This window comes from Leiobunum rupestre, chromosome 10 (genome assembly GCF_980474605.1).
Source record: "Leiobunum rupestre chromosome 10, qqLeiRupe1.1.hap1, whole genome shotgun sequence".
In the NCBI taxonomy this organism is placed as follows: domain Eukaryota; kingdom Metazoa; phylum Arthropoda; class Arachnida; order Opiliones; family Sclerosomatidae; genus Leiobunum; species Leiobunum rupestre.
Window position 1 is genome coordinate 15950370 of NC_143393.1, and position 144179 is coordinate 16094548.

The 144179-nt window shown below is 37.0% G+C and overlaps 8 protein-coding genes and 6 pseudogenes across 12 annotated transcripts in view; 1 reads left to right on the plus strand and 13 right to left on the minus strand.

Moving 5' to 3' along the window:
- The first annotated feature begins 11246 nt into the window (after positions 1-11246).
- Positions 11247-11991, plus strand: LOC149924838 (translation machinery-associated protein 16). The gene has a single exon (XM_090161225.1). The coding sequence runs from the start codon at positions 11342-11344 to the stop codon at positions 11945-11947; it is 606 nt and encodes a 201-aa protein (XP_090017351.1). The 5' UTR covers positions 11247-11341; the 3' UTR covers positions 11948-11991.
- Positions 11992-12115: 124 nt separating this feature from the next.
- On the minus strand, positions 12116-19781 carry Sf3b1 (splicing factor 3b subunit 1). 2 transcript variants are annotated; one of them, XM_090161223.1, is made up of 16 exons: positions 19517-19781; positions 19205-19401; positions 19042-19137; positions 18852-18969; positions 16637-16710; positions 16483-16570; positions 16311-16420; positions 15432-16241; positions 15090-15371; positions 14511-15014; positions 14300-14446; positions 13874-14221; positions 13533-13809; positions 12918-13461; positions 12641-12857; positions 12116-12575 (listed from the first exon to the last, which is right to left on the minus strand). In XM_090161223.1, the coding sequence occupies exons 1-16, from the start codon at positions 19557-19559 to the stop codon at positions 12417-12419; spliced, it is 4014 nt and encodes a 1337-aa protein (XP_090017349.1). In that variant the 5' UTR covers positions 19560-19781; the 3' UTR covers positions 12116-12416. The 2 variants fall into 2 exon arrangements, with proteins under 2 accessions (XP_090017349.1, XP_090017350.1); XM_090161224.1 differs by lacking the exons at positions 18852-18969; positions 19042-19137; positions 19205-19401; positions 19517-19781 and adding an exon at positions 17174-18212 and having other exon boundaries at positions 12117-12575.
- An 8328-nt stretch (positions 19782-28109) lies between these two features.
- Positions 28110-84682, minus strand: LOC149924840 (uncharacterized). 3 transcript variants are annotated; one of them, XR_016477116.1, is made up of 4 exons: positions 84506-84682; positions 31331-31621; positions 29006-29811; positions 28110-28852 (listed from the first exon to the last, which is right to left on the minus strand). XR_016477116.1 is itself a non-coding variant. In XM_090161950.1 (3 exons), the coding sequence occupies exons 1-3, from the start codon at positions 84633-84635 to the stop codon at positions 29405-29407; spliced, it is 828 nt and encodes a 275-aa protein (XP_090018076.1). In that variant the 5' UTR covers positions 84636-84682; the 3' UTR covers positions 28110-29404. The 3 variants fall into 3 exon arrangements, 2 of the variants coding, with proteins under 2 accessions (XP_090018076.1, XP_090018077.1); XM_090161950.1 differs by having other exon boundaries at positions 28110-29811; XM_090161951.1 differs by lacking the exon at positions 84506-84682 and adding an exon at positions 71283-72068 and having other exon boundaries at positions 28110-29811.
- Positions 84683-84701: 19 nt separating this feature from the next.
- Positions 84702-90548, minus strand: LOC149924841 (mitogen-activated protein kinase kinase kinase 20-like). The gene is made up of 15 exons (XM_090161949.1): positions 90416-90548; positions 89763-90095; positions 89591-89695; positions 89456-89521; positions 89363-89391; positions 89201-89284; positions 88930-89070; positions 88735-88864; positions 88483-88670; positions 88375-88419; positions 87472-87642; positions 87349-87411; positions 86985-87284; positions 86704-86923; positions 84702-86631 (listed from the first exon to the last, which is right to left on the minus strand). Exons 2-15 carry the CDS (start codon positions 90085-90087, stop codon positions 85751-85753), a joined length of 2748 nt encoding a protein of 915 aa, XP_090018075.1. The 5' UTR covers positions 90088-90095; positions 90416-90548; the 3' UTR covers positions 84702-85750.
- Positions 90549-93736: 3188 nt separating this feature from the next.
- LOC149924842 (glutathione S-transferase Mu 1 pseudogene) lies at positions 93737-94506 on the minus strand (annotated as a pseudogene).
- A 919-nt stretch (positions 94507-95425) lies between these two features.
- LOC149924843 (glutathione S-transferase Mu 1 pseudogene) lies at positions 95426-96251 on the minus strand (annotated as a pseudogene).
- Positions 96252-96455: 204 nt separating this feature from the next.
- LOC149924844 (glutathione S-transferase Mu 5 pseudogene) lies at positions 96456-97555 on the minus strand (annotated as a pseudogene).
- Positions 97556-97657: 102 nt separating this feature from the next.
- LOC149924845 (glutathione S-transferase pseudogene) lies at positions 97658-98803 on the minus strand (annotated as a pseudogene).
- A 1526-nt stretch (positions 98804-100329) lies between these two features.
- LOC149924846 (glutathione S-transferase Mu 1 pseudogene) lies at positions 100330-101206 on the minus strand (annotated as a pseudogene).
- Positions 101207-107594: 6388 nt separating this feature from the next.
- On the minus strand, positions 107595-110404 carry LOC149924847 (glutathione S-transferase Mu 4 pseudogene; annotated as a pseudogene).
- A 4615-nt stretch (positions 110405-115019) lies between these two features.
- On the minus strand, positions 115020-118007 carry LOC149924848 (glutathione S-transferase Mu 4-like). Its single transcript, XM_090161519.1, has 3 exons — positions 117665-118007; positions 117423-117585; positions 115020-115361 (listed from the first exon to the last, which is right to left on the minus strand). Exons 1-3 carry the CDS (start codon positions 117877-117879, stop codon positions 115077-115079), a joined length of 663 nt encoding a protein of 220 aa, XP_090017645.1. The 5' UTR covers positions 117880-118007; the 3' UTR covers positions 115020-115076.
- Positions 118008-124393: 6386 nt separating this feature from the next.
- LOC149924849 (glutathione S-transferase-like) lies at positions 124394-128319 on the minus strand. Of its 2 annotated transcripts, XM_090161516.1 has the most exons (4): positions 128222-128319; positions 127917-128159; positions 125380-125542; positions 124394-124771 (listed from the first exon to the last, which is right to left on the minus strand). In XM_090161516.1, the coding sequence occupies exons 2-4, from the start codon at positions 128141-128143 to the stop codon at positions 124478-124480; spliced, it is 684 nt and encodes a 227-aa protein (XP_090017642.1). In that variant the 5' UTR covers positions 128144-128159; positions 128222-128319; the 3' UTR covers positions 124394-124477. The 2 variants fall into 2 exon arrangements, with proteins under 2 accessions (XP_090017642.1, XP_090017641.1); XM_090161515.1 differs by lacking the exon at positions 128222-128319 and having other exon boundaries at positions 127917-128213.
- Positions 128320-135450: 7131 nt separating this feature from the next.
- Positions 135451-138507, minus strand: LOC149924850 (glutathione S-transferase-like). Its single transcript, XM_090161517.1, has 3 exons — positions 138224-138507; positions 137976-138138; positions 135451-135797 (listed from the first exon to the last, which is right to left on the minus strand). The coding sequence occupies exons 1-3, from the start codon at positions 138448-138450 to the stop codon at positions 135507-135509; spliced, it is 681 nt and encodes a 226-aa protein (XP_090017643.1). The 5' UTR covers positions 138451-138507; the 3' UTR covers positions 135451-135506.
- A 2882-nt stretch (positions 138508-141389) lies between these two features.
- LOC149924851 (glutathione S-transferase-like) overlaps positions 141390-144179 on the minus strand; it is a 3190-nt gene continuing 400 nt past the window's right edge. The window contains exons 2-3 of the mRNA XM_090161518.1: positions 143553-143715; positions 141390-141736 (exon numbers count right to left, since the gene is read on the minus strand). Of these exons, the coding sequence (XP_090017644.1) occupies positions 141449-141736; positions 143553-143715 (451 nt within the window). The 3' untranslated portion in view covers positions 141390-141448. The remainder of the gene's footprint in view (positions 141737-143552; positions 143716-144179) is intronic.

Genomic DNA, 144179 nt, shown 5'->3' on the forward strand with positions numbered 1-144179 from the left:
GGATATGAGGCGAGGGACATAAGTGGCAGTGCTGTCGGTGGGTCATGCGCGATAGAGAATCTGTCTGTAGATTCCGTCAAGGACAAAACATGGAGGAAGCACCGCTGAAATTTGTCCTTGGGGGAATAGAAACAAGACGTCCCACGTTTAGAGGCTCTCTTAATATCGACGGTGCTGCCGGCGTTTTTAAAACACGGGCTGGCCGGAGGGTTACCTATCCTTCCAACATATAGGATCCTTGCCCAGTGCTAGCTACTCATCAAGACACCCAGCTATGGCGTGACCGAAACCCCTCCTGAAGTGTTGCATCCCTCTCAGGGTTCCAAGATGTTAATGAGAACGATTTAAATATGGTTAAACATATCCTAGTATCTAGGAAAGCAGCAAAAGAACGCGTGGTGACTCCAGAATAAGGTTTAAGGAGCATTTCTGAAATATGAAAATTTAAACAAAAACTTTTCCAATTCTAAAGGATCTGGGCCTCCTCCAAGAGCTGTAACATAATTACTCATAAGTATGCCACTGTACCTTTATTCAATTCAAAAATCTTCACTAACGGTTTGTTTCACCACGAACCAGTAAAAAGGTGGACTACGTTAGATTTTACACATTTTATTAATCCTAGTAATTTTGGGAGTCACACTATTGGCTAGTAACATATTTATTTAAGGCAATGGAAAACCTCGAAATTGAGAAGGAATTTTTTGCGTCGGAATTTTAGTCAGCCCAATGTAGCTTTATTGAAATTTATAAACTCGCTCGGTTTGTGCGGATGAAGTTAAATTATGAGTAATTTAGAAAAATAAAAGGTTGGGGAAAATGACCAATAAGTGATCGCTTTCCGAAAATGGAACAAGTCGTTGAAGTGGGTTATTCCACCAGCGTTTTTAAAACCAATACCAGAGATCCTGGCAGTTATAGAGATGCGAAACTCCGCCGAAAACCTGACAAAAAAATGCAAGCATCAGCGCCGCCCTTCGGCCGGAAGGAAGCGCCCGTTTCAAGCCGAGAGACGCAAAAATTGTAAACAACGGTAACAATCCTAGGATCTCTGCGATTACTCCCCACGTACAGGCGTCGCTGCGATCGGCAAAAATTAAAAAAAAACTGGTTTGCTTAGGGTATAGGGAGTTTCGCATCTCTATAACTGCCAGGATCTCTGCCAATACCAAGCCTCAGAGGTGGGCAAAAATAGTGAGCACTCGTTTTTGAAAATCCTGCAGTAATGAGTGAGCGCTTCAAATTCGAATTCCAGCTGCTCTTGTTCAGCGAGAGGGCTAAATTGAGCAGCCCCTGGGCGAGCGCCGAATAGTTCGCTCCGGCGTTGATGGCTGACGGCGCGCTGAGGGAGATTCCCCCCTCGACGGGTTAGTTCCCTCACTTTTAAGCGCTCACCGCGCGCTGAGCGAGATCTCCCGATCGTCGGAATAGCCCCCTCACTTTTAAGCGATGCGTTAGTACCCTCAGTAGAAAGCGCTGACGCAGCGTTGAGGGAAAATTACCGAGAGAAGGAATAATTCGCTCAGATTTGTGCGCTAGCTACGCGCGGATTTTGATCACGGTGAGCGACGGTAAAGTTCGTTTACGCAAATCGCTCACAGCGCGGCGAGCAAAAATTTCAAAAATCAAACATTAAACTATTACTCGGCTATGGGTTTATTATTTACTTTTTTTATTAATAAAATGAAGGGTACTCTAAACGTCGGGAGTTAATGATATCTCCGATTGAATAAAATTCAAAGGTTCTTCCGAATTTATCCAACGATAAACTAGACTGCAAATATTCCGTTTAGTGTTAAAAGAGCTTTATTAAGGAAAATATTAATTAAGGATCGGTACCATAAAAACAAGTGGACATTTACTAACCCCTAATCCAACTCATTTGTAAATCTCCAGAATTTAATAGACAGTTTTAGCAACTACCTACAGGGGCGGTGCCAGAAGATTCTTAGGTGTAGGCTAATAATGTTTATCATTTGTGGGCCCCCTGTTCCTCAATATTGGGCCCCTCTATATATTGACTTAAAATTCAATTTTGCAAATTCAGGTAATTTATTTATTATTTGATAATAGTGCGGTTTTTAAAATTTTACAGTATTAACTATCATCACATATTTTATTTGAATTTAAAAATCGACTTGATGTGGCCCCGTCAGATCGATTTGTGGGCCCCTATTTGAACACAAAAGTAGGCTATAGCTCGTGTTGCCTACCCCTAACGCCGCTCCTGACTACCTACACCGGGATTTTAATCACAGTGAACGACGACAGAGTTCGTTTACGGTAAATCGCGAAGAGCAAACATTTTTAATAATAATAATTATTTAAAATTAAACTTCACATTTGACGGTATGAACAAGTTAATAATAAGATTATTTTTAATGTATATGTAAAATATAATACAATATCTTTGCATATAACCGTCTTAGATTTTGTCCATTGTTTATGACATCGACAAAAATAACCATATCATCAAATGATCAAGCTAATTGCGAAGATTCACGGTTTTTAAATAATAATTTTTTTCAGAAAAAAAGGGAGGAGTTGGAATTAATATAATGGCCAGCCTGTGCCAATATTAAAACTGTTTTAGTTCCAAATTGAGGTAACTCGATTTACGCGAATTTTCTTTTTTGCCGTTTTTCAAACTTCCTTTACACTAAAAATATAAATATTACAAATAGCGGCCAATGTATAGTTACAAAGTTATCGATTATTTTCCATTTTTAAAAAGCATTACGTTATAAATTTTTATCAAATTTAAGTAATATTTTTTAGATACCTGGTTTTGAAACTAATAGCGTTCTTTTCGTTTTTATTTCACACCGAATTTTAGTAATAATAAAAATGTTTGAATAATTCTAATGTCTAGTTTGTGCGGGTAACAAAAATCAACAGTGAAGAAGCTGTCAACAATCACCGTCAAGCTCAGCATGTGGGGAGTGGGGACCCGCTGGCTGCCGGGGAGTATGAACAAGGAGGGAGGGGGTGGAATTACCAAGGTAACCTATTTAAAGTTACTATAGACAGTAGGCTATAATCACTATGCTGTAAACATCTGTGTCGCGCGAAAGCGATCCAAATGTAACGACTGACGATAACGATAAAAATTACATCATTCTTCCGAATTTCAAAAGGGCGTTATTTTATTTTTGAACTTGTAATAACTTACACACAAATATTTTCTTTACATTTTTCTGTTTTTATTGCTTACGATGTTACATTTTATATACAATATTGGAAATATTTCAATAATTATTTAAATCTTCGCTCTTGCTTGATACCTACAAAGATTCTCAAAAACAATTGTGTGGAGCGTGTCATTTTCGCCTAATTTGGTTTGACAACAATGAAACGAAACCAAAATTAGTTACCGCCATACGCCAAACGAGGAGGCAATGAACACCGCTAATGCCCCACAATGGAACATTTTGAAAAAAAAAAGGATCCACCGTGGAACTTCGTATGTCATTAGAAAGTGTTCATCTTGTAAAATACGGAACAATTAAAACAGCGAATAGACCAAACGAAGGTGGTCCTGAAAAGGACCGTTTTGGTTTTAGCCAATTATTTGGCTTCTTCTGGTTTTTGAATTTTTGAGACCTTTACGCAAGAACAACCAGCTACAGCCACTTAGGGGGCTTTGTTGGCATTGTCCAACTGCTCCTTATACAACTGGAGTTCAAATTCCATTGCCCCGTTCTTTAACTTGGCATTCATCAGCTCGTCTGGCCTTTGGTCGAGTTCTTGTTCGTTACAGAAAATATCAAAATATTTTTCTGTAAATCGTCCTAAAATATAAAAAAACAAAAATTATCAATAATTAGTAACAATAATAATAACTATAGGTAACACTAATTTGCTGTATTTACGTTTTAGCGATCGGCTTTCAACTTGAAGCTTGAAACGAGGGGGGGGGGGTGGAACCTGAACCCCTTTCCAAACTATCCCAATCGTTTCAATTTTGGGACCCGCAGGTGGAGTCCAGACACGAAGGCGTCTCTTTCGGCATCTTAACGAAAAGGGAAAGGTTGACCACTCATAGGAAACGTCTCTTCGTCGCAGCGGGACATAACTAACCAAATATTTCAACGAAATAGGCCTTCACTCGCTAATTTAGGCTTGACTTATAATATACATATATAAATATACTTTTCGCTAAACTGAACTCCCCCTAAAAATTAGGCGTATAGCTTCATAGACTAGATCAAAACTAGCCCTTCTGAAACCGAAATAAGTATTCTATAATAAAATACCATATAGGAAAACGGAGAAAACCATGTATATTCGGGCCGCGTCTACGGGACGTTAGCTCCAAAGTATATTTTTCTGGACTACGGATAGACTAACATGAAAACGTTAATCAATAAAAATAAAAATACTACGTAATATCATAAATCCATAATTTAATGGAAATAATTCACTAAAACCTATTTACAGAGTGACGTCATCACGGTAAAAAATCACCCCTAGCGAGATGCTGATAAAGGGCACGTCATACACGAGAAGCCCTCTATATAGAGTGTCTCTTGTGGCTAGTTATCAGTAAACGTTTTGCATATAAAGAATAAGACGTGTCATACTTATGTAACAATATTATTAACTAATGGTATTATTAGCTATTTTTACTACATTTATTTACAATGTTTATTAATTCTGTGTTACTATTTACTAAGTTGCGACTAATCGGGCCGATTAGATATTATTGAACCTTGGAATCTATAGCCGACATATTCAGACATTAGAATAATATTAGTTAATTCAAAAGCATTGAATTGGCGGCTTGGCCCGATTCATAAAATCCTATTTGGCTCTGCAAACCTTTTTTCCTTACTTTGGGCTTTTTTTTCGAACACTGCCCATTCCAGACAGCAAGGGCGCCACTTACTCGTTACTGCACCTGACAAAAATATTAAAATAGGGGGACAGTCGATGGAGGGTTTTTTCTATTTAGCATCGAACCCATTTTCTTCATTCTCGCAGTTTTCAATTTCAACAATAGCGTGTACTTCTTAACGTCATATGACGGGGGGTCAAAGCCAGAATTCCGAACTGACGCCAATGAGTCGCCCCTCCCTTGGGTCTTAGCCGTTTAAGATAGCCAATGCTAGGGCAATTTCGAAGTTTCCTATACTTATACCTCGCTTCGTAATCCTTTCTACAATAATAGTATAAATAGTAGGTTCCTTTCTCATTTCCTTACAGTTTCTTGTCGACTTTTCTCAAGTCTGCGTTTTTCGATTGGTATTTCGGTCCTTCCTTAGTTTAATTTTTTCGTGTTTTTTGCTTTAGCTGTTCATAATTTTTCTCGCCTTCGAAGTTTAATTTTTTCGAGTCCATAGTTTTGGAGTTATAGTACTTCGACTATGGCTTGAGTTTTTTTATTCAGTTTCAGGCTTGAAGTTCGTTTCCGTATTTTACAAGATGAACACTTTCTAATGACATACGAAGTTCCACGGTGGATCCTTTTTTTTTTCAAAATGTTCCATTGTGGGGCATTAGCGGTGTTCATTGCCTCCTCGTTTGGCGTATGGCGGTAACTAATTTTGGTTTCGTTTCATTGTTATCAAACCAAATTAGGCGAAAATGACACGCTCCACACAATTGTTTTTGAGAATCTTTGTAGGTATCAAGCAAGAGCGAAGATTTAAATAATTATTGAAATATTTCCAATATTGTATATAAAATGTAACATCGTAAGCAATAAAAACAGAAAAATGTAAAGAAAATATTTGTGTGTAAGTTATTACAAGTTCAAAAATAAAATAACGCCCTTTTGAAATTCGGAAGAATGATGTAATTTTTATCGTTATCGTCAGTCGTTACATTTGGATCGCTTTCGCGCGACACAGATGTTTACAGCATAGTGATTATAGCCTACTGTCTATAGTAACTTTAAATAGGTTACCTTGGTAATTCCACCCCCTCCCTCCTTGTTCATACTCCCCGGCAGCCAGCGGGTCCCCACTCCCCACATGCTGAGCTTGACGGTGATTGTTGACAGCTTCTTCACTGTTGTTTTTTGTTACCCGCACAAACTAGACATTAGAATTATTCAAACATTTTTATTATTACTAAAATTCGGTGTGAAATAAAAACGAAAAGAACGCTATTAGTTTCAAAACCAGGTATCTAAAAAATATTACTTAAATTTGATAAAAATTTATAACGTAATGCTTTTTAAAAATGGAAAATAATCGATAACTTTGTAACTATACATTGGCCGCTATTTGTAATATTTATATTTTTAGTGTAAAGGAAGTTTGAAAAACGGCAAAAAAGAAAATTCGCGTAAATCGAGTTACCTCAATTTGGAACTAAACAGTTTTAATATTGGCACAGGCTGGCCATTATATTAATTCCAACTCCTCCCTTTTTTTCTGAAAAAAATTATTATTTAAAAACCGTGAATCTTCGCAATTAGCTTGATCATTTGATGATATGGTTATTTTTGTCGATGTCATAAACAATGGACAAAATCGAAGACGGTTATATGCAAAGATATTGTATTATATTTTACATATACATTAAAAATAATCTTATTATTAACTTGTTCATACCGTCCAATGTGAAGTTTAATTTTAAATAATTATTATTATTAAAAATGTTTGCTCTTCGCGATTTACCGTAAACGAACTCTGTCGTCGTTCACTGTGATTAAAATCCCGGTGTAGGTAGTCAGGAGCGGCGTTAGGGGTAGGCAACACGAGCTATAGCCTACTTTTGTGTTCAAATAGGGGCCCACAAATCGATCTGACGGGGCCACATCAAGTCGATTTTTAAATTCAAATAAAATATGTGATGATAGTTAATACTGTAAAATTTTAAAAACCGCACTAATATCAAATAATAAATAAATTACCTGAATTTGCAAAATTGAATTTTAAGTCAATATATAGAGGGGCCCAATATTGAGGAACAGGGGGCCCACAAATGATAAACATTATTAGCCTACACCTAAGAATCTTCTGGCACCGCCCCTGTAGGTAGTTGCTAAAACTGTCTATTAAATTCTGGAGATTTACAAATGAGTTGGATTAGGGGTTAGTAAATGTCCACTTGTTTTTATGGTACCGATCATTAATTAATATTTTCCTTTAAAGTAGCGCGAGCCACAATCCCCTAAAAATGAAGAAACGCGTACCGCGTAGCCCATTTCACCTGCCAAGTTTGTCAAGACCAAAAGAATGTATACTAGCGCCTATTGTTATAATTTGTGGCTTTTAATATTTAATAAAGCTCTTTTAACACTAAACGGAATATTTGCAGTCTAGTTTATCGTTGGATAAATTCGGAAGAACCTTTGAATTTTATTCAATCGGAGATATCATTAACTCCCGACGTTTAGAGTACCCTTCATTTTATTAATAAAAAAAGTAAATAATAAACCCATAGCCGAGTAATAGTTTAATGTTTGATTTTTGAAATTTTTGCTCGCCGCGCTGTGAGCGATTTGCGTAAACGAACTTTACCGTCGCTCACCGTGATCAAAATCCGCGCGTAGCTAGCGCACAAATCTGAGCGAATTATTCCTTCTCTCGGTAATTTTCCCTCAACGCTGCGTCAGCGCTTTCTACTGAGGGTACTAACGCATTGCTTAAAAGTGAGGGGGCTATTCCGACGATCGGGAGATCTCGCTCAGCGCGCGGTGAGCGCTTAAAAGTGAGGGAACTAACCCGTCGAGGGGGGAATCTCCCTCAGCGCGCCGTCAGCCATCAACGCCAGAGCGAACTATTCGGCGCTCGCGCAGAGGCTTCTCAATTAGAGATAGAGAAAATAAACTCGTTTGCCTTGAGTACTCGCTCACTTGAGCAAGCCGTGTTTAAAACTCTATATGCTCATTTTTCCGAACGCTCGCAATTTTTTGCCCACCTCTGCCAAGCCTAGAAGAGTTAGGCCTAGGCTCAAAAGAATCTGCAAAGACTCCAGAAAAGCTGAACCTGAATTTCAACTATTTTTTCCAATTAACTTGCTTCTTTTATTTGGCAATGCAAATTTATTATAGAACGTGAGTCTCCGAGAATTTCATTAATTTGCAAATTAATTACATTAACAGAACTTGACAATAATATAACTACATACCCTAGATTCGAAATCACGGCGTTTCTAGTTAGCGCGTTTTCTCGTGAGGCTTTTACTGAGTTCGCGCCGGAAGTCAAAAAAATCGGGCTCCATAGGCATTGTGAGAAATAAGGAATTTCAATATATATCCCAAGATTATATTACTCACCTTTAGTTTTCTTTCGTTTAGAAACATTTTTAGAGCTACAGGCATGATCCATTATTGTTTTAAAGCAATATAATGCAAAAATATCTGGTATCTTGAAAACCGCAACTTCCGCAAGTCAAAAACCACATATTTTCGCGACCGGAATATCAACGCTTTTTACACGACAGAATAAAACCCCGCGAAGGCATTTTTGTAAATAAAATAATAAATAAAATATTAAAAATAATTAAAAAAGTTATGTCTGCAGAAAACTTGTCGAGAGCGCCGTATTTGAAGAATTATGATCAAATTCGGTTTTGGTAACGTAATGAAAAATAATGAGCTAGGTGACGTTAAACTCTTGGCAGAACCACTCTTTGAGCTTTGATTTGCTGAGATCTGGCTATCGTCTTTCACGGCGTTTGGTCCATTTGCCAGTTACACGGCAGCATTCTAGTTACCCATGAGATTTCTATGCCCTGGCCTAAAATAAATAAACTGGACCACGACCAGTGCACGACGTCTGCTACATTAGAATAGCGTGTTTTAACTTTTAACCGTTTTTAATAGCTTGAATTGAATTCGAATTGGAATGTACTAACATGTCGCAGCCGCCATTACACAGACCTTCAAATCCAAAGACTAATAATATAACATTTGGACCTGCCAACTTCAAAATACTAACCTCGAATTAATTAATGGTCCAGTAGACCACTAACCCCCCTCCGATTTAATTAATAAACTGGTCCGGGCAGTGTTGTCAATGTGTGGGATAAATCCCACATTGTGGGATTTCTCGGATTTTTGGCGTTTTTTTGGGATAAAGGTATTTTTAAGCGAAAATCATTGATTTGGTGGGATTTTTGGCCTGAATTTTTGAAAAAGCACTATTTCCAGAAATTCATAAACCGACTTCTATAATCACAATAACCATAATATTAAATCTCTTGCAATTTAAAAAAAGCTCATTTAAGCGTACGTTTCAGTCAAAGATGATGGTAAAATGACTTAACAAAACATTTCCTATAGATTTTTTTATAAAAATTATTATATTTTTTATTTAATTTTTTTCCCGCGCTGGCCTACGAAACTTGAAAATATTTGGCATGTTTTCCGCTGAGTTTTGGGAGGGGGCGTGGCTAAAACGTGTAGGGGCATGTTTTGTTAGTCCATGGTAGGGGGTTTGGCTGGAAATTTTGGAACTGGACTGTGGGATCAGAGATCCTGGCAGTTATAGAGATGCGAAACTCCCTATACCCTAAGCAAACCAGTTTTTTTCAAATTTTTGCCGATCGCAGCGACGCCTGTACGTGGGGAGTAATCGCAGAGATCCTAGGATTGTTACCGTTGTTTACATTTTTTTTGGGCTAACGCCAACGAAGATGAAACCAAGTTGAAACTGGAGTTGAACTATAATTTATTAGTTTAAGTATTTTTTATACATTAGCATGAATCTATTTAACCCATGAATATCCAACTCTATCATTAGCCACGGTATACTCTGAGGGAACGTGGGGCGGAGCCTATTTTCGCGCCATACGAGTGATTTACTCTTTAAGCCAATAAGAACGAATTCGGAAATGATGTCATTTTAGCGCCAGATAGTTTACGAGAGCAGAATAGCCGCGAAATGACTTCTCAGGTACGGTTCACGTTTAAGCTTTACAGTTATAATTCTTTCTAGTATAAAAATATAAATTAAAAAGGAATGTTACTCCGATATTTTGAAAGCAATCTTATGCTATCGAGTGTCTGTGAGATTTATAACAATTTAAACATACAAACTATCTCTGAAAAGTTAAGCCTCGGTGAAACTTTGGAAGAAAACCTGAGTCAACGTTTGCCATATTATTATTAAATAATAAATGCTCTGTTATCATTTTATTCTAATAAAATCTATTCTAATAATAATATGAAATATATCTATTTATTTAAATAGATTAATGATAAGTACTGCAAAAAGGAAACATAACCATAACGCGTCATTTTAGGAACTAACGCTTCGACTGCTTATAAATAACACTATAAATTGGCTCCGCCCCACGCGTCGCCAGAGGTGACCTAGGGTATTCCAGTTGAATATTCATGGGTTAAATAGATTCATGACATTAGTATATATTTAAAATTTATTTGAAATAAAGTTCATATTTTAACTGTTTATCATTTTAAAATATTTTAGGCCTTGTTTAACCACAATAAAGAAACAAGAAACAGGATTTTTGAGAAATTAGGACTAAATCAAGGATTTACGCTAATATTTTAAAGTTTGTTAATATAATATATAATATAATATAAATCAAGTACCTTATATAAATGTATTATATTATTATACCAGAGTTTTTATCACAATTCCTGAGGTTGTTTATTTCTAACTGGTCTTTGTTATGTTTGTTTGTGCTACTAATATTATTAGCGCAATGGTCATTTCCTTTAAAAAACACTGGGTAATTTAGCTGTACTTAAAAAAATAGTAATTACAATTTGTTTTTACTTTTCAATGCCTGCCTATAATCCTTAGAAAATAGGGTAGGAATAGCTGTTGGTGTTATTCTATTTCTGGTTTTATTGTTCATGAAACAAGACTCCTCAAAATGCAGGGCACATATTTTATTATTATTATGTAGATAATTGGTATCTTTTTCATAAAGATCGCGTCTTCCTACATTTTCTAGCCATTGTTTTGAACTGTATTTTGAAAAAAAAAGATTAAAATATAACTCTAATTAAAATAACTTATGTTATATCCCACCGTTCTTTTTCTTTTGGAAACTTAAATAAAGAAATGCGCTGTTTTTCTTTACAAGAATTACAAAAAATCGCTGAACAATAGGTTCCAGGCATTTTAAACCTTTATTTCGAAAATGAAACGCGTTTACAATTTTTGCGTCTCTCGGCTTGAAACGGGCGCTTCCTTCCGGCCGAAGGGCGGCGCTGATGCTTGCATTTTTATGTCAGGTTTTCGGCGGAGTTTCGCATCTCTATAACTGCCAGGATCTCTGGTGGGATTTTCGCTCGTCAAACATTGGCAACACTGCTCGCGAGGGCACATTATAACAATAAAGTGAATAAACCACGTGGTCACTCTAATGTTTTCCTTTCTCGTTTAATTAAATAAATTGAGTTTTTCTAATAATGCCTAAAGTATCAAAAGTTAAATCTATAAAAGAAAAGGTAATACACCCGAATAGTAGAAAAGCTCTTCAACTTTCCAGGAAAAAATACCACGATGCCAAATTACATCGGCGTAAAGACGAAGCCTCAGTCAAAGTTAACTCTAAAATAGAGAAATTTCTATGGTTTCAAAAGAGGATTTTGGACGGAAATTACACAGAAATCACACCAACAATTATTCACGATTTAATTTGTAGCTATCTGAAAAGGTTTGACCTGGAATTGCAACAAATTCAGATAGTGCAAAGCATTAGAAAACGACAAGCGAGTCAACATGTTGGAAGACAAGATAACATTAAGTTTACGATTGAAATTGAAAAAGAACTTTTTAATACAAACGGAATAGAATTACCTGATTTTCTAAACAAAAGAAACTTGGAATTCTTCAAATTATGGGATGGAAATGCCAATCAACTTTCTACTTTAAAATTAAAACTTTACATTCGTAAAGTTCTCGAAACCATGGTTAACAAAACAACATCCAGGAATAACAAAAATGAAACTTCAGAACCATATAATTTAGCATCGCTATTCAATAGTGAAAATAGTTCTTTTGAAATGAAATAAACATTAATTGTAAATTATTGGTTATATATTGCACAAAAAATAAATTGAATTATTAAAGGGTAAAAGTTTGCTTTTTTGCCTGGTAAAAAACTTTGACATTACGAAAAACATTGCTAAGACTGACATCATTGGATGGCCTACTTCTCAAAAAACAAATATACTCATACCAATATTTTATTTCAGAACAGACGTACAAACTTCGTTTATACAAATAGGTAATTAATTGCAAGTCGAGACAAAAAAATTCTTTCGTTTCACGCGTTGACTACTAAAATCGAAGCCAAAAAAAGCTTTAAATTTGATTGACTTTCATTGAACTGTACTACCAGAAGTACTTGCAAAATCTAATGGATCAGTTTAATCAAGCCTGGATTAAACTGGGCTACAGAAAATGTCTAATAAAATTTGAAGAAAACTGGAATGGGTCCACATAGAATAGATTTTTTACAACAGGGAGAAAGCTCTTTTTCTACAACACATAATCCAGCTCATGTCGAACAAAATTGTTCCGAGGATCATCGGATACTTTTGGATATCCGGTAACCAAAGCATCCTGACCACCGATGTAAAGCGTATTATAAATTTTCCAATACACGTCTCTTACTTTCCTAGCAGGGTGAAAAAGACCCTGAAATGGAAATATAAATTAGCAAAAACACAAATAATGCATCTAGTTCATAAAATGAAATTTACCTGGAAAGTATACTGTAGAATTTTAATGGGTCCTAAAGCCACTCTGAATCCTTCAACAGCTCCCATAAAAGCCTGCACTAAATGAGGTGACGTTTCAAATATATTGGGCCATACGTAGTTCAATAAATGAACTAAGGCATCTTCGCAACCGAAACCGTAAACACCTAATGACATATGCTGTATAGCAGCGCAAGCTGTCTGTCTATGAACTAAATCTCTGTTAAAAAAACAAATAATTAGAAAAGATTTATACTATTTAAAAATTAAAAAAACTTGCCTGTCCATAAGGGCATCTTCTAACAGTGGGGTTACAGCGTAAATATAATCTTTGCCCATTTCACCTATGTACTCAAAAAGGAAAGATAGAGATTTTAAAACACCATTTTGTACATTCAGCTCCGGGACTCGGTATTCATTCATTAAAGCTGGTAAAACAGTGAAAGGCGAGCAAGTTTCTGCCACAATAGCAATGGCTACGGTGGTGCAAACCCGGTTTTGTCTCTCTTGAACCCTCAAGTTATTTAATAAGGTTGCCAGGACATCGTGAGGACCAATGGCCTTGGCAATGTAACCAAAAGTGTTGACAGTGGCTCGTCTGATTGCTTTCTTGTGGGCTTTCAAAAGCTCCAACAGTTCGAAACAAATTCTCATCCATTCACGAGCAGATACATATTCGGCTCCACGATCAGCGATTCGGCCCACCAAGTCTATACAGTTTTCTTGTACTTTTTCATGTCTGTTTTTCAAAATCGGTGTTAGCCGGGGCAAGAGATCTTTTATTGGAGGGGTCATACGTGACATTCCAATGACGTTACAAATTCCTGTTGGTACAAAAAATAATGAGTTAATATAATCTCAATCCGTATTTTAAGTTAAAAAACCAAGAATGTACCTTTCAAAGCACCAAGAATGGACCCCAGTACTTCCGGGTATTCTTCTCCCAAATATTCATAAAGTACAACACCTAAATGACCCATCAACTTTTCTTCCTGGCAAGTTTTCATGACTACCGCTATACGAGATATTAAATCAGCCGCTTGTTGCCGAACTTTGGCAGATTTATTGTTCAACCTCCATAAGATTGTGCCGCAAATTTGGGGCAAATAGGGTTTAACTCTCTTTCCAAGAGCATTGACAATTGTTCCAAAGCCATTTAACATAACCATATCCTGAAAAAGGATAGGTTAGAATAGTAGGTAATTAAGATGATTGGTGTTAAAAATTGCTATTAACCTCAGTTGTTTGTTCTTGGAAGGCATACAGAATGCCATCTATCAACTGTTCTTCTAGTCTAGAGTCAATATCAGCGGCTCCCAAGTTAGCCATGATCTTTTCAATGGTTTCCATAACCATCTTGCGATACTGTTCATTCTCATCCTTCAAATCATCGACAATACGATGAATTATCTCAGCAGCCCCAACTTTATTGGCAATTTCCACAGTTGTATCAACAAGTTGTCGGTAATTTCTTCTATCAAGGGCCATTCTATGATTCCAGAAGTGTTTGAAAAAATGTGGTAACACCTCTTCTTTGATATACTGAGGTTCCACACCATCAGTGGCACAACACTGTTTGACTACCTTGAAAAATGTAATAAAAGTGATGAAAATTCGAATTCATAACTGAAATAAGTTTTGGTAATTTATAATAAAACATACTTTCAAGACAATTTTCTTCATTTCCTCATCAGGAGATTGAAATTCACGAATAAGAATAAGCATCACTTCTCTCGTATAGTAATTGGCGTATTCAGCATCCATAAGTGGAATCAGATACCCAATAGCTTTTAAAAATGCAGCCAAACCCTATTAAAATTATTCAAATAGATACTTAATATTACGACATTAAACAAACACCAAGACTTTATACCTTTCCTCGGTGAGTTCTGATACCTTTCCACAATGGTTTCAAGACACTATCAAAAGACTCTATACCATATGGAGTTGCAGCTTCGGCCAAGGCTGCGAGTGCCAGGGCAGTAATGGTTCGTACTTTCTGTTGTTCATCAACCAAACCATGTTCGATGATCTCCACCAAACTTCTAAGATGAGGTAGGATGGCACAACCCATAAGAATGGCAATTTGCTGGACAATTTTGATACCAGTGTGGCGGGCTTGCCATGACTTTTTGCTTCTGCAGACTGCTTTCAAGAAAGGAAGCAGTGAGGGAATGCCCAAAGCTGAAGCTACTACAGCGAAGGCTCTCGCTGTTGTGTTTCGCACGTATTCATCAATATTATCAATATCAGGTCTCATTGTCGAGATCATAGTAGCTAAACCAGCAGCTTTCGCTAAATTTGAGATAATTTCTCTGCCTTCAACACGAGCGTAATAATCTTCATCAATAAGAAGAGGCTCAATAACTACAAGAATCTAAAATATGGAAGAAGCAATCGTTATAAAAATAAGTAACACTTTCTAAACAATGAAAATGGGGAAAAAAATTACCTTGTGAACGTAGGGACGAACAAGATCATCCAATTTGTACAGAATACGATCAATAACCTTGACCAATAAATGTCTTTCTTGATCTTCAAGCGTTGGTGACATCAACAAAGGAAGAATTTGATTGAAAAGAGCACCAGCTCCAAACTCTCTGGCTTTGTCAGTTATCTGCCTCAGAGCGGCTTTTCTCATAGGTGGGGTTCCATTCTTTATTTTCAACAGAAGCTTCATAATCTTCCGTTCTTTTTGTTCTTCTGGTGCCAAACTTTCTTCATCAACATCCGACTAATTAAAAATTTTACGAGTAAGCAAAAAAACTATTTAAAATCTAAGATTAGAACTTACAAGCAATTTGTCAAAATATTGAATATCTTCAGGCTTCAAAGGTGGTAAATTTCCCTTTGGTTGAGTGTCCATGACTTTGAGAGGCTCTTCTTTTTGGAAAAAAAATCCAGCGTTTGCGCCTCCTAAAGGAGTGGGTGTTGCGGCTAACTTCCGGGCTGGGGTACGAATGGGAACATAGCCAGCTGGAGGTTGCAACACTTTGTAGCCAGGAGGAAACATTGATTCTAGCTCATCATCACTGAGAGGTCTATTTCTTTCATCAATTTCTCTTTCCCATCGGTAAGCTTGCAGCTGTTCCGGTGTCATTGCCATGATGTGGCCAGGAGTGGGTGTAGCCATCCCCATAGCTTTGGCTCCGGTTGGAGTGACTCCTGACACAGCACTGGGTGTCATAGGCGTCATTGGGGTCATGGGAGTCATGTTTGAAGGTGTTTGGGGAGTAGCATTTCCCATCTGAGAAACTGGAGTTTCATCCCATCTAGATCTTCTTTTACTGGCTCCGGGTGTAGGGGTTTCTTGGATAAGATCAGTACCAGTTCTGTCAGTGCGTGGTGTTTCAGCCCAACCGCTACTGTGGCCTGGTGTTTCCCGGTCCGTTTTTGGAGTTTCATCCCATCGGTTTTTTCGAGCACTGGGAGTTCCTTTGTGACCAGGTGTGTCATGCCCGGGAGTAGTGGCGCCAGGAGTGGCATGCCCTGGAGTTGCTTCCCACATTCTTGTACTCTGGCCTGGAGTAGCTCCAGGTGTTTCAGCACCTTTGGGAAGTCTACCTGGAGTTTCATCCCACCTTGTCTGTGATGGAGTGTGAGACTGTAATGATACAAAAAAGAAAGTCAATAAAAGTTCATCGAGAGTCATTGTGAAGAGTTTTTAAATTACTTCGGCCATATCCCAACTGGATGAGGAAGATTTCTTCTTAGGCGCAACCTGAGTTGGGGTTTCATCTCCTCCTGACGCTTGATCCCACCTTCTTTTCTTAGCCGCAGCAGCTGAAAATACAAATTAAATTAGGGAGTGAAAGCTAAAACTATATAACATTAATCATATTTACCCGAACTAGCTTTACTAGCATCACCATTAGACACTGCTTTTAGATCACCAGTTTTGGCCTTATCAACTAGTTTCTTTCTGAGCTCCACCTAAAGCAAGAGAATGAGAGTTAAAGCCAATTATGATATTGTAATGTAGTGTAAGACTATATTTACCTGGTCTTTATTCAAAGCTTGCTCTCTCATAATAACTTGGAAGGTCCTCGATTGAGAATCCGGAGTTTTGCCTCCTGTTTAAAAAAACAAAGAAAAAGACCCAAAAAGAACGGAAAAATTTATGAGAAAATGGGTAATTACAAAAATGTCCGCATAACAAGTTTAACTCTTTAGACTGGCAATTTTTAATTATTTATTTTGAATTTGGAAGTGCAATGCAACAAAGCGAATAAGAAAAATCTATTGAGTCTTTCAGAGTTAATCAAACTAACGATAATACTCGCACCCATCCTTAATCAAAGAGCTCCAGTCAAATACTGCATGTGTATTATAACAGTAAAAAGTTGAATAGATTTTATAAATAATTCTGCAAAATTTCTGACCACTAAATTGCATTCAGCTAATTTCTAATTGACAAATGAGCTTTTTGAATAAGGAATCGAGTTAAGCTGGAATCATTGCTACCGGAATGAAAACTAAATGATATTTCAAACGTAACATCTAACAGAGCTAATGATTCCAGCTAATAATACGTACATTTGAGCTCCACTACACATCAGCATCAGATAGATGAAGTCTGGTATAGAGCAAACTCCTAGAAATAGTCTCTTTCATTAGTAATTTTTGTTCTTACTCACACACACACACATTCTGCACACTTTTCCCCAAAAAACAATCGGAATAAAAAGGTTTCCCTGCAAAACATTTGCTTAATTTTGTTAAAAAAAAAGCTAGTGGGAGGGACAAACGCAGCGTAAATTTTTACCGATTGTTTTTTGATAAAGATCACGAAAGCCCGGGAAAAATTCTAAGTCTCTCGAGCACTTGCAGAGAGTCAACGTGAAATCTTTTCAACTCTTGAAGGAGTTCATCATGAATGGCCCAAAAACCCTATCTAAATTACTCCATCTGCAAAACATTTAACTCCAAATAGAATTTGGACAACACAATGTTTTTTTTTCAATTAACTTCATTGATGTTTTTCAAAAGTAAAACTGTACTATTTCTCAGAACCTTTAACCGAGTTTTTCATTTTAGCTAGCCTAGTCTAATAAGTCGCGAGAGTCCCTTAACACGGAAGAGAAAAGGTGATACGCTCGCTGTTCACTGGTTACCTTAAGAGTTGGAGCTCCCAAGCTTGAGGAGAGAAATTGAACGACACTAATTAGTTTCGGCTGCTTGTTAAATACGGAGATGTTTATTTTGTGTTTTGTTGTAAACTTACTTTAAAATTAAACAAGCAGGAACTCAATTAACCGAGAACTGTTTCATACACTCAATTTCTCATTCACTCATAATACTCAAACAAAATAATTCCATTACAGCGTTTGCCATTACTAGATGAGCAGCCCTTTAAATAATGCTAATTGGGGCTTTCAGATGCCTCATCAGTACGAAATTCCTTTACTATTTTAATTACATCAAACTAAGTTGATTTTCATATAAATGAATTCTTCAAATTCTAATTAGCAATTTTACGACTAACAGTATGCAATTATTTTGAGTAAAAATGGTTACTGCAATTTCCAGTTATAGTTTTGATTCTTTTGGTATAATTTAAGGCTAAAATAACACCAAAGGCATTAAAGACAACTCTTTGCTATATTTACAGATATAAATTTAATATAATATAATATAAATTTATTAAAATTAGCATTAACTAGTGGTCCAAATAAAAATCTGCTTTGGGAACTTAATGCCTTACAATTAGCAAATAAAACTGCAAATACCTTTATTTTGAAATTAAAATTACAGTGAAATTTATTTTTAAATTCTTTAAATCAGCAAGAAAGAATAAGAGATCTAATAACTGGAATTGACTCTGGCCATTGGTTATAGACTATACAAAAACTTTACAAAATAAAATACAGTAAAACCTATTTTGCATAATTAAATCCTCAAAGTTTTTTTTAAAGACTTCAATTTAAATTTGAAACAAAGTAAGAGCTATAAATGTGATTTTTTTTAATTTAAAGAGGTTTACTGTACTTTTTTTTATTAATAAAGGTCTCTGGTTAGGTGAATTAAACCTTTATACCAAGAGCACACTTTTAACTGCTGAAGCCAAAGCCATAAAAATTTAAAAAAAGTTAAGACCATAAGTTAAAACCAATATTCTAGTATAAAGAACGTTGGCTTGAACAGTTTACATAAAGACAAGTACCACACAAGTGAAGAACACAGATTATAATGGACAAATATAAATTGTACTAACCATCAGCAAAAGGATCAACTCTTTCAGGGGAAATCATCATCTTTCGTCGCTGGGCCCGATATTCATCTTCTCGATCAGCGATTCGTGGGACTCTGTGCTCATTGAAAGGATCATAATCCTGAATAAAAAAATATAATGATTACAAAATACAGTTTATATATCATACTTGGGTAAAAATATCTAATCTTACTTTATCCTTGGTGGCCATCTCAGTAATGAAATTGGTTGGAGCTGTGTAGGTTGCTCTTTTATTGTTCATTAATGTACTAGGTTCATAGTCATCATCCTTGTAAAGAAAATACTTTATAATATACAACAATTATGAGATTGAAATATTTAAGCATAATACTCACATCCGCATCAGCTTCATCATTTGCAGCAATGGAAGTTACGTAACCTTCAAATTTATTTTTGACACTACCATAAATTTCCTCGTCCATGAACGACCCCAAATTTGCATCCAATGGTACACCTTCACCGTTTTCACCATTTTCAGGTTGGCTAGCTGGTTTTTTTGTTTGCTGTATGTCTCGCACTTGCGCCTCAATTTCTGATTTAAGCGAAAATATACAATTAACATAATAATTTTGTACATTTAAGAATAAAATACTGAGTTTACATCTTAATTTATAGGCCTGTGATACTAAAATATAACCAAGTCTTACCTTCATGCGTTTTTGGGGCAACAGGGCCGCCTGCAGACGCCATTGTTTACAATTTCCGCTAGGCCAAGGCCTAGACTCTCAGTAACTTATTTAATAATAACGGCAATAATACTTAACACTTCCAGTATAGTTTATTATAAAAATAAACTTTATACTATATTTATTTATAATTAAAAAGTTTTACTTATTAAGTCCGATAATTACTGCGATAATCTCTTATTGAAATACTGAGGTTTTGATGAAATGCAGTAATCCACAATACGAAAACACAAAATGGCTATGTAATATAATTCTTTTCTCATTATCTTACAGGTATATGCTGACATCTAGCGACTTTCGTTGAGTTTTTACTATAATTTTCTGGGAAATTCGAAAATATATATATCATAATAATCCTATCTAAATACCACCTTTGATAAATTTAATTAGGCCTGACGATGTACCTAAATTATAGGAAAAAGCTCAGCTTCTCTGAGGAAAAACGATATTTATAGTTAAACTCTCTATGTAAAAATTAGAGACGAGTCGGGCCCCCGATTGAGTCGGGCTTTTTATAAATAAAATTAAAAAAAAAGCTTCATGCTATGGGTTGCGGCGGTTTATTTTTTTTATTTATTTATTTATTTGAACAATAAACATTTGTGAAGCCGTTGCCGACTTATATACAGACTTTGGATTAGATACAAAAGTAATGTGATTCCAGAATATAATATACCACAATGAGATCATATGAGTGAGAAAAAAAAGGAATATAAAAAAAATTATTTACAGACAATGCCCGATAGGGTCTAGAGTATAACAGAAACAAGTTGGCAAGCTTGCCAAAATATACCTCTCCTCGGAAGAATTTGTCCTTGGGCGTATTAACTACTGGACTCGGCACTCAACGATATTTCGCAATATTCAAAGCATCCGCCTAAAAACGTAGACCCGGTTCTATCCGAACCAGTAGAATATTTTTTATTATAATTATAATAAATATTACAAATATTATTGCCTTTTACAAATTTCCAATATCGTAGAACAAAAATCCAACTTTACACTCAAAACGTTATTAAATTAACAAAGCAACAAAATGAGAAATAGAAAATTCTAAATTTAAAATTATTAGAACGCTCACGAAACGTAAAATATACATGTGAGACTCAATTTTATAGACAAAAACCAACCCATGGTATTATATATCTTAAAAAATAAAATGTATATGGAAAACAAAAGTTAAAGCGAAAACCAAAACTATAAGTGAAAGCACTAATAAAAACTGCGTGGGCTCATGACGACAACCCAACGAAGCCGATAAAAATCAATGCAAATAAAATAAGTGACAAAAAGGTTCCTCCAAAAAAATGAACCATTTCGCGGAAGAAGTAAATAAATTTAAAAGAATAAAAGATAAAACAAATATACAACAGCAAAAATAAAACGTCAAATAATATAGAAGAAAAAATCTTAAAAAAAAAAGATTCAAATCAAATCAAATCAAATCAAATTTTATTGCTGTTAGTATATTCGTTATTTGTTAAGATATTTGGGCTAAGTCAACAGTGTGACTTGTGAGCCCTACAACATTTTAAAACAGTTCATTAAAAGATACCAATTTTATAAATTGAAAAATTCAAAAAAGCAATCAACATCTTAAATTATACACTTAAAAATAAACATTCATATAGATAGATACATTCAAAAATACTTTCAAAGATATAAAACCAACATTATACAACAAAATTATACAATAAAAATCACTGCTATACCCTATGATTATCCTTTTGATTATCCTATTGTTATTTATTAACTATTATGCTTACGATAAGTGTCTTATTTGCAGTATAGCTATGGAGTTATCGTTGGTTCTGTGGTAGAGCGCTCGATTGCCGACTAAACGGTCTGGGTTCGAAACCTAGGTGGCGCATTTGTTTTTAATCAATAGAGAAAACGCTAAATTATAATTTCTTCGATGCAATAATTTAAATCTTACACGAAATCTTGCTCTATTTCAATTAAACCAAAATTTCATACTCTATTAAATACGCTTCCGATAAAGCTGAAGGTCTACTTTTCAATGAAGCGTAATAAGCGTCGGTGGTTCTGTGGTAGAACGTCCGCCTGTCAAGCAGGCGGTCTCGGGTTCGGAACCCGCCCGATGCGATCGCAAATTGATACTAAGACGAATACCGTGAACCATTGTTGGAAACCCTGCCATTGGACGTTGAGAGGTTGCCATAACACTCAGCACTCGGTGCGTCCCAAACTCAATAACTTGGAGAGAACGTTGGGTTTTCGGGTCCTGTCGGGTTTCCGGGCCGGGTAAAATCGATTTTTTAATGGGTCGGGTCGGGCCAAAATTATTTTCATTTTTTACGGGTCGGACAAAATGTAATTTTAAAAATTTCGAGTCGGGTCGGATCGGGCAAAATTTATTTTTATGTTTTTCGGGTCGGGTCGGGTCGGGTCGGGCCGGAAAAAAAGTGGGCCCGACTCGTCTCTAGTAAAAATCCATTTCACCAAGGCCCAAATTAGGCTTAACCCATCGGCAAAGTATAACTTCATGCCGCCAAAATTTAAGTCTTTCATAGTATACCAGAGTTGCCAAGTCAAAATTTCAATCTTCCGCCCAATCAAAACCTAAATGAGCCTATAAATCCGCCCAAAATAAAAATTGCTTTTTTATAGTAGCCCAAATTTGAGCCCTAAATTTATCGTATTTTATACTTTATAGGTAAAAAAAATCAAAGAACGCATAGAGGTATGAACTTCATACCTCTATGCGTTCTTGGTGTAACTTTAAAATCCCTAAAAGAGTGGACAAGAATGGGCTTTCGTTTTGCCATGGTAACCAAAAATGTGTTTGACTACTTAAAACCTGATTTTCTCTACGGAAATTAACATGGGAAATTAACTCGAGCTTAGGTCGGCCATTTTATTATTAATTGTTGAGATTTTTATTCTGACTCCGTTCCCAGTAGAATTGGCCTTCGCCAAGGCTGCCCTCTGTCCCCTATACTTTTTGTGATATTTATTGATGACCTACCACGTAATATTGAAAGGCTTCACCTAGGTTCCAGTTTACCAGGAGCCCAACTACCAATGGCTAACCTAAATCTCTCGTGTCTGCTGTACGCAGATGACATTATCCTCTTCGCAAATTCTTCCAAAGATCTACAAAGCATATTAGATGCATGCTCGCAGTTTGCAATTTCCAAAGGTATGAGTTTTAGTATGGAAAAATCCAACGCGATTATTCTCAATGGCTCTTTCCCAACTAATGAGGAGTATGATTTCAAATTTTGCGGGGAAGCGGTGTCTGTTGTTGATAAGTACACTTATTTAGCAGTAGCGGCGCTAAGGTTTTTTCACGGGTGGGCTAAATATTTTGTGGCCCCTAAGAATTTTGTGGCCCTTACCATTTTAGTTACCCCTTATAATTTGGTGGCAGCTGTGGCTTGCCCTCCAATATGTCTCTTATAGCTTCTACATATTTAAAAATTTGAAAATTTAACTCAAAGTATAAATTGCACTCTTCTCTTTTTTTACTAAACTCGTCAACAACCAACAAAGGATTGTCTCTTAACCTATTAGATAAATCTCTATTTATAGAGAGCAAGGCTAAATTTGTTAATCGATTTTCAGACATTGTTATTCTTAAAAATGATTCGAGTCTATTAAGAGTACTAAAACTACGCTCTGAAATAGTATTAGCAACAGGTATGCATAATACAATTTGGAAATATTTTACGAGATCTGGGAATGCCTGCTCGTATGTCAATAAATATTTATAGCAATCGGAAACATTTTGCAAATTTTGAGGTTTAAGATATTCATTGGTTTCAAGCTGCGTTTGCAAACTTTCTGTGTTTATGTTTTCACCGCTTTTGGTACTAAATAACATTTTAGCAACGTTGACCTGATTTTTCAGAGACTCCATTTCAAAATTAAATCTTTTGTAGTTTTGACAAAACGCAGTAATTTTTTCAACGTTCAAAAACTCGCTCGAATTTGGGTCTGATGCGCAAAGTTCTTCATAAATAGAACAATTTTCTAACAATCTTTTTTTCATTTCTAATACGAATCTATCTAAAATTTCAAAATAAGTTGCTTTAAGTTGGGCGCCAATAGTTTTGAGCTCCGTTTCCCGACTTCCTATAGTACCTGTTATTATGGTACCTTTTAACCTTTTGTTTTGAATAATTTTTCTTTTCATGGGTACTTTGACGGAACTATTCTTTTCTGGTACTGGAATTGAGGCTGAGAGAGCTAATTGTTTCGCAACATCCCAAATTTGATCGAATCTTTCAGAATTTCGGTCTGTTTCTAACTTTTTTATTGTGGCACCGCAAATTGCTACGGCTTGAGTTATAACTACTTTTGGATTTTGCAAATATTCAGACAACACATTTGTTACGCCTAAAATCTCATCTAATGCTACGACCATTAATAAAATGCTGAAATTTTGAAGCTGGGAATAGTACCCTCTACATTCGGCTGCTTCCTCAGATTTGCCACTTTCAATTAAGTTTTCTAAAGCTAAACTACAGCATTATATCTAGTTCTAAAAAAATGTATAAATTTTTTTTACTGGACCTTCTAGTGTCACAACTCTGGGGTAATTTTAATATTACATCGTATTCAAGCTCTTTTTGGACCTCTTGGAAATTCGTCACTTCGAAGTGACGAATTACTTTGAAATGTATAAATTGCCTGTAACAAACCAAGTGTTTCACGAATTATTGGTACATTCTTACAGGTATCCACCAAAACTAAATTTAGGCGATGGGCGTAACAGTGCACATATGGACACATCCCACCCACAGCATCCTTAATCCTAATGTTCACTCCCGACTTACTTCCACTCATTACACACGCTCCGTCATATGTTTGCGCTACACAGTTTGATATTTTTAACCCATTTGATAAAAGAATATTAATAATCGCGGAAGATAAAGATTCAGCGTCAAATTTATGTAAATCAACAAAAGACAAAAACCTTTCAAGAACCTCTCCCTTAGTGGTGGTAAATCGAACACAAACACTTAGTTGTTCTACACCGCCTTTGTCCCTAGTTTCGTCAGCAATTATTGCGTAAAAACCACCCGAATCATTAATATCCTGAATAATCATTCTTTGAACAAGTGCACCACTAGTGTTAATAAGCTCGTTTTGTATTGATCCGTGGGTATATTTTGCTACATTGGGCATGCTATCTACTTTTTTCTTTAAGTCAGGTGAAATGCGCTTTAACAATTCTAGGATTTCAATGAAATTTCCACGATTTTGCTGATCGTCGTTCTCTCGATGCCCTCTTAACGCGATATCCTGTTGAGCGCGTGTTAAAACAATTTGCACATGGGCGGATAAAACTTCTCTGTTTCGAATAGTATCTAAACGGTGTTGCTTATTTATCTGTGAAGTTATAGCTCCTCGTTTCTTAGACTGTAAAAAATGTATGTACTTCGTTTCCGCTAATTGGTGGGTCGATTTCTCGGAAGTAAAATGTTCCTAAAATTTCTCATTCATATTTTTCCAATTTTTAAAACCAGTTGTGAAATATGTTTTTTTACCACTGCTTGGAAAATGACGGCAGCAAAAACAGTATACCATGTCATTTTCTACAGAATATTCCAAAAAGGGATATTTTACATAATAAATACTATTGAAACTTCGTTTTTGACCCCTAATAATCGTTCGGGGAAATGATAAGAGCCTTGGTTGAGAGAAGTTGAATGGCCAATAAAAAGATAAGAAAGCGGCTTAAGGGAATTTAGGGAAATACCCCGGGCATGCACGTGTCCCCTCCAGGTCGGATACAAGGTCAGTAGGGGTCCAGTAATCGCTACGAGAGCCGCAACAATAAAACGACCTTGCACTTCTCGCTTGCTGGAAAATATCGTTTTTTTCGATTTCACCACTTCTTAGGGGCCACAAAATAATAAGCCCACCTGTGAAAAAACCTTAGCGCCGCTACTGTTTGTAATTGAGTACGGGAGAATTCCAATGAATACGCGTGATTACAGATGATTACGCACTATTACAAATGATTACAGATGAGTACGCATAATGATTACAGATGAGTACGAACAGTGGCGTAGCTGAGAACTCAGAGGCCCCCCGCAAAAATCTCTATGAGGCCCCGCCCGAGGGGCTGATCACTCCGCGTACAGAGCCGTACCTTTGACTGTACTAATGGGATTACGCGTAATCTTTGAAGTCCCTGCCTTTGGCAGTGGTAATCTAAGTGTAATCCGGTGTACAGATTTTCTAAGAGTGGTTAGCCCCTCGGGCCCCCCTTTTTAATTTTTTTTTGGGTTAGCGCCCCCCACCATGCACCGAGGGCACTGCGGACCATCAGCTACGCCACTGAGTACGAAGATGACAAATGATTACGGGATTACGAATGAGTACAAATGATTACAGAAGATTACGTGATCATTACAGTTAGGGTGTACACCGATTACGGGAAGTGGTTAACACCTCGTCGCCATCTGTTATATTTTATTCACAATAATAATCTCTAAAATTCGTTTTCAGTGCCTTAATTTTAATAGTTATTTTTATAAATTCACCTACGCTTGCCCACGGCCAACTTTGATCACGCGCTGTTCGCGCTACTACGGCCAACACATTCGTCGAAATTCCGCGAGCAAGGATTTTCCCCCTATAAATTGTACTATAATGTGTAGGAGGTCAGCGCCACGCTCGGTTGTTATATTGTCTTCAATGTAAAAACTATACTTAAAATAATAATCCGCTAGGGGCGCTGACGTCATACACATCTTTTGCTCATAGGTTAACACAGCAACGTCAACGAATGAGATGGCCGCTGTAGCGCGAGAGATGCGCGAGACATCAAAGTTGGCCGTGCTCTTACGTCACGAGTCATAGTTTTGCACGCGCACATGAAAATCCGAGGTTTCTCGCAACCTAAGCACGCGCTCGTAATATTACCTATGTTAAAGTTGTGACATAGTAGCTACATTCAAACAAGATGGCAACGTTAATTTTTAAAAACACCTATTAAAATAAATATCAAAAGAAATTATCTAAAGAATACCCTTGTAAAATTTCAAGCTTTTAGATGAGGCATATTTCTTGATTAATTTCTCCTCGTTATTTCGTGAACAGCCTGCACCTCTCTATTATCATGAATTTATTTAACCCATAAACACACAACTGGACTGCGACTAGCCGTTAATTAGGGATAATGAAAATCCTATAGATCCTAATTCTATCGATATGTTATTTAAAAATTAAAACAAAATGATATCCACATTCTTTTATTCAATTAAATTAAAATTTTAAACGTCGAGGCATCGTTGGTAGTTTTTACGACAAATATTTATTGGTAGATATATCAACGGATTTGACCACGCATATAGAGTAGTATCGCCTCGTAGCTTTGGCCATGGCCGCCATTTTAGGCGCGTTTTTTTCGCTATAGGAAAAAGCATGGGTGACGTTACGTGATGTAGCACTGAGAACCTCTAATTCGTTTTAGCCACCATCGGCGAAAGTTTCATCCCCCATCAGCTTATCACTAGGATTATAAATTATGCAACAATAAGGCGTACATAATATAAAAAAATAATTAATGTTAACTGAGAATATGAAGACACCTTGTGATTTACAGAAGAAAAACCACGCCTCCTATTTCACAGTTAAAGGGCGAGTACACACCCCTCTCCAGGAGGATTCAAGCAGTCATAAAGGATCCTTGATTCAAGTACCGAGTTTTCATATTCCTAGCCCCTCTCATGCTCGAACCAAAGGTAATACATACCTCGTACCCTAGATTCGAAATCACTGCCTGGCGCGTAGTCAAAAGCGTTTACCCACTTCCTGCCGGAACTCCTAAAAAAATTACCACCATAGTTACCATGGTAACCAACTATAGATAAAACCACGACCACCTTTGACGGGCTGTTCGCGCAACTGCCCGTCATCAAAGTTGGCCGTGATAGGACAATGATGGTGGGCTCGCCAATGCCGCGGTGCACTCCCTTAATCACATTGCTCCCAAACAGTTAAATTCACAAGTTTGAACTCGATTAGGTTCTAAAGAAACTCCAGAAAGGCCAGACGCAGGGCATGAAATAAGCACAGGACACTGGACATTGTCAGATAACTTTTCAAAGTCTTACGGGGGGTCATTGGACGTTTGTCCGATAACTTCTACAATAAACTGGGAATGTTTTTTTCTGGAAAAAAATATTAACAATTATTTTACAAAAAATACGAGGAAGTACCGAGTTACTGAAGTTGATACTTGATAGACAATGTCCGATAACATTTTTGAAATGAGTGGGGGTCACTGGACAAATGCCCGATAACTTTAATTTCTTATTCCCCGCCCTGGCAAGACAGCGGGTACCGATGGAATTTACTCAGAATTTTTAACAGCTCTTGACTCATGTGCCAGGGATGCCCTCCTATACACATTTAATGATGCCCCACTCAGCAACAGTATACCCCTAGAGTCCCCCTTCTCTACTAAATTCTGCTTACATTTAAATAAATACATTATTGCTTGCTTATTTTCATTTAACGCGAATTACTTCTTGATTATAGTATGGACGGCATTTTCAAATAAAAACTAAATAAATCAATAAATAAAATACATTTTATTAGTTCATGGAGAGGTATAATTATATTTGTCTTCCTTATCATAATAAGTTACACACACAAAAAATATTTTACGCGCGATATTGAGTGCTTTTCTTGACGGTATATTCCCTGGACTCGTTGTTGAAGTACCAAAAATTCACATTTTTCTTTTTGAGATTTCTGACTTGAGGATATGGTTTGTTATCAAATATATCGTCCATAACTCAACTTATCGCATCGTCTATTATTAAAATATACATGTATTCATTTCACATAGTTCATACGTGTAAAAACGTACATCCAGTGGCGTATATAGCGGGGCCCCGAAGAAAAGGGCGCCCAAAAATGGTTCCCACGAAAAGGGGCCCAAAACTAATTTCGTGGGCGGGCCCCAGGAACCTTAGTGACGCCACTGACGAGTTCTACCGCTGTTAATTATTTGTGTCGGGGGTCTAACAATATCAAGATCCTTCGAAAGCCTTTAAGTTTTCATTTCAATTCTTAATTAATTTTAAAACACTTTGATTGGTATAGGAACAAACATAAATGTGACCACAACAAAAAAAAATACATTTTTGCGGGATAAAAAATTGTAAAAACCAAAGAAAGCCAATGAGAATGGACCATTTCATAAATGAATTTACACGTCCATCGAGTAGGGTGACCTCCAACGGAAGAATTTCGAACTTTTAAAGCCGACTTTTGTTGTAAATAATAACCAGCAAAAGTAAACCAGTCACTCTGGTATAGCGAACGAGACGTGAAAATAAAAACACGAATGATAAAATTTACATAATTAAATTGTTAATATTAAATAAAATGATGTATTTACAAATAAAAAGGCGCTAAGGAACTTTCGACTAAACGCAATAATGATTGTATACTACTACTAACCCACGACTGGCAGTGAAACGTTTTCACTCGTACCTCGGAATAAGTTGCACTTTATTTTCGATATGTGAAGTTCGTTCTCGTACCGTTCACGGTTCATAATTTGTATCGGGTCGAGTTCTGGAAATTATCGTTTTTTCCATGGAATGTACACAGTTGATTTTATTTACAAAATAATGAAAACCAAGAAAAGGGATACTTAAACCTTAAGCTATCCGTTAGTTTATGTATTTGAATTAATTATAAAGCTAGCGTACCAAGTCAACACGCTCGTTTCGCCAAAACAAGGGGGGGGGGGGCACAAACGGGCGCGAAATAATCAGGACGGTATCGTTTTTCCAAATAAAAGCTATACAATATTTCTTTACATCAGTTTATAATTTCTTCAGGCGAGGCTTAAAGTCACGTAGCGACGGCTAATTTGTTATCGTAGATGCCGTTAGCGGCGCGGGGCAGGGGCATCTGAAGCTCGGGGTCGTCCCTGGCCACTTGATGGTGACCTTTCAGATAACTGTTCCGTTCCATATGGCCGTACTCCGAGTCGTAAAGGCGTCCGTGCTTCCTCAGGACGAAAACGGCCACCACTCCGATGACGACCAGGCTGCAGATCCCGACCACGAGCACGGCGATGTACACGGGACTGATCAGACGACCGGAACCGGACGACGAGGCGTCCACGGATTCGACGCCGTCGGCCGCCACCGACGCGTTGCGTGATAGACTCTGCTGATGGCTATCCGCGGTGGCAACCTTCTTGTTTTTGCCGCCTGCCGATTCCTTCGAAGATGGAGATGTCGAGACGATATTCGCTGCAAACAGAGGGATTTTTTGTTAATTTGTTTTCGAGAAACCAAGGACCTTATTCCCCACATCATGGGTCAATAAAGATCGCATCTAGGACGCGACCGAAAAAGATTAGTCTATGGAATGAGTTTCTTCGTATTTTAACGTACAGTAAAGAAATTAGGGATTTTGCTTTAACATTTTCGACAGAAAAACGCTTCAATAAAACCGATTCAACAATTCGCTACGAATTAATAAACAGATCATGGACGTGAAAGATACTTTAAAATTAGCTAGCACGAGCTTCGTAGCTAGCACCAATCAGCTCTTTTGAAATGCGTCTATAAACTTCAAGGTCAAGATCAGCGAACACATTTTTTGGAGAATGAAAGCTCGACCATTCTATAAAATACTAAACTTATGTGATTATTTACTTTTGTGTATATAGAGGCAGAAGGTTTGGCCCGATTTTTCAAGAACGAGGGAGGCTCATTATCTGGCAAACCTGCCAACCTAGTTGTCTGGATAAATAGTGGATTTTTGATAAAACTCCTTCTCATTTAACGGTTATAGTTTTATACAAACCATTATAAATAGTTAATTAACTATATCTCATTGATTTTGTAAATAGTTCAGTTATGGAATTACTATATTTTGAAATATACAATCTTCACGTAGGCTACCCTAGCTATATTTTGAAAATCCAGTTTATGGGTGACGCATAATCAATTTAAACATAAGCAGTATTTTAAAACCAAAGTAGCGCTATATATGGTCATAGTGAAAGTGTTTGGCCTGCTTAACTAGGAAGGTTTATAGAAAGGTCTATTAGAACATAGACAGTATATATCCCTAAGGGGACGAGAAATCGCCTACCTTCCACTGCATTAACGTCGCTGTTTCTGTCACTGACGCTTTGTTATTGAAAGAGGGGGGAAAACACGTAAGCTTCAAATGACCTTGAAATTTCCCGTTTTTAAAGTACGGCCGTCTTTATTCAGTTGGGGCCCTAGCATCGACACGAACTCTTGCAGCTGGCCGCAAAGCGACTGTGATGGGGTCTAAAAATCAGAGCGTATTCTCGTCCCCTTCGGGATATATACTGTCTCTGATTAGAATATACAAATCGAATATCAATGAGAGAGAAAGTACAATAGAGTAGTATCACCTCGTAGCTTTGACCATGGCCGTCATTTTAGGCGCTTTTTTTCTCTATAGGAAAAAGCATGGGTGACGTTGCGTGATGTAGCACTGACACTACTCTATATACAGAACAATCCGAGTGATCACTCAAATCTGTCCAAGCTGTCACTGGTCAAAAATTGAGTACAAGAGAAGAGGGGTGGAAATCGAACGTAGTTGACGCGATTTGATTTATGCAGTCGCCTTCTTGGGGAAGTTAGGTTTATCTGGTAACCGACCAAAAGAAAATATTTCCTTAACTACAACGATAGAGGCTTTTATTGAAGCGTTTATTGCAGAGCTCATTAAAAGTCAATTGAGGAGATTTAACCCACGTGCGACTGATAATACGCTTATCCTTACCGTAAGTAGAGTTCTTCTCGGGTGTGCTTGGTCTGGGAGCGACGGTGGGGAACGCGTCCTGATTGCACATGTTGGTGTTGCAGCACACCAAGAGAGGCCAACTCGTGTTGATGGCTGGTCTTCGGTTCTCGCACAGCAAGGGCGTTTTGCTCAAGATGCAACCCCGAACCAACGGATCCGAGCCGTCCTTCAAGTCCAAAAATTGCGTGTAGCATTTCCCCGCCGTCGTGCAGAACTCGTTATTCTGTTCCTTGCATTGATTCGTCGTGCACACGCAAGTTATCGTTCGACCTGCCAATGAAAAGAAAAAAAATTGTATAAAATTCTCAAAAAAAAACAATTTTTAAAAAGTGTAGAACTAATTTGTATACACAAAAACGAAATTTTGAATCGCACTTTTTAAGGAAGTGCATTTATGTGCCACTCTGCCCAAACCCGTAAATTGACAGAAATTAAAAATTGTTAATAATATTTCAGAAATTAGAAAATTAAAAGGTTTGATTATGATTATGAAATTTCCAGAAAAAGTATGATTTATTTAAAATGAAATAATGTTTATTTCGTAAACCCTATTCGGAGTGGTTACCAAAACTTAAAACAAAATTATGTAAAAATAATAAGAGTAAAAAAAAATATCAATAAAAACAGAAAAAGAGATAAATAAAAAAATAAAATTTAGCGAAACCAAGAAAATTCCACGTGTATTCTAAAAATAACACAACAATACGAATTTACATATTCAACAGCAGATATAAAAATTTAAGGACTTCCAAAAGGGGTTATAAATAACACGCAGTCAAAAATACAAATTTGATTAGCATACGTTTAGGGGCCCCGCGAAGACAAAATATGGTAGCGTTCAACTATAGAGCGAGATTTATAAAGGGAAAACGGTAAAGTTTGCTTTCTACACTAGTACCCCCTTTGTCAGCTGACAAAAAACATCGAAACAAATCGTTCGTTACTCCGAAAGACGGGATGGGCGGTGACGTCTCTCTTTCGGACCTTTCCTCGACCCCCACCCCGAATGAGAGCCATAAAACGGGGACGGGTGACCCCATTAGGCAAAGGTCGTTCTGCCTATCCGAACCAGATGAAAAGCGTGCGCTGCCCGGGACACCCCTCGCTCGCCCCAGTTTGATAGGCCAAAGTCATCGCTCGATCAAATTCAAGTTGAACGTTACACACGCCTCCGGCACCTCGTCGGACGCATTGATAAATTGATTATTTTAACGCGGAATTAATAAGAGAACGCCCTTTTCACATCGCGTTTAATCATAATAGGGTTGGTGAAAGATTAAGCAAGAAAAATATTACGTCTCCCCAATAGACGCTTAACCAATTTGGAGCAAAACATGAAGTGTTGGCACTTTAATCTTGTACCACAAATACCGCGGTTTTTTGTTTTAAGGTGAATTCGTTCATTTTGTAGGCGTTTGAATTAAGAATCTTAAGATATAATTGTTTTGGTTTTTTGAACGATAACAGCATCATGAACTTTGGGTTCCATAACTGTTTAATTATTTGGTTTAAAAATCCCAAACATTTTTTTAATTGTGAGAGACTGGTGTAAATTTAACTATATTTGAGGCAAGGATCAACAGGGATTATATTTTCAGATTAAAAGGCCATAAATATTATTTTTTCAATAAAATATTTAAAATATATTTATTAACATTTATAAAAATATTTTATACAGGCTTGAAAATGTTACACTTTTAGAAATCTTTTTCATTGCGTATTTCGCCTGAATTTTTTTTTATATTACCCATTATGCGTTCAACACTTCTAAACATCAAATCATTTTCTTTTAATTCCTTTTCGATGGAGCTATCAATTATTTAAAAGTTGGGGCCCCTGGTTAGGCAGAATTTAATTCATCCTAACTAGTCAATACAGCACGAAGTTTAAGGCGGTCATACCCCATCTAGTGTCAAACGCCAGTACTAAAAATTCGTAGGCTTTCGCCTTACTAAAAGTATGGTCTTCCTAAATACTAAAGCCTGGTTCACACTTACCCCTAAAATCGCTTCGATTTATATAACTAGTTTTCAAAACCAGTGTGAGAAATCGCTTCGTGTTGGTTCGGGAAGCAACTCGTCCAAGTCGGTTCGCTTAGAATCGCTTTCAAAACGACAAGGCGGGGAAGTCAAATTGCTCGTATTTTCAAAAATACTAAAACTGTATGTATAGTAAACATACTTAACTAATTGTTTTGGGATACATTTTAGTATTTTCAAAATTCTGCTCCTGGGTGAAGCGATTTCACGCGTGTGAACCAAGAATTATCGTCGGCGGTCAAAACTGACATTCAAACCGACCTAAACTGGGTTTTAAGCTCTAGTGTGACCGTGGCTTTAGTCTTATCTTTTGGGGAGCCTCGATCTTTATAAGAAGGGGTTCATTACGTCAAGAAAACCTTTAAAACTGTCGACGGGGCCACAAATAAAGAGGCAAGATTTAAAGGCGTCAACAGCAGCTTTCCCCAAATATATTTCTCCAAACCAACAATAAATTACGTAAACGTCTTAAGAGAGACACCCGAGACAGTTGGGTCCAAAGCGCCAGCGGATATACTTCATTCCCCGCGTCTTTCGCCAAACCAGACGAAAATAGCAAACGCCAGAGACTGGCGTGGGCTACGCAACCCGTATTTCGACATGGCAGAATACGCGAGAAAATACGTCAACCTGATATTAAAAATTTCCATAAAAACCCTATTAAATTAATTAAAAAATTAGGACTTTTGACGCTCTAACGGTCGGTCGGCGAACAGTCGCTACAAGGGGTTAATTTGCATAGCTTTTATTCTCGCTTTACAAATTATATAAACGAGAAATAAATTACCGCTAAACCCCTTACTAATGATCTTGATTAGTATCGTCCAAACCAAATTTTCTTTATCTCTCTTCGTCGCCAAATCTACGCCCATTGGAGAAATAAATGATTACGAGAAAGAGTTTTGTCTGGACCTAGATTTATTGGTCTAAGTCTGGACCAATGTTTTTCAAGGTTAAATAAAAACGCTATACGTAACCGATTTAATAGCCATCAATTCGATAAAAAGAAATGAGAGAAAATTATAGGATGATAAATTAATGTCCGTGGAACAAAAACCAAGAGCGCACGTTCGAACGAAATGTCGTAATTATCCTGTATAGCCTCTTACTTATTTTTTAAAGGTTTTATTTTCGCCCTCTAGCGCAAAATGAAGTCTTTTGTTGTCACGAAGCCATTGTATACGTGTTATTGGGCGATTTAATAAATGTAAACCTCGATTTGCAAGTTAAGTCATCAACTATACTGGTATGAGAAAGCTATATGGGCGTTATCAATCTGTCAATTTCCAAATCGTAATTATTTAGCTCGATAAAAGACTATGTTCATAATATGGCAAATAAAACTAGCGATTCACTACATTTAGTTCTTAATGAGTTCTTAATGAGTTCAGCAATATTTCCCGCAATTACTAATTTTTAAACAGTCGCGATTCAAGCTGGCAGCACTGCAATGACTACAAAAAAAAACAATAATGAATTTCGTGGTGTCGCTAGATGGCGACTTAGTCTATACAACTGGTGTATTGAACTCTATAAACGCAGAATCTATTCGGACAGGAAACGTTCCAGGTCAATGCCAGCTTAGGTTAAAATACGTTTCTAAATGAATATTAAGCTATTTTAAATAATTCCTTAAAATATCAAAATATAAATGGTTGGTTTTTCGAAATCGTTCCGCGGTTGGTCAGCGACTCATTATCGCCGTCGGTTCCGGCTCATAAAATTTAAATAATGATAAAAAAAGGGAAATTTGTTAAAAGGAATTATTATCCCGGGATGCAGGTGGCGCTAACAATGAGACGCGAAACGACGGATAAGATTCCACAATGGAAAATATTCTTCCATCTCGGGTTCAAAGATACCGTTTAAGGTTCGCCTTTCGTCCTGGAACGGAAAGCTAATGGGCCAAAAGGGGCGGCGAGACACCGCCAGTTCCTCCACGCTGGGAAAATGGGAAAATAATCATATATTTGGAAGCAATTTTTGACTGAGCGAGGACCAACAACGCTTCTTTCCGTTTTACGTTTTTTGCCCTTCAAAAACGGCGGACTGTTAAGTATAGGACTTTGTAAATACAGACCGTGGTAAAAGACGAAAAAGCATTAGGAAAATACACCAAAAAACACGAGAATACTGTTGGAAAAATTATTATTCCTACTATAAACTAAATATTTCGACGAAAAGTCATTAAAATGGTTATAAGAAACTATTTCGTACCCTCAAATACGGGTACTTTTTTTTTACTATATATTTAAATTATTGGTTGAAAAAAAAAGGTCAAATTCTATTTTAATTTATCATTTGAAAAATGTTTGCCTATATATATTATTTCGACAAATTACCAGTAGTTTTCTGTGTCTATATTGATGGCCCGTCAAAGTGCCCCCAAAATTGAAGTCTATATTCTTATCTCGAAATAAATTACGCAATTTGACAAAAAATCAACGGTTTCCAAATAAAATCCTTATCAATTTACGATACGACCGATTAATTTAAAAATAGTAAATATATAACTACGTCACGTAAGCTTAAAAGACATTACCAATTAATACCAAAAAAAAAAAAAATACCGTTAAGGTCGAAGACGCGAGATGGCGTTGGCAGGTGAAAAAATAAATTGGGGGAAACTTCAAATTTAGCACTTATCTATCCGTTAAAAGAGTCTCCATCTTATCTAGTGGTCGTTAAAAAATATTTTCCCAGCGAGACGAAACGGAAAAGATCACGAGACGATCAAATAGATTTTGTTATTAAAGTGACAACTTTTTCCCAATTTATTTAACGACGAGGTAGTTATTGCCGGGCCAAGGCTTATCGATTTTCCCCACGTCATATTATACTGATATTTGCCGTTAAATATTTTATCAAAAGTTCTTTCCTTCGTCTTATCGTATCTGGGGGTTATTAATTAAAATAACAGAAGCAACTGTACTAGACGGCGCATGAAGATCTCGACCCCCCCCCCCTCAGCAGAAGTACTAACTCACTAATGACCTTTCGGGGGGGAGGTTATTATTTAACAGACGAAAGAAAATGGTCGCCTCACGAAGTCGTCTAAGTTGGCTAATTAGAGTGAAACGTGGTTTAGTGGGACCTACCATCAGGTCGATGAAAGAAACGAGCCAACTCCGGGAATATCCCCAATTTTCGACCGTAGTCTATACTTTGCTTAATGATTAAAAGTTAAAACTGCAGCACCCCGACAGCTGCGGTTGGCAGTGGAGATTTTACACGCGTGGTTAAAAAAGATAAATAGTCATTTGGTGTTGGCAGGGCCCCCACTCAAATCTTCAATTTTTTTATAGGAAAAATAGGATTATATTTCTAAAAATATAGGACTTTATAGGACTATTTTTACAAAATTATAGGATTTTAGAGGACTATATATGCTATTTAATTTACTAACTTAACGCATTTAAAAACCAAATCTATATTTAGTGAAATAAATCTTTGATTTTCACTTAAAAAATAGAAAATATTTAACCTTTTTTTCACAAAAATATACTAGTAGCTAACCATGTTAACAATAACAAGAGTATAGACTAGAATGACTTGGTATAGGAATTTATCCTATAGCTAAATCTAGTAATTTAACTGAATGGTTGGATTTGAAATGGGCAAAATGTCAAAGTTATAGGATTTTATAGGACTTTTGCTAAAAATATAGGATGTTATAGGAAATTTTTGAAAATATAGGATTTTATAGGAATTATAGGACCTCTGGGGGCCCTGTGTTGGTTTAGCGCGATCATAAGTTTAGAGACACATCTAGTGTTGTAAGTCGGAAAATTTTCCGGAAAATTACCGAGACCTTGTTTTCATTCCATGATTAGTCTAATATTTTGTTTGCAAATTTCAATAAAGCGGAATTTTCGCCTCATCTAGACTAGTTTGAACTAATTAACAATGTAACACTATTAATGTTTTGTAATATGTTTACTGATATTAGACATTTTATATCGATAAAAAGTTAAAAACATTAAAAACCCTTAAAAAGTAATTTATGTTTAAATTTTTATTTTTGAGATTTGCGGAAAATTTTCCGCATTTTATTTTTCCGGGGAAAATAACAACACTAGAAACATCTTTTTGGTAAATACGACTATTATGTACTATTTGAACTAATTGACACACTAATGAAAGATAACTATATACTTATGGTTGGGCCATAGCCGCGGATTTCGTTATAATTTTCAACTGGGCGGTTTAAATTCAATTTAAATGACGGAAAAATCTGTCTTAAGTGAAATGACAAAATTAACAACGACACTTCGACCAGGTGCTACGTCAATTGTCACCGACTCGAAAACAAATGAAGTCGAAGACAGGCGGGTTGGTACCCCTCCTGACCACAAACCACTCATCCAACAAACTAGCGGGTTTCGCGGGGCCTGATACGCGTCGTTATAAGTACGGTCGTGTGAAACGCGAAAGAGAAATATGTAGAATAAAATATAGCATCGTCGCCATCATCAGGGGAGAAAATGAGCGGGTATGGCCCAAAATTATAGGCAGAAGGGGGACTTTTCGTTGGGACAGAGAGGGACAGAGAGGGAGCAGTCTTCTTTGAAAGTAGCACTCAACGCGGAAAGGGAGACCAGCGTTTCCCATCTCTCGAACCTCGAGAAGATGCGAGCCAGCGTCTTGGCGATATTTTATCGTGACCCCGTCATTAAGGGGGAAAGCGAAAGGTGAGGTGGGGTTCGCCTTCCATCTTTCCGAGGCTCATTACTCCGATAATGACGGTAACTCCATCGTCAGAGAATCGCGACAAAAGGCCCTTCGAAAAATATATATTTGGCCCATTATCGAAATCATCAAAGAGAAGTCTACGTTTCACAAACGACGAGCCCCAAATGCGAAGTTTTTCTAATTGATATCAATCAAGGCTGCTATGGCAATATATCCAGTACCATTTTGCAGGGTTGGCACTTTTTTATTTATTTCTTTTTATAAAAATCAAATCAATCGATTTTTTAATTAAATCGGATTTTTTGATTTTTTTGATTTTTATACAATTAATGGCTCTTTTTCTGTATAATTAACGGATATTTTACTTTTATCAGTTAGATAATCTTGAATTAAATGAAATCATAATTATTTTAATTATTATTTAATATTTTAGTTTTTTTAAGAGCCTATATTTTTCAATTTTTATTCCAACATTGAAAATACATTGTGTGATTTAAATCAATGTTTTTTTAAATCACTTGATCAGTCAACCTTGCCATTTTGTTACGAAATTAAAATCTTTTTTTCTCTCGATCTATTGATTTTTAAACGGCTATTTTCATATCTAAAAACTGGTATTATTTTGACGTACTTAAATTTTATTATGTTAATTAAATTTAATTTCTATTCAATTATTGGGTTTGTTAAGGCTCGCTTTGAATGGGGATTGTCATAGAAACTAATTCTTACCATTTTTAAAATCCCAATTGAAATACATTATGTGATTTAAATTAGGGATGCACCGATATATCGGTTTATTTTTCTAATATCAGTATCGGTAAAATGAAAAGAAACGTATTCGGATATGCTCTTGCAAACTTTTTTCATGAAAAATTAGAATAAAGTGGTATGACAGTGCACTGAACCGTCTTTTACAATGATTTTAAAATAGATAACTTTCTTATATCGGCCAATATATCGTCCACGAATAGCCGATATATCGGCTGTACCCATATCGGTGCATCCCTAATTTAAATCAATAAAAAAACTCACTTGATCTAAATCTAAATTTCAATAACATTCTTAATGAAAATTTAAATCAGCCAACCCTGAATCTATCTCAAAACAATAGGTGTTTCTATAAAATACGTTAGGTCACGTGTAAATGTTTTTTCTACGTCACTAGCTAAAGTTATTGAAGATAGAGAGCGCGCGCTCGAGTCGATAAAGATTTTGGTATTTGAAGTCCACGTGCGAAACGCGCGTGCCAATAAAGCACTAAAAAGCTTAAGCTCGTGACGCGGGGAAAAACATTTTATACATTTAATTTTTTTATTGATTTATTTTATAGAAACACATATTGTCGTTTCGCGGATAGTAGTGACCAGTGGCAATTATAGTTAATTGGCTCCTTTGATGGTCATTTCGTAACGAGCAATTGGTTCGGCGTACTGAGGCCACCGGAAATAGAAAAATATCATTCGATGAGATCAACCGTTTAGAGGCGCTGCTGTCGGGAGCTGGCTGCGATCGCCGGTGCGGAACTTGCCAAAAAAATACAGGATATGCCCAAAACATTGCGAGACCTCTCCGGACGTTAGACAACGTAAAAAAATAAGTACACACACGAAAGCTTTAAACTACCTAGGTAGTACCCTATCATTTTCCCGGGGTGCCGAGCTGTCGCCACCTCATGCACAACCTTTCTTCCAACTAAAATATAATTTGGAGTTTTTATTATTTCCAAAAAAAAAAAATACATTTCATAAAAAAGGAGGCATTTTTAAAGATGTTAGGATTTCACAAGAAATATTTTTTTTAAAGTATTTTTATTTTTTATATAAAAAAGACGCAGTTACCAGGGTTGGCTGATTTAAATCACGATTTAAATCAATTTTTATATAGCATTTTTGAAAAATAAAAAACCTCGGCAATTGCCATAATTTAGGTTTAAATATAATCTTTCTTGTACTTTCCCCCTAATGTTGCATTGGATTCTACCTGTAGTTGGAGATTCCACCGAATTTTATTTGTTTATAGGTTCTACAAAATAAAAACTTCTATATGATAATTTATTAGCTTAAATTTAATAAATTCATTATATATATATATATATATATATATATATATATATATATAACATTTGTTTTAGGTAAAATTATGATACTAAATTATATAAAACTTTGAAATTTTAATTAAAATCAAAAAATCAATAAAAATCCGATTTAAATAAAAAAATCGATTTATTTGATTTTTTTTAATCAAAAAATTGCCAACCCTGGCAGTTACGTAAATAGTTCTTTTTATAAAGTAGTCTCTTAATTTTACAAGTAAGAGGATAATAGGTTTTTCTAGCGCGCGTGCAAATAGCTCGCGCGAAGAATACACTAATATAGCTGGGTCTTGTGACGTAAGAGCAGCATTTTAACAATTTGGGCAAGACCACTTTTTATTTTATAAAATCAACTATCGCCTTAGTTTAGGGAATGGGCATCGTTTACGATCTAAACATACGCCTTAACCTTTGACACGTGTCAAACTAGTCGCGGAAAAGATTAATTTGTTGCAAAATTTACTGTGTGGTCCGTATTATAAAACGAACCATCCATCAGTTAAAGGGGCTTGTCAAGATTATCGAAATGCGCGGGGCTAAAATCACCCTACGTAAGAATAAAAACTACGTATTTCAAGAAAACCCCACGACGCCAGGTGGACTATACAGTATCACGTCAACTTAACCCCGCAATGAGGTTTCAAATAGTCGGTTTGTTTAAGTAAAATAACCACGTGTTCTAAGTTAAACTGACGTAAGGCGGTGAACTTTATTAAAACACGGAGTTTAAGTAGCCCCAATTAAAAATATTAAGTAGCTGTCACTACTGTCACTTCATTTTTGTAGATTCGAGAAAAGTCGTATAAAAAAAGGGAATATTGGAATTCGTATTAAATTTCCTCCCTGTACAGGCAAAAAGACCGCCTCGACTATTAAAGATCGCGGACGTCAGATAAGCCGGTAACCAGTTCCTCCAAATCAAACGAGGCAAACCCCGCCATTTTCCTTTCGCCGGAACAAAAAAAAAAGGTGACAAACGGAACGTGACTATGGTTGGAGAGAGGCATAGTCAATTGAAAAGCGTAGCGAACTCGGAAGGAACTGTGGAAATCGGTCAATTGAAAGACGTAAATCTGAGCTTTTATTGTTTAGAGGCCTTTATTGATGGCGACGTGTGTTGAATATAGACGTTCTAATCGCGTATGAGGCAAAGTCCCGAAAATACCAAGTATCTTTTCCCATGATGTAATCAATATAGAAATATAGTAGGAATTTAATTGAAATTTCCTTATAGGGGTTTATCGCTATGAAGGGAACTTGATAAAACGACGGAATGTCTCTTATTTGAGGCCCGACAATTCGTTAAGTCTGTAGTTAAGAGATAAGTAAACACCCGAGTATTCGAAGATCTTTTTGTTTAATAATATATATACTTAATTATTACTACCAAAAATTGCCCAAAATATTTACTAAAAAAAAGACAGCGAGACGTGAAATAAAATGCAAACGATTTTATAGAAGTTAGAAATCTTGAAATCCGTCTCTCTTTTACAATTTTTGTTTCAGTACCAAGTAAATTTGTCTTGAATTTACCACATTGGTCAGTAAATTCAATATTGTCTAGATAGAAATTTTCCGCTATTTTCTAAATTATTTTCCACTACGGAACGCTGCTCTAAATCAGTCAATCTGTTTGAAAAAAATTCAGTTCCAAAAATATCTAAATCAGCATAATAAAGATAGGTAAAATCTGAAAAGGAGTTACGCATTTCCGAAATCACCAGGGTGGTTCAAAATACATTTTGAGTTAGTAAAAGTATTTTGCATTGAGTTTCTAGGAAACTATTTAGCATTTTGTAGTTTGTGGGTTTGATATGAGGAAAAACATTTTCAAAATGCTTTCTACTCTGGTACCATCATCGCGGATCTTGTAGAGAAAGTTCGTCTGCTATTTACTCCCAAATGATCATAGATGGCGACTCAGAAGCAGACGAACATTCGTAGAGTTCGAGGTAGAGTGCCACCGCTTTATTTTCCACCAGGATGGTTTTGAAATCTCTGCGTAATTATTATTAATTAATAATTATAATACATTAGTAATTAATTATTAATTATTAAAATATAAATAATTAAAAGTTAACAGAGTGCATTTGTAAAAACATTTACATTTTGAAAATGAATTTTGTATTTTCATTTTGAGCTGCAAAAACCATTTTACATTTAGAAAAACCAATTTTTAAAATGCATTTGGTATTTTGCATTTTGAGTTATGGAGAAAGTATTTTGCATTTTGAGTTATGGAGAAAGTATTTTGCATTTTGAGTTATGGAGAAAGTATTTTGCATTTTGAGTTATGGAGAAAGTATTTTGCATTTTGAGTTATGGAGAAAGTATTTTGCATTTTGAGTTATGGAGAAAGTATTTTGCATTTTGAGTTATGGAGAAAGTGTTTTGCATTTTGAGTTATGGAGAAAGTGTTTTGCATTTTGAGTTATGGAGAAAGTGTTTTGCATTTTGAGTTATGGAGAAAGTATTTTGAATTTTACATTTTGAGTTATGAAGAAAGTATTTTGCATTTTGAAAAAAAAAAAGCATTTTAAACAATCCCTTTGTTATTCAAAAATCCAATAGGCAAAATTTGTAAAAACGTCCAAAAACGTTTAAACTTCCCAAAAAGTAGAGAGCGTAATTTGGCAAGGTCAAAAATCCGATTCCAGAAGCAATAGTCTCTGAGGGAATCTCTTTCAACCACAAACGTAACATGGGCAGTCCAGACACGGCGTGAATTTCCACAAAAAAACAGGCTGGCGGGGATCATTTCGCCAGATACGGATGACGATGGCAGAAACGCCTATATCCTCTCCGCATGAGCGTATTTTATAAGTTGACGCTCAATACAGGTAGCCGAAGAGACAAGAACGCCATTTACAACCCGAGGGGATTATTCCACTTCTTATTATTCGGCCCGTCGTCCTAATAGGCGTGTATCATGTTATGAATAATATTCCCCGTTTCGTTCACCGTCAGACTTTCCTCACGTTGACTGTATAAAAACAAGCGTAATGAGAACCCAAATACATCTTCGACAAACAGAATATGACGCGGCTCCTGTATATTTCTATGGCCGTTTTATATGGAAATGGCAACCGCGTATTCAAGTATTTATGTTCGCAAATACGTAATCTTGGACAAATAAACTTCTGGACCCGCTTGTTGCGCCGTGGAGACCGATATTGGGGGATCTTAAAATTCATTTTGCGCGTGAAAATATGTTAGACATATAGGATCCTTGGCTATTCTCTCGGTAGGAACGGTAGCGGCGATGCTATTTTAAGAATAAGGATTTTTGCAGATGATTCGACACCGTTAGTTTATTTGTCGAAAATTTAATCTTGCCACGACTCTGATATTAATATAAGGTATTCCTCAACGTCATTAACAAATATTTGTCTGTCTAAACACTAATTCTGGCTTTATAGGAAGACTAGTCTCATCATATTACCGGCAAACATCACGATCCAAACACTCGAAATATTGCTATAATTATATCCTCGTGTATAAAGATAAAAATACTTATAATGACCCACGTTTCGAGCTAAGTTACTTTCGCAATCAAACGAATTTCGCCGGAAAAGAAAAACAGAGCTATCCGCTGGCCCACATAAAGATACGGCGTCCAAATGCAGGAATGCAAAATGGCGGGATTTAAATGGACAAGAGACGAGTTCGAATTGAGCCCAGTCAAAAATGTATATTCCTTACAAGAAAAATAGGATTATGTTTATCAATTTATAGCATTGTACAGGACACCACATTTGATTATACAGGCAATAAGAAGTCGCTGGATGACTCTGGCCTAGGGAATTAGCCTAGCTAATCATTATTATCATTTATTAATATATTGGACTAACATTTTTTTAATACCGCCAAAATTACTTCCTTAAATTAAATAACTTAACAATAATTTTCTTTTTCATTTGTTATTTGTAAATAGAGGCGCCAACATTCAACCAAAAGAGGGCGTAGCGATAGTTTTCGGTCGCGAATTATGTCACTAAACGACTAGGAAACATATACTAACTCATTACGGGACATTTCAAGAAGAATTACAGGATAATATAGGATGGGCCTTAATATAGGAGTGGTGGGCTGCCTGTAGAACACCTTGGGCCTTTCAAATAGAAGCGAGTGACGGGTAGGACATTCAAACAAATCTCGTACACTTTCCAAGAAATTCGAAATCCCGCCGGAATTTCGACAAAATACGGGTATAAATCCTGAAATCCCGCCGGAATTTTTTCAACATCCGGACATACAAACCCGAAATCCAGCCTGAATTTCTCCAAAATCCGGGACATCAATCCCGAAATCCAGCCTGAATTTCTCAAAATCCGGGACATCAATCCCGAAATCCAGCCTGATTTTCTCAAAATCCGGCGATAAATCCCGAAATCCAGCCTGATTTTCTCAAAATCCGGGACATCAATCCCGAAATCCGGCGATAAATCCCGAAATCCAGCCTGAATTTCTCAAAATCCGGGACATCAATCCCGAAATCCGGCGATAAATCCCCGAAATCCAGCCTGAATTTCTCAAAATCCGGCGATAAATCCCGAAATCCAGCCTGAATTTCTCAAAATCCGGCGATAAATCCCGAAATCCAGACTGAATTTCTCAAAATCCGGCGATAAATCCCGAAATCCAGCCTGAATTTCTCAAAATCCGGCGATAAATCCCGAAATCCAGCCTGAATTTCTCAAAATCCGGCGATAAATCCCGAAATCCAGCCTGAATTTATCAAAATCCGGCGATAAATCCCGAAATCCAGCCTGAATTTATCAAAATCCGGCGATAAATCCCGAAATCCAGCCTGAATTTATCAAAATCCGGACATAAATCCCGAAATCCGGCCTGATTTTCTCAAAATCCGGCGAGAAATCCCGAAATCCGGCCTGATTTTCTCAAAATCCGGCGAGAAATCCCGAAATCCGGCCTGATTTTCTCAAAATCCGGCGAGAAATCCCGAAATCCGGCCTGATTTTCTCAAAATCCGGCGAGAAATCCCGAAATCCGGCCTGATTTTCTCAAAATCCGGCGAGAAATCCCGAAATCCGGCCTGAATTTCTTCAAAACTCGTCGAGAAATCTCGGATTTCAAAATTCCGTACGTATAATTTTGGCGAACGTCCGGCCCCTCGGAAGCGAGTGAGTACGAACGCGACCTTTCAATGAAGAACCGTAATTGCGATAATTTGGCCGGGTCCCCAGCATGCCTCTCTTTCCGTCTGTAGGTTAGCCATCTCTCCGAAGTACGGGAATCGAAAGAAAAGACTCCAGAAGTTAATCGTTTCGCCCCGGGGTTTTCTTTTTGGAGATGAAAGCGTTAAAAATATGCGCGCAGGGGGGGTGAATATGGGGGGAAGGCTCGAGCCCTTATCTCCGGGAGCCTGTTTGCCCCATAGGGCCGAGGTTCAGCGCCTCACTTGGAAGACGGGGCTATGGTGGGAACAAGCCCTACCCCGCCTCCGGTCGTGGTGCGCGGTGACCCACAGCGAAGACGACTAGGAGGAGGACGGGGAATCGGCCACTCGTGCTGAAGAAGTTCCGTGTCATTCGATTCCAATCCGAGGATGCTGGTACGTCGGGGGAAGGAATTGACCTTTTATTTCACCCCCCCCCAACAGACCAAATTTTGTTTATCAAAGTTTTTTCTTACTTAATTGAGCCAATTTGTTTTAAAAAACGCGAGTCTCCCCCAGTCTATAGTCCTCAAATATAAATTTTGAAAAATAGGATAAAAATCCCAATAATTATAGGAAATGTAATAGGATAAAATTCCAAAATTTATAAGGAAAAATAATAGGATGAAAATCCCAAAATTGTAAAAAAAATAGGATAAAAATCCCAAAATTATAAAAAAAATTGTAGGATAAAAATCCCAAAATTATAAAAAATATAATAGGATAAAATTCCAAAATTTATAGGAAAAATAATAGGATGAAATCCCAAAATTTAAGGAAAAATAATAGGATGAAATCAAAAAATTTAAGGAAAAATAATAGTATAAAAATCCCAAAATTATAAAAAAATAGGATAAAAATCCCAAAGTTAAGGAAAAAATAGGATAAAAATCCCAAAGTTAAGGAAAAATAATAGGATAAAAATCCCAAAATTATAATAAAAATAATAGGATAAAAATCCCAAAATTATAATAAAAATAATAGGATAAAAGTCCCACAATTATAGGAACAATAATAGGACAAAAATCCTACAATTATAGGAAAAATAGAATAAAAAGTCAGAATATTGGATAAAAATTTAAAATGTATAGGATAAAAATATCAAAATTATAAGTTAATGAAAGGGCAGCAAATTAACGATTTACAGATTTTTATTTTATGGGGATATATTTATTAAAAGGATCCATAATACGCTAAGACAGAAAATTTTAAAAACTTTGCGTTTGAACACGAGAAATATATCAAATAAGTATATTTAGCGTTACTTAGAACTTGGTAATTTTTATTTTATTTTAACCGCTATGCTAGAAAGATAGGAAATATAGGATTTTATAAGACGCTATCAGAATTATAGTATTACGGGCGCCCTAGACTCTCCATGTCCTATATGTTATGTTCTACTCATTTTGATAGTTTATTTCAGCGTGGTAGAATAAAATCGGCTGAAGTAGTGTATAGCATATATACTTTGCTTTAAATTTATCGCGGGTCTCTTTGCACACAGACAAAGGCTATTGCTCCATATTCTTTGCTACCTCAATGTATACTGGCCACCACTGGATTCGCTATAGCATAATTCAAATTCATAAACTGAAAAATACCGGCAAATCGGAAAAAATCGCATAATAAGATAAATAAATTATCAGAGTCCCCCACTCAAATCTTTAATTATTTTGTTTTGGAAAAATAGGATTATATTTCTAAAAATATAGGACTATATATGCCATTTCATTTACTTACTTTATACATTTAAAAACAAAATCTATATTTAGTGAAATAAATATTTGATTATCACTTATAAAATAGAAACTATTTAACCATTATATCACAAAAATGTACTAGTATAGACTAGAATCACTTTGTATAGGAATTTATCCTATAGCTAAATCTAGAAATTTAACTGAGTGGCGGGATTTGAAATGGGCAAAATATCAAAAATTGTAGGATTTTATAGGACTTTTTTGGGGATTTCGCTAAAAATATAGGATATTATATAGTAAGAAAACAGAATTTTATAGGAATTATAGGCCCTGAATTATAAATTCTACTAATCTCGACTGATCTTCTAATTCATATACTGAAAAATACCGTCAAAGCGGAAAAAAATCGCATAATAAGATAAAAAAAATATAATATAAATTCTTCTCAACTCGATTTTCCGCTGTAAAAACATTTACCGAAATTTGAGAGGGAACCCTTTGAATTCAGCGTAAAATATTCCCCGGATAAAGTGGCATTAGCCGGGGAAAGAGGATGAATCCGCCGCTATCTCCGGAGAAAAAAGATTAAAGTGACATTCCCGAAAATAACATAATTCCCATCGTCCGCGGAACAATCTACGGTGCCAATCTTATTAAGTAGGATTTTAAAATCCAGTTTCGGTAATAAGATAGAATGGGGGAGAGAAGCGCAAATAGATTTCACTTTAGAGCCGGGGCTTCTTTATCAAATAAAAATTTACCTAAGCCTTTCGTTGGCTTCCCCCAAAAAGAAAAGATTAAAAAATAAAATCCCCCTCACGAAAATTCAGAAGGAAGATGTCAAAAATTGCGCCAACCGGTTTTTACTTGGAAATCCCCCCCCCCCCCCCCCATCAGAAGGGAATAAAAAATAAAAAATAAAACCCACGGAACAAAAAATATAGATCCGAGTTTTAAAACGAAAAATTCAAAGAAAATTCTTTATAAATTTTTGAGCCGTCCGTTATTCGCGGGGGTAAAGGCTGCGCGCTATGAAATGGTAAAAATTATGGGTTTCCACTTGTGGATACTTTGAGGGGGAATATTTTAGTTGAAAGAGAGGTCGCTAGAGGGGGTAGGGATGGAATGTGATTGACGACCCGTCCTCCATCGGACCCACATCATAAGAGTGGGAAAAAATGCCTTCGAAATTATACCGCGAGGAAGGTGAGATGGTCGCTCCAGAGACACGATAAGGTTAAGAATGTACGGAAATATTTTAATAAGTGCCTTTCAAATTATTAACGCGACCAGATTTTTGGCGGTTGCCGTATTCGACTCTCAGCGACAAAAAAAGACTTACAAGGAGACTACACCGATTTTGTTCAAACTCGGGGGATTGGTAGACCTTCATGTAACTTGAAAAAATCCTAAAGGGATTTTATTCAATGGGCAACAGGTTTGCCATGGTAACGAAAAATGTTTTTGACAACGTAAAATTGAATTTTCCCATTGAAAATAACACGGGATTTTGATCGATTTCCCTGTGAAAAAAAATTAAAAAAATTGATCAAAATGTGATCAATTTTATTTTTTTCGTCAATTTTTATAATTTTTACTATTATTTTGGTATTTTATTTTATTTTTCCATTTTGTAAAACGTTTCACATTAGAATCGGTCAAAATCCCATGTTATTTTTAGTCGGAAAATTTCCATTTTATGTTGTCAAAAACATTTTTCGTTGCCATGGCAAAACCGTTGCCCATTGAATAAAATCCCTTTAGGATTTTTCAAGTTACATGAAGGTCTACCAATCCCCCGAGTTTGAACAAAATCGGTGTGTAACACCTCGGGTAGTCTCCTTGTTAGATTTAAAACGAGTACCGTTCTAATTTCCCATTTTTAACGCGTGCCAAGGGGATATCAGAAGTAACATAAGGTTATGGAAGTAATAATGATTTTAGACAAGAAAATACCGCTAATTGTTATTTACTGAAACCAGCATCTTCGCCGCTTCAAATGGCTTTTAAAAATACGTTTTGGAAGAAAAATTACGCGGGAAAGCTTAGAAATTACATCGGCGAAATATAATTTATAAATTTATGTAACAAAATAGTTCCGAGGTGAAATAGCTTTCTATACCTACTATACTTGTTGGAGAAAATAGTTCAACCATTGAATATACCTCCGCGGTGAAAATTGTAAATTTTACCTCGTATGGCGGAGTTATACACGCGGTATGTTTTGAGCCGTGATGCGGTGCGCGCTTCCGCGGTTTGGAGGAAAAATAGTTCTAGTGACCAGGGAAGTTTAGAGGCGAATTATAGGAAATTAAATAGAAAACTTACAGGAAACTAAATAGGAATTTTATGGAAACATATAGGACACTAAATAGGATAGGTTATAAAAAATTAATAAGGTAATTATTGCATATCGGTATACTTTGACTAGAATCACCTAGAATATTGATATTTTTTTGTACACTGCTTTCTGGCGTTATTGGATCTCTTAGCGGATTTATAAAGCCGGTACATTTCAAGATTTTGTTCGATAGTGGCAAGGGTTTTCACTAGATGTTCTATGACACGTACAAAAAAGTTCATTCGTTTTCAAAAGACCGTGAAATTATAGGAAAATAGGTGAAAATAAAGGAATTCATAGGAAGTCATTAAAAATAAAGGAATTCATAGGAAGTGATTAAAAATAAAGGAATTCATAGGAAGTCATTAAAAATATAGGAATTCATAGGAAGTCATTAAAAATATAGGAATTCATAGGAAGGCATTAAAAATATAGGAATTTATAGGAAGGCATAAAAAATATAGGAATTTATAGGAAGGCATAAAAAATATAGGAATTTATAGGAAGGCATTAAAAATATAGGAATTTATAGGAAGGCATTAAAAATATAGGAATTCATAGGAAGTCATTAAAAATATAGGAATTTATAGGAAGGCATTAAAAATATAGGAATTTATAGGAAGGCATTAAAAATATAGGAAGTCAGGACACCCTGATAGTTCCCATTGATACCCGAAATCGAGCCTTACAAGATACATAGTTCATTATTATAGCGTAATTTGGACAAGCCCCATTTGAATTGATGGTAACGCCAATGAAGCAACTAAATATCAAAGCTAAAATATTTCCATCCCATCTGACAGAGTAATTGAAATATTGATCAGTTGAAATTGCTAACCGAAGTTAATTTACATAATATGACAGGATGTATTGGGATCCTTTTTTTTTCGATAAATTCTAACAAGCGCCCCCGTCGAGACATGGGCCAAATAATGATTTATCATTATTTGGCCCATGGTCGAGACAACCAAATTTATACGTTATCCAAACCCGAATCGCGCACCGGGATCTTTTCAAAGACGAGAAAGTATGTATCATAAATAACTAATGAAGACATTAGAACCACAGGGAAGGATATACAGTTCGTTTAGTCATTTCTAAGACTTTCAATAAAGACAATATTTGGGTCTTTCCATCTGGTCCTTTTTTTAGGGTGGAGGGGGGTAGCGGAAATATTTCGGATAAGGATCGCGGGAGGCTCTCTTTGGACTGGCTTTTCTTCGAAGACGGCGGAAGGAGAGATAAGATATAATATTATTATATTCTCGGAATGATGGCGGTCTCAGCGGGACGGGGGGTTCGCGGAGAAGACGGGAGACAGAGCTGCCAGTTGGGCTTATTTTACAGCCCAATTGGGCTTCTTTGGAGATTCGTTTTCGGGAGAAAAAGCTTTGGGCTGTTGGGCTAGTTTTGGGCTGCTTTATAAAGCCTTTAAGGCCCATTTTCATGCTCGCTGGTAGCGGATAAAAATTGTCAAAATTCGCATCCGCCACTCGCAAGCGTGAAAATAAAGCTAAAATATCTGTTTGAAACAGATCGACGCGGAAAGTGAAAAAGTGTGTAGCGGAAGCGGATTTTGTCGATTTTTACCCGCTACCAGCGAGCATGAAAATAGAACTTTAGTCCGTATACGAAAATCGGCTAAAAGGTGGTTGCATTTTGGGTTTTGACCATTTTTTCCGAGAAAAAACACGGGCAATCGGCTTAACGCGCCACCGTGATGCCAGCAGGAGAATGGGGGCTGCCAGTGTGTCAGAATTTATAGCCCGGTGTACCTAGTAACAGAGACCATACCACCGGAGGCTGAAGTCGAGGAAGTCTGCGGTGTTTACGAACAAGTTGGTGCTTCTAAACGTTGCCGAATTGTCCTCCTGATTAGTCACATAGATCAAGTGATAGGCAGCAGCCAAGAGGTCAATTGAACGATCCCTTAGGTATGTTGCCACATCCAAAAATACAAATGGGGGCTGACAAAAAAGGGGTAAGCACTTGGTCTTTTTTCCCACGTGATGGCATCGAAAGTTCAAAACAACCAATCAGCAATTACTGTAGCTGGCGCCCTCTCCGAGTCTCTTAGGATAACGTGTTTCAAAGTATGAAATAAAACAAACAAATAAACAATGCAGTATTCAAAGTAGTTATCCTGAAAAACATTTGTTTTCAAACGTCTTTTATCAAAATAATGTTATTAAATTTACGATAGCAATGCGTACTAGCGTTTGAGATATGCGCCTTATCCTTTTTCCGAAACTAAAACGTAAAAAATTGGGCTGGAATTTGGGCTACTTTAAAAAGCAGTTGGGCGGTAGAAGTAATTTTATATCTGGCAGCTCTGACGGGAGCCTAGATTTTTGAACGGGGACATTGAGCGTAAATAAACAGCGCTCATCGGGTCGTAAATACACTTTTAATTAATATCTCGTTCTTTCGTCGACGCTGAAAAAATATAGATGGGGTTAGTTAGTTATAGTCTAGGCTGTTACCCCCTCCCCCCTCCTTTCCCTGGGTTTAATTATTGAGTCAACAAACACCGTGGCGCCGAACGAGCGCCGTTGCGAGGGTTAAATTCGAATTAAAACGTCTGCTTTTTGAAGGGTGGATAATAATTGTTAGGTCGCTCTTTAATTATATTCGATGTTAAACGAACGCTTATCATTGGCGTCTGTTCAACATAATTATGTTACGCGTAACTAAAATATTTCGCTGCCAACTAAGCCAGTTTCAACCGCGTATAAACACGGACACTTTTGACGCTCGATTTTATTTTAACAGATGGCTTACGGAGAAACAAACGTTTACCGCTAAGCCATTAGAGGTTCAATTATTAATGCTTTTTATTTATACTAGATGGCGCCAGTTTAAACTCTACTGGGAAGTGAATAAATACTGATTTATTACAAATGAACAATTTCGAATACTATTTTATTTAATACATATTAACGAAACTAGTGTTGTTAATTTTTCGGAAAAATAAAATGCGGAAAAATTTCCAGAACGTTTTCCGGAAAATTGAAAAATTGAAACATAAATTACTTTTTTAAGGCCTAGAATATCCTGGTGGTGGGCCAACCGCAGAACACGTTGGCCTACCACCAGGATATTTGCGCGGCGGGAAGTAAACTTAAAGGAAAACAGGCAGAAAAAATTCTAGGCCTTTAAGGGTTTTTAAATTTGTTTTACTTTTAATCGATATAAAACGTCTAATAACAGTAAACACACTACAAAACATTAATAGTGTTACATTGTTAATCAGTTTAAAACTAGTCTAGAGGTTTTAGTTTTACTTTGAGATTCGAAAAAATTAGGCGAAAATGCCGCTTTATTTAAATTTGCAGCAATATATTAGACTAATCATGGAATGAAAGCCTTTTTTTATATTTTGCGGAAAAATACGGAAATTTTTCCGAATTACAACACTAAACGAAACATCGAAATATTCGGTATAAAACACGAAAAAAAATATATATTTTTTAAATTACCCTCTAATGGCATTAGTCCCCTCAAAAGTGTTTCCTATGTTCCATTTTGTTTTAAGCAAGTGGCTATCCACAAGCGCAACACAGGTGTTCAGGGTGAAGCCTACAGCCTATTCGTAAGTTATCATGGAAAAACTGCGCGAACGACGTTGTCTTTCAATTTAGGACATCCTGGACAACTTTTCCCAAGTTGGCATCGAGAAAGAAAAAAAGTGGCCGGGCTTCTGCGAAAACCGAGTGAGATAAGAGACCCCTGAGACGCTGCAACGGGACAAAAAAAGTGGTTCACCAGCAGAAAGAAGGACTTTAGGAATCTAATCTATTCACTCTGGAATTCGAGGATAAATATTTTTTCCATCGTCACCGGCGGTTGCTTCAGTTAAGCCACACTGGGTTTAAATTATGGCTTAAACCAAGTGTTTTTTTTAATTTTTTTTAAATAATTTGTTTTTTTTTTAATTAAGAATTTATTCCATTAATTAACTAAGAATTATTCCAAAATGTTTGTACATTTTCTTACCGAAATTATTGAATTTCTAAATCATTTATAAGGTGACCACATTTATATTTTCAATACCTTCCTATAAATACCTCAAGTTTTCTCATGTAGTATATAACCCGAAAACATTACGTCGTCGTGTACCCTTATCATCCTATATTTCACTTTATTTTTAATATTTTATCTAATTTTTTTTTGATAAAATTCCTTTTTTTGCTTATGGTTTTTCCTATATTTTCCTTTAATTCGCATTTTTACTATAAAATTTTCGAGGCATTTTCCTATTACTCATTAGTTTTTAGTTGGTTTGTAATATATATGCACGGTTAAACAAAAGCGAAAAATAGATTAAAATAGACAAAATTGGTCAAATAAAAATATTTCTTAAATAAAACCGCTTAAAGCAAGTGTCGATTCGACTTGAAGATCTTTTTTCAACAGCTGTCGCTAGCGTCGAAATCAAAACAAGATACTTAAGCTACATTTTGACCCAAAAGGCGGGACATAAAAGTGCCCCTCGCGTTGATTGGCTCGTTTGAAAATTTGTCAACAACTTAAATTATATTAATTTTTAACTACCTATTTCATATGGGATATATAATTTAAGTTAAAGTCCACTAAGTAGAGTATAATTATAATAATTATAAATGGTTCTCTGACGACGTTGTTTCGCTATTTTGAATTTCAGTTTCCTTTTCCATTAATAGATGGCACCACGCTCTCCCGTAAAGTCGTTTTTTCGAATAATCTGATAGATTCATTGCCATCCCTTGTCATAATTACTTTATCATAATACAGGTGGCAATGATAGAGCCGACACTTGCTTTAAAGCGCGAGAGGTCAAATTTATACGGAGCCAATTTGAATCTACAAAACGCTCCACAAAATCGAACTCTTCAAGAAAATAATTTATTTAAAAAATAAAAAATCGAACTCTTCAAGAAAATAATTTATTTAAAAAATAAAAAATCGAACTCTTCAAGAAAATAATTTATTTAAAAAATAAAAAATCGAACTCTTCAAGAAAATAATTTATTTAAAAAATAAAAAATCGAACTCTTCAAGAAAATAATTTATTTAAAAAATAAAAAATCGAACTCTTCAAGAAAATAATTTATTTAAAAAATAAAAAATCGAACTCTTCAAGAAAATAATTTATTTAAAAAATAAAAAATCGAACTCTTCAAGAAAATAATTTATTTAAAAAATAAAAAATCGAACTCTTCAAGAAAATAATTTATTTAAAAAATAAAAAATCGAACTCTTCAAGAAAATAATTTATTTAAAAAATAAAAAATCGAACTCTTCAAGAAAATAATTTATTTAAAAAATAAAAAATCGAACTCTTCAAGAAAATAATTTATTTAAAAAATAAAAAATCGAACTCTTCAAGAAAATAATTTATTTAAAAAATAAAAAATCGAACTCTTCAAGAAAATAATTTATTTAAAAAATAAAAAATCGAACTCTTCAAGAAAATAATTTATTTAAAAAATAAAAAATCGAACTCTTCAAGAAAATAATTTATTTAAAATATAAAAAAGCGTATTGAAGGGCGGGGGCACGAGCGTGAGAAAAACGCGACCCCCTGATCCGAATATTACGCTCAGTTACGAGAAAATAATTACGGAATCAAGCGGAAATGACCGCCGGTTGAGGAAGGGAGGGTGGAGCTCCGAAAATTGTACGAAGTGAGGAGATGTTTTCGCTTTATGAATGAAGCTGAAATCCTTTCTCGTTGGGAAAATGGTAGAGCACCCCGCGGCCTAGACCCGAGTACATGTAATGCTAGTAATTTAATACACGTAATAATTTAGTGGTGCATTATGGGGGATTTTATATCTCTCGGCGATTGAATAAATGTCATCTTTTTCCCTTTTCCATTCGTGGATGAAAGCTTTCTCCAAATGACTTTCGGAAGTGCGCCGACTATAAATACCGACGAATTAAAAGACCGTTTCTCACAAACAAAATGTACAAGGTTTCAGATGGAGCTAAAAAGGACGGATGTTATTGAACGACAATGGCTAGATTATTAGGAGATTGCCCGTGTTACCTAAAGGCCACCTTTTGAGCTAAAAATACAAGCTAGTGAAAAATAATTGGCGAAAAAAAGAGGTGAAACTAAATGGCAAAAAAAGAGGTGAAACTAAATGGCAAAAAAAGAGGTGAAACTAAATGGCAAAAAAAGAGGTGAAACTAAATGTCAAAGAGTGGAAACTAAATGTCAAAGAGTGGAAACTAAATGTCAAAGAGTGGAAACTAAATGTCAAAAAAAAGAGGGGAAACTAAATGTCAAAAAAAAGAGGGGAAACTAAATGTCAAAAAAAAGAGGGGAAACTAAATGAAAAAAAAGAGGGGAAACTAAATGAAAAAAAAGAGGGGAACTAAATGAAAAAAAAAGAGGGGAACTAAATGAAAAAAAAAAGAGGGGAACTAAATGAAAAAAAAAGAGGGGAACTAAATGAAAAAAAAAGAGGGGAACTAAATGAAAAAAAAAGAGGGGAACTAAATGAAAAAAAAGAGGGGAACTAAATGGCAAAAAAGAGGGGAACTAAATGGCAAAAAAGAGGGGAACTAAATGGCAAAAAAGAGGGGAACTAAATGGCAAAAAAAGAGGGGAATAAATGGCAAAAAAGAGGGGAACTAAATGGCAAAAAAAGAGGGGAACTAAATGGCAAAAAAGAGGGAAACTAAATGGCAAAAAAAGAGGGGAACTAAATGGCAAAAAAAGAGGGGAACTAAATGGCAAAAAAAGAGGGGAACTAAATGGCAAAAAAAGAGGGGAACTAAATGGCAAAAAAAGAGGGGAACTAAATGGCAAAAAAAGAGGGGAACTAAATGGAAAAAAGAGGGGAAACTAAATGGCAAAAAAAGAGGGGAAACTAAATGGCAAAAAAAGAGGGGAAACTAAATGGCAAAAAAAGAGGGGAAACTAAATGGCAAAAAAAGAGGGGAAACTAAATGGCAAAAAAAGAGGGGAAACTAAATGGCAAAAAAAGAGGGGAAATAAATGGCAAAAAAAGAGGGGAAATAAATGGCAAAAAAAGAGGGGAAATAAATGGCAAAAAAAGAGGGGAAATAAATGGCAAAAAAGAGGGGAAAATAAATGGCAAAAAAAGAGGGGAACTAAATGGCAAAAAAAGAGGGGAAATAAATGGCAAAAAAAGAGGGGAACTAAATGGCAAAAAAAGAGGGGAACTAAATGGCAAAAAAAGAGGGGAACTAAATGGCAAAAAAAGAGGGGAACTAAATGGCAAAAAAGAGGGGAACTAAATGGCAAAAAAAGAGGGGAACTAAATGGCAAAAAAGAGGGGAACTAAATGGCAAAAAAGAGGGGAACTAAATGGCAAAAAAAGAGGGGAACTAAATGAAAAAAAAAGAGGGGAACTAAATGGCAAAAAAGAGGGAAACTAAATGGCAAAAAAAGAGGGAAACTAAATGGCAAAAAAAGAGGGAAACTAAATGGCAAAAAAAGAGGGAAACTAAATGGCAAAAAAGAGGGGAACTAAATGGCAAAAAAGAGGGGAACTAAATGGCAAAAAAGAGGGGAAAATAAATGGCAAAAAAAGAGGGGAACTAAATGGCAAAAAAAGAGGGGAACTAAATGGCAAAAAAAGAGGGGAACTAAATGGCAAAAAAAGAGGGGAACTAAATGGCAAAAAAAGAGGGGAACTAAATGGCAAAAAAAGAGGGGAACTAAATGGCAAAAAAGAGGGGAACTAAATGGCAAAGAGGGAAACTAAATGGCAAAGAGGGAAACTAAATGGCAAAGAGGGAAACTAAATGGCAAAGAGGGAAACTAAATGGCAAAGAGGGAAACTAAATGGCAAAGAGGGAAACTAAATGGCAAAGAGGGAAACTAAATGGCAGGGAAAATAATGGCAAATGGCAGGGAAAATAATGGCAAATGCCATGGAAAATAATGGCAAATGCCATGGAAAATAATGGCAAATGCCATGGAAAATAATGGCAAATTGCATGGAAAATAATGGCAAATTGCATGGAAAATATCGAAGTAAAATATCGAAATTACACTTAGGGATATTTAGTGTATTTACTTATTTATAAACCATATTTTCACGGTGAAATATTTTAAAAGAAAAACGTGATTATGATTTATTTAGCTTAGGGTTGGCACTTTTTTGATATTTTTAATAAATATTAAATTAATAGATTTTTTATTTCAACGACTTTATTGATTTTATCGAATTTATTGATATTTATACAATTACTCTTTTCCTGCGTAATTAACGTATATTTTACTTTTATCAGTTAGCTAATCTTGAAATAAATGAAATCTCAAATAAATATATTTACTATTTTAGTTTCCACAGATTTTATAAGAACCTTTTTATTGCTATGTTTATTCCTACATTTAAATACATTGTGTGACTTAAATCAATGCTTTTTTTCAAAAAATCACCGATTTAAACCCTGATTTAGCTCAGCACTATTTTTTCTTCCGAAATATATTTTGAGAAATACATTAATAGTATAAGATTTCTCTAAGAATAGAGTGTTGTCGTCTGAAACCCTGAGACGTCACCATTGTAATTTGTCTATTGATAAAAAACGGTAACTGTCATGGCGGCCACTATTAACACTACAGCTGTGACGTTACAAGTTTTCAAAATCGTATCAGACGACAACACTCTATAGTTGATTTTATAAAATGAAAAGTGGTCTTTCCCAACTTGTTAAAATGTTGCTCTTACGTCACAAGACCCAGCTTTATTAGTATATTCTTCGCACGAGCGATTGGCACGCGCGCTAGAAAAAGCTATTCTCCTCGCGACTGTAGCGCGTGCTCGTAGACTTGAAAAAGTAATGCACTGTGACGTAAGAGCAACATTTAAGCAAGAAGGCCACGTTACTTATATAATAAACTTAGTAATGTAATAATAATGTTGATGATGAAGCCTAGTAACAAAAAAAAAACCAGATCTACTCTTGAATATATTTAATTTCAAACATTAGCAGTATAGGGAGATGAATACTTATCCGGTAAAAAATATTATATACTTCTGGTACCAGCCAATATTCAATATCAGCATCTCACTCTTTATATTTAGTCTCGACTCTAAATTAAAAACATCCATAAAATTAGAAGTAAAAACAAGAGTACGTAAATGAAATGGGCAAAGCGTCGGAGAGGCTTAATGGCTGCAACGGGCATCCGCGTGGCTCAACCCACTTCCTTCTCTCTTTCTCGGCGACCAGCTTTAATTGGAACTTTCCCATACTAGACACGGACTACAAGGAGGGGCAGATACAAATTTGGAAAAAAAAGCCGCGTTTCTTCCAACTGCAGACAAAAAGCCAGTCTCGTAAAGTCAAACGTGGTATAAAAGTCATTTGCGACGCCAAAGAATTTTCCGTAATGAATTTTTCCATCCCTAACCGGTTTTCGTAAACCTTGTTCTTAAAAAATAAAAAGTGCCAATTTTTAAAATAAAAAAACACCAACAGGGAGCATAACGAGAATAATAATTAATATTAAGGTATTTTCAATAAGTTTCCGTAAAATTCCTATTATAGCGAAACGTTACCTTATTTTAGTGCTCGGCAGTCGATTAATTTTTATCCATGAATAAAATAAGCTCGGCTATATTTAAATAATATTTATTTAAATAACCAATAGTTGAATAAAAATTGTAAAATGTTTAAATAATCGAAAGTGAATAAGCCTATTATTTAAATAAAACAAACAATTATTTAAATAAATGCCACTTTTATTCAAATAAATGCTTGGTTGCGTAAAAAACATAATTAAATAATTTAAAATTATATTCTTTTTACCAACGTTTTTTAAATAAATCGGAAAATTTGTGGATAATGAATAAACAATTCCGAACACTACCTTATTTAAAAAAAAATATTAACTATAGCTTTAATTTGGCCGTAGTGACGACTTTTCTAAACTTAGGTAACGAAAAATATTTCACGTTCGCGTCAAATATTGATATTTCATAAGCTTATTAATTCGGCATGAATGAAGTTAACCCAATCAAATTCGCGTCTAATAACGCTTCTTAGTGAATAAGTACCCGAATGAAATAACTTTCAAAATCGCCAATAAGTACCACTTCGAAACGAGACTAGATCTAATTGTCATTAAATATATTATTAAATATATCAGTTTCGAAATTAAGTTCTAGCGCGGATCGTTAATATTAATTACTATAGACAGGGATGGGTGATTTTCCAACGATTAAAAACAACTCTTAATGATAATAAATGACGGGTTAGCGATTCCCCGCGATACGATTTTTTCCAATCTTTCGTAATATTCTCCCTCGAACTCCACCACGCGATCGCGTTACGCAAAGCTCGAGGAGTTAATAATCACCTCCAGTTCCTCAAATAAAATCCGAAGCCACGCGGGACTCGTAATTAAAAATACATCATTATCTATTCAATTAAGTCCTCTCCCACGGCTAGGAGTCTCCGCGGTTTCCGTCATGAAGAAAAGTATTCTTTTTAAATCATTATTGAAAACGTTCTTTCAAAAAATATATATTGGTTTTTAGTGGGGTTGTCTGATTTGATTTAAATCACCTATTACACTTACAATGAGACATCCCGAAGTGTAACCCACCGATTTTGTTCAAACTCGCGGGATTGGTAGACCTGCGTGTATCATGAAAAATCCTAAAGGGAATTTATTCAATGGGCAACCGTTTTGCCATGGCAACGAAAAATGTTTTTGACAACACAAAATATTAAATTTTCCCATTGAAAAAACATTGGATTTTGAGCTCAAATTGATCAAAAGTTGATCAGTTTTGATTTTTTTTTTGTCAATTTTTATCTACTTTTTCTATTTTTGGCATTTTCGAATTTTTGAAATTTGTTAAAATTTAAATTTTTTGTTGTCAAAAACATTTTTCGTTGCCATGGCAAAACGGTTGCCCATTGAATAAATTCCCTTTAGTATTTTTCATGATACACGAAGGTCTACCAATCCCCCGAGTTTGAACAAAATCGGTGGGTTACACTTCGGGATGTCGCCTTGTTAAATCTATTTAGGAAAATGTTTTCTAGCTTTGTCCAGTCAGAGCAAACTAAATTAAATTAAAAAAATTAATTGGTAATTAAATTAAATTAAAATAATTTTAGTTTACGTAACCGCTGCACTCCAATTTTTAATAAATTTGTCAAAAAAGAGATGAATACATAAAACGTTGAAAAATCAATAAAAATCAGATTTAAAATAAATCAACAATTCTGGTTTTATATATATTTAAAACGTGATAAAAATGAATGTAAAAATGAAACTATTCGGATTTGAGGGAGCTAATTATAAAAATCCGATTTAAAATCAGGGTTGGTCGATAATTATCGATGGATAATTATCAATGATAATTATCACGATAATTATCGATATTTATCCGATGAAAAAATCATGATCATTATCGAATTAAATTAAATTCTCTGAAAACAGTTTTTAAGTTTAATTTAATAATTTTGAAAGCAATATTGAGCAGTATTAAGTATTTATGACATTTATGCTCGCATTTATGTAATGTTTTCAACTATCCAAAATGTATATTATCAAATTTTAAACTTTAAAATTTGAAATGTTTTCGAAACTTGAAAAGGCAATGTTGTTAATTCATCGGAATCATCGTTAAATTTTACAACTTAAATTCCAAATATTCATAACTATCAAAAAAATCCGATATTTATCCAAATAATCCGATAATTATCCAAATAATCGGATAATTATCAAATGATCGGATAATTATCAAAAAATCCGATAATTATCGTATAAATCGGATTTTTTGATTTTTTCCGAAAAAATCCGATTTTTTGCCAACCCTGTTTAAAATAAATCAACAATTCCGGTTTTTAGTATATTTAAAACGTGATAAAAATCAATGTAAAAACGTTCCAAAAACCGAAACTATTCGGATTTGAGGGAGCTCTTTTTAACCCTTTCCTTGACCACTAATATTAATTAACAGGAAATTCCGTAACTTTTTCTTTAAAAATATAAAGGCAATGAACTTGTTAGAGGATTAGCGTCGTTGAATTTCAAACACAGGGAGGAAGGGTTGGCCGCCATCCCGCCTGCAGACTGTTATTTATCCCCTCGCTGCTTTTTTAGGCATTTTCATAAGTACAAGCTATGAATAATAATTGGAGGAGGTATGATATGTAGACGGTACGAGCGGCACGTCGCCACGAATGTACTAAATACGTTTCTAAATTTAAATATGCAAAGCGCGTATTGCGATATAGACGAATTGTAGAAAATGCTCAAGTAATTGAATTAAATTTATACTTCGTAATTAAATATGATGTATATGACATATTGACCTTTAAGATTGAACTCGTTCAAACTGAATTTGCCAAATGACAATATAGAGGCATTAAAATTAAATTTAAAATGTGGAGATAATTTACGCTATACAGGGTGTTTCAAAAGGTTATGCAAAAACTTGAAGGAGTTTTAGGGGGCGAGTTGAGAAGTATGCCTGTTTTTCCCATTTTCCTACAATGAGTTAAAAGAGCGCCAGAGAGCTTCAAAGTGTAGCCTACTAGCCCCTGGAAGTAGGCTGCAACAAGCGCAAAACCAAGCAGCAGGGACTTTAAACACGGTTTAAGTTACCTTTTTACGCTGGTTACCTCGATTTGTTTACAAAGTCCTATTTCAAATATCTCACGAACCCAAACCTTAATGTTCGCGTTTCCCTGCTGCTTGGTTTGGCGCTTGTAGCAGCCTACTTCCAGGGGCTAGTAGGCCACACTTTGAAGCTCTCTGGCGCTCTTTTAACTCATCGTAGGAAAATATGGAAAAAAACTTGGCATACTTCTCAACTCACCCCCTACAACTCCTAAAAATTTTTGCACAACCTTTTGAAACACCCTGTAGAATAAAAATGAAGCATTCGAGAATCGTAAAAATCAAGAAGCCCGATTTAAAAACCATTCCCGAGGTACTTGGCATGCATACGGTCGATTAGAAACTTCCCCCGCCGTGCATGACGGCGAAGCCCCACAAGCCGGGGGGCGGCAAAGGGGGAGAGAGAGAGACGGATCACGATGGCGACAATCGGAATGAGTGGAGGCGCCACAAATATTCCGAAGAGTCACCGGCGATCTGGCGCATCCGCGTGCACCGACCCCTCCCTCCTCCCCGAAGGAATATACTTCGCCATATAGGTAAGCTTACGTCACTTCCGGGTGGAGTCGTGACGTCACTCCCGTCGTAAGAACCGCTATTAATTCCGAGAAGGTCTGTCACGAAATTAAAGTTTTTGCTATTACGGTGAAAAGTCTGTAGGATCCACTAATATTACCGATTGTCAAATGGGGATTTAAAATTTAGTCACAACCTCCCACAAAATTTTCAGATTCAAATTCCCTGAGATTTTCCCCGACTTTTTTTATTTTTGGCTTTACTTTTATCAGAAGTTAATAAATTTAAATGGACTTATATTTCAGTAAAAAGGTTATTGGAATGTTGAAAAAATTAGCCAAATTTTCAAGGAAATAAATAATAATCATAGAATTTGTCATAGATCTAGAGTAAAATTACCTTCAAAAAGTGTCCAGATAAAATTGAATTCCCGGACTTTTACAAATTCTTAAAATTCCCTGACCTTTTAAGCCCATTTTTAAATTCCCTGACTTTTCCACGATTTCCCTGACGTGTGGCAACGCTGTACTACCATATGTAACATAATATCTCATAAGTGTGACATATTGGTATTTTCTTGAAACCTTGATCACGGGATTACGATGTAAATTAGACATGGGAATCTGACCAATTTTAAGTTAAATTTAAATTTTTGGAAATGCTAAAAATGGAAAATATAAATAAAAAAATAATGAAAAAGTTCGAAATTGATTAAAAAATTTTACCCGGGCACCCTTAATATTGGTCAGATTCCCGTGTTATATTCAATTGGGAAAATTTCCATTTAGTGTTGTCAAAAACATTTTTGGTTGCCATGGCAAAACGGTTGCCTATGGAGACATTTCCCTTTAGGGTTTTTCAAGTTACACGAAGGTCTACCAAACCCCCGAGCAGGGTTGGCTGATTTAAATCAACTTGATTTTAATCAATGATTTTTTTTTAAAATCTTTGATTTAAATCAATTTTCATTAAGTATTTTTGAAAAAGAAAAAACCTCGCCAATTGCTATAATTTAGGTTTAAATATTATCTTTCTCGTACTTCCCCCCTAATGTTGCATTGGATTCTACCTGTAGGTGGAGATTCCGCCGAATTTTATTTGTAAAGTACCAAAATAGGTTTTAAAAATAAAAACTTCTATATGATTATTAGCTTAATTTAAAAAAAAATCATTATACATATTAGTCTTTAAAAATTAAAACATTTGTTTTAGGGATACTAAATTATATAAAACTTTGAAATTTTCTTTTAAATAGAAGAATGTAGGACGACAACAATAGACGACCATAACGTTTCTTTTCCATTACACTCGACGTAATCGCGAAATGACGAAGGGGTGGCCAACCTGGGAAGCGCGACCTCAATCGCTTTCTAGCCCTCCATACCATACGATTAAATTCGGGATTTATTAGCTTCAAAGGGTTGCGTTTCATTGGCGCATCGATCTACATTTTACCAAAGGAACATCGAGGTGCCCGCTTCGTTTGATCCGAGTGCGTGATTGATAGAAACAGAAGTGTCTCATATTGCTTCGTAAGTATGACTCTTCCTATTTTTCGTGTGCTAAATTATTCATGGGCTCCATTAAGTTAGCCCCCCCCCCCAAGCATGCAATTGTCAAATTAGTTAGTGCACCTTATTGCACCGTAGTACACCACCAAAATATTTTATTGCATCCTCATAAAAAGATGGGAAATTTAAAAAAAAAAATATTCGATATTGAGTTTTCTATATTGATGCACCGATATATCGGATTATTTTTCTAAATAAAACTTTTTTTTTAACGGAGGAAACACATGGATACAACTAAAATCATAATTATTTTAATTCAAAAATTAAAAATAATTAATTAATTAACAGGTGAGCTTTCGACCCGTGGGTCTTTGTCAAACTAAAGGGAAAAATCCCTTGTCTAGAGTTATATACATTCACAATACAGAGTAAATAATAATACCGATATCGGTATTAGAAAAATATTTTCTTTAAAAACTTTTAAAAATAGGAAAATTATCGATTGACTAACTAATGATATTTGAATTGATTGGCCGCGCCACGTGCGCCAGACTTCAGAAGCTAGATCAGTCCTTTTTTTAGACGGGGAGCTACGAGTGTAAACAAATAAAAAACAACGATATTCGATTTGTGATAGGAAATATGTATCCAGTAAAACTACAAGAAACATATTCGGATATGCTCTTGATAATTGAACGTGTTCTGCGGTTGGCTTACCACCAGGATATTTGCGCGGCGGGAAGTAAACTTAAAGGAAAACTGGCAGAAGAAATCTTAGGTCTTTAAACCCAACCCCTAGCGGCAGATACATATTTGACAAGAGTGAAGAGCCTTTCAAGCGAGTAACGCCATTTTAGGTCGTTTTTGAAATGCCAGAAGTCCTACCAGATGGCGCCCACAGTTTGAACCGCTCAATTATTAAATGATTTGATTTGAAAACAGCGAAATTTATGTTCATGTTTATTTCTCTAAGACGAACATAATTTTTTTCTTCAACACTTAAAATAGTATTTGTTCCTGTACCACCGGAAAAAAAAGTTAAAATGGCGCCATCTAAAGCAAATAAAAGCATTAAAATCGAACCTCTAATGACTTCGCGCGAAATGTTCGTTTATCCTCTAAACAATTTGCGAAAAAAATCATTAATTTGAAAACCCACGTCCCTGACGGAAGAAAACCACAACTATTCACGCAACCCCTCGTTAAACCTCAAAGATGAACTTTAACCAAAAAAGTCATCTATAGCTTTAATAATACAAAAAAAGAGATAAATTAACTTCCTCTTTCCTCGAAAAAAACCATCTTTTCAAAGCATATTTTTAGCAAAGATAATTTTAGAAAAAGCTTTTCACGAGTAATTCTTAAATAAAAGCGGATAATCACGGGTATTTCCTTTCATAAAAATCATGACTGGCTTGACGTTGATTTGACGGTAAAGAGACATCGTATGAGGGGGCTCAAATTACAGGTACCGCGTACCAAAAAGGGGGGAATGACAAAATGTAAGCCCTTAAAAAAAAGGAATTAACCCGCTATGCAGGAGAGTTCAAAAACTGAGTAATAAGACATATTTTCAAAATAAAAAGAATACACCGGCCATCCAAGTTAATGACCCGAGCTTTTTTTCCAAATATATATTTACGCGTTAAGCCTTTGGTGGAAGTAAAAAAATTATTATTTTTTCTTTGTTAATAGAAAAAAAGCGAGGCAGTTTTCAAGCGATCATGCGTAGCACGGCCACGATTTTCTTGGAAGGGGAAAAATTGGCGAGTTATCTCATCCACAAGTCGAGGCCTCCCGTGATATAATTCGGTTGGCTTTCTCTCTCGTTCGCGGCGAGGGTGATTTTCGCCGAAATGACAAATGGGTACGAGATAATCGACCAGAGCAACTACGCCGTCTTTTGTACCTTTCCAAAATTACATCGCTAAAATGGTCCTTTTCCGACGCCATACCGATAAAGAAATTGCTTAGGAAAATATTGCCATCCACGGGGGCCTACTTAAGGGATTGTAAACTATTTTCTCAATAGTTACGCGTTGGGTTATAAATATAAAATAAAATTGTTTGGAAATTTATGGCTTTTTTTTATATACAGTAACATATGGATACTCGGCGTTTGGAAAAGAAATTTCAGTTTTTATTTGTTTTTATCCATAACCAAAAATTATCTGAATAAAAACTTATTTTTGCATATTAAAACCAGTCACCCGTCCGGGCTGTGGACGCTGGCGTAGGGCACTATGATGATAAACCTCCGGTGGTGCGGTTTTAATCTTACCGGTACAACGGGCTATAAATTCTGACACACTGTTCTATAACCCCAAACAATATCCATAAATAAATGAATTATCGAAAATTTGGCGAGTAATTTATGAGTTCCGCCGCGCTCTAGCTAAACCCAACAAGACTTCGAAGCATTGCGGTGAAAATTACCTAAAATATTTCCTGTGCGTATTCAATCAGGGCCCCAGTGAAATTTAAATTCCGGGCCCCCAAGAGAGAGAAACAGGGCCGTGCAGAGGTATCCTGGGGCCCGGGGACAAACTTAGTCGCGGGCCCTTCGATTTGCTTGCAAAGTTATCTTGATTTGCACCCCCCCCCCTTGAGCTTCTCCGATGGGCCCTACAGCCTCCGGGCCCCGGGGATTTTGCCCCCCTCTGCACGGCCCTGGAGAGAATCCCGGTATAAGTACACCTCGATTGTTCAAACCCGGGATCCTAGACATCATGGGCCCAGGTAATTTTTACTGGCTTCCCCAGGCCCGGTGTTGGGGTGTGCGGGGCCCTAGGCAGCAAGATATGAGATATAAGCCCAAAAAAAATTGACACTGAAAGCGGGGCCCTCGGAAAGCACTGTGATGCGTGGGGCCCTAGGGGGTCGCCTCGCTCGCCTTGCCTAACGCCGGCCCTGGGCTTCCCCATATCTTGTTGGGCCTGTATTCAATTTAGGAAGAAAAACCACAATTGCGAGGTAGTATTGAAACAAACGCATTTAAAATATAATTATATTAAATAATTTTTAATTTATTCCTAGAAATATAGTTCTCCCATTCTAATAATCAGGGTTATCACTTTTTTTTTAATAAAAATCAAATCAATCAATATTTTTATTTAAATCAATTTTTTTTATTTATTGATTTTTATACAAATATTGGCTCTTTGTCTGTATAACTAACGGATATTTTACTTTTTATTAGTTAGTTAATCTTGAATTAGACGAAATATTAATTAAATTTAATTACTATTTAATATTTTAGTTTGATTAGATTTTCTATGTATTTTAATTTTATAAGAACTTATTTTTTGCCATTTTTTATTGCTCCATTGAAATAGATTGTGTGATTTAAACCAATGGTTTTTTTTTAAATCACTTGATTTAAATAAAATTACTTTAAATCACCCAATCCTGCGTAACTAAGGACCCACAGACCCCGCGACCGCGGGGGGGGGGCATATCATTTTCACCAAATAGGGGGCCCTTTCGTTTTAAGTATTTATTTTTTAATTTATTTAAATTTTTAAATAATTAAAAAAATTATGCTTTAACTATTGGTAAAAATGTAGAAATCTGGCACATATCCCCAATATTTTCAGAGAACTTGTAAAAATGGGGTAAATAAAATAAATTGATTTTTTTTTAAAGGGCCCTTTTGATATCCTGCGGGGGAGCCCAAAATTTGTCGTTACGCCACTGCAATCCGGTCCATATCGTAAATCTGGCAACTATGAAAGTCAAATTCAAACGATAAAACATTAAATATTTAGGCATGACCCCTTAAGGATTTTAAGGGGTTAGTAAGTACGTAAGAAATAGAGGGGAGAGTTAAGGTTAGATTTTGATAAGGGGGGTACAATAATTCCATACGAGTGCCACGATGGTCAACATCGCTTTTGTGATCCTTTCAAATAATTCTTCTCTGAGAATGGATGGCCTGTTTTTTGCGCCTTTGAGATTCGCGCGGACGAGAAAAGTCAGCGAAGAAAAACATCTTTAATAGTAGGGCAATTTTGGTTCGCCAGAAATGGGAAAGAGTAAGGGGTTCTTTTGGCGCTATTTTATTATGTACCGATATTTTTCTAAACTATACGAATAACCTTTAGTGGAACCCGCGCATTAAAGGCTTACAAACGTTACGAATAAAAAAAAATAAGTTTTTATGTATCTAAATTTTTCTTTTATATAATTCGGATTTATCTTCCAATTTTGGTGAGGCAGTCGTTAAGTAATTTTCTTCCATCACGAAATCGCGAAAAATAGCCACGATATTTTCTACACGAAATACGGTATAATTATTATATTTTTTTGGCGTATTTCGATTGGTATAATTCAGGGATGCCACAAAATTTCCCCCTGAAATTTCCCTAGCCATTTTCAGAGATTTCCCCTGGCCACTATAAAATATTAATTTGATTAAATGTTTATTACTATAAAATATTAATTTAATTTAATGTATTTTACTATAAAATATTAATTTAATTTAATGTATTTTACTATAAAATATTAATTTGATTAAATGTTTATTACTATAAAATATTAATTTAATTTTATGTATTTTACTATAAAATATTAATTTAATTTAATGTATATTACTATAAAATATTAATTTAATTTAATATATTTTACTATAAAATATTAACGTAATTTACATTATTACAGAATATTTATGTAATTTAAATTATTACAGAATATTAATTTAATTTACATTATTACAGAATATTAATTTAATTTACATTATTACAGAATACTAATTTAATTTATATTATAATACAAAATATTAATTTAATTTATATTATTACAAAATGTTAATTTAATTCATATTATTACAAAATGTTAATTTAATTCATATTATAACAAAATGTTAATTTAATTCATATTATAACAAAATGTTAATTTAATTCATATTATAACAAAATATTAATTTAATTCATATTATAACAAAATATTAATTTAATTCATATTATTATAAAATATTCATTTAATTTAAAATACCATAAAATCGAGGGGCTAACCACGGCACTAAAATATGTACACCGATTACAAGCTAAATCGGTAATCAGTTACGTAAACAATTTAGTACAGTCAAAGCTGCAGACATTAAATTTAATAAACTTTCTTTAAAATTAAATAATTGTTTGGAAAGCTTTAACGAAGTAATGATTTATAATATCTCGTCAAAGTTTATTTACACTATAAGATAAGGAGAACATTAGCCAAGAAATTCGAACGAATACTATCATAAATTATACAAAACGACCATATAAATGAAGAAGACGATCAATTTTCATTAGCCTTTGATATCCCATCCACTAATGAAAAAAGCGTATCAAATTCCCCGTCAACTCGTCTTTTTAGAAAGACCAGTTCGAGCCAGTCAATAAACGGGAAGCGTTATTTCTAGATTACGGCTGAATGACTGATATTTGATATTTTAAATTTTTAAATTTATACTTTTGCGATACAAAATGCGGTATAGTCGGACTGACGACGTTTTATAGACTGCAAATATTGACCCAAGACAAAATTAAGTTTTTGAGTACTCTCGGTCTAAGGATGTTTTAAGTTTTTAATGAGATGTCGTAGCAGGGTTCGTATACGAAATCTCCCCGGCTTTTCCAAGTTGTCCCTTACCATTTTTGAAATTTTGTACAATAAAGGAAAGGTTTGAGTTAAAATATTGAAAAATATTTAATATGTATTTAAAATACATCTTTCTAAAACTTATTTGCGTGATTTGTTCGGGCCATTTTCAAAATTCCCTGACCTTTTCAAGCCATTTTCAAATTCCCTGAACTTTTCGAACCATTTCCCAATTCCCCGAACTTTTCGAACCATTTCCAAATTCCCTAAACTTTTCGAAACCATTTCAAAATTCCCTGAATTTTTCGAAACCATTTCAAAATTCCATGAATTTTTCAAAACCATTTCAAAATTCCATGAATTTTTCGAAACCATTTCAAAATTCCATGAATTTTTCGAAACCATTTCAAAATTCCATGAATTTTTCGAAACCATTTCAAAATTCCATGAATTTTTCGAAACCATTTCAAAATTCCATGAATTTTTCGAAACCATTTCAAAATTCCATGAATTTTTCGAAACCATTTCAAAATTCCATGAATTTTTCGAAACCATTTCCAAAGTCCCTGAATTTTTCAGGTCGAAAGTCAGTGGGTTAAAATTTCCCTCCCATATCTTGTGAAGACTCACTTCCATTACGTCATTATCATCTTCCCTTATAGGGAAAGAAAGTTTAACGCACTGACTTTTGGAACAGATCTATTACTAACTGGCTCACTTATGGACCACACTTAAGAGACTTATGGTTAAGTTTTTAATCTCCGGCTAGTAGACGAACTGAGGAGTATCGGATATATAAGTGTTTTCCTAACGACGCTAAATCCCGTAGAGACAATAGCCGTTTCTGTCGATGTCTATAATGTTATTTAAAGGACTATTATCACCTGCCGCGAAGGGCGACCCAACGTCTACGGTTCAGGCGGACTCGATCTATTACTGACGCGCCGTCGCTACTACACGCGGGGGGGGGCGTCGTCCAGGCGACGGGAGGTCTCACGCGCGTGCCTCGCCGTCACTTCATTATTTTCAGGGTAGACCAAAAACCGACGTAAACTGTTACCTCCCCCTCAGATCATATGAAATACGTTTCCCACTTACTCTATACTCATCAATAAATTTCAATGGAACCGCTCTGACTACCCCTATGATACATTTTTTAAATAGTTACTAAAATGCACACCTCGACACTAGTCCAACTGTACAACAGGGTACCCGACGACCTACTTCACGTTTCTGACGATACTATTCCCTATTTGAAATTTCGGGGGGAATTTAATACGCGAAATATTAATTTAAATAAACATACCATTGCTTAGTCGTCAATTTTTACAATATAATTGGGCAAATAGTATGGTCCACACAAACGTTTCGTCGTCGGGTACACGGTTTTATCCATTTCGCGTTAGAAGTCAGATGTTATAAATTTTAATTAGACAAGCCAAGGCGTATATTAAAATGACGATCACGTTGGGGTCTTTCGTCGTATACGAAGCCATAGTAATTTGGCAAACGATCGAAGAATACGGGAAGTCGTAAAAATTACCGGTGTCGTAGCGTACGCCTACAGTCAAAATACATCTAAATCAACATTAAACCCCATTTACAGGCGTCAAATTAATCAAATTTCTAAATATAGCCTACTAAGGTAAAGTTTGTCGAAATAAAAGTACTTACAATTCGTCCCTTCCAGTAAAAATTGTACAATGACGGTTACGAAGACAAAGTCGAGGAGACCCACTCGTAGATACATGGTTTCTTCCGAAGTTAGTAGTTAATTTTCCGTTTTTGAAACGAATTAATACAAGCCCGCAAATGTCCCGGCGAAGTGAGCCGAGGGTTATCGAAACGGTGCCGGTCGAAAAGAAAGGGAGTATCCCCCGGAGCCGACTTCGCGTTTTGTTTCGCCGCGCGGTTCTTCGTTAAGCCTCGTCCCGAATCGATCCTAAGGGCCGTAATAGTAGCTGTAGCGGGTCGCGTTTAAATATAAACAAAGTAAACAGACACGCGAAAAAAGGTCTGTTTTCTCGGATAAACTGGTTCAAAGTGACGAGACGAAGCATGCCATCCGCGACTACTATCTCCTCCACGCGAGGAACTGAAAAAACTAAAAGTCAACTTTATTTCTAGAGAGAGAGGAGGATGATGGGACGACGGGTTCGAAGCTTCCGAAGACGGGAGAATCCTGGAGACGATCGCGCCGATAAAGCGAACCGCGCGCGTTTAAGGGGGCGCCACGCGAGTGTTCCTGACCCCGCAGGCGCAGCAGGTTTTTCATTGGCCAACTTGATTAGTCTGTTGACATTCGCTATGGCGGCTTTCCCTTATAGCGTTTATTTCCCCCTCGTCCCGCGATTGTGAGAGGTCTCTCGCGGGCCAGGGAGGGCTCGAAAGTGGACGGAAAACGGCAATTAGAGGTTGCTAATTTGCAGCTTTATTTTTTCATCGTCTCTTCATCGGTTTAAGAATGACGCTTGGAACAATTGGCATTTTTTTTAGAAGAGCCGTTCTTACCTTTTTTCACATTTCAGGCGTTTGCCGTTGTCTATTCGCAATAAGAAAACATGATTTTTTTTGTACCGATAAAAAATCGCGACGATGGGGGCGGATGTTTTTATTACAATATGTTGTACCGAGAGATACAATTTCACGGTAAACTGGTTACGGAAACTACACCGTGCGAGACACCGTGACGTTTTTTGTTCCAAGTTCGGTCTACCCTCGACCCCGCGCGGATACTAGACCAGAACAAAAAATATATCTCTTCGGAGTTTAAACGGCGCCAAACTGACGGCACATTTCCAAGTCGACCCCTTCAATTTCGCTGGCCATCAACGCGTAGTTTGATCGCGTATTGTTTCCGAAAGGTACAGCGGGCTTCAAACAATAGTTCAAACTTATCTGGCGTCAGAGTGACTGTCCGTTGCCCCCTTTTCACTAACTTTCGCACGAAAATCGTATCCGTTGGAGTTTTTTTTTTTGGCAATTTACTTCCATAACGTGAAAAATGCGTTTCCTTCATTCTTTGTTCGTGAAATTCAGTTTTACAGTCAAAACGAAAATATTCCGTCTGTTTAAAAATATGAAAATCGATCGGGTAAAAAAACTATTTTAAATACTAGTAGCTCGGATATGGCAAGCCATTCAGGACAAAATGAAATGAAAATATAGAAATACCTTCTTAGAAATAAGAGCTTAACTTTCAAAATATATAGGCCTACCTCTTTCAAAATATAGGCCTACCTATTTCGAAATATCAGGCTACCTTTCAAAATATAATAATAATAATAATCAACTAGGCTAATGCCCAAGGCATCACCTTATGGCCTAAGTCATCGAGCGACTTTTAAAGCCCTTAATTCGGGTGGCCGGATTACAATGCGTAGGAGGGTGGTGGCAAGCCCTTCATGCCACGCGAGCCAATAGACCTACCTTTTTCGAAATATCAGGCTACCTTTCAAAATATAAGCCTTCCTTTTTCGAAATATCAGGCTACCTTTCAAAATATAAGCCTTCCTTTTTCGAAATATCAGGCTACCTATCAAAATATAGACCTATACCTTTTTCGAAATATCAGGCTACATTTCTAAATATCGGGCTACATTTCTAAATATCAGGCTACCTTTCAAAATATAGCCCTACATTTTTCGAAATAGATAGCCTTATATTTCGAAATAGATAAGGTATATATCGATAAAGGTAGTCCTATATTTTGAAAGAGGTATAGGCCTATATTTTGAAATGTAGCCCTCTATATTTGAAAAGGTAGACTTATATTTGAAAAGGTAGACCTATATTTGAAAAGGTAGACCTATATTTGAAAAGGTAGACTTATATTTGAAAAGGTAGACTTATATTGGAAAAGGTAGACTTATATTTGAAAAGGTAGACTTATATTTGAAAAGGTAGACTTATATTTGAAAAGGTAGACTTATATTTGAAAAGGTAGACTTATATTTGAAAAGGTAGACTTATATTTGAAAAGGTAGACTTATATTTGAAAAGGTAGACTTATATTTGAAAAGGTAGACTTATATTTGAAAAGGTAGACTTCTATTTGAAAAGGTAGACTTCTATTTGAAAAGGTAGACTTATATTTGAAAAGGTAGACTTATATTTGAAAAGGTAGACTTATATTTGAAAAGGTAGACTTATATTTGAAAAGGTAGACTTCTATTTGAAAAGTCAGGCTTATATTTCTAAGAAGGTTGTTCGATATTTTCATTTAATTTTGTCCTGAATGGCTTGCCATACTCGGATACGTTGATACCGAAACCGCGAATTTTGAATCGTTTGTTTCCGTGACAATGCGCAGAAACGGTAGATAAATGATCTTTTTCTTGGGACAAATATTTCAAAAGAGAATCTATCCCGGAGTCAAAGGCCATCCCAGTCCCGTCCACGATCGAAATATAATCTCTTGACCTTGACAAATAATTCGAAAATGGCTTTTTAATTTCAAGGGGAGAACCTATAGTTTAAATTTCTCTTAAAAGGACGATCCATTGTCAAAGCTCAACCATTCTTTTCCGAAGAATTTCGCGTCCTGTTTCTGTTGGCGACCTGGGGCTCATTTTAGGATTCGTGACTAGTCAAATGATCATTTGAGGAAAATAAATAATATACATTTATATTATAAAATTGAAAAAAATAACTTCGCCGAATTCCCGATACAATAAGGGTTTATTTCGGTAATATAACCCGCACTAGCGTCATTATTATCAATTCCAATTACGATAATTTTCGTTCTCCTTTTGCGGACAAAACCAATTTTAAATTACAGCGTTTGATATATTTTCAAATAGAATTTAGGGTTCCGAGAGTCTTCGGCTAACGTACAATGAAACCAAATGTTTCCAAATCAGGATCATAAATAGGCAAATAAAATTTTAAGCCACACACGAAATCTAAAGGACGTTAGCGAAAACGTACTTTTAATCGTGATATGCAGGGAGCAATTTTGAAGTAATTAACGTACCGCGAAAAAGGTAGAAAATGGTCCCGTATTTTTCCGAATAATTAGGGATAATCGAACTTGTGGAAAACGAGTAAATGCGGTTGTTTCAGGGGTGATTGGAAGCGACTAGGGTTTCCGCGGACTGGGTGGGAAAATGGTTGGCGTCGGAGGTCAGAGTTCGAGCCGGAGAGGAGTGCAAATTCGTGTTTGGGTCCAGCTGGCCTCCCTCCGTTATCACTAGGCTCCGGCACTTCTTTCCAGCCACGCTTTTACCCCATACCCTCGGAACAAGTTGGCCTCAGCCATAATACCATTTCCCTTTCGTCAAACCTCGTTTCGGAACGGGATCGTCGCTTGTTCGTGAGTGTGGCTGGTTTTCGATGTCGTGGGAACGAGTTAAAGGCGAACGGTCAAGCTTTAACCAGTTAGATAGCCCTTTAGCCCGTTAAAAACTAAAATTTATGGCGAAAACCGCGTAAAAAAGTATTAAGTGGTTAATTTTTAATAAAATAAAGAAATTTCGGGAAATTGAAAAGCGCGCGTCCGCCGCGACACCTGGTGAGAAATCGGTGAGACAGAAAAACAACATAAAAGCGCGCGCTGCTGAGGACGAGCAAGATTTGTTTTACACGCGCGGCACGTTCCAGTTTTACGAGACCTAAGCCTAAATTGCGAGATTTTAAAAGTTAGGATAGTTCGCAAATCGCCCACTAAGGTCCTGCTGGTGCTGGCGATACACCTTAAGATGGCGGCGAAAATTCAAACCCAAATACTGGGCGTTATTTTGCGTTTCAACTTTTTAGGCCAAAACCTTTTTTTTCGAGACAAAATAAGGTACGTGTAAGTATATTGAACGTCTTGTTGATCTTTTGATATGCAAATGAGGCGATGTTTGGAAAAGCTTGGCCGTTACCCTTAGGGGCCACCGTGATTACTGGAGTAGCAGGTTCGTGTGGTGTTTTGCCTCGTGACCTGTGACGTATAAAAAGGCTGGGCTTTGCTTAAGACATATTCCAACGATAAAGCGCCGTTAGAGGTTCGATTTTAATGATATTATTTATACCAGATGGCGCCAATTTAAACGTTTTGGTCGGAAAGCCATAAATACTTACCAGAGAGGCCAGTTAATAATTTATATTGCTTTTAGGATGAATAGGATTATATTTATCAATTTATAGGATTATACAGAATTCAATATTTAATGATATGGGATAATAAAGAACTAAAATTTCTCAAATACAGAATATTATAAGTCAGTGCAAATTTATTATTCAGGTACAATAGGTGTTTCTATAAAATACGGGAGGTCACGTGACAATGTTTTGTCTACGTCACTTAGCTGTAGCTCTTTAAGGTAGAGAGCACGCGCTGCAGTCGCGAGACGTTTCGGAATCTGAAAGCCACGTGCAAGTAAAGCACTTATAGCGTTTTCCATTTGACTGCTCTCGAGAACTCTAGATCGCTCTGATCAACATTTTATGTTCCATTAGCGTGCTCGGATCTGCTCCGATCAAGTTTCACGTGTTCCATTTCTCGCTCTCGGGTGCTCTGAGATCGCCCAAAACCGATCTGCCGATTTCGACAGATCAACGGATCGAGATCGAGATCGGAGCAAATTTTCGCGTGTTCCTTTTAGTTTTGTTGGCAAAATGGCAGACCAAGACGCGAAAATTCAAATTACAAGCAGAAGAAAAACAACAAAGAGCGGGAATATGTTCATGGAATGTTCCATTTGCGGTTTTACTCTAGTCGATTGGGGCGAGATCTATGACGTCAGAGACAGATTCAGAGCGAATCTTGAGCAATCAAATGGAAAACGCTATTAGATAACTGGCGCTCGTGACGCAGATAAAAACATTTTATACTTATAATTTTTATTGTTTTATTTTATAGAAACATCTATTATTTGGGAGCATAGGAGACAATGACGCGAAAACATTCCATTGTCGATGGTTGTCGTCGGTCACGAATTATGTCACCAAATAAATTTCGGATGCATATACTTGCATATACTAACTCAAAGCTATAGGATTTTCCAGGATTTAAAGGGCATTGTTGGATACGTTTGAAAATATAGGATTATTCATTATAGTACCTTTGTATTTTTGAAAAATGTACAAAAGAAGGTTCTCTAGCAATGGAAATTCAGAGCAAACATAAAGTTTAGTTTTTAATTACTAATTAAATTAAATTAACTTTAATTTAAAATTTATTTTACGGTATCGCTGAGTTCTCATTATTTATTATTTTGCATAGTACATAAGACGTTAAAAAAAATCAGATTTAAAGGCCTAGGTTTTTTTCTGCCTGTCCCCCTTTAAATTAACTTAGTGGAGCACAAATACCCTGGTGGTAGGCCAACCGCTGAACATGTTGGCCTAATTTAAAGGGGGACAGGCAGAAAAAAACCTAGGCCATTATATAAAATAAATCGTTTTTTTATTTAAAAAAACCGCATTTCTGTTAAATATTTTTAATTAGTCCTAACAATTATATTTGAGCAAATTTTTTATTTGAACACTATGAGCAAAATTTCAACTCCGGAAAAAAAAGGCATACAAATTTAAAATTTCAACATTTAGACTGCTGGTGCCATTTTCGGGTGCATAAAATCGAGCTCTAATGGCGTTACCCCCGTGAAAGGATCTTCTCCTTTATCAAATATAAAAATGCCACAAATTTCTTTTGGGTCCATGCATTTTTAATTATATTGTTTTAATGCGTAACTTCAATGCGTGTGCAGATGAACACATAATTGTATGAATATACTAGGCATGCCCAATTTTCTTCAAAACTCACTGGTAATCGATCGTGCGAACAGTTTTACAGACGCTACGAACCGCAGCGAGATCGAAACGTGGCCAAACGTCTCCAAGGGTACTACGTGTGAACGCGGCTTAAGAGCTTTCCAGTTGACGGTTTTGTAACGAAGCGATTACCCACTTCCGGTAGGTTTCGTTACATAGGCTGCTGTATATTGATTACAATGGTAAATGATAAATATGCCGGTTTTTTCCCCATTTTCCTACGATGAGTTAAAAAAGCGCCAGAGAGTTTCAAAGTGTGGCCTACTAGCCCCTGGAAGTAGGCTGCAACAAGCGCAAAACCAATCAGCAGGGAAACACGAACATTAAGGTTTGGGTTCGTGTGATAGGTAAAAAAGGACTTTGTAAACAAATCGAGGTAACCAGCGTAAATAAGTAAACTTAAACAGTATTTAAAGTCCCTGCTGCTTGGTTTTGCGCTTGTTGCAGCCTACTTCCAGGGGCTAGTAGAACACACTTTGAAGCACTCTGGCGCTCTTTTACCTCATCGTAGGAAAATGGGACAAAAACAGGCATACGTCTCAACTCACCCCCTACAACTCCTTCAAATTTTTGCATAACCTTTTGAAACACGTACCCTGTATTATATTTATTTATTTATTATCTAAAATTATAGTTAGTGTCAAAGGCTTAAAAATTGAACCGACTTGAATTATTTTCTCTTAAGAAGAATGAGATAAGTGAACTTCTATTCAAAATAAACCGTTCGCGTCACGATTTAAATCAAATCACCTGACTAATTTGAAATTTATCATTGGCTCATGCTCAAGGTTACCGGTAGATGTCCGTACAGCGGAAAATTTATATAAATTCCGCTCCCTCCGATTTCAACTCCTTCGGACAAAAGGAGAAGGACGCGTTTTTTTCGAGGAACGAAACCGTTTATACGCAAAATCTTACGTACGTAATGCCTTAGATGAAATATTTACAGGGTTTATGTTTTGGGTAGTGTTCGGAATTGTTTATTCATTATCCACAAATTTTGCGATTTATTTAAAAAACGTTTTTAAAAAGAATATCATTTTAACTTATTTAATTATGTTTTTTACGTAACCAAACATTTATTTGAATAAAAGTGGCATTTATTTAAATAATTGTTTGTTTTATTTAAATAATAGGCTTATTCACTTTCGATTATTTAAACATTTTACAATTTTTATTCAACTATTGGTTATTTAAATAAATATTATTTAAATAAAGCCGAGCTTATTTTATTCATGGATAAAAATTAATCGACTGCCGAGCACTAGCTTTGGGCAGTATACCGAATGTAGTATCTCCTACCATTGAAACAACCCATTCGAAAGGGCCAGGTTAAAAGAAAAGAGCCCAAAACTATACATTATGCCTACATTAGAGACTCCGGTCTCTCTCTCTTTATATCACCGAAATACCAGAGCTAAGAGTTTCGGGCTCCAAGCGGGCGATTTCTACGAGATACGGATAGCCGGGAGCGCGGGGAACCCTCTTAATTGTACGGCTAGACTATTTCTTCCAAAGATATCGGCACTGGAAGTAGAAAAAGATAGAGAGAGTACCTAAAAACCACCCCTCATTTTTGCAAAGGGTATATAACTTAGGTTCGCCGCCAGGGTGATGGTAGGCCGCGCTAAAATGATGGAGACAAAGACAGTTCGTCTCCGCGAAACAACAACGCTCTGGCAATAAACATTCTCGCTATCTTTATACTTCGGGGATGAGACGCGCCACTTTTAATGGGTCCAGAGTTAAAGACTATCGCGAGGACTCCTATAATAAGGCGTTTTAAAAAAGACACACTCTGGCTCCAAAACGAAGGTTCTTATTCGGACTCTTTCGCATTCCATCTCCCTATCGCTTACATTCGTCATTTTGCCACTCGAAACAATCTTGGTTATAATGCTCCCTATTCGCGTTCAACAATATTAACTATACTCAAGAATGCATACAGGTACCGAAGATTATATGAGCTACACCATTAGCCTCTGGTAGCAACCTCGAATTACGCGTCGTATACTTTATGGCAAATGTTGGTCTGCTTTAAAAAAAACACACACACAAAACGAAAACATAAGGCGAATATTTTACGCTCGTTCTGGGATTTCAATTTTTGCACTCGAAAGGTCAAACGTATTCGCTTTTGATAAATGAAGATTTCTTGGGAGAGATACTAGGTGGTTTATTTTCGCTTGTTCCGGGATTTCGGAGTAGGGTAAGAAGAGTAACCCTACGTCGCCATTTTACCCCGATTCTGTGGTGGCGAATAGTTCGAATCAGGATAAAAACGCTTTCCCAAAAAGGCTGCCTGTGGTAATTTTTTTATCAGTTTACTCTTTTTACTCCCGCTTTTGAGGATGTGTAAAAAGTGGCAGGGTTCATACGAGGGGTAAGACACTCTGCGAACTCGGTGTACACTGCCGTACCTTTGACAGTGCTAAATGGAACTCGCGAACTCTTGAAAATATGTACCTTTAACAGTGCTAAATGCACGAACTCGGTGTACAGATTATCTGAGACTGTCTTACCCCTCGGGTTCATACAATATTTCAAAAACCATTTTCCCTGATATTTCCAGGTTTTCTGATAAAATATAGTCAATATGGAACGTATGAATTCAATACTAAGTAATAATTTCAGTAATACTAAAACAAATTGCACATAATTTGGAGTTCTCATAATTATTTTCCCTGATTTTTCAGGAAAACTTTTTTTGCTTTAAATAAATTTCACTGATATTTCCATGTTTGTATGAACCCTGAGTGAAGTTCAGCGTGTTAAGTAATTATCTCGACCATAACAAACTAATAGTTGAATTTAGCGTAAAAAGTGTACACCTTTTGTTCTGGAACAAGTGAAAAGTATCGGCCTAGTGATGGCGATCGTTACGAAAAATCAAAAGCAAACACACTTTCGATACAATAGCTATGCCAGGGTGTGGGGTTTATAATTTTTGCCTTTCCATATTCTTCGTTCAGTTTTCGTTTAGTGTTAATTGATAGAGGGAAAAATCCCAAAAGAAATACAATAAATCTATATTATTCAGGAATCCATACCTTTTCGGCAGATTTTCGTCTCGATGTGGCTGACGGTTTTTTTGACGTCACTATGTTAACTTAAAGGCCGACTACATAAATCTTCGGTTTACTCTGTCTTTCACTGGAAGTAGGCTGACTGCACGGTGGCGCACTGGGAGATGTTAGCTCTGATCAAATGGTCCTATCTCCACCTCCGACTTCGGTCAGGTTTGGGCTGGATACTGAACTTCGGTTCAGGCTAACGGAGAGGGTCCAGGCAAACTGGCCGCCTCGGCGGATTGGGTAACCTGCTGTGGGGCGGCGAGCCTCCATATGCGGGCACGGCGGTTCTGTTTCCCGGCCTTTTGGGGCCCACCGGGATCTCCGGTGCCAGCTGTGCCGGGTTACTTGGGCTGCTGTGTGCTCGTCGTTCCCCTTTAGGAGCTCTTTCCAAAGGGTTTGGCTCCTTACCTTCATAGGTAGGGTGTCGGCTGGAGTTGCTATATCATCCATTCTAAATCCCACTGCTGTGTGCGAAGTGGGGATTGGTCCACCCATTGCTGCACCTTCTGCTGGGTTGAGTGGCTTGCGTCAAAGGTGAGACCATCAGTAGTGGGGTTCTGCTACCCATGCTGGATTTGTCACCTGTCCGAGCTTGGGGACGCTGGCGTAGGGCACTATGATGATAGGCCTCCGGTGGTATGGTCTTTGTTACTAGGTACACCGGGCTATAAATTCTGACACACTGACTGCATGGCACACGTGTATTACAGTAAGCCTACTTCCAGTGAAAGACAGAGTAAACCGAAGATTTATGTAGTCGGCCTTTAACAAACAACTACGTGAGAGGGGAGCGCGCGCAGAGGGGATTTTTTTTATCGTAGGCGGGGCCAAAGCGAGGGGCAGGTCACTTCCTTGATTAATGACGCACCCCTCGAGAGATTAAATCCGATTTAATCGTGATTATTTTGATTAAATTAAATTTAATCAGGATTATGTTGATTAAATCACGTTTTATCAATTAATAGAATGTTTAAATCTGATTTAATCATGATTAAATGATTAAAAGGAGGCGGTCTTATTTTTTGCGTCCTCGCAGCAGCGTTAAAAAACGTAATTTTCAAGAACCAATGAGATTGCAGTATTATTTGATTTTATTAAATCGGAGGAGCATACCGGGGGCCCCAACGGGTGGAATTGGAGAAACGCTAAAAATAATCTCGACATATTCATTCTCCTTGAGTATAAATAAATACATTCTTGATAAAACCTATTCAGTGATTGGCCGAGAAGTAGTATTACAGAGAGCCAGGACATACTTGTAAATGCGTTATATTTAAAAGCGCGCGCTGCGTAATATTTCCATACAGAAGGTCTCGTTCATTTTCATTTTTTTGCTGAAAGAAAAAAATGCGCGCGCGCTATCAACTTTAGCCTTACAAATAAAATTAACATAAACACGTTACTATTTTATTCAGTGACTCGCGCGCATGCAAGGAAACAAAAAGAGAGCGGCATTTATTGAAAGGCCTATTTAGTATGTTTGCAAAATACTTCACTAAGATCTATAAATCGATTCCGAAAGTCTAGTGTGTAAATGTTCCCTTCCATTTGACTGTTCTCACCCGGATCACCATTCACAAAACAGACTGCATTACGGGCTTCCTCACCGTTTTGCGTCCGCTTGCTAACGCGTCACAGGTAGGCTTTGACAGCGCCTCGATAGGGGGGGGGGGATTTTCTTCTTGTGATGACGTCACTCCGTTACTAGCTCTCAGTAAAATATTCCCCAAAGTGACAAACTTATGCAACAATATTATAGATTTATGGTACACCGCATCACGGCTCGAAAATTAACGCGTGTATTACTCCGCCTTACCACGTAAAAATGTAACCGTTATATATTAAACCGTCAATGGGAAAGCGCTCAGTATTCGAATCTAGGGTACGAGTTTAAATTAACTTTGGTGGGGCTTAGAATATCTGCAGTCCCAAATTTTTAGGTACCTAATTGCTATAACCATAAGTAACATGACACATTGACACTTGTAGCCTTGCTCATGCATCTTTTCTTCACCATTGAAGATAAATCAGTAAAACGACTACCAACTCTGTAACTCGGAAGTTTAACCCTCTTTGTTATTTGAATTTTTCTATTGGTCATCCAAAAGGAGTCGAGTTCAAATTTAGCCAATCATAAAGTACTGCAATTTTTTTTCGTCTGTTGCGTAACCATAGTGCAGCTTAATACGCATTAAGCCTAAAAATGGTGGTATTCAAAATCGCGCACAAAATTTCCGGAAGTTGGGTTAGATTAGTTCGTAGCGCCGCTACAAAGGGGCGCTATTTAGAAAAAACTTGGTGTCACTGTTAAGAAGGGATGTAGTAAAAAAAATTCCTAATGTCATACTTAAAGGTATTATATTACTTATGCTATAACCTATAAGGGAAGGTTTTGACTTTTTAAGCGATTAAGAAATAAATAAATAGAAAACTCGTCTGCTAACACGCGCTACGCCAATCACCCCTAGTTTCTATAAACATGGTGGCAGTATTTAAGAAATTCGTTGATGCACCATAAATAAGGAAGTTCATACTTCCTATAACCGAAAGCTAAAATCGAAAAAGCCGAGCATGGGCAATTCTCCGAGCTTGCGTCTTCGAAATCTTGAGCGCCAAGGACACGCTTAGGAAAACCTGCGTTGAAATCTAGCTTCAACGAAAGACTGCAGCGGTAGTTAGGCTTTTACGTCAGAAGTAAATGAACCAAAGTTATCGAAATAGCACTCACAATCGGAGGGTGTTTTCTTTATGAAAATGACGAGAAAATCGAGTCAAATAAAAGCTAATTTCCCTCCCAGTATTTTGACGCGATAAATTGCACTTGGGAATTGTGGGTATAGTTATTTCTTTGTATAAAAAATGGTTACATATTAACAAAAACGTTATTTTTCAGCCTAGGAGGGCGCAAAATTATAAATTCGAGGTCAAAATATAACTTCATAAGGAAAACGCCTCCAACATGGGGAGTATAGCAGTCTGATAACTTTGGTTCATTTACTTTTGTTTACGTAGATTTAAAATTAATTTTTTTCAACTATCTCATTAAAAACGCGCCGCCCCATTATCACTATCATCAGTCTACGAATAAATTAGTATTAAGAATTCCTTTTAAAGAGATCATCCGAAGGAGAAAAATTATTTCTAGTGATTGTGTGGGTTGAGACGCAAACGCGCCCTACTGGGATCATTAAAAACGGTTTGCACGATTCCAAAAAGCTACCGCGAGAAGAATGAATTTATCTCGGGGATATTTCTGAAGGAGAATGGGTCACCCGGATCTCTGCCGATGGACCCAGTCCGCAATTTTAGCGTTTTGGACTTTGAGCCTACCGACGCCGCCGTCATTAGGATGACCAAAAGAGCGAGACGCCAAATTATTCTTTCACTTTATTTCAGATAGCCTAGCAGCATCTTCTAACGACTTGGGCAGTTAAAAATTCATTTTCGTTTAAAAAATAGTAATAACAAAAGCTTTTTTCCGCTTCGCGTGAAAGGGGCAAACAAATACAATTATTCAAATGGTTCTTAGTCCCGATTTAGATTTTTCGCGAGTAGTTTATGGTTTATAATTGGCATTTCGTGGGTGGTGGGAAAAAATGACGCCTAACAAGCCAAAGAAATACATTGTGGGAACGCATTTTCCGCCGCTAGGAGTAAATAGTCTTCGTATACAACGGTTGAAAATTCCCATATCCATAGTTGAGGAATGTACGAAAATTCCAAAGCCTCGAAATCTTCGGAGCTATTAAGATACGGCGAAAATTTAAAACCTCCCGCACTTTGAGTAGAAGGGGGGTAGCAAACCCATAACGGAGAGACCAAAAGCTAAGAGTGGAGAAAAAATATATAATTCCAAGACCATTACATTATCCGACGGCGCCAACCGACAACAAACAGGTGAGGTGAGGTTGGCTTTTTTCAGAGACTCTCTCTCTGCCTGTAATCAGGAGGTCCTCACCGATGCTAATGATTTAGCACGCGTGACTTGGTACGGAGGACACCGAAAAACCGTTTTTGCCCCCAAATTACAGTGCACCAGAGAAAGAAGATAAAAAAACTTACTAGTTTTTGTGTGTTGTCCAAAATATTTCTCCATTCCTTTCCGTCGGCATGGATAAAATATAGAGTGGAAATTCTCCGCCCTAACTATAGTCCAAACTTTCCTCACATCCTTTCCAAAAACTAAGGTCATAGCAATGATTGATTGAAATCAAAATCTTCATTACACGTTAAAACACTGAAACCAACGCTTATTCACAATAAAATCACGCTATATTTAAGCAACAATAGTGTGTACAAAAACCTTGACACTTAAAATCAACAAAACATTCAAAAACGCCATTGATTCACGCAATACAATTCGCAATGGAGGGAAAAAATATTACAACTTGGTACTAATTATTTTTCCTAAGGGGGGAGGAATTTTTGTACATTTGTAATAAATCTGTTACCAAAAGTACATAATACATCCTTTACAAGTAGCTTGAAGGAAATCGTAAGTACTTTTTGCTATAACTTCTTTGAAGCTTTATTAAAGATAGAAAAACTTTGAAAAACTAATTTCATTAACAAGATAACCTACGTAGTACTTGCTCTTTCAATATTAACATTATATTCATAAATTTAATTTTAGTTGGATGGAGTAGAATATCAGTTAGTAGCAGTTGCAAAAAAATGCATTAAAACCTGCTTATTTATAAGGCATAATTTGCATTCTGTAGTCGCATAATTAAAATATTCCCATTATAATTTTAAACAAGCCAGAATTAAATAAAAACAATGGAAATAAAACACATGTGGCTTTAGAAATGAAACAACCTGTCCTCCCTTTAATTTCTTTTGAGGTAATTTGAATTAAAATTCTGGATCATAAAATAGTTAATTGAATTTCAATAAAACGTCTCCGTAAATTTTTGGTTTTAAATTTTCTAACGTAACGCTAATTAGTTATAACTCTATATATTTACAATTATTCTTAATATCACCAAGAAATATGTGCTAAATAAAACCCATTTTTTAAATATTAATAAGCCTATATTAACTTTATTTAAACTATGTTAGTTAAATAATATTAAACTGATGAAATTCAACATCAACTAACTGAGAGCCCTAGTCCTGAACCTGAAAGAGTAATAAATTTCTTTCCTAAGGGATAAAACTAATACTTAACAAAATAAGTACGCGTTTAACCATATTTATAATGGCTAAGCTGTCTTAAAAATGGGATACAGTAATTAATTTTGTACAATAACAGTCATTTTGTCGTTGTGGATAATCAGACTAAAGTTAAAAGTTTAACAAAAAGAGCTACTTATCGCTATCATAGTTCCATTCATGACTGATTTTGTTCTTGCTTCGATCTCGATCACTGTGCATTCTTCGACGTCTAGTCATTAGAGAGGATGGGTTGAAAATTTCATCTTCATCAACTCCCGCTAAATTCGCCGTCAATTCGCGGAATCTCTGCTCCAGTCCAAATACTCCATTGGTGTTAGGGCTAATTCTACCCCTGTGATTCTCTAAAATATCTTCAAACCCGCCAGATCTTTCTCTCGTTTCTTCCCTTTGTTGATGGCTATGGCTGTGCATTCTTATACGACACCGTTCAATTTTTACGACTTGTCTAGAAGAGGGTTCGTTTGAGGACGCCATTGCCCCAGCTGGGCTGCTATTTTCTATAGAGGTAAAGCCACTATCACTGGCGGAATGCCGGTATTTTGGACGAAAACGGTAGTCAGGTTTGCTAGTGGAACCTTGAGGAGGTGGAGCGCTGCTCCGTCTCTCTTTGTAGTATCTTTTAGAGTCGGTTGAGGTTGGAGAAGTGAGTGGACTAGAACTTTTAGAGGAACCCTTGTGAGAGGTGATAGTGGCTGTACTAGGATCGCTGTCAGAGGACGCTCCTGATTCAGGCGGAGGTGAATTATCAAACCCAAAAGTAGAGAACTTCTGTAGCGAACACTCTTGTCGGTGTTGCTTACGATGACGGAAATGATGAGGAAGGGTGTGCGCATAACGAAAATGAGAGGGTGATGAAGTTGATGCTCTACCCACAGTGAAGGATGATAGGCTGTTCTTACGGATAGGACTCGTGTCCTCATCCGAGGAATGGAGCGAAGGAAGTTTAAGAGAAGCGGAAAAAGTAGGAGAATGCTTTCCCGATACCACTTTTGACCAAGTGCTCGCACCTCCTTTCATTTTGGAGTTAAAAGAAAAGATATCAAGCGATGTCTATGCTGATTTTGAATAGGAATAGGACTTACCAGTGGATTCTGTTGGAATGAAAAAGCCTTGAGGATGAAATCTGTCCCTCCATGCTGCTGGAAGTACTCTGGCGCTATGGCTACTATAAGTCTTTGGAACGGGGCTGACTGAACGTTCTTGTTGAGCTAAGTATAGAACCACTTCTTTCTGTTGCGTAGTGCTACCTTCAACGGAAACTGTATGAAGATGTCTGGTAAAACGTGGCTTCTTTACAATCACCTGCGAGTAGAAATCTAGTTAAATACTTTTGCAGCTAGAAAAGAAGGGATTTCTAACGCACGTCGTAAGTTACTATGCAAGTAACTTCCATCTCCGAAGTGAGACCCACAGACCATTTGTCCATAACATAGGGGGGTTGAGATATCTTGGTAAATGACAGATTCGCGTCCTGACACTCAAAACTGACATCTTTAATGCAGGAGATCAGCGTCAAAGGATTCTCTTCTTCATCCATCTCTACAAACATTTTCCACTTATGCTGTGAAGCTGTTTGTCCTAACCTTAAATGATGCCCAAAGAGAAGGGTCAATTTTAAAGTAACTGGACGCAATGAAGAAGAGCTTGGGCTAGTAGGAATAGTCTGCAATGATAATAAAAACATAAGAAAAAACTTACAATTATTTGAAACGTTATTTCAAAATTACAAGATTTAGCGGAGGAAAATGCAAGAGCCTTTTATTCCGAATATCCAATTTCTCAATTTCATTCTGATTGAATAAAAACCAATGAATTAAGTTTTCAAAATATGGAACAAAGTGTCCACGTACCATAAGGTGAATTCTGTGTCCAATGGAAGTAATGCCCATTTCTTTAAAATCATCAGGAGTTAGAAGCAAAAGTCGATGGCCAGATATATGCTGTTGCAAAAATAAATCGGCATATTGCTCTAAGTCAGCCGAGCTACTACTACTACTTCCAAGTTGTTTAATCCAAATATACTGTAAAAACAAGTACATTAAAAATTTTAAGTTTCCTACTACCATAAGTTTGTTAGTGCGTCAGTTTCCTATCTTCCACCTATTAACTTTTACTGGGAACTATTTCTGGAACGGTCATACAGTTTCGGCCTAATAAACACTGTTTGCCTCATCCTAATAATGAGTGTGAACAGGTATCCATGCTGAGGTGTAGGGCTGGCGAATGATACTTTGATTTAAGATGAATATTTTTTCATGCCGGAGGCGCTATTTTTGGGGTACGATTAGGGATGCACTGATATCGGTATCAGCCATTACCGGCTTAAGCGAAGCCGATACCGGTCTTAAAAAATATTTCCAGAAAAACATTTAAATATGGTAAAATTCTAGATGAACTAACTAATGATTATGTTTTATTTGATTGGCCGCACGACAGATTTCAGAAGCTAGATCATACCTTTTTTCAGAAATGGGGATTTGTGATAGAAAATATGTAAAGAAACATTCAGATATGCTCTTGAAAACTTTCTTTCATGAAAAATTAGAATAAAATGGTATGACAGTGCACAGAACCGTCTTTTACAATAATTTTATCATATACACTACTGTTATGATAGATAACTATGTTAATATCGTCTGATAATACCGCCAATATATTGGCTGTACCCATATCGGTGCATTCCTAGGTACGATGTCCACTCTACATACTGATACATTTATGGAAAATAGATATACACTAATGCTCTTACTCACCACATCTTGGTCAGACCAAGTTTTAACATCGTGTTTGTACAATTGCTTTAATGAATAACAAAAAAAAAATTAAAAAAATAAACTTTAAATTATCGAAAGATTTCTCACGGAGCAAATTTGTTGCTGTTCTAATTTTTGTTCCTTTTCACGTAGTCGCAATTCCCATTCTTCCAACTGTTTCTGTTTCAAACTGAGATCCTGCTCAGCTCTCTTCATTAGTTCCAACGTTGCTTCAATTTCTTGCCTCCATTGACTTCTTTGACTTAAATAAATTGATGCTTGATCATGAAGAGATTCTGAAAACATGTAAAATCATGCGTTGTAGTTTAATTTTAGAGAATAGAAGCCGTAAAATCTTACCATCATCTTGCATCAAACGTAACTGACTAAGAATCTGCGCAAATGATAACCTCTCCTTAGGATCCTTCTTCCAACAAGCTTTCATCAATTCTGAAAATTTACCGGGGCAGCTACTAGGAATAGTCAACCTCTGCAATCAATTTTATAGTTATTAAATTCTCCGTTAAGGCATAAGCAGTCTTTCAAAGATCATACTTCATCTTTTTCAACAACGGCCCACGCGACTTGGAAGCCTTCTATGCCTTTGAAAGGAATTTCGTGGGTTATCAATTCCCATAAGACAACTCCGTATGACCAGACATCGCAAGCACCAGACACAGGGAAGCATTGTATAACCTAAATTATGCAAAACAAAAAGAGTAAAATCAGCGTAAATGGTTACATAAACAGATGGGTTATCTGATCACAATTAGCCTCATTTGACTTATCTGAATCTATCAGGGACTAAAATTAGAAATTAACATACTTCAGGGGCCATCCAAGGTAGAGTCCCCGCAAGAGACATTTTCGTGGTATTTCCTAGAAATCTCGATGCTCCAAAATCGCATATCTTTTATGGAATGAATGCAAGATAAAATTATAAGAAAAAATAATTAATCATTTTCAATTTAAAAAAAAAGTTCCTTACCTTACATACAAAATCGTGGCTAATTACAACTATAAAAAATATCATTGTAAACTTTAATATGGAATGAATAAATGAATTTTCATTTCAACATACTATTTTTTGACTTTAAATCTCTATGTATAACTTTAACGGGAGCTTCTTCGTGCAAATAATGCATTCCTGAGAAAAATACAACTGATTTTTTAAAACCTAATGATTTATGGCAGCAAAAACAGTAACTAAACAGACCTGAGGCAATTTCAGTGCTCCAAATTAATAGCTGATCAAAACTTATCATGGCTTCCTTGTTTCTTTCGGCCAAATATGCGAACAAGGAACCGTTTTCAGCAAATTCTAGTTACAAAAGTTACTCAGAAACTAGACATTATTGATTTTTTACGCAACAAAATACCATTCTCACCAGTTAATATGCAATAATTTGGAGCTTTTATTACAGCTCCGTAGAACCTAATAATATTTTTATGACTAAGAACACTCAAAACTTGAGCTTCTTTCTCGAGCACCAAAAGTTTCTTTACAGCCACAATTATTCCCTGAGATTTCCATTTGCATCTATAGACACTACCAAAGGCACCACCTCCGCAAATCTCGTAGAAATCCAAATCATTAAATGCAACTTCTATAAAAGGGGTTAACGTTGTTTGTTCCATAGAGGATTCCCCCGGAGTATTACTGCTAAATGAGCTTTGTTGACTTTCCGAACTTCCACCAGATTCTTCAGCCATTATTTAACCTTCAAGAAATATCATATCTACATGTAAAGATTATTAAATGAACTCTTATTTGGCCTAATATTACAATAACATATAGATTTTGAATTGCTAATTCCGGCGAATAACAAAAATTATCTTATAGTGGTAAACTCAAAGTGCAAACTTTGCACAAATTCCTAACTAAATTACTTAACAATTTTTTTATTTGCTCAATTAGTCAGATTTGTTGCAAAATCATTGAAAAGCCATAGGCCTAACTATCAAAACTATTTTTAAACACTGAAACAATAGTATGTTACCATAATATTATTGCATAATTAACGCAATCAAATTTACTTACAAAGAATTTCAATGAGAGCAAACAGTTCACTGCCCTATCAAGGAATTTTCACTTCGGACATAAGAAGAGTGTTCGTGGTGAAAGGCTGGGAGCAAGAAAAAAAAACCCAAAAGCTTTGGTAAATTAGAGAAAATAGGCCCACTACCTCCATCTATCATGTATAGCGAAAATAAAATTACGTTTATTTTCAACGACATAAGCCGATAGCTGCTACTGTAACAGCACACGGGAACAGCCGGTATTTTTCTTTAAACTCACGCGGGAAATATCCAAAATTCAAACGAAGGTGTTAATCGGAAAATTGATAAGATCGTAAGTATAATAAAAGAAGAAATATCATAATTTTTTTCATTCGTTTGACATGACCAAACTTTAAATGATCAAAATGTAACCATGGACTGTAAATTTTAGAGGACGAGTAAAGCGTAGCCTTCCCCTGTAGAATTTTGATTTCCCCGAGCATCAATCACTTCGAACTAGAGAGAGAGAGTCCGTCAAGGTCATTTGTACCACGCATAGAGATAGACCCCCCCCCCCGCATGTTATCTGGAAATCTGGCCGACCGAATGACACGCGCTTTAGTTTTTTTTATGACCTTGAGCGACTCCCGTCAGCCTGATCGGTGAACGGGGCGTAAAAGGGTGGGGTGCATTTGGCCGACTCCGCATTTGGCCGACTCCTCATTTGACCGACTTTTCATTTGGCCGACTGCTCATATGTCCGAATGCCCATTTGGCCGACAGCTCATTTGGTCGACTTTTCGGTCGGCCAAATGAGCAGACCATATGGCCGACTACTCATTAGGCCGACTACTCATTTGGCCGACTACTCTTTTAGCTGAAATTCTGGTCGGCCAAATGAGCAGCCCGTTTGACCGACTGCTCATTTGTCCGACTACTCATTTGACCGACTGCTCGTTTGGCCAACTGCTCGTTTGACCGACTGCTCGTTTGGCCGACTACTCATTTGACCGACTGCTCATTTGGCCGACTGCTCATTTGAACGACTGCTCATTTGACCGACTGCTCATTTGAACGACTGCTCATTTCACTGACTCTTATACTATAGCCTGTCCTTATCTATGTCTTTAGTGTTAGGTTGACTTATAGAACGGGCAATGTATTCTAAGTATTGGCGCCTGACGGCGCCGCGCACTCGCTTCGCTCGAGCGCTGGGGGGCCGGACCGGCGCCCCCCCAGCCCCGTTCTTTATAACCAAGCTGGGCCTTCTAAAACGCGACCTAGAGGACAGTACCTAGCCAAACGCACCTAGTATCGTCTAAATGACATATGAGCAGTCGGCGAAATGAGTAGTCGGCCAAATGAGTAGTCGGCCAAATGAGTAGTCGGCCAAACGAGTAGTCGGCCAAACGAGTAGTCGGCCAAACGAGCAGTCGGCCAAACGAGCAGTCGGCTAAATGAGTAGTCGGAAAAATGAGCAGTCGGTCTAATGCACAGTCCATTTGGCCGACTGCCCATTTGGCCGAATTCTCAGTCGGCCAAATGGACAGTCGGACAAATATTCAGTCGGTCAAATGAGCAGTCCATTTGGCCGACTGTCCATATGACTGACTTCTCAGTTGGACAAATGTGCAGTCGGCCAAATGGACAGTCGGCGTAACGTGTATTTTGTGGTCGGCCAAATGAGAAGTCGGCCAAACGAAACTCTCCCAATTTAGACCATGCCTGCGTCCGGTACGACCAGCTTTGGGATGTTCTCGCTAAATGTAGTCCCCTACCTAGTACAGTTAAGCAGTTTAGAAAGCTTTTGATGATAGTTTTGCTATTTATTCGGCGCCATAAAATGTGCTATTGCCCTTACCTAACTATTATAAGTTAGGAATTCAAGAAAAATTTGTCGAAACCCAGTTATTAACTCACGCTTATTCTTTAGAGCGCGTACTTAATTGATATCGCCATATTTCCCAATGATATTACAAGTATGTTCTGGGTAGGATAGTGAGATTTATATAATCTACCAGATGCAGTGGGAATAATTCAGACAAAAACCTAGTCCATGAAGTCACAAACTAGGCGCGATAAAATTATCGCTCAAAATAAAAGCAGCAATAGGGCGCTGCAAGTAAATTTAATTTTAATATTAAATAAACTTAACGATGGCATTTGTGAGTTAAATTTTCGGAAATCCGATGATAAAATGAACAATAAAAATATAAAGTAGTTTAATTTCTATTTCGAAAATCTATTTGCAACTTACTCTTTAATAAAATAAATAAGGTATAAATATTAATTTATCCCTTACATATTACGTCATTTCTTCTGTTCTACTGTGAATTATATACTAATTAAATGCGCACCGAAATCCAGATGAGTTAGTCCATCGACCCCTCTGCCCCCTATCGTTACGCCTCTGGGCAAAATGGTCGAAGTAGTTTAATATCAAGAATGTATTTATTTATATCGAGACGGTTTTTAGCCTTTCTCTCAATCCACCTGTTGGTCCCCCCAGTACGCTCGTCCACTTAAAGTAAAACGAATAGTCCCGGTATTTCATTTCATTGGCTGCTTAAAATTTACGTCACCTAACGCGACGGTAATCAAACGCCAGTGACGTTTTGTCTTTCCCCCCGCGCGAGACGGGCGAAAGGCGTTCAACGTGCGCGGCGATTGTCGCAACATAATTATTCTTCCTAAATATAAATAAATACATTCTTGTTAATATATAATCCAAAGGCCGTCTGTTATTTACTCAGACATTTAGATGACGGATATTAAGGCAGATGGCGCTATATATTTGCGTAAGCAATAATATTGAACCCATCTAAATGTCGAAACCTTTGAGTTGGGAATATTAATCTAGAGGTCCAATCAAAACGTCGGATTTCAGTATTTCACGAAACAAGTTTTTTAAAAATAAGAATACTGCCGTCTGCTCCCAAATGACGAGAAAACCCGTGGCGCTGTCCATGGGCCAAATAATGATTATCATTATTTGGCCCATGCGCTGTCTATCTCTCAATGGTTCGTTCAAATAAGAACAAAAAGATTTTATTTTAAAAAATAATAATAATAATATGTTAACGTTTTCTCGTCATTTTAGAGGAGACGGCACATTCGTAATTTTCAAAAACTAGTTTCGCGGGGAACAGATTTGATTGGATCTCTAGATTAATATTCCCAACTCAATGGTCGAAACCCGCCTTTAATCTTAGGTGGCTTATCGAATTCCTTGCGCAATACCGAAAAATTACAGATATAATTTTCAGGCAGTCGAAACGTCTTCTATAATTTAACAAACATTGAATGATTTACGATAAACTATTAATCGAGTGGTTCAATTTTGTAAGAATTAAAATAATAATTTTTAATTCAATATTTTATTCAACTAACTCATACTACAGCGTGACTTTGCTATTTTGGAATATCACCTTTGCCGCCAAACGCGGCTAAGCTGGAGAAAATGGGCCACTTCTTGAATTTATCCGATGCCATATGCTTCTTTATGTTGGCCAAAGACTCGACCCTCTTCAAGAATTGTACCAGATTAGAGTACTGCGAAAACAGATCGGAGGTGAACATTCTGTGGTTATCGAGGACCTCGTAGGCCAGGAAGTCGACGTAGGTGACACCATCTCCGACGAACCATTCCCGATTTCCCAAATATTTCGATAATACGTCTAGCTTTTCCGGTAAAAGTTCCAAGTACGCTATCTTGGCAGTTTCAAAGGCTGGACCGTAAGACAAGTTGATTAAAGCCGATTGCAAATCCTTCACTTGTTGTTCTACGAGGTCTAGTTGCGTCACTTCGTCTTCATTTTTTCCGGCTAATTTGAATTTTCTGGCCAAGTATCGCAGGATGGTCAAACTCTGGGTTAGCTTGAGCTCGCCGTCGAAAAGGTAGGGCAAATTTGGAAAGTCCAAACCTAAGGTGTATTTTTCCTTGAGCCAATCGTCTTTAGCGTTCTCGAAAGTCGTTCCGGGTGTGTAATGTTTAACTGTGTAGTCAGCACCGACGTGTTCCAGAAGGTAGACTATAGGTTCACCCAAGCCCCGGACTGACCAGTATCCGTATACGATGGGAGCCATTTCTCCACAAACTTTATTCTAAGAGGCTCAGAATAAACTGACAAACATATTAATTTATCATTGGCTTCGTTCCAATAACGCGTTTTTCATACCCCCCGGTTTATCTAAGCTCCCACCCGACCGGTTATAAAAGTAATCTACAAAAAAGAACCGACCCGGTCTTTCCAAATTAGTTTCATAATCGTTCGTTAAAACTCAAGGACTAGATTCCCGTCTTGACAGCAGACTGCGAAGAATTTAAATTGGTCTCCAAGATGATAACTACCTCCGAATATCTGATTAACACGTAACGGAAAATTATTCCGTAGGATTTAGCTGGGCTGGGTTTCACAAATTACAAAAGTTTTATAATATCTCTTATAAGAGAAGTATTCACCGTATAGGGAACTAACACTTCGTAGCATTGGCTGTGGCCGCCATGTTGGGTAGAATTTTTTTTCAATAGGAAAAAGCATGGGTGACGTCGTGGGACGTAGAACTGTTAGCTCCCTATATGAAACTTGTAACTTCGCAAATTCCAATGGTGCGCGGATTTGTACAGCACCCCAAGGAGAACGCAGCTAGCCTTTAAACACGCTAACGCAGTGTTGTGTACAAATTTCATTGGACGAGCCTTTACGCTGAACGTTTTACGGAAAGGGGGAAGACAATTTCCGAAATTTCCCTTTCCGACGGCAGCAGGGGCTAAAGCGTCTAACCAATGAAAAATGTACGCAAGAAAATGCACGACTTTTGACGGGTTGCGTTCTCCTTGTGTGGGGTGCTGTGTTTGTTGCTCCTAGCCATAATAATGTTAAACGTTAAAATTGAACTGCTTAAGGATTATTTATACAGCTTATGTTTAATTTCGTATCATTTCCAGATTATGCGTGTATAATTTTATAGTATATGACCTTTTACTAATAGTTTAAATGCTTAGATGAACTCCGAAATAACTCAGTGGTCATTGTTAAGGAGACAAGGATAAGAAAAACCATCAAAGTTTATTAACTTAATCAATACACAAATATTTAAGAACAATATATTACATCTTATCGCATAAATTAATAGTGGCAAGCGTACAATGTCTATTTGGGCATATCGGCGCTGCCACCGAACAAGGCCATTCCAGCGTATATCGGCCATTTCTTGTACTTATCTGACGTCAAGTACTCGTTAACTTTGGGCAACGATTCCACTCTCTTCAAAAAACGAAGCAGATTCGGATATTGCGAAAACAGATCGGGAGCGAACATTCGGTTGTGGTCCAAGGCTTCGTAGGCCAGAAAGTCGACGTACGTCACGTCATCTCCGACTAACCAATCATTATCGGACAAATATTTGGATAACAGTTCGAGCCTTTCTGGTAGAATCACTAAGTAGGCATTTTTGGCGGCTTCGTAAGCTGGACTGTAAGAAATCTGGATGAGCCCCATCTGGAGGTCCTTCACTTGCTGTTCCACGAGGTCAATGGAGGTCACTTCCTCTTCGTTCTTTCCAGCCAGATGATACTTTCTAGCCAAGTATCGTAAGATGGTTACACTTTGGGTTAGCTTAACGTCGCCGTCGATAATGTACGGTAAGTTTGGGAAGGCCAAACCGAGATTGTATTTTTCATTGAACCATCCTTCTTTGTTGAAATCCGGTGCCGGTCCAATGGTATAACGCTTCTCCGTGAACTCCGCTTCGACGTGGTGCAGTAAATAAACTATGGGTTCCGCCAAACCCCGAAAGTTCCAATAGCCAAATAGCATAGGAGCCATCGTGTAATTCGACTTCGATGAACGGGCATCGGAAGAAAATAACAGACGTATCCATCGGTCCTTTTTATATATTTTTTATCTTATCTATATGTATTAAAGACCGCCCAATCTTCGAAAACATTATCAAATTGTTGAGCAATAGTCAAAATTCAAGGGCTCAGATAAGGCATTGAGATTCACACCCACCAACCGGGTGAAATTTATCTTTATATTCAAATACTTTGTCTCGCTAATATTAAAAAAAAATCATAATGTGGTAAGAAATTTTTTTATTCAATTTTATTCTACAATCCCAAATTTTAAAGTACAATTATTCTGGCATTGGACCACTACCCCCGAATTTTCCTCTAGGGGCGTAGATGGGCCATATCATAAATTGATCAGATTCCATGTACTTTTTAACCTTAGGCAAAGCTTGAACTCTCTCCAGGAACAGACTCAAATTCTGGTGTTTGGCAAATAGCTCAGGCGCGAACAGTCTGTTGTGGTCCAACGCTTCGTGAATAATAAAGTCAACGTACGTTACGTCTTCCCCTACGAACCACTGTCGGTCACTCAAATACTTCGAGAAGTGTCGGAGTCTATCAGGTAGCTTCTCCAAATATCCTCGCTTCAGTTCGTCGAAATACGGAGTGTACGAGATCTTGACCAGGTCCATAATTAGATCGTAGCCCTCGTGCTCTAAAACGCTGATTTGGAGTCGTTCTTCTTCGGATTTGCCGTCCATCGAGTACTTTTTGCCCAAGTATCGCAAAATGGCCAAGCTTTGAGTTAATTTGAGATTGCCGTCGACCAGGTAAGGCAGGTTGGGGAAGTCCAAACCCAGCGAGTTCTTGTCCCTTTTAAGCCACTTATCTCGTTCATAATCTGGGCCTGGTCCGATGGTATATACATTTGTGACGTAATCGGCGTCGACGTGGTTTAGCAGGTAGTGAATCGGGGCGCCCAGACCGCGAAAGTTCCAATAACCAAGCACTAACGGTGCCATGACGGTATAGCTTCTAGAAAGGCTCGTATCCGGCTTGAAACTAACTTGCGAATAAAGGTTAAATCTATCGAGCGTTGGTTTATAACTCCCATCAGCCTAGACGGCCAGACGGTGGCCTTGGGCGTGTCTACTTGCGATAAAATTCTTCGATTACATGTATGGGATAAAAAGCGCTGCCGTTTTACGAGTACCGTACGCAAAAAAAATGGCGTTTATTAATCAAATACAAAATCATAAAAATATCACGTAATAAATTACGCTGTCATTTGAAACATCTGGTTTATACACAAAATTCGTTTGGATCTTGAGACGCTTAATGTAAAAGACTGTGAAAATGGCCATTTATTATATATGTTTATCTAATTTTAGACGTTTGGATTAAGTACAGAATAGTTTTTTTTGGAACGAGAACAACATTGCGCTTTCTGGATTCATTAGTTATTTGTTTTAAAAAATCACAAACATGGACGAGGTCAGCGTTTCGTTTATTTTTTAAATAGAGACCAAACTAGGATCAAATGGGGTTACATTTTCAATTTATACACGTAATAAATGTTTATGAAATATTTTATTTCACCTCTGAAATTATGTTTTTATATTACTCATAACGTAGAGGTTCTTATTCACCGAGGGCTGGACGCAATTTAATTCAACCTAATAAGTCCATAGAGATCGAAATTGAGGGTGTTCTTACCCCATCTAGTGTCAGACGATAGTACTATACATTCGCATTGTTTCACTTTAATCAGTCAAGAGAAATTGGTACACCCCATTTATTGATTGAATTCTGCACCAATTTTTTTGATAAATTGTATACTACTTTGTACTTCCCCCCTCGAGAAATCTACTGAGGCATGGGTCCACTACCGCCGAATCGACCCCGAGGCGCGAAAATTGGCCATTTAATAAACTTATCGGACTCCATGTACTTTTTAACTTTAGGTAAAGATTGAACCCTTTTCAAGAATTGCACCAAATTCGGATATTTCTCGAAAAGTTCGGGAGCGAAAAATCTGTTGTGATCCAACGCTTCGTGAATTGTAAAGTCAACGTACGTCACCTCGTCTCCAACGAACCACTGTCTGTCTCCTAGATACTTGGAAAACTGATCTAACTTTCCGGGCAGATTATCCAAGTAACTTTGCTTGAGTTGTTCGTAAAAGGGGCTGTAAGCCAGCGCCGACAGACCCATGTCTAAATCGTACGCTTCGTGCTCTAGCATGCTGAGATAGATTCGATCCCTGTCGTTTTTACCTTCCATCCCGAATTTTTGCCCCAAGTACCGCATGATGGCCAAACTTTGGGTGATCTTTAAGTCCCCATCGATGAGGTACGGCACGTTCGGAAAATCCAATCCCAGAGTAGCCGAGGACTTATCTTTAAGCCATTTTTCTCTTTCGAATTCCGGCGCTGGTCCGTAAGAATATTCCTCCGTAATGTAATCGGCATCAACGTGTTTTAGCAGGTAATGAATAGCGGCGCCCAAACCACGATAGGTCCAGTAGCCGATCACTAGAGGCGCCATTTTATTCCCGTTATAGACGCGTAATTTGGAGAACTCCGCTTTGAGTTAAAGACTACCGGCGAGTGAGTTAAGGTCACGAAGAGATGCTTTGAAATAACTTTATCTCATCTGGTCGCCGAGGATACCGGTTTTCCAAAAGAACGCGATAAAATTTATACGTTACTATACTTGTATACATGATTGAAAGCAGACAGTTGAAAAATAAAAATTCATGGTCATGGAGATAAAATACAAGCCGCACCGCCGCATATCCCTTCCCTTCGCTTTCGATAGAGCCAGAAGTATATAAAATATATCGTACGAGATAAGTATCAGTCTCACTATATTGATAATTAATGTTATTCGCTTGAAACATATGTACCTTCACAAGTTCTCGCTGCCAAATTCTTTATATAGTCAGGACCGTTTTAAGGCATGGGTTAAATGGGCTACAGCCCAGGGCCCCCAGAAAGTTTTGGGGCCCCCGGAAAGGCCAGCCATACAGCCATAAGGGTTAAGTTGGTTAAATATTATTTCTGCTCATTTAATATTATGTATATTTTAGTTACGTCTAAAATAATTTGACTCATCGCCACATCGCGTATCATACGGTACCAACAATTTCTAAAACCTAACAGCGAGTCGCAGTCAGTAAAAATCTTATTTTCAGTAGGCCTATGTTATACTTTTGAAATTAAAAGTTTTGGTTTGATTATTGTGTAGTTGAATTTAAACAACGGACTTACAAAGGCTGACAATTGGGGATCGCAAAGGTCTTAAGAAATAATTTAGCCCAGGGCCGCAAAAGGTGTTAAGAAGGGCCTGCATATAGTGAGTTTAAATTTTTTTACAGAGGAATAATATTAGTTTGTAAATAAGTAAATATATTTAGATATATTTAATTTTTTTTTCGTTAGGCGGAGTAATACACGAGGTAAAGTTTGAGCCGTTATTTACCGGTACATGTTTCATTTTTATGGCCTAGAATAATAAAATATTAAAACTTCGGAAAGAACGAGGGAAAAGCATAGAAATAGACGAGTTATTTACAGATACGATATTCAACACATATAAGCCATGAAAATAGAGAAAGGAATAGAAATTTCATTTCAGGATATGACTTATATCAAGTTTATAAAGTAAAAGCGATAGCTTTCCAATTTCGTGATAATTTTGAAGCATCCTGGAAGCTACAGTTTCTATTCCTCTTCTGAATTTTCTTTTTGGTAAAGGCAAGTATACAGATAATATAATTATGGGTAGCACCCTGTTCGCGTCATGAATCCCGGGAGAAAAACCACGCCCTCCGGAAGACAGGCGTTATGTTGGATTACAAAGTTTATATTTAGCGCCAAATGACAATTATTGTAGATGGCAGCATACGCCAGTTTAGTTTTACTTTTGTTCCTATAAAATTGTAACCTTGAACCCGCATTAAAAACCGCAGTAAAAGAGCTCGCTCTCAATTTCGATTTACATTTCAGTTTTAGTCTCTTTTATTTACATTTGTTTCTATAGTTATAGCAACGGAATTTTTCCAATACGTTAAAGCAGAGATTGTAATTGCGCCTACATATTGACCGCTCACCAAAATACCTTTTTGGTATAAAATAATGAAAATATTGAAGTCTACAAACTGCATAAAATTATTTATTTATTGTAATTGAATAAAATACATTGAATCAAATTCATAATATATATCGCATCACACGCGTTTGATACGCGTAAAAGACCTCTGTAAAAATTAAACTACTTCGGGGACTTAGTGGTGAATCGATACAATCTGGTATTTTGAAATTGATCCGATTCAACGTATTTGGCGATTGTGGGGAGAGAACGGAAATTCTGGTAAAACTTAACGAGGTTCTCATGGACGCCGATAACATCCGAGAAGAGAAGGAAGTGGTGATCCAACGACTCCCAAATGAGAATATCGACGTAACTCAATCTGTCCTCGAAAACGAACCACTTTCGGTCCCCCAGAGCTCTCGAAAAATATTTCAACCTTTCGGGCAAGTATTTCAAACAATCCCCGTACGCCAGATCGTAGTCGGGATGGAAAAATATGGTGATGAACTTGGTTTGGAAATCCCTCACTTGCTGCTCCAAAATATCCGATCTGATTAGGATATCTCGCTCTTTGGGACCAGGAATCATGTCGTGTTTACGAGCCAGATACCGCAGGATGGCCAAACTCTGGGTGACCTTGACGTCTTCGTCGATGTAGTAGGGCAAATTGGGGTACATCAAACCCAAGTTATCCTTGTCCTTCAACCAATCCGCCGTGTCGAAAGGAGGCTTCTCCGGTAGGAAGTAGCGCTTATCTTCGAAGTTTATTTCCTTGTAACGCAATAGAATACGAATTGGTTCGGCGACGCCTCGAGAATCCCAATATCCCAAAATCGGATTCATATTTTTGGTATCTTATCCGCTGTACAGTTTCTTTTCGAATGTAGCTGGTATTGACAACGCTTCGTCTATTATCCAGAGCCTTTGTGGGAGGATCAAATAGGGTTGGGTACCAAGGTCCTCGGCTGATTCCGCGAAGATCTGGTGACACTGATGATTATTTCTCTATAGCGATAAGTACGTGATATCCGTACCGAAGAGGAGGAGTGCTTATCGCAGCTGCTCTCACGATAATAGAACTTTTATTGTTTGTCTTGGAATACATTCAAGGTCGACAAATTACAGACTCTAGACGCGATGGTGTTGAAAATCCGTAGGCGTAAGAATTTATATTAAACTTAACGAGGTTGATATACAGGGTGCTTCAAATTGTTAGATTGCGTCAATTTTTTCTCAAGAAGCATTTAATCTAGAATTACAAAATTTTCGGGTGAATGGTTGTCAATTAGGAACTGTTTATTTTGTAAATTTTAAATTTAAAAACTTAATCGCTGTTTTTTAAACAGCATTTTTTCACCGGTAGGTTTAAATGAAAAAAAAATGAGAGCAGATACATAGACAAAAAACTGTACTTTAGCTTCTGGGGACAAGCAATAATTTTATCTTTTTAGCAGGTTGAAGTGACAGATTAAAATTTATAATCATTATTTCTTTAGATTTCATAGTAAGCGAAATTTTAGCATTTGAAAACTATTAAATTTTCAGCAAAAATAAGCTGGCGAAAAATATTCTTGATCAACATTACGTGGATGTTACACACATTGTCTGAATTTCTTATGGTTGCATCGCGTTATAATAATGATCCTCAAAATCTCGTTAACTCTAGATTATATACCTTTTTGAGAAAAAATGGCCTGGCCGATTATTTTAAAAAACCCTGTGGAGACATATCAAAAAATATTTGACAGGTATACCAGCATACTTTTTTTTCATGAATATGAAAGTTCAAAGATTTTAAAGAATCACAATTTTTAAAAAGTGGTTTTCGAAAGTGCCAACTTACTTTTCGAACAAACTAATTTAATTGGTACGTTTTCGAGTATGTCCCCTTCCATAAAAACTTGTGGATGTTAACGGTAATAGTTAGTGTAGGGAGCTGTTGGCTCGCGTGGAATGAAGGGCTTGCCACCACCCTCCTACGCATTGTAACCCGGCCACCTGAATTTAAGGCTTAAGGTGGTGCCTTGGGTATTAGCCTAGCTGATTATTATTATTATTATTTTTATTATTATTATTATTATAGGCGTTATTATAAAATAACGTGGCGTTCTTGTTTTAATAGGAAAGGCTACCTTCGGCTACGCTTCAGTTAGCCCTCCCACCAAAAAGCCCATGAATTCATCCACAGCCTTTAACTGAACTATATCGTTGTTCCATTTTAACAAGCTGGTTTTCAATTTAGCTGAACTAAATAAATTATATGCACTATTGGAAATATATACCCTACCAATTTCGTTATTCTAGATAGATTGATAAAAATGGCTTGATCTAGCAATTGGAAACACCCGGTATACGAATGAAACATTCTATAACTTTTGTAGTGGCGGTTATCTAATTATTGAATTAAGAGGGGAACTGTAGTCAGTGTAGTGAACCCAAACTGGGTTAGCTTTCTACAAGAATTAGATCTCAATATATATTTTAATAACAAAGGAAATATATTTTCATCCGTGTAATGGATTTTACAGTTTCTATTCGAGGACGTTTTAGACAAATAATATAAATAGTCGGTTAAAGGCAATAGATAAATAAATGTAGTTCTAAATTCGTTCTCTTGAGAATATAGTGTGCGAAGTTTGGTCAGAAATCGCCGACGATTGCCGAAAATATCCGTTTTCGCTGATCTCTCCCCAAAGGTATTGGCCCGGCTCTCCTAATAGATAGCTAGAGTTTATCTTTCCTTATTTGGAAAGTCCAATAGAGTCTCCAGAATGGACAAAAAATCTTATTTGGTAGTTGGAAAATGGGGTCTTTCACTATCATTTCTTCAAAGTTAGTGGAAAACATTTTACGAAAATAAGACGCAAGTACCAGAGAAGTATCCAATTTTCTGTGTACGGCTCAAACTTTACTTCGTCTAACTAGAGCCACGGTCACACTAGAACTTAAAACCGAGTTTAGGTCGGTTTGAATGCCAGTTTTGCCCGCCGACGATAATTCTTGGTTCACACTTCACACGTGTGAAATCGCTTCACCCCGGTTCGCTTATAGCCAAGGCTTAACGCCATTTCAAATTATGACAAAAATTTTGAAAATACTAAAATATATCCCAAAACAATCAGTTAATCATGTTCACTATACATACAGTAATATTATTTGACATTATTTATAATTTTATTCCCATTTTTTTTGAAAATACGAGCAATTTTACTTCCCCGCCTTGTCGTTTTGAAAGCGATTTTAAGCGAACCGACTTGGACGAGTTGCAACACGAAGCGATTTCTCACGTTGGTTTTAAAAACTTCTTATGTAATATGAAGTGATTTTAGGGGTAAGTGTGAACCTGGCTTAGTTGATTTATAACAAGTTGGCAACCCAAAATGTACCTCTCCTCGGAAGAGTTTGTCCATGAAGAAATATCAAAAGAGCCGACTCAGCCTTTGGGCTATGTAAGTTTATTTTGAAAGGAGATGCTAGCGCCACCTGGCTGTCGTACTGCACTAAAAAGCGCGGCAAATTTAAACTTATCCTGTTATTCCTACATGGTTGGTCTATGATAGTATTTATTTTTAAATTCAGGACGTGGAAGTCAATGGCTCAGCTGTAAAAGATACTACTGCTAAGAGTATGTCCCGGGTTTTGTCTAAATGTCGTTCTAGCGTTTTTCAACCGTTTGGCGTAAAGGTTAATGGTTTAGCGGCGAAATATACACCTACTAGAAATAAAACTTGGGTTCGATTCCTGGCCCAAAGCTATTTTAAATTAAATAAGTTAATTTTAATTTAATCTATAAATAACAAATATTTTACAGAATAAATTGACTTTTATAAACTTATTAACTTATTATAGAATAAATTGACGTTAATAAGTTCAGAAAAACGTAAAGGAAGACGAACTTTCCGCAAAGTGGTTTGTCTAAATATTGTAAATCTAAATATGTAATAACTGTCGGTAATGCGGTGGTAGAGGACCGTAGAGCACTCACTTGATAAGCAGAAAGGCCCGAGTTCAAATCTAGATCTCCGTATATCTTTTTGTTCAATATAGGGCTCGGCGTTCGGATAAGAAATTTTCCGTTCATTTCTTTTATATCCATATCCGAAAATTATCCGAATAAAAACTTATTTGTTGTATATAAAATCGTATAATAATCGCGAATAATATCCGTTAATAAACTGTTAATCGAATTTTGGCGGTTAATTTATCCGTTTCCCCGAGCTCTAGTTCAATAGATAAGTGGCAACATTTGAAATCCTCTGCGAAATAATTTAAATCGAACACGAAATCCCGTTATACTCAAATAAGAACCAACTCTTTTAACTATTAATATACGCGTCCGCTTAAGCTGAATTTCTAATTTTCAAATCTGTTTAATACGTGTCAGTAGTTCCTTGGCAGTAGTACAAATCAGATCTAATTCATCAAACTAAGACCCCGGGCGAAGCCGGGTATTAAAGCTAGTTTTAAATAAAACTTTATCATGCACTCAAAAACGTTGTTAAATTTATTTGTTTTTAAATGTGATCTTATTTGATAAGAATGAAAATTTGAAACGCTGTCAAAAGGTTATTTCTTCAAAATTATGATAAATTGCTGTATACACTCTTTTATATCTTTATTTGCGAGAGCAGCCATTTTATTACAGAATAGTGCATGCAAGGCCGCTTCACGCGGTCAAGTGCACGCGACGTCTCGAGCTGATCAGCACGTGCAGGCGCCCTTGCCTGTACTATTTTAAATTAGGCCTGTAATGAAATGGCCGACTTCTAGGAACAATAAATAAATTGTTTTATTAAGGTTCGTCTTAGTTTTGTTGTTGTGATTGTTTAACTTAGTAATAATTTTATTAGTGACAAACAGCCATTAATTAACTTGTTTCTTATATCATAAGTAAATAACACCCACTTATGATACTATTTAAGTGAAAATAAAGTTCTTAACTTATATTTATGCTCAGTAATCAACTACTCCCATACATCGTCGAGGCTGACTGGAGTTATTGGACATAAAATATCATTATAAATATTAAAACTTTTAGCCATGGTTTATTATAAATTGTTAAATTTTAAAAAAACTGCTACTTCATGACTTAGAAAAAAAACTTTATTTTATTCGGAGCTTTCGGACCGTGGTCCTTCTTCAGTGAGTGACTGTCCTTGTAACAGTCACTCGCTGAAGAAGGACCATGGTCCGAAAGCTCCGAATAAAATAAAGTTTTTTTCTAAGTCATGAAGTAGCCGCTTTTTTAAAATTTAACAATAAAATGTCATCCTCGATTCAAAAATGACAAATTCTCAAGGCATATCTTACGCATTACTGACTTGAAACTGTTTAAAATATAGTTTCGTTTGGAAATTTTAAACACAGTTATTGTTTAAAGAATATTCAGGCGCACAGCAAAATCATGTCCGAACAACGATATTCCCAACAAACGAAATCTCATTTATAAAAACATCTAAAGATCATGAAATGCACTACAACTCTTCACGAATGCGGTTTGTGTTGCTGATCATACCCAAAATGGCAATAACCTACAACGTCACATAAAAATAATTTATTAAAATCTTATCTTAGTTACGACAGAAGTCATAATATATAAATAATTAAAACTTTTGTTTTAAACCATTTATTTTATTGAGAAGGAATTTATATGGTCTAACAACCCAAACAATTTTTCAACGTCCATTAATTAATATTAACATAAGTAACATCATAACAGTAAGTACGACACGTCCTGTTGTTTTAATGCTAATTTTCTTGTCGAACTATAGCCCAGCTCCTACTTGGACTCGCAACTAAACTCACAAGTCAGTAACTAGTGTATTATCATTCTTGGTAATATTTTGCCTTGCACGTTTAGGCCCTAGGGGGCTCTGTGAACAACTTGATTGCGCAATAACTATAAATAATCAATTCGGCTATAATAGACACTTCAATAAAAATTCTTCAAGGAAATCGCCAAGAAGGACCTGCAAGTCACTGTTTATATAGTGCTTGTTAAAATAATGGACACTTTTCCTGTGTACGGAATGAAACAAGTGTTCCCTTTTAACCAGGTAGCTCTTTTTGACATATTAAGGCTTAGCAAAAACACGACATTCTGTTTACAGGTGAAACGTTTTCATTATTTCAACAAGCACTCGTACAGGATGTTTCAAAAGGTTATGCAAAAATTTTAAGGCGTTGAAAGGGGTGAGTTGAGAAGTATGCCTGTTTTTCCCTTTTTTCCTACGACGAGTTAAAAAAGCGCCAGAGGGCTTCAAAGTGTGGCACCTGGAAGCAGGGTTGGAAAAAAGCCGGCTTTTTTGAAAAAATCCAGACCAGTGGCTATAACCGGTTTTTTTCGGTTATAACCGGCTAAAATATAAACAGTACCTTTTAATTATGTAAGCAGAAATTGTCTGCAGTTATTGTCGTAAATAAGAAACTAAACAAATAAAGCGAAATAACTATATAAAATAACTGAATTCTTTTGATTTCCACGGGAAATTCCCCCTAGTTTTTGTGTATGACAGAAGCGAGGCAGCGAACTTTGGAACTTTAAACCTACCGAAAAACTGGTAAAATTAAATAAGAAACAAAAAATAAACTAAATTTCTAAATAAAAACTATTAATTTACTAAAATATTCATATTGTAATTTTTTTTTAATAAAAGCCACAAAAATCTGGATTTTTTCAAGTGGCTATAACCGGATTTAGCCAGGTGGCTATAACCGGTATGGCGGGTTCTATGCCAACCCTGCCTGGAAGTAGGCTGCAACAAGCGCAAAACCAAGCAGCAGGGAAATGCGAACATTAAGGTTTGGGTTCGTTTGATAGGTAAAAAAGAACTTTATAAACAAATCGAGGTAACCAGCGTAAAAAAGTAAACTTAAACAGTATTTGAAGGCCCTGCTATTTGGTTTTGCGCTGGTTGCAGCCTACTTCCAGGGGCTAGTAGGCCACACTTTGAAGCTCATTTAAATCATCGTAGGAAAATGGGGGAAAAACAGGCATACTTCTCAACTCACCCAGGGCCGTATTAAGGCATGTGCCAAGTGTGCCTAGGCACAGGGGCCCATGAGGTTAGGGGGCCCCCGTCTTCAAAATAAATGTTTCTATTAGTATTTTATGTTTATAACCACATTAACGTTGATAGAATTTTTTGGGGGCCCCAAATTCTACTTTGCACAGGGCCCCCAATAGACTTAATCCGGCCCTGAACTCACCCCCTACAACGCCTTAAATTTTTTGCATAACCTTTTGAAACACCCAGTATAAACAGCCTATTGTTGCTAATAGTCATCCTTATTGAAATGATGTTCCTTATTAATAATTAATTATTTATTATTATTTTTGGCAACGAGATGGCGCTTCTCCAGTACCACCCCAACGGGCGTACGGCATGTACAAAGGCCATACTCGATATTTACCCTCTTTCATGTACTTTTGGACGTTGGGTAAGCTTTCTATACGTCTAACTAAGCCGGCGATGTTTGGATAGTCCTTGAAGATCTGCGGGTAGATGTAGGCCAACTGGTCCAAGGATTCAGCAAGCAGGAAATCCACGTAAGAAAGTTGATCGTTGATGAACCATTTCTTTTCGGCCAAAGACTCGGAAAGTCTCTTGACGGGATACAGAGCTCGCCTTGTCACGAACAACTGCCGTTCGGGAGTTTCAGGCGGCGGGTAGTAGGCGTGGCGAAGCACGTCCGCGAAAATGTCTTTGGAGATCTGCTCCAAAATGGACGCTCGAACCTCTTCTTCCTCCGCCGTTGGCATCAAACCGTGTTTCTTAGCTAAGTATCTGCCAGTGGAAAATTCCCATTGCCATAAATCCATTTTCAATGAATGAATGAAAGAATATTTATTTACTCTTTGTTAAAGAACAAATCCCTTTTATAATAGGGAGGAAACCATATATATGGATTCACGAGTTACACTTTAAATTATATTAGCCATGTCGTCAAAAACATATTATATACTATAATTTCCTTTTCGTTTGGCAAAAAAAAACTACAGAATTTGGAAAAATAAAACCCAAATAAAACAAAAAGATGGATATGACCAAGAATGTATTGAAGTTACTAAGAATATTGGACTATAGGATTCTGATTCCCATCCTCGCAGCCTTTGTAACTTAAATTCGTCCGCTTTCCCATTCAAGTTTGCTATATGGTATGACTTTGAATGCCCCTTAAATGCAGACGAACTTTCTCCACAAAAGCTGTGAGGATCAGTAGCGGCGCTAAAGTTTTTTCACAGGTGGGCTAATTATTTTGTGGCCTCTAAGAATTTTGTGACCCTTAGCGGGAACCTTGTATTGACCATATTTCGCAAAAGTGGTGAAATCGAAAAAACCCAAATTTTTCCAGGAAGCGAGAAGAGCAAGGTCGTTTTATTGTTGCGGCTCTCGTCGCGTTTTCTGGACCCCCTACTGACCTTGTATCCGACCTGGAGGGGACACGTGCATGCCTGGGATATTTCCCTAAATTTCCATAAGCCCCTTTCTATTCAACTTTCTCTCAATTTCCGCTCCCTTCCTCCCGAATCTATATGTTTATGGTCTACTACCTTTTTGAGTAAACAAATTTATATTGAAAGATTTTTTCCAGAAAAAGTTTTTTGACAATAAAACAAATTTCTAGAGATAATGACAATTCATAAATTAAAATATGTGGCCTCTTAATTATGAATATGTGGCCCCTTTCAGAAATGCAGGGGGGCTAAAGCCCACTTAAGCCCACCCTTAGAGCCGCTACTGGTGAGGATGGTACCAGGGGTTAATGCTATGCTCAAATATTCTTAGTAACTTCAATACATTCTTGACAATATGTACAGCTATGATTGAATTTGCAAGAGGGAATAAAATTTTAAATTTGGCACCAACTAGAAAAAGGTTTAGTTCTCGATTGTCGCCAACGCCCCAGACATATTTGACAAGGAAGAAGATTGGTTCACAGGGGTAACGTCAATTTTCAAATGGGCTAATCTTACTAGATGGCGCCAAAAGGCTGGAACAAAAATTTTAAATCGTTATAATGCGCTACAATCCTTCAAGAGTTTGCGTTTCTGATCATTAATCAAAATTAATCTTTAAAATCACATAATTATAAATAAAAAAGTTTGTTTTAAACTAATAATTGCAAATACTTCCTGAATTGAACTCGAGGGGCTGATCACTCCGCGTAATCGGTGTACAGAGCCGTACCTTTGACTGTACTAATGGGACTACGCGTAATCTTTGAAGTCCCTGCCTTTGGCAGTGGTAATCTAAGTGTAGTCCGGTGTACAGACTTTCTAAGAGTGGTTAGCCCCTCGATTGAACTTTTGTTTATCGTTTTTACTTGAAACATCGCTTAAAATAGTGTAATTTGTTTTTAATAAATCAGTAAGTATTATCATGTGAAACATAATGACTCATAAGTATGCCAAAAAAACCTTTTCTTTAAAGCAACTGTCGGCTCTATCATTGCCACCTGTATAAGGCCATTGTTATTAGAGATGGCATGAATATAGCCGATTCTTCGAAAAAACGACTTTACTGGAGAGCGTGGTGCCATCTATAAATGGCAAAGGAAGCTAAAATTCAAAATAGTGAAACGATAACGTAGTCAGTGAACCTTTGTAGAGTATTATAATGCAGTGGCGGCTTAAGAAGGCTGGGTCCCCGGGGCGGCGGCAGTGTTTTGTGACACCCCCCAAGACCATGCAGAAGTTTTCACGGGTCCGTCTTCTTCAAGTTTAATCTATGGCAATGTTACGCGAAGGCATAGTTATGAGTGATTATGTTACGTATGGTATTATATCATAATTATTTTAATTTGGCGCCATCTAGTGTAAATAAAACTAAGGGGTTCGCATTAGGTGTTCGTTTCTCTGTAAGCAATTTGTGAATCGATCTATATAATACGCGAACGTACGAACCTTACAATAGCGATACTTTGAGTGACTTTGAAATCGCCGTCGATGTAGTACGGGATGTTAGGAAACTCCAAACCCAACGTTTCCTTCACGTTCAACCAATCATCGAAGCTATGATGGTCTAGAGTTCCGTATAAGTATCTTTTGTCCTCGAAGTCGACGCCCACATGATGAAGAATAAGTCGAACTGGTTCGGCCAAACCGCGGAAATCCCAGTATCCAACAACGGGAGCCATTACTAAATACTAACCTAACATCTTGACAACGTCGAGCTAATAAGTAATCTGAAAACACGATTATTTTGACAAGAAAGAACAATGCTCGGATAAAAACAGATTTTATGTTGATAACTTCTATTGACATTCGTGTATATGATAATGAATTTTTAATTTTTCATTTCGATATCAAAAGTTAAAGCCTTACCAACAAAGGCTGGTCCTGTTGTTTTGTTGATTTGGCTTTAATTCAGACCAGAAGGGCTAGCCACTTCCTAACATTCTGTACACCAATTACGGGTATATGAAACTGACAAGGAGACATACCGAGGTGTAACCCACCGATTTTGTTTCCTAGGGCCCCCCCTTGTGAAAATTTTTAAAAAATTTCAAAAATAGAAAAAAATAGATAAAAATTGACAGAAAAAACATCAAAACTAATCAACTTTTGATCAATTTGAGGTCAAAATCCCATGTTATTTTCAATGGGAAAATTTAATATTTTGCGTTGTCAAAAACATTTTTCGTTGCCATGGCAAAACGGTTGCCCATTGAATGAATTCCCTTTAGGATTTTTCATGATACACGAAGGTCTACCAATCCCCCGAGTTTGAACAAAATCGGTGGGTTACACTTCGGGATGTCAGTAAATCAGTTACGTAATACCTAGGGGTAAGACACTCTGCGAACTCGGTGTACACTGCCGTACCTTTGACAGTGCTAAATGGAACTCGCGAACTCTTGAAAATATGTACCATTAACAATGCTAAATGCACGAACTCGGTGTACAGATTATCTGAGACTGTCTTGCCCCTCGCGTAATACTTTAGTGCAATTAAAGCTACAGGCTTGTACACCGATTACGTTCAGTTTATTCTTATCAAGGCCATAAGTCTACAGCTTACTCCCCAAAAGTTATGGACGTCTCATACAATAATATAAATTTCGTAAGACTTATTATATTATTTGAAATCTGTTAAAGTCTGTATGCCTAGGAATAAGTCATAGACTTATCTCAAGGCCTAATTTTATTATTAAAGATGCTGCATCTGCTTTGAGAACGACAATTTTCGGTACTTCTAAGGTTGATCAAGGATCCTATATATTAGAAGGATAGGTAGCCCTCCGGCCAGCCCGTGTTTTCAAAACGCCGGCGGCGCCGTCGATATTAAGAGAGCCTCTAAACGTGGGACGTCTCGTTTCTATTCCCTCAAGGACAAATTTTGGCGGTGCTTCCTCCATGTTTTGTCCTTGACGGAATCTAAAGACGGATTCTCTATTCGTCCCTCGCCTCATATCCTTCTAACATATAGGATCCTTGGGTTGGTTTACCTTCAGCCATCTCGTTATATACTTGACGTGTTATCGTGATCTTATCTAAGAGACAAATTAAGTGAACTCTTCCACTAAAGATGAAATACATTAAATGTCTATTTATGATACAAATGGTTCCAAACCAAATTTCTAAATGGAATAAAAGTATTTGGAAGATAAAGTTTATGAGATTATAAAATCGTTATTTATTACCTCAAATTCAAATAAGGCAATACATTTTACAGTTAACATTCAGTTTAAAAATTAACTCTTGGGCGCAACGCCACTGCCTCCCCAACTCGAAAATGGACTAAGCAGCAGCCACGCTTGGAATTTGCCTCCTTGGAAGCATAGCTGAACGGGCTTATCAGACCGACACGAGCCCTTGTTAGTAACAGAAATAAGTATGAGCCCGAGACAAGCTCAAATGTTTAGGGTGAGGAATTGTGAGTTCGGGACGAGCTCTTGTGTTTAGGAGATAAAAAATATGAGCCCGAGACGATCTCTCGTGTTTAAAAAAATATTGATGAGCCCGAGACGATCTCTCGTGTTTAAAAAAATATTGATGAGCCCGAGACGAGCTCTCGTATTTAGGAAAAAAACTTATGAGCCCGAGACGAGCTCTAGTGCTTTTGGGGAAATTATTGTGAGACCGAGACGAGACTAAGGACAAACAAAAATTTTGGTGAGACTGAGCCCGAGACCAAGTCTTGGTGTGCAGCTATGCTTGGAAGTACTTTTCGACGTTGGGCTAGTAGGGCTGTGCGATTAGTGGTTTTAGGAACTCGAGTCGGTTATCGAGTATAACATTTATTTTCATAGTCAAGTAATATTGAAGTCGAGTCGAGAAATCAAGTACTTGATTCAGGGGAAACTTTCTCTTATTCGAGTCGAGTAACTAAAAAAAACCTCGAGTAATATTTTTAACGAGTCGGGTTATCGAGTACTTGATCAGGAGCTGGTTTTATTCAAGTAATTAAATTTAAAAGGAGGATAAAGTAACTTTCAATGCTGAAAACTATTCCTTTAATCTAAATGAACCGCAGTATCCACAACTTTGTAAGTACCGTTTATTGCCCTCCAAAAAAGTTGTAAAAATCAATCCTTGAACTTTGAAGCAACGAAGATAGAAAATACCAATACTCGACGAGTTTAGAGAGCAGCTTATTCGAGTAATCGGGTACCCAAATATGCAATTTTTTGGTACTCGGTAATTGAGGTCGAGTTCGAGTACTTGCACAGCCCTATGGGCTAGCCATGAAGACGCTCTCGTATTTAGGAAAAAAACTTATGAGCCCGAGACGAGCTCTAGTGCTTTTGGGGAAATTATTGTGAGACCGAGACGAGACTAAGGACAAACAAAAATTTTGGTGAGACTGAGCCCGAGACCAAGTCTTGGTGTGCAGCTATGCTTGGAAGTACTTTTCGACGTTGGGCTAGTAGGGCTGTGCGATTAGTGGTTTTAGGAACTCGAGTCGGTTATCGAGTATAACATTTATTTTCATAGTCAAGTAATATTGAAGTCGAGTCGAGAAATCAAGTACTTGATTCAGGGGAAACTTTCTCTTATTCGAGTCGAGTAACTAAAAAAAACCTCGAGTAATATTTTTAACGAGTCGGGTTATCGAGTACTTGATCAGGAGCTGGTTTTATTCAAGTAATTAAATTTAAAAGGAGGATAAAGTAACTTTCAATGCTGAAAACTATTCCTTTAATCTAAATGAACCGCAGTATCCACAACTTTGTAAGTACCGTTTATTGCCCTCCAAAAAAGTTGTAAAAATCAATCCTTGAACTTTGAAGCAACGAAGATAGAAAATACCAATACTCGACGAGTTTAGAGAGCAGCTTATTCGAGTAATCGGGTACCCAAATATGCAATTTTTTGGTACTCGGTAATTGAGGTCGAGTTCGAGTACTTGCACAGCCCTATGGGCTAGCCATGAAGACGCTATGATCGGATGTAGGTAGGACAACTGATCCAGCGATTCGACGATCAGAAAGTAAACGTAAGACAGCTGGTCATTGACGAGCCATTTCTGGTCACCAAGGGAACTCGTCAACCGCTTGACTAGCACCAGCGTCCTCGTGGTCTATAAGGTGCTGATTTTCTGTTGCTACATGATGATGATGTCCCTGGCGATTTGCTCCAGAGTCGTTGCTCAGATATTACTTAGCTACGATGTCGGCGCCAAACCGTGTTTCTCGGGCAAATATCTAATGGATTGAAGACGTTTAGCTAAAGATACACTAGCCGTTATGGCAAAATATAAATTATTACTCTTTCTAGAAAAGTATCTCTCGTTAGGGATATATTAGAAACTTCTGCGGTTAAGGGGAGTCCAAGCTACCTAACAACAGCTAGACTGATTTTGATATCACCATCGCTGTAGTAAGGCAGATTAGTAAACTCAAAATCGAGCGTGTCTTTCTCTTTCAACCATTCATTCTTCTCGAAATCAAATCTCGTTTGTCCAGGAAGTCGACTACAATATGATGGAGCATCATCCAGATCGGTTCGGTGAAGCGAATGATCCAATAGCCAACGACGGGAGTCATTACGGCAGCGTTCCCAGTGAAACGTTGAACGCCGTTTGACTGTCAACTAGGGAGAGTTGAAATACTTGGGCAGGTTACAAAAAAACGATAACTCGTATCTAATCGATTATATTTAATTAACATTTACTCCAACGCAGACCAAGTCTGCGGAACAAAAAGTTCTATAACGATATTAGAATTATCTCTAAAGGCGAGTTGCTATTTCTGTAGGAGGGGTTATACAACCACCGTGTCTGTCTGTGGGTCTGTCTGTCAGTCCTACGAACGCGTTCGCATTTTCGGTGCAAAGTGTAATCACTGCGTACGCAGTTTCTCGAAGGGTTGGCAAAACCACCGTGTGACGGTGAGCGTTAACGGATTCATTTGCGGTCTGGTTTGGATGGTGGTTTTTCGCTCACCGTCATGACGGTTTGGTTATTACGTTTTTGTAATGTTTATGCGTAGGTTGTGAGTGTTGAATTTGTTGCGTTTGTGTTCTGATGGTTGTGCATGTTGAGTCTGTTGTGTTTATATGGGCGTTTTCTCTCCAACTTCTTCTTAATGACTTTGGGACGGACCGAGTGCTGAGTGTAATGCTACCTCTCAACGTCCAATGGCAGGGTTTCCACCAGTTGTACACGGTATTCGTCTTAGTATCTATTTGCGATCGCATCGGGCGGGATTTGAACCCGAGACCTAATGCTTGCGGATGTTCTACGTAGGCTATTGTCAAGTACAAAGCCATATGACCAGGGTAATAATAACTATTTATAAAAAACATAGCAACAATCATGATGTATTTATTTAAGAGATATTATAAATAACATATAGTCTTTTAAAATTATCGTTTCGGAGCTTCGCCATCGCCTCCCCAGCTAGCAACCGGAGTGTTGAGTGGCCAAGCTCGGTATTGTCCTCCTTGCATGTATTTCTGGACGTTGGGCAAGGCGTAGAGGCGATTGATCAAGGCGGCAATGTTCGGATGGTCCTTCAAGATGCAGGGGTGTAAGTAGGACAACTGATCGAGGGATTCCACGATCAGGAAGTCAGCGTACGACAGTTGGTCTTCCACGAACCATTGCTTGTCGCCCAGGTTATCGGATACTCTCTTCACCACGTCCAATGTCTAGTATAAAGATGATATATTTAAAAAATATACACACTCTTAGAAAAAAGGGTGTTTGGAGGGTTTTTCCTAGAACTCCCGGGTTCTTTGTAGAACTTTAATGAGTTTTTAGTCATCGAAGAGGTTATTTATACAACCTTAGGGTTTTATTTTTATCCTTTGGGTTTAGCATATAAGCTTCGGGTTTTATCTTGGGTACAAATGGTTTTATTTATTTTTATAACACGTAGGGTTTTTGTTTGACCATGTAGGGTTTTCGTTTGACCATGTAGGGTTTTCGTTTGACCATGTAGGGTTTTCGTTTGACCATGTAGGGTTTTCGTTTGACCATGTAGGGTTTTCGTTTGACCGCTTAGGGTGTTTGTTGACCGCTTAGGGTGTTTGTTGACCGCGTAGGGTGTTTGTTGACCGCGTAGGGTGTTTGTTGACCGCGTAGGGTGTTTGTTGACCGCGTAGGGTGTTTGTTGACCGCGTAGGGTGTTTGTTGACCGCGTAGGGTGTTTGTTGACCGCGTAGGGTGTTTGTTGACCGCGTAGGGTGTTTGTTGACCGCGTAGGGTGTTTGTTGACCGCGTAGGGTGTTTGTTGACCGCGTAGGGTGTTTGTTGACCGCGTAGGGTGTTTGTTGACCGCGTAGGGTGTTTGTTGACCGCGTAGGGTGTTTGTTGACCGCGTAGGGTGTTTGTTGACCGCGTAGGGTGTTTGTTGACCGCGTAGGGTGTTTGTTGACCGCGTAGGGTGTTTGTTGACCGCGTAGGGTGTTTGTTGACCGCGTAGGGTGTTTGTTGACCGCGTAGGGTGTTTGTTGACCGCGTAGGGTGTTTGTTGACCGCGTAGGGTGTTTGTTGACCGCGTAGGGTGTTTGTTGACCGCGTAGGGTGTTTGTTGACCGCGTAGGGTGTTTGTTGACCGCGTAGGGTGTTTGTTGACCGCGTAGGGTGTTTGTTGACCGCGTAGGGTGTTTGTTGACCGAGTAGGGTGTTTGTTGACCGCGTAGGGTGTTTGTTGACCGCGTAGGGTGTTTGTTGACCGCGTACGGTGTTTTTTGACCGCGTACGGTGTTTTTTGACCGCGGAAGGGGGTGTTTGTTGACCAATTATAGGTTTATTCTAGTTCTTCAAATATTTGAAATTTGAACCATTGGGCATCTCAACGACTTAATGCTATTTATTGTTGAAGTTTAATATAGATATTAATCAAGTTTCCATTTAACCCTTAAAGGGGAATTGTCACCACCCTGAAATTGGTTAAAAACCATTTAAATGGATAGAGGACTTCCGAAAATGGTTATACAAAAATTTCATGTTAATATTTCCAGTATTTTATTTATTATTAACAACCATATTTCGTGTTTTATTCCCCCCCCCCCGACTCAAGAATCTCAGAACTGCTTGGTTGAACCTACCCGCAGCGCCATCTCGTGAACGAAATATTATTTTCCCCGTTTTTATCGTTTTTCGGTCGGAACTGTCGTCTGCTACGACATTCTCCTTGGCTATTTAACCGAGTTATATTCGTAGATTGTAGTTTATCGTGTTTTTAAAATGCCTTACACCCCGCACTTTCTCAAGTTTTTTGCCGCTTCAATGGGTGGTAGATAAAACCTAGGAAAGATATGAGACCAACCTTTGAGGCTACTAGATGGAACCTTGAAGGGTTTTAACGAAAGCCCCACGCGGAGGTAGTTAAATTTGTGGATGGATTGAAATAGAACCCATGATGGGGCTAGGTAAAACCTTAAAGGTGCTACGGAGGATTAATAAGCACCTAGGTTGGAGTTACATAGAACTTTCTATAGTTCCAATATCACCTAAAAGGGTTGTTGATAAAACCGAAAGAAGATGTATAAAAAACTCCTGACGGTACAAGATAAAAACCTTAAATGGAAGATAATCAAACCCCTGGCCCTGCCAAATGAAACCTCAAAACAAGGGCCATACATAACACCTTAACGGGTTGAAAATAAGGGACATCGGTAAAAAACCCTTTTTCCGGTTACATAACACCAATTTTTCTAAGAGTGTATTTTAAACATAATAATTTAAAATTATATAATAATTACCCTCTTTTTCCCTATCTCCTGAAATTCTTTATTTTCCTCTGGCGGGTAGTAAGCGTGGCGAGTAATAGCATCAAGTAGATCTCTAGAAATCTGCTCTAAAATATCAGCTTTTATCTTGCCTTGTACCGAGGTGGGGGCCAAGCCATGCTTATGAGCCAAGTACCTGAGGACCGTAATTAGAAAATAGGTACTTAGTGAGTAAGATGGTATCAGAACTCGAAAAAATACACTTAAGTACGTACCTGACAATAACGAGACTTTGTGAAATCTTGATATCACCGTCGATGAAATAAGGCAGGTTCGGGAATTCCAAACCCAAGGTTTCCTTTTCGTCCAACCATTCATTATTGGAAAAATCGTAACGTTTGTCTTCGAAGTCGATTCCGAGATGGTGAAGAATCAGTCGAATCGGTTCGCTAATACCGCGGATATCCCAATATCCAAGGACGGGGGCCATTTTCACAAGGTAAGGTAATTGCAAAGTGGAAGAAGAAATTAAATTTCAACCAATCCCTCAAATGGGCTAGCAGACGCTATAACCGTTAATCTAATCAACGAAAAGATAATTTAAACTACTCGTCTATGAACGACGCGCCAACGTGGTCTGAAATATCCTTTAGAATATAACACAACGGAGCTATCGAACTACAAATTACCTCTACTGCGCTTTTACTGCGACCGGGGGAATGTTGTCAAGGACAGAGGAATACGCCTAGCTATCTAGCCAGTAAAAGAAACCGAACATTACGCAAACGACAAAAAGGATCGATAATCTAGAATCGCGGGTAAATTTTTAACCGTATAAACAATAAGATTCTTCTTCGTTTATTTATCTTATCGGCGTCCGCAGTGTAGTGTTTGTTAATTAGTTAAAATATTCAGAGATGGCGCCAGCCTCTCTATAAATAATAAATTACGTTTTGTAACGAACTACGGGAAACAAGTGAGTCACTGTGAGTGATTGGACGGCCGACCAAGAATGTAACCAGGGTGTAACCGCGTGTTATATCAGTCATATCATAAGTGGATAATAAACATAAGTATGGCACCGAACGAATTCGGTTAATGATAGTCTATCGTGGAGTGGTTGCGAAATAGGAAGTTTACGAACAGGAAACTCGTCCCTTCCTTGTCTTTCCGTTGCCAAAATATTAGTTAGTTTGATGGCGAGAAATACGAGCGTACACGTGTTTAGGTTTTAAATTCGAAAAAAAACCTAACTTCTGAAATGGAGCCAGTGTTTATTATAGCTATTTTGATCTTCCGATTCAAAAATTCATTATTATTTTCCAAAAGTAAACGTTATATATACTTTTGAAAGCATTTCAATTTTCAATAGGCCTTGGCTGGTCCGTCGAATAGGCTGACGGCGGACCGTCGCCGATTTTCCGGGTTTCCTCCAAATACTAGGAGCAGTTCGCGGAGAGTTGTCAGTCCGTCGGTACGTAATGGTTTACGTTGTCATTGGCGAAACAGACTATCATTTAAAAATTTGCATTGGGTGAATAGGAAGTGTCATACTTATCTTTATTATCCACTTATGGTCATATGAATAAGGGTTTATTGTTTAATTTAGAGTAATTCTTTAGTTAAACAGTTGTAAGTAGAACATTGGCCGTGTAATACAGGCCCCGGTTAAAACCTTTAGAGGGCCTAATCGATTATATATATATATAATTAAAAATATAAGAAATATTTTTTAGGGTTAAAGAATATAAAATACGCGAAAAAGTAGATTAGTCCATAATTAAAAGGGATAATGTAGCTAAATCCTAAGCAAATTTGACAGTCGCCAGCAAGATTTCCCGCACGGTACTGATGAGTTCCAAATAGAACGAAACCGGTCTACAGTTGGAATTTCTGGCTATTTTATTTATTTTTAATTTAGTTTATTACTCGAAGATCTATTTGATCCGAGTTTCGCGTTTTTTGCTCGAAGACCTATTGGTATAAGTTTTTTTAATTTCTTCAAATTTGCTTAGGATTTAGCTATATTATCCCTTATAATTATGGACTAATCTACTTTTTCGCGTATTTTATCATCCTTCTCACAGTCCATAGGTGGTTTCTTCTAACTTAAAGAATATAAAGTCACTAGATTTTAAATTGAAAAATATTTAAGAATTACACCCTTTCTAATAAAAAAAATTATGTAAATAATATTAGCGATCAATTTAAAAAAAACAGCAGGGGCGTAGGAACATTTCAGAAGTTGGGGAGTGGGTGGGGGAAAGCAGTGAAAATTTTGTACATGGATTGAAATTGTTAATAAACAGAAAAATAGAAGATATTTTAGTAAGATTCAAGTTTATTTTCATACAAAAGCAATATTTCTTAAGAAAATCATGGATAATAGATTTTAGAGGATCGGTAAAAAGCCTGGTTTTAGCCCCCGTAAACCAATCACACTAAGGGATTCGTCCAAGGTTCTTTGGAAAAAACAAGTATCGCTAAGAGTGGACGATACTGTTCGAAAAAAGAAAAAAGATAAACACGAAGTACATTTTTACGCCAAAAGGTATTTTTTCACGTTTTTATAGATTAAATATGATATAATAAATAACAGTTGATAGTTTTTATTGAATTAAAAAACCAAAATTAAAAATTACTAAAATATAAAGCGCAAAAAATGACGTAACAATATCAACCGCGTTAGATTGCCATTTTGAAATTTTAAGATCACGTGGTACAAACGACCTTGCAAGAGAGATAATTATATACAAACTTTAACATAAGATATACCTTAGACGAATAAACACAGGTTTATCGAATTTTAAAATTTCGCGTTGTTTCGTTGATTTCTTCTTTCAAAGGTTTGGGAACTTCTCCAAGGTTCATATGCTGTTTTAACCAACGATCTCACCTTTAATTCGCTTTGGGATGTGCCAAAGCTCTCATAAAATTAAAATATACATGTTTATATCGAAATTAACACCTGTTGAAAAAATTAAAAATTGTTTTTCTAATCTTGAAATTTTAGAATAAGTATTTTTTGCCGCCAATAAAAGCCATATTTGAAACTAAAAACTCTCTCTCTCTCTCTCTCTCTCTCTCCCCTCCTGCTTGACAGGCGGACGTTCTACCACAGAACCACCGACACTTGTTACGCCTTATTGAAAATTAGACCTTCAGCTTTATCGGAAGCGTATTTAATAGAGTACTAAATTTTGGTTTAATTGAAATAGAATTGAAATTGAAATTATTGCATCGAAGAAATTCTAATTTAGCGTTTCTCTATTGATTAAAAACAAATGCGCCACCCAGGTTTCGAACCCAGACCATTCGGCTTGGCAGTCGAGCGCTCTACCAGAGGACCACCAATAGCTGCTTAGGTTCACTGAAATTAAGACACGCATTGTAAGCATAATAGGTAATAAAGTCTTTTTTTATTAATTAATTTATGAAGGCCTAATCTGGTTTTTTTACGAATGAAATTTTAAAGGTTAAATCTTGTTTTAGCGCAGTCAGACGAGATAAGAGGGTTAAAGGGTAGACCCTGTGGGTGGTCCACTTTGTTAGTTTTTTGTTATTTATTTACGGGTATTATTAACGACCTATATATAGTTGTGTTAATTCAAAGACGATAATTTAACGTTTATTGCTTTAAGAGCTGGCGGTTAGTCAAGTGGCTCTCTGTGCTTTGTTGATGGTAAGGTTTTTGCTTCTTGTAAATATATTTGGTGTGGATATTTGGATATCTACGATTTCTAACGCAGTCAATTATTTCCTGGGTGTGTGGGTCATTATATGATATTGGAAATTGGACGGCATTGGTCTTTATCATGCGGTATGTGTCACAACGTCAACTGGAAGTCTACGAGTGTTGAAATAAAATGAGCGTTAAAGATGCGGCAAGTATTTCGTAAGCGAGAAAAATACAATTACCATCTGTAGATATTTCTTTCATTAAAATTTGCTTAGTATTATATTCAACTGATAAACATGTACTGTAAAAAGGGTTAAATCCAATTGTGCATTGTTTTAGTAAGTCTAACTCGCTGTTGTAACTACTTAATTTATAATATTCTGAATAAATTAAACTCGATTGTTTCGTCTCAATTATTTAAATTAAAATTAAAATTTTATACCGGGCAGGGTTTGAACCGAGAATACGTTTTTCGTAAATAACTCTGAATTGCGGAGATATCTTTGGGGTCGTGTAGAGAAATTAATACCACTAGGGACCATTCTTCCTAGGAGAGGTATATTTTGGCTTGTCAACTTGTTACTGCTCCTCACAAGCAGGAGTAAGCTTATCTATAATTATCTGGTAAAAGTCCACAGGCAGGCGTTTTGGGAAAATGTTTTCACCCTGACTCGAACTATTCGCCACCACAGAATCGAAGTAAATGACGTCATAGGCTTACTCTTCTTAACCTACAAAGAAATCGTCTTATTGTCGTGATGCGTGCTGTGATAGGGTTTTTCTACTACGGCTTTGAGACGAGCTTCTACTTTTTCTCCGCAACCAATCTAGACAGCTAGATTAATACCCAAGGCACCACCTTAGGCCTAAGTCATCAAGCGACTTTTAAAGCAATTACAGGCCTGGACTGATCCGGGCGGCTAACCGGCGATCGCCGGTCAGATCGGGACCAACTCAAATTGGTGGCCAAAGAGGAAAAATTTGGCATTAATGGAAAATGGGGCCCAAACGATTGCATAGCCGGTGGGGAAAACTACTAGCCAGTCCGGCCCTGAGCAATTAAGTCAGGTAGCCGGGTTAAAATGCGTAACAGAGTGGTGGCATGCCCTTCATGCCGCGCGTGCCAAAAACTCCCTACACTCACTACCAAAAGTGACATAATTACCAAAAGTGTGTCAATCGGACCTATTTCTTAATGAATGTTACGAGCGAAATACAAGTTGGGAGGGGAGAATGGAAAGTATGCCGAGGGGAGGGAAGGAAGTTAAAACCAACAAATAACACCTCGTAGTGAGGAACTGAGGAACTAAGTAGCACTGGTCAAAGTTAGTGTATTTTTTGATTTTGCCGTCGTTCTGTTTAGATTCTATCGCCATTTACCTACGATATAATACCATAGACTAAAAGAGATCTAGAAAGTCGACAATAAATAGTCTTTTATGTTGTCGATCTCGAGTCGAGCATTCATTAAACCTTTAGCATACGAAAGTACAGGGATTGTCACACTTTTGGTAATTATATCACTTTTGTCACTACTAACATTAACCTCAACAAGTTTATATAGAAAGGGGAAACACTTTTAACCAGTTGGGATAGAACTTGCAAACTCCACGCAAATGGAGTGGTTATCTCTGGTCAGTGGCGTAACTAGGGACTCCGGGGCTCCCGCGAAAAACGAATCGGGGCCCTTTTAAATAGCACCGATTTTAATCATAAACGTTTGGGGGCCCCCTAGTTCTCGGGGGTGCGCGGGGTCTGCGGGGTGCTATTTACGCCACTGTCTCTGGTGGTAGGCAGGGTCGCGTTAGCAGCTTTCCGGGCCCTAGGCAAAGTCTTCCAACAGGGCCCAAATGTAGCGTTTTATTAATTCCCTGAAATAACTGTAACTAAAAATCTTTAGAAGTCGGGCACTTCATAAGTACGGGCCCCAGGGAATTGCCTAGGCTGAAACGTGGCAATGGTGGTAGGGGATTTCCTACCACCAGACGACGTTAGTGGGATTTTAGTTACTGTCCCTGCGAACGGTGGCGGCGGACAATGTTAATCAAAACCTCCAGTACCCTTGGGACTAAGTGGCGGCTACAGGAGACTTACTCTTGCCTATGTAAGGTTTGTGCAAAGCGGTGCAAAGATAATATAGAACTCTGTATCCTATAGATTCGAATTCTGAGAGCTTTCTGATTGACGGTTTTGTTACGAAGCGTTTACCCCCTTCCGGCAAGTGACCTTCGAAAAATCGGCCCCTATCGGTTACTGTATTGTCCTATCACGGCCAACTTGGACGGAGCGCTGTTGGGCGAACAGCTCATCATCAAAGTTGGCCGTGGTATTATCTCTATAGTTGGCTGCCATGGTAAATATGGAACTATTTTCTTTCGGAGTTCCGACCGGAACTGGATAATCGCTATTGATTACGCGCGAGACCTTGGGTCAGGAACTTTTATACCGGTGCTCCAAGAGATCAAACAGCCTACTACACAGGTAGTCTCCTCATAATGCCCTACACCTACGCCCATAGTGAGGACAAGTGCCGAAACAGCTAGTGAACCCTACTGCTGACAGTCGCATCGTTGACGCAAGCCAACATCCAAAAGGCCAGGAAGCAAGGGCCACAGCGCCTCATACGGAGACCCACCTCCAAGCAGCTGGAAACCAAATCCGTCTAGGCACCAAGGATGCCTGGATCCTCTCCGTTATCCTGAGCCGAAACCCAGTTTCCAGCCCCTACCTGACCGAAGTCGGAGGTGGTGATAGGACCATTTGACCACGACTAACATCTAGCAGTGCGCTACCACCCTTATGGGTTACAAGAGCAGGACCCCGATTCCCGGTAAAAGCCACCAGTTATTGCACACCGTGAACTGTTAAGGGCCACTACTTGCGAGACAGTTATCTCGAATCTAGGGCATCAAATGGCATCAACCGCCAGCGATCCTACCAAAATAGGCAGCACGAGTGTTAAAACATTAGATGTTTAAATTTTCATCAAGCACTTACAAAAATTATTTCGAGCGTGAAAATACAGCGTAATGTTACCGTTTAAATTAAGCCTGATTAAAAAAGACTTTTAACTACAATAATTGTTGTAAAACGCTTATGAAAAATGATACTATAACTTTAGCATGTTCCCAAAATCATTTGGAATTTATATCAATTTATATTTTGCCATTTTATTATTAATTACATTCCCATCAGAAACAACGCTTCTACGAGCTAAAAATAATAAGTTTAAAGCAATTTGCACAAGTGATTAATATTCTGGTGGACTGTTTTTCAATATCAGACACCGTGGCGCTAAGAGCGGCGCTGCAGTAACAGAACCAAGTGGGCAAACCAGTAGTTTTATTCGACCAAAAGATACAAAATGCTCAAAAATCGCAATGTATTTATCTAATAAAGACCATCATTCTTATAAATCCCGTTTCGGGGCTTCACCGCTGCCTGCCCAGTGGCGAGCCAAGTAGCTGAAAATTGGCCAAGTGTGGTGCTTGCCTCCTTGCATGTATTTCTGGACGTTGGGTAAGGCATACAGGCGATTGATCAAGGCGGCGATGTTCGGATGGTCTTTCAGGATGCAGGGGTGTAAGTAGGATATCTGATCGAGGGATTCTACGATCAAGAAGTCAGCGTACGACAGTTGGTCTTCCACGAACCATTGCTTGTCGCCCAGGTTATCGGATAACGTCTTCACCATGTCCAATGTCTATAATTATATAATATATGTATATACCAGAAGTATATTATGTCACTACGAAAAATGAATTATCCAACGTTTTCTCAATCAACCATGGACGCGTCATTTACCTTGTTAATCCTACCGATTAAAAACTTGCTAAAACTATTACATCTGAAAAATATAATATGTAACGTTTACATTTTTACATGGTAAGGCCGAGTAATACACGCGTTAATTTTCGAGCCGTGATGCGGTGTACCATAAGTCTATAATAAGTTTGTCACTTTGGAGAATATTTTACTGATAGCTAGTAATGGAGTGACGTCATAACAAGTATAAAATCTCAACCTGGCGAGGCGCTGTCAAAGGCTACGTGTGAAGTGTTAGCAGGCGGACGCAAAACGACGACGTAGTGTCTCGTGAACTGTCACACTTATGTAACAATATTATACACTTATGGGTGTACTTATTTGCGATATTGGTGGAAAAATAGCACCCATTAGAAACTCTTTCGAGCATACCTAGATACATTTTTATGGCCTATATTAATACTTCCTACGTAAAAAATGTATTCTAAATTTAATTAAAGTTAATTAATCTAATTAAATTAAATTAATCTAATAATTTTTAATTACCCTCTTTTTCATTATATCTTGAAATACTTTATACTCCTCTCGCGGGTAGAAAGCGTGGCGAAAAATCTCCTGGTACATGTCCCTAGCCATCTGTTCTATGGTTCCAGCTTTTATCTTACCCTGTTCCGAGGTCGGTTCTAAGCCATACTTACGAGCCAAGTACCTGATGAATGGAATTAAAAGAAATGTGCTGTAGCGTAAGATTCGGTTAAACGCAACATAACCTATCCCTGCCAACAAAACCAAGCCACTAAAATAAAGTCAGCTTAAACTACGAAATGAACATATTTTGAATTACTCGAGAACGGTAAGGGGCAAAATTAAAATTTTGATGGTGCATTAGGGTGCATAATAGGTGCAACACGATAGGCTATTAAAATTTTAAAGAAGCGAGAAGTCGCGGGCTGCATTAAGTTGGCCCGCGAAATTTCAAATTTGAATAACTCAAAAACCGTTTGGTGCCAAATTAAACTATTTTCGGTGCATTTGAGTGCACTCTTGGTGCAACATGATAAGCTCTTTTTTTTTGGTCAGAATATCAATGTATCGCGGGCTGCATTAACTTGGCCCACGAAATTAAATTTTTTAATTACCACTAAACGGCTGCGGTGCAAAATTCGGGAGTGACGGTGCATTTTGGTGCATTATGGGTGCAACATGATAGGCTATCCAAATTTTTAATTTAATAAGGTCGCGGGCCAACTTAATGGAGCCCAAAGGGCATGATTTAGGTTGCGAGAGGAAAGAACATTAATTTAAAGAGGTGCCAAATTTAATGAATTAACTTAAATAGTATAAAACCAATATCACTGGGGATAACTTCTGCAGATGTTAATCGTGGGGAAATTAATAACCTGGTTTTTACCAAATTTACAATCTCGATAATTTTAAGGATAGCAGTTTCGAACTGATCTCCCTACAAGCCTTCGACTTGACTATAGTCTGCCCAGCAATAAATAAAGTAAAAAAAAACCATACTTTCTTTTTTTCTGCCTGTCCCCCTTTAAATTAACTTAGTGGAGCACAAATTCCCTGGTGGTAGGCCAACCGCTGAACATGTTGGCCTAATTTAAAGGGGACAGGCAGAAGAAAACCTAGGCCTTTAAAGGGATTATAACCCCTCTTGTTTGGTAGGGTGCGCTTAGACTATACCGAGTAGCTTCCACAAGCCTTTCTAGCGAGGGGAGGCAAAAAGTTAGTTTGATCGGGTTTTACCCCCAAACTTCGAAAACGTTATAAACCCTAACTAAACTAACTCCTAACAGCCCAGTATGGTTAATGGCTTAAAAACCCAGGTTAAAATACTTGTTTCACACAAACGAAATAGTTAAGATCCAATCCGTCACATCACAAACGAGAATGACAAACATACATTAACAACTAACAGTAATAATTAATAATGATAAATATAAATTATCACGTACGTAAAATATTTCCAAAACTGCGCAAGTGGCAACTATCTAGTGTTGTAAGTCGGAAAATTTTCCGGAAAGTGACCTAGGCTTTTTCTCCGGAAAAGTTTCCGTATTTTTCCGAAACAAATAAAAAGAAGTTGATTCCATGATTAGTCTAATTAATATATTGTTTGCAAAATTAAATAAAGCGGAATTTTCGCCTAATATTTTTGAATCTAAAAGTAAAACTAAACCTCTAGACTAGTTTCAACCGATTTACAATGTAACACTATTAATGTTTTGTAGTATGTTTACTAATATTAGACATTTTATAACGATAAAAAGTTAAAAACGTTAAAAACCCTTAAAAAGTAATTTTTTATTTTTACGATTTATTCGGAAAATTTTCTGGAAATTTCTCCGCATTTGATTTTTCCGGAAAATTAACAACACTACAACTATCTTTTTGACAACTCTTTTTGAATTACGTCACTGTGGGTGCTGGTGAAAGTGAAGCTAGTGACTTACCGGAAGAAATGGCAGGACCTAAAATAGTGGGCAGATCTGAAACTCAGATTTACACTTCTAAAATCGGATTTGGGTAGTGCTATTTATCGTGAACTTATCGCAAAAAAGTATGAAAATTTTAAAATATCTGATTAGCTCATGGGAGATGTCGCGGTCGACGGGTCTTTCGGGTACATATCGACAAACGCCGCCAATTTTGCCGAACTAAGTTACTTATTTACAGCCTTTTTATGTCTCATAATTTTGTTAAAATATTCGTCTGCTTTTATAGCTCATTGAAATTATGTTTTTAGTGTTTAGTTTGTAAATTTTTGGGCAGTTCTAAGAAATCTTTATCGAAAGCGGCTTCTTAAACCACTAACAATGACACGAACCCATACGCTTAAAATCTTTAACGACCAGCGTCAAAGTTAAGCTAACAGGGTACTAATTAAAGTGGTTAAAGTTGGGAAGACACGTGTTTAAAATTTACGCTGAAAATATAATACTAGTTAAGTCTTATTAAATTCCATTTTCCCATATAAATTTAATATGCCTTAAATTTGACATTACAGTACCTAGCAAATCAATATTTAGAAAAATATAAGTAAATTGAATGGCGGAAAAATACAATACCTGACAATAATAAGACTCTGTGAAATCTTGACATCACCGTCGATGAAATAAGGCAGGTCAGGGAACTCCAGACCCAAGGTGTTCTTTTCGGCCAACCATTCACTCTTGGTGAAATCGTCTGGTATAGCGTAACGTTTGTCTTCGAAGTCGATTCCGAGATGGTGAAGAATCATTCGTATCGGTTCCACAAGACCGCGGATATCCCAATATCCAAGGACGGGGGCCATTTTGTCGGAGCTGTAACTGCAAAATTACGAGAGGAAGAATAACTATCCACAACGGGCCCCAACGTTGAAATAAAGTACCAAACGTTTATCTAATCAACGAGAAAAAATGACTTCCCCGCGAATGAAGTTCAAGCGTGGCTATAGCAAGTGGACGCGTTCACTATGCAACGGTTCAAACATTGAACCTTCTACTAAAGCAACTAGGAGGGTATTACTAGAAGTGTATAATTGGAATAGTGAGCTCAGCGAACGAGTTTCATTATGAGGATCGAAAACATGTTGGCCTCAAATACGCGATAACCTTCGTAGTTTTACCAAGAACGCGTAGAAGTAACTAAGATCTATGAAAATATTAACTTCTGGCTCCATGAAGTTTTACTTCTCAAACTGACGAAATTGACTGGCGCCTTCTAGTATCTACATTTCCATATCGTCGTAGAAAATAGTTTTTTAAATTATAATTTATTATTACTTATTATTATGTTTTAATATAAATATAAATTATCTTCAATCAAAGTGGGGAACATATATCTACCTTTTTCATTATCCAGGTGGCGCTATGCGCAGAGGTTTTACGATGTTTGATTTCTGAGAAGTATAACCATGGACCAAGAAACGAAGGGGACTCACTGTTCAGTCTTTAAAAAGCACGCGTTAATACCGGGAATAGGAAAATCACTGCTAATTTCAGTTCAATTTTGACAAAATCGTGCCGTTGTTCTCGGTTAAATTATTATTAGTAATTTCTGGACCTTTTATTTTTGAAATTGGTTCTTTAAAAGTTTTAGTAATGGTAATTAACGATTGTGTTAAGTAAAAATAATCAGTAAAACAGTGGCCGAGGGGTCGGACATTTACCAAAATGTCATACACTTTGTCGAAAATCGCAAAATCTTTTAACTCTCTCTATGGTAAATTAACATTGAAATCCCAAAATCTTTTAACTCTCTCTATGGTAAATTAACATTGAAATCCCAAAATCTTTTAACTCTCTCTATGGTAAATTAACATTGAAATCCCAAAATCTTTTAACTCTCTCTATGGTAAATTAACATTGAAATCCCAAAATCTTTTAACTCTCTCTATGGTAAATTAACATTGAAATCCCAAAATCTTTTAACTCTCTCTATGGTAAATTAACATTGAAATCCCAAAATCTTTTAACTCTCTCTATGGTAAATTAACATTGAAATCCCAAAATCTTTTAACTCTCTCTATGGTAAATTAACATTGAAATCCCAAAATCTTTTAACTCTCTCTATGGTAAATTAACATTGAAATCCCAAAATCGCTTCAAAAAGTACTGATAAAATCGCCAAAATCTCTACGGAATCCCGAAATCCCGTACAAAATAATGGCAAGTGTCCGACCCCTCGACAGTGGCAGATACAGAAAAAACTCAAGGGGGGACATCTTGAGGCATGGGTGTTAACCTAACTTTCTCGCACGTACTGTTGCCAAAGCCCCGACTAAGCCTCTCGTAGTGATAGTTGTACAGAATTCTTGAGGCGCCTCAAAGCGGCTGGCGTACCTCAGTAAGACTTCCGACTTACGCCACGCCTACCGTGTCCTCTTAGGGTTCTTAGTCCATGGTATAACATCATGGCTGCGAGGGACAATGTTATCGAACATAGTTCTTAGTTCTATGCGTTCTTGGTTTTACACAGAGATCTTTGAAATTTTCAAACAATAGACGAAAGAAACATAGAAATGGAATATAATAAGCCTTTCTATAAAGTTATTACGCTTGTCGAACTTGTTTTAATGTATCGCTTTCGCCACGAGTTCAGTTTTGAAAGTTAGATCTTTATAAACAAGTTGCCGAAAGGCAAAATACAAGTCCAGCGCTAGTTATTTGTGGAATGTCAACGCAGCTTAGTAGGCGGTGTTGCCAATGTGCGGGAAATTTCCCTTTTTGTGGGAATTTTCGTCGTTAAATTATCGGGGAGGGGAATAGGGAATTTTTCTCGAAATTCTCATATTTTGCGGGAATTTTGAGGGGATAAGAGACGAGATAGAAAAAGTGAAGGCAGCATGCGATAGTCTCGTCATGCGCACATTGCGTGGTAGATTCCGGTTTTTGTATCCCCTCAAGGTCAAATCTGAAAGTCCCTGCTCCGCCATTGCAGCTCTCAAAACACAATTATATAGCTAAGCCTCGTTTTTATCGTCTTTTATTTAATAAGGTTTGTCACATATACGTAATTTTTTTAAATATTTTTATAATTTCGTTAAAAATGTTAAATATTTGGTAGCTCCCGAAACATTGTGCCTGTTTTCCGAGGAGTTTTCACGAATGTAAGGGGGTTGTGGTTATTGAGGGAATTTTTGACCCAAAAAGGGAAATTTTTACGTTCTGAGAGGTAAATCTTACTTTCAAAACTTGGCAACACTGTGGGAATTTTTGGGGTCCATTTTGGCTCTGTAGCAAAAAGTTAATTTTCTTTCAAAATCGTTGATTTTGTGTGAATTTTCATGTCTGCGGGTTTTTATCCTATGTTTTTTTAATTTGACTATCAACAGAAAGCCAGAAATTATCTAGAGCAGTGTATTTTCGTGAATCTTGGTTTTTATAAATAATATAAAGGAGGTGCCTCCTAATACTACAATCAATCAATGCATAGGCCTAACCAACAAAATGTTTAAACATTTTAATTTCATTAAAATTTAATTTTAAAAAGTTAATTTTTCAAATATTTGGAAATTATGGCATGTTTTCCGTCGAGTTTTCGTTGGGGGCGGTGCTAAATAGGAGTGTGGGAATTTGTGGGAAATTTACTACCCAGCAATGGGAATTTCAAACACTGGCAACACTATAAACTGCTAATGGTATTTACTCAAGTTAAACACGTACCCGAGCAGGCTCCCGTCGATTTTTCAAAAGAAGTTTCGAATGAAAAACAAGTTGGCAAGCCAAAATATACCTCTCCTCGGAAGAGTTCAGTAAAGCGTAACTGTATCCGTGGTTCTGCGGTAGAACGCTCACCTGTCGTGCAAGAGGGCTCGGGTTCGAATCCCGGCCGATTAAAAAATTATACTACACCCAATGACAAAAAGAGGGCGCTTTTGGAAAAACCTTTTCCCTGATTCTAAGAAACTGGGTACGCAGTGATTACGCTTTGCCCCGAAAATGCCTGACAGACAGACCCACAGACAGACTCACGGACAGACAGACAGACACGGTGGCTGTATAACCCCTCCGAGGGGACTTTGTACCCTAGGAGAGGTAATTAGTGGGTGGCAAAAACATAATAACTATTACATCGATAAAATATGATTTATAAATTAAGTAAATATTGCTATGCAATGTTATGATTTATATTGCCTTGGGCAAAACAGACTATCATTAATAAAATTAGAATTTGTAGAATAGTGTCATACCTATTTTTATTATGTTACTTATGATAATTCAACAATTATCAAACCCTACTCTTAAATGAAATCATGAACTCATAAGAATGGTTTTGATAGTATTCGCAACATAAATTTCATATTTTAAACCTGAAAAACATTTTGCATATCACCTATTTTTCCATGTTAAATAGACAACCTTAGATAGATGTAGATGTACATGAAAACTGTAAACACTTTAGACAATAAAAAATTGAAATTCAATAAATAAAACGTTAAATAAAATATCTGTAAAATACACATGCTGTATAATGCATTATATTTACACGGTTATACAATGTAAAATGTACAAATACGTATATGGCTGTTCAATGAGTAGGTATACTGCTGCCAAATGTTACGTATACTGCTGCAAAATATGTTTACGTATGCTGAAAAACAATTTTAGTTACATACTTATGCTGTTGTATAATGTTTCTCAATTTACTAAATTCAGATTTCCATTAGATACCGTACAAACGTACGCTGTTGTACAATGTATCTCAATACTAAATTCCAGATTTCCATTAGGTACCGTAAAAATGTACAGTTACATTTTACAACAGCATACGTATGTATCTCAATACTAAATTTTAGATTTCCATTAGTTACTGTACAAACTTAGTTACATACGTACGTTATTGTACCATGTACCTTAATACTAAATTTTAGATTTCCATTAGTTACTGTACAAACTTAGTAACATACGTACGCTATTGTACCATGAATCTTAATACTAAATTTCAGATTTCCATTTGCTACGTGTACAAACGTACAGTTACATACATATGCTGTTGTACAATGTATCACAATACTATATTTTAGATTTAGATTAGATGCATTTCATATACATACCTGGTAGGTTAAAACGTCTAGTACATTTAATACAAACTCATTAAGCACCACCATAAGCCTATGATTAGATAGGCTTATGGCACCACATACTACAATTAGATATTATAATATTTTAAAATTAGTTTTGAGGATTTGCAAATCTAACATAAATCCTGTAAAAAAATATTAATTTTATTAAAATTCTGACACTTCAAACCATCCAGTTCATTCAATAGTCATTAAGGAATACCTATTACAAATTAGTAATTCTAATTTATATCAGATATTCTAATATTTATCAAATTAGTTTTGAGGTTTGCAGATCTAATATCCCTGTAAAAAAATTATCAATTATAATTATTTATTATTAATATTATTGAAATTAACGTACCACAGAACAAGGACGGAACTGGAATGTAGTTTTCGAAACGAAAGGAATGTCAAGACGAAAGGAATGTGCTTACTTCTCTTGAATCTCTTCATAACCTCGTAGACATTCACATAGCTAACGGCCGCGTTATACCTCTGACAATGGTTTCAGGTAATCCATTTTTCACCCCAAGCCGAATGGAATGTACCGGCTTCTCTTAATAACCTGTTAGATATTCACGGCTAGCTAGAGCCATTTTGTAGCTTTGACAATGGTTTCAAGTAATACGTTTTTTCTCCGTTTTTACTATCAAAGCATAAGTCCGGCACCGCCAATAGATGGCGCGCGCCGAACTAAAAAGACGACTCGTCGAATTTTAATAGGTGATTATGAAAAATATCGGTGGTCACGTGATTTGGTTAAGTACTACCAAGTTGAAATTATCAAAATTGACCCTTTTTGTAAATTCGTCTGGCTAGTTGGGCAAGGGTTAGCGAGATTTCTATAACTTCATTGTTCAATCGAAAGGATTTTTCGTTTTTCGTTTGAGAGAAGTTTGCAAAGTCGTTAAATTAAGGTAATTGATTTATTAAATGAAATATTTTTTAATTCTATCCACTACAACATTATGTGAATATTTACTAGGGCTAAGCATCCTATTATACAAGATGTTCATAATTAGAAACAGAAATAATGGCAACATGTATGAAAATATAACCTTGTGTCTTCTATTAAAATTGGGCTTGTTTCTTTATAAATACTTGGTCTAGAACTATACGAAATAAAAAAAATATATAATAAATTTGTTAACTTTATGTATTTTTAATAATTTTCGAAAAATACTAACTTTTCAAACAATCAATCCATGGTTGGTGCTTTTTACTAAACGCGGACGACCGCGGGCCTCGGTAGGTGCAGACGAATTTAAGCAGCCGACGATTTGTCAAAAAATAACCAACTCCCGTGAGCCTCTGCGTGCAATTCTTTTTCATAATCACCTATTCGGGTCTTGTTTTAGCGTAAAAGGCTCGTGCATTTTTTTTCAGGGAGCATGCGCTAAATCACTCGAAGCCCGTTTACGCAAAAATATCAAGACGCGCGTGGAACTTTTTAACAAGTTGAATGAGACATAAATAGAGTTTCTTCTAGCGTCTATTGGCTATCATAGTGAAACGTCACTTCGACGTCACGAGTGACGGGCCCGATACATCCAAACAATAAGGCCAATGTTACTTTATAGAAAGGCCAATTAGGTGTAAACGCGAATTATTTTTTATTGTAGATATAACTGCCGTAGTTCTCATATAAATGCACCACATTTATTTATCTAATCACAGACCACCTACCCCGAGAAGGACTTGCATCAACCTCGTAAAAAGGTATATCAACAGTGATGCGACTTTTTTTTACAGCAAACAGAAAATAGCGCGTGATAATTCTTTATTTTACATCACATTCGAGACATAAAAAAATTCAAATTACTACCAGTGATGCATGTCCCTCTTGTGGTAGGTGGTCTGTGATCTAATTGAGAAGTGTCCATTTAACTATACCTTTTGAAAAATGTAATTTCGCGGGTTCTGGTTAACTTTTCAAAATCTTTCGGAACAATAAAATAGTTTGAGGCGAATAGTTCTATGGTATGGTTTCAAAAATATTGTCTTTAAGCCAGAGAATATCCCTACGTTGTCTAATTTTTGCATTTTACATACTCAGGTGGAGAAATTCAGGTTGTTAATGTTTGACAAGGGCGTATCCAGGATTTTATTTCAGGGGGGGTTTTGAGGCAAATTTCAAGTGGGGGGGTGTGGTGACGGAAGTTTAACTGATTTTTATTAGGCACCCCCCCCCCCCCGGGGCCATCAGCATTTCGGGGGGTTTGAACCCCCAAACCCCCACCCCCCTTAAATACGCCCCTTGATGTTTGAGAAATGTATGTTTCAGTGGTTTGGTGGCAACATCGCACCCACTGATAACTCCCTCCAGCTCAAGACGGTACATATTTCATTAGTATAGCCTAGTGGTATACTTATATCGTAAGAAAACCTATATACTTCTGGTGTTCCCAAGAACAGGGAAATGTGTCTCGTTAGCTAACCAGTAGAAGAAACCAGCCATTACGCGATTCAGAAATGATGAATAATTTCTGATAATTGTTAGTGGTATAGGCTTCGTGCGTAGTTTAAATTTTGGTCACAAGTATCACCGTCTACCGACCGAGGTTTAACTTGAATATACGAAAGCTGTCGATCAAAATTCTCTCTGCGTAATAGGCGTTTAAATAAATAATCCTCCAAGGAAATCGCCAAGAAGTAATATTTCCAAGAGCCAGAACCCGCAAGGTATTGTTTATATAGTGCTTGTGGAAATAATGGAAACTTTTCACCTGTAAACAAAACATCATGTTTTGCCAAGCCTTAATAGGTCAAAAAAGCTACCTGGTTAAAAAGGAACGCCATGGGGAACGCTTGTTGCTGCCGTAAAGGTTAAAAATTTCCATTATTTTAACAAGCACTATATAAACAGTGACTTGCGGGTCCTGGCTCTCGGACATATTACCTCTTGGCGTTTTCTTGGGAGGATGATTTATTGAAGCGTCTATTCAAAGAAATTTTTGCAATTTTAAAATTTCAGTAATTTATAACCAGTATACGGCTGTTATCAAGAGAAGAATTATATTAAAAAGTTAAAGAATATATTATGAACATAGATCTACCAAAAAATGCACAAAAGTTGTGATATATTTATTCAATAGAGACACATAATCATTTAGAAATCGCGTTTCGGGGCTTCTCCACTACCTCCCCAACGAGCGAAAGGGCTGAAGAGTGGCCAAGCACGGTGCTTGCCTCCTTGGATGTATTTCTGGACGTTGGGCAAGGCATACAGGCGCTTGATCAAGGCGGCGATGTTCGGATTATCCTTCAGGATGCAGGGGTGTAAGTAGGACAACTGATCGAGGGATTCTACGATCAGGAAGTCAGCGTACGACAGTTGGTCTTCCACGAACCATTGCTTGTCGCCCAAGTTATCGGATAGCCTCTTCACCACGTCCAATGTCTAGTATAAAGATGATAATACATGTTTTATAAATATATGTAATATATAATCAAGAATGTATTTATTTATACTAAGGGAGAATGAATATGTCGAGACTATCGACGGACACGTTGAGCCCCTAACCCCGTCACGCTAAGGGGGGGGGGGGAAGGAGGCGGTCTTATTTTTTGCGTCCTCGCAGCAGCGTTAATCGCGTCGAAAAACGTAATTTTTAAGAACCAATGAGATTGCAGTATTATTTGATTTTATTAAAGCGGAGGAGCATACCGGGGGGGCCCAACGGGTGGAATTGGAGAAACGCTAAAAATAATCTCGACATATTCATTCTCCCTGAGAATAAATAAATACATTCTTGATATAATATAATATAATAAATTAAATTAGACGATTTTAATATATGTCTAACCATATGCCTATACCATCAATAACATAATCAACATAAGTATGGCACATAATGAATTCGGTTAATGATAGTCTGTCATGGGGTGATTGCGAAATAGGAAGTTTCCGAACAGGAAACTCGTCCCTTCCTACTGTTTCCGTTGGCAAAATAGTTGCTTAGTTTGATGTCGAGAAATACTAGCGTAGACACGTTTAGGGTTGAAATTCGAAAAAATCTAACAATTTAGTTATATTTATCTTCTGATTCAGTAATTCATCATTATTTTACAAAAGTAAGCGTTTTGAAAGCATTTCAGTTTTCAATAGGCCACCAAAAAAGCTGCCGGCGGACTGCCGGCGGACTGTCGGCGATTTTACGGGCATCCTCCAAATACTAGGAGCAGTTAACTGACATGGAGACGACCCGAGGTGATAATCACCGATTTTGTTCAAAGTCGGGTATAATGTACACCTCCATGTAACTTGAAAAACCTGCGAGGGAAAAGTTGCGACGGGCTTTCGTTTTGCCATAGCAACCGAAAACGTTTTTGACAACATGATTTGGAATTATTTCCATTGACCAAATTGAATTAAAACTTGATTAAATTAAATTTTTATAATCAATTAAAATGTTTTTTACCTTTTTGAAATTTTAATTTTTTTTTTTTTAAAAGGATTCACTGGGGGGGACCCTTAAAATCCTACAGATTCCCATGTTATTTTAAATGGAAAAATCCCAAATCATGTTGTCAAAAACGTTTTCGGTTGCCATGGAAAAACGAAAGCCCTTCGCAGCTTTTCACTTGCAGGTTTTTTAAGGTACATGGAGGTGTACACTATACCCGAGTTTGAACAAAATCGGTGATTATCACCTCGGGTGAGAGTTGTCGTGAGAGTTGTCAGTCCGTCGGTACGTAATGGATTACGTTGTCATTGGTGAAACAGACTATCATTAAAAAAATTGAATTGGGTGAATAGGAAGTGTCATTCTTATGTTTATTATCTTAATTATGTCTATACTGAATACGTTTTTCGTTTCAAACACGTACCATCGGAATCTGCCGTTGGTTTTACAAATACTTTTCGGAAGATAAATTGTATTTCTGTGACATTATTACCTCGGTAATATAATTTGGAAGAAAGTAAATATCTCTACAGGGTGTAATTTTAATCTTTTTATCCTTAGTTGGAGTAATTCAGGCCTTCAATTTCTCATTCGCGATTTGGCGGAAACTCTTTCATTTTTTTTGAAACAGGTGGATACTTCTCTCGTTATAGATATATTCATAAGTAACATAATAACAATAAGTATGACAATTAACGAGATTTACAACCAAACTGATTTCCATTGTTAATGCGTAATCAAGATGTTTTCTCAGTACAGAGCCCTCTAGTGTCTAAAATATGCGAGACTTCCGCTAAGCTGAAATATCTGGTTTCCGATAGATCGCCGGAATATTAGGCTAAAATGATAAAAATTAGAAAAGCTTTTCTCGGCGCCACGAGCTCATGTTTTTTTTATCACGCGTGATTCGCACGCGGGCTTCGAAACAAAGTCAAAGCCCCTCGCGACTCCAGAACGTGCTCTCCGATATTAGGCTTAAATTTTTATCAAAAAGTATTCATCCAAAACGGTAAGTCGCGAGTCCAAGTCACAGCTTGAAGAGAGTATCAGGGCCGAAAAAAGGTTCGGTTAGAAAATTAGCATTAAAGCAATAGGAAGTGTCATACTTATTGTTATTATGTTACTTATGATATATTATATATTTCAAGTATTAAATTAATTTTTGAAATTACCCTCTTTTTGCCCATCTCTTGGAATACTTTATTTTCGTCTGGCGGGTAGTAGGCGTGGCGTGAAACATCCTGGAACAGGTCTCTAGACATCTGTTCTATGGTTCCAGCTTTTATCTTGCCCTGCTCCGAGGTGGGCATTAAACCATACTTATGAGCCAAATACCTGATGAATGGAATTAACAAATCAATATTTAGTAAAATAAATATAGGTAAATTGTATCGCGAAAAAATACACTTAAGTACCTTACCTGACAACAATAAGACTCTGTGAAATCTTGACATCACCGTCGATGAAATAAGGCAGGTTCGGGAACTCCAGACCCAAGGTGTCCTTTTCGTCCAACCATTCACTCTTGGTGAAATCGACTGGGAAAGTATAACGTTTGTCTTCGAAGTCGATTCCGAGATGGTGAAGAATCATTCTAATCGGTTCGGCAAAGCCACGGATATCCCAATAACCAACGACGGGGGCCATTTTCACCAGGGAAGGTAATTGCAAAGTTAGGAGTGGAAGAAAAACTCTAAATGCTTCGCAACGGGTCCCAACACTTAAATAAGGTGCCAGACGCGATAGCGCTTAATCTAATCAAGGAATAGACAATTAAAGTTACTCCCCTACGGACGAAGTGCGAGTGTTATCGGGAATGTAGTCTAAGAATATTCCTTAAAAGGCAATAGCGACTGGACGCGTTCACGGTGCGGCTATATAAACTATAAAAACCTCTACCGTTCCACTACAACCGCTGGGAGCGTATAGCCAGAAGTGTATATTAGACTCCGAGAGAGAAGTGTATATATTATACTATTTGAAAAAATTAACTAGCTGATATTCCAAATTAAACTTCGGCAGAACAAAATAGTTATGGTGAAATACGTCATATAGCAATTTTCTAGTCTATAAACTAGCTGTGTCATTTTTTCATTTTACATCATCAGGTGAAGTAATGGCTTTTGTCCCATTGGGTCGATTCTCATTAAACCGAATCCCATTCAACAGACTGTCTAATACGACCGACAGTCCCATTCGACCGACATTTCGTTTGCTCACAAGTGAAAGCATGAAACCTAACCTAACCTAACCTATCCTAACCTAACCTAACCTAACCTACTTCGATTTGGATAGGTAAAAATATTCTATAAACTTTTTCGAATAAATGGGATTCGACCCAATGGGATTGCAAAATTAGAATTCTATCAATTTTGAAAGTATATTTTTTGATTCGATCCATTGGCAATTCGGCCCAATAGGATTATATCCAACGGGAATATACCAAGTAATGTAGGTGGGAAAGTCTAGCCATGATGTGGCGTATGCTTCAGTGGTTGGGAGCAAAAATTGCCCTCACCGATAACTGCCTCGGATCTACGAAGGTGCATTTTTTCCTCTTAATAGACTAGTTGGATACTTATATCGTAATAAAACTTATATACTTCTGGTATTATCAAGGACAGAGGGGTGTGTCTAGCCTTGCTATCGAACTAGTAGAAGAAACCGAATATTTCGCAATCGACAGAAATTATGAGTAATGTCGAATCACGGTCAAATTATTAGTGGTATAAATTTCTTCAACGCTGTTGGTTATTTATTCCGTGTTTACAGCAGCAGTTGAAAGACTAACATTGGTCGTGTAATACACGGTTCGATTATTCCCTTTAGAGGCCTTAAGAGCTTATGTATGTCTAATTCAGAATATAATAATAATTATTTTTATGGCTGAAATACGTATTTAAACATAATTTTCAAATAGAAAGATTGCCAACTTGAAATTAAAGGTTGTTATGAATACCGCTTAACTTGATTTTTTTATATAACTATAAGTTTATAATATACTAGCTCCCTATAAGTTAGAATCGTACATAGGCTGTGCGTTAACAGCGGTTTCTCCCAAGACGTCAAAGTCGCCATCTGATGGCGAAAAATCGAAATATGAACTTGCCTGTCAAATCCGGTTTCGTTTCAACGACGAGATTGAAGCTCGTTAAGCCTAACACGAGCTGTCGCCAAGAGATAAGCTTTAAATTACGAATATCTTACGACAATACCTGTTCATATTGAAATGAATTAAATATTCTTCTAAAATGTTGACACATTTGTGGTTTCGTTTAAATTTCCCTCAAATCAAGTACTCGAAGTCTCGAACATCATCGTTTACTTGGCATACTCGAATAAGTAATTGGAGAATACTCGTCGATTATCGAATAATAAATAATTGCATAATCGGGTACCCGATTACTCGAATAAGCGACTCTAACAATTGTAAGTTCAAACAGGGTTTTAGCAACTTTTTGGGGTGGCAATAATAAACGGGACCTACAAGACGTACAAACAACCAATGCTTTGAATAACCTTGGGGATGGACTACGGTTTTGAGTACGTAGTGCATCTGCCCGGTTTTTCTTCAAACAATATTATCAAATTTTTGTTTTGGTTTGGGCTGTCTCTCTTTGGATGTCGGCCGGCGTTAGGACTTATTAGTCTTAACGTCCTAAGCAATATACGAACAGACGGTACATTCATAATTAAAAAAAAATTATAGTTTAATGTTATTTTACTATTCATTACTATAATTAGGCTAGGCTAGTGTACTAGTCTTTTATATCCCACTAGTCACTATAATGTTACTAAAGTTGTGGAAACTGTGGTTCATTCAAATTAAAGGAATTTTTTTCAGCATTGAAAGTTAGTTTATACTCATTTCAAATTTAATTTCCTAATTACTCGAATAAAACCAGCTCCTAATCAAGTATACTCGATAACCCGACTCGTTAAAAATGTTACTCAAGGTTTATACTTGACTCGAATAAGAGAAGATTTATCCTTAATCAAGTACTCGATTACTCGACTCGACTTCAATATTAATCGACTCGAATACTCGATGAAAAATAAATTCTTACTCGATACCGACTCGATTGCTTAAAATCAATACTCACACAGCCCTGCAACAAACCTATCGCCGCCCGTGTAAAGTTTAAAACAAGCGTTTCTACTTACTAACTTCGCGCGCTTCCGTTCATCTCATATCCATGGAGATGGCTGTTTCCGCTATCAACGGAAGTTGAAGAAGGTAAAAGTCACTTATACCGGTTCTGATTTTTTATGGGAGAAATAGCTGTTAACTTTAGATCTATGATGGATTCTAACTTATAGGGAGCTAGTATATTAGAAACTTATGACATAACGTAATATTTTAGAGGTTGGATGGAAGTCAACTTGTCTAACTGTTATCCTCCTGATCCAGCCCATTGACCGTTGGTTAACTTCTCAACGTTGAGCAAACCACGAAGACGCTCGAGCAAAGTAGCGATTTATCTTACAAGATGCGGAGGTGTAAGTAAGACAGCTAATTGAGGGGTTCCGCGATCAGAAAATAAGCAGACGACAGATGGCCATCGATCAAAACAAAAGACAAGGAATGGACAAAAACAGTGATGAATTTATTTAAGAGAGACCAGAAATCGTATACAGTCTTTTATTAATCACGTTTCGGGGCTTCTCCACTACCTCCCCAATGAGCGAAAGGACTGTAGAGTGGCCACGTGTGGTACTTGCCTCCTTGCATGTATTTCTGGACGTTGGGCAAGGCATACAGGCGATTGATCAAGGCGGCGATGTTCGGATGGTCTTTCAGGATGCAGGGGTGTAAGTAGGACAACTGATCGAGGGATTCCACGATCAGGAAGTCAGCGTAAGACAGTTGGTCATCCACGATCCATAGTTTGTCGCCAAGGTTATCGGATAGCCTCTTCACCACGTCCAATGTCTAGTACAAAAGAAAATATGTTTTATAAATATATATAATATATATATCTAAGACTGGGCGAATAGCACTTTTAACCTGTCGAGGCGAATATCGAATACCCAAATTATTTTAATCGAATACCGAGACGAATAGTTAGGCTTAATTCATATACTAACTTATCGAATATGGTCGAATAATAGGCCCGAATATTTGCCGAATAACTGGTTTAATAGAAGAAATATTTTAAATTTTAATATCTAAATAGTAGAACTGAATTATATAATGACGTCATAAAATACTAAAACTATCTGTACCCACAGGAATCCATACCTCTACTTGGAATGCTTATCGCGGCAGATTTGCGTATCGATGTGGCTGACGGTTTTTTGACATCACTATATGTTAACTTAACAAACAACAACGTGAGAGGGGAGCGCGCGCAAAGGGGATTTTTTCTCTCGTAGGCGGGGCCAAAGCCGTCAGAGTGATCTTACCGTACGCGTTACGGCAGGATAAGCATTCCAAGTAGAGGTATGGATTCCTGGTACACACAATTAAGTATCTGCTGAGAGCCAACTGACCGATGACCTACGTTCTTTCCTATATAATTGCCCTGGTCAGTCGTCCTAGCCGTCAACCGCCAAGTGAGAGCTCTACCATAGAAATTTCTTCCCCCCCCGGAACGGGTTTTGTATTCACCCTCCCCATAGACAGGCCGATTGGAGAGGCGGGAATAAGACTCTATATTTTCCGAATAAGCGTCGAATATTTACCTAATAATAGAAAGGTTATTCGATATTCGAATAATACCAAAAGCGGCGTGAAACTAATATCGAGACGGTTATTCGACTGAATTATTCGGATATTCGCCCAGTCTTACTATTCGACCGAATTATTCGAATATTCGCCCAGCCTTACTATTCGACCGAATTATTCGAATATTCGCCCAGCCTTACTATTCGACCGAATTATTCGAATATTCGCCCAGCCTTACTATTCGACCGAATTATTCGAATATTCGCCCAGCCTTACTATTCGACCGAATTATTCGAATATTCGCCCAGCCTTACTATTCGACCGAATTATTCGAATATTCGCCCAGCCTTACTATTCGACCGAATTATTCGAATATTCGCCCAGCCTTACTATTCGACCGAATTATTCGAATATTCGCCCAGCCTTACTATTCGACCGAATTATTCGGATATTCACCCAGCCTTACTATAATGTATCTCTTTCCAGAGAAGTTGTCCTAATGGTATTCCTTTGAATCATGTGCCTTACTGCCTTCGCAGGCTCCCGTTAATTTTTCAAAACACTATTCGGACGAGAAAATACATCATGTAGTTATTTTACATACCAAATACATATTATAAATATAATATAAAACATATCCCTGTCCAGTTTAATTTTTACGTTTGAAGTAATACCTCAGTTGGCGGGAGATTCCCGGCTATTAAAAAGTGCGTAGAGCTAGCGAAGGTGCATCTGGCGTTTTTATGGGCTAAATGAATACTTTTCTCATAAATATTATGATTTTCTGATTAAAACCTTACGAATATGGTGAATCTAACTTGATTCCAAAATCAAATCCGAAATTAGGCATATCCAAATTTGAGTTTGATCGAAAATTACAATAAACAATGTGTTATTTTTGATCCAATTACAATTCAACTTTATTCCGATTTTATAAAAATCAGGTGATCGAAAGAAAATTGGATTCAAAATGGTTGCAATTCTAGTTGCAGCCAAAATTTGACATTAGATTGTGTCATTTTCATAATTTAATTAAATTAAATATGTATAATATATTAATTAAAATTATTATTAAAATTACCCTCTTTTTTCCCATTTCTTGGAACACTTTATTTTCCTCTGGCGGGTAGTAAGCGTGGCGAATAATATCCTGAATCAGGTCTCTAGAAATCTGTTCAATAGTTCCGGCTTTTATCTTGCCCTGCACCGAGGTGGGGACTAAGCCATGCTTGTGAGCCAAGTACCTGAAGAATGGAATTAAGAGATGAGCAACTTTTGGAGCTCGGCATATATCACTTCCGGGAGAAGTAACTTTCGCAGGCATCCACTGATTATTTAAAAATTCGCTTAGATGAAAAATTTGTGCGAGACGAAATAAAAAGCTATAGGAGCAACAAACACAGCACCCCACACAAGGAGAACGCAACCCGTCAAAAGTCGTGTATTTTCTTGTGTACATTTTTCATTGGTTAGACCTTTAGCGCCTACTGCCGTCGGAAGGGGAAAATTCGGAAATTGTCTTCCCCCTTTCCATAAAACGTGTAGCGTAAAGGCTCGTCCAATGAAATTTGTACACAGCACTGCGTTAGCGTGTTTAAAGGCTAGCTGCGTTCTCCTTGTGTTTGTTGCTCCAAGTTAAAAGGGTTATAGGGATAATATGGGTTTTTTAAATAAAAAAAATCCACTATTCGAGACTGCGAAAGTACAT

Bases quoted from the DNA above. Each gene is read 5' to 3' on its own strand.
- LOC149924838 (XM_090161225.1), top strand. From the start codon at position 11,342: ATGCCTAAAGTATCAAAAGTTAAATCTATAAAAGAAAAGGTAATACAC.
- LOC149924848 (XM_090161519.1), bottom strand. From the start codon at position 117,879: ATGGCCCCCGTCCTTGGATATTGGGATATCCGCGGTATTAGCGAACCG. The intron at 117,586-117,664 runs GTACGTACTTAA...TACGGTCCTCAG, and splicing joins CAAAGTCTCGTTATTGTCAG to GTACTTGGCTCATAAGCATG. The intron at 115,362-117,422 runs GTAATTATTATA...TCTTTATACTAG, and splicing joins AGGAGATAGGGAAAAAGAGG to ACATTGGACGTGGTGAAGAG.
- LOC149924850 (XM_090161517.1), bottom strand. From the start codon at position 138,450: ATGGCCCCCGTCGTTGGTTATTGGGATATCCGTGGCTTTGCCGAACCG. The intron at 138,139-138,223 runs GTAAGGTACTTA...TCCATTCATCAG, and splicing joins CAGAGTCTTATTGTTGTCAG to GTATTTGGCTCATAAGTATG. The intron at 135,798-137,975 runs GTAATTTCAAAA...TCTTTATACTAG, and splicing joins AAGAGATGGGCAAAAAGAGG to ACATTGGACGTGGTGAAGAG.
- Sf3b1 (XM_090161223.1), bottom strand. From the start codon at position 19,559: ATGGCGTCTGCAGGCGGCCCTGTTGCCCCAAAAACGCATGAAG. The intron at 16,571-16,636 runs GTAAATATAGTC...CTCTTGCTTTAG, and splicing joins AAGCTTTGAATAAAGACCAG to GTGGAGCTCAGAAAGAAACT. The intron at 14,222-14,299 runs GTATGTTTTATT...ACATTTTTCAAG, and splicing joins TGAAGAAAATTGTCTTGAAA to GTAGTCAAACAGTGTTGTGC.
- LOC149924840 (XM_090161950.1), bottom strand. From the start codon at position 84,635: ATGACCTTAGTTTTTGGAAAGGATGTGAGGAAAGTTTGGACTATAGTT. The intron at 31,622-84,505 runs GTAAGTTTTTTT...TTTCATTGGCAG, and splicing joins TGGACAACACACAAAAACTA to GTCGAACGATAACTTGCGTG. The intron at 29,812-31,330 runs GTAAGGATAAGC...CTCTGTTTGCAG, and splicing joins CGAGAAGAACTCTACTTACG to CGAATATCGTCTCGACATCT.
- LOC149924841 (XM_090161949.1), bottom strand. From the start codon at position 90,087: ATGGCTGAAGAATCTGGTGGAAGTTCGGAAAGTCAACAAAGCTCATTT. The intron at 89,285-89,362 runs GTAAGGAACTTT...ATTCCATAAAAG, and splicing joins GCCACGATTTTGTATGTAAG to ATATGCGATTTTGGAGCATC. The intron at 86,632-86,703 runs GTAAGTCCTATT...CCAAAATGAAAG, and splicing joins CATTCCAACAGAATCCACTG to GAGGTGCGAGCACTTGGTCA.
- LOC149924849 (XM_090161516.1), bottom strand. From the start codon at position 128,143: ATGGCCCCCGTCCTTGGATATTGGGATATCCGCGGTCTTGTGGAACCG. The intron at 125,543-127,916 runs GTATTGTATTTT...TCCATTCATCAG, and splicing joins CAGAGTCTTATTATTGTCAG to GTACTTGGCTCGTAAGTATG. The intron at 124,772-125,379 runs GTAATTAAAAAT...ATATAATTATAG, and splicing joins AAGATATAATGAAAAAGAGG to ACATTGGACATGGTGAAGAC.